At 44.4% G+C, this 142279-nt stretch overlaps 8 protein-coding genes, 1 long non-coding RNA gene and 2 pseudogenes across 13 annotated transcripts; 5 read left to right on the forward strand and 6 right to left on the reverse strand.

The window, feature by feature from the left end:
* Nucleotides 1-401: 401 nt before the first annotated feature.
* LOC101785672 lies at nt 402-5912 on the forward strand. 2 transcript variants are annotated; one of them, XM_004951273.3, is made up of 8 exons: nt 402-924; nt 2272-2323; nt 2403-2448; nt 2544-2625; nt 2735-2897; nt 3002-3104; nt 3287-3353; nt 4857-5912. In XM_004951273.3, the coding sequence occupies exons 1-8, from the start codon at nt 721-723 to the stop codon at nt 5424-5426; spliced, it is 1287 nt and encodes a 428-aa protein (XP_004951330.1). In that variant the 5' UTR covers nt 402-720; the 3' UTR covers nt 5427-5912. The 2 variants fall into 2 exon arrangements, with proteins under 2 accessions (XP_004951330.1, XP_004951329.1); XM_004951272.3 differs by having other exon boundaries at nt 404-924; nt 4854-5912.
* A 4831-nt stretch (nt 5913-10743) lies between these two features.
* LOC101786362 (ubiquitin carboxyl-terminal hydrolase 15) lies at nt 10744-20474 on the forward strand. 2 transcript variants are annotated; one of them, XM_022826175.1, is made up of 14 exons: nt 10746-11044; nt 12078-12479; nt 14406-14793; nt 14884-15274; nt 15361-15515; nt 15604-15692; nt 16578-16663; nt 16754-16916; nt 17213-17336; nt 17601-17758; nt 17856-17940; nt 18566-18778; nt 19331-19392; nt 19496-20474. In XM_022826175.1, the coding sequence occupies exons 2-14, from the start codon at nt 12157-12159 to the stop codon at nt 20187-20189; spliced, it is 2931 nt and encodes a 976-aa protein (XP_022681910.1). In that variant the 5' UTR covers nt 10746-11044; nt 12078-12156; the 3' UTR covers nt 20190-20474. The 2 variants fall into 2 exon arrangements, with proteins under 2 accessions (XP_014661199.1, XP_022681910.1); XM_014805713.2 differs by having other exon boundaries at nt 10744-11044; nt 16578-16916.
* A 12375-nt stretch (nt 20475-32849) lies between these two features.
* Nucleotides 32850-36658, forward strand: LOC101752466 (polyadenylate-binding protein-interacting protein 8). The gene is made up of 10 exons (XM_004951276.3): nt 32850-33448; nt 34035-34145; nt 34227-34271; nt 34369-34441; nt 34524-34636; nt 34741-34800; nt 35250-35297; nt 35386-35454; nt 36084-36145; nt 36284-36658. Exons 1-10 carry the CDS (start codon nt 33044-33046, stop codon nt 36339-36341), a joined length of 1044 nt encoding a protein of 347 aa, XP_004951333.1. The 5' UTR covers nt 32850-33043; the 3' UTR covers nt 36342-36658.
* A 1310-nt stretch (nt 36659-37968) lies between these two features.
* On the reverse strand, nt 37969-44131 carry PPC1 (phosphoenolpyruvate carboxylase 1; the record flags this gene model as incomplete). Its single annotated transcript, NM_001280813.1, is given in 12 exon segments — nt 37969-38262; nt 38392-38778; nt 39247-39761; nt 39764-39768; nt 39770-40245; nt 40330-40484; nt 40901-40988; nt 41070-41173; nt 41548-41770; nt 43287-43371; nt 43489-43880; nt 43982-44131. Coding segments are annotated over 12 exon segments (2874 nt in total), but the record flags the coding sequence as incomplete, so codon positions are not given.
* A 16621-nt stretch (nt 44132-60752) lies between these two features.
* On the reverse strand, nt 60753-61850 carry LOC111256699. The gene is made up of 2 exons (XR_002676906.1): nt 61037-61850; nt 60753-60939 (listed from the first exon to the last, which is right to left on the reverse strand). It is a non-coding gene; the product is annotated as an uncharacterized LOC111256699 (long non-coding RNA).
* A 2277-nt stretch (nt 61851-64127) lies between these two features.
* LOC101753285 (peroxisome biogenesis protein 7) lies at nt 64128-65410 on the reverse strand. The gene has a single exon (XM_004951278.4). The coding sequence runs from the start codon at nt 65277-65279 to the stop codon at nt 64314-64316; it is 966 nt and encodes a 321-aa protein (XP_004951335.1). The 5' UTR covers nt 65280-65410; the 3' UTR covers nt 64128-64313.
* Nucleotides 65411-65769: 359 nt separating this feature from the next.
* Nucleotides 65770-67290, forward strand: LOC101766003 (annotated as a pseudogene).
* A 14837-nt stretch (nt 67291-82127) lies between these two features.
* LOC101753698 lies at nt 82128-83840 on the reverse strand (annotated as a pseudogene).
* Nucleotides 83841-94058: 10218 nt separating this feature from the next.
* LOC101754106 (hydroquinone glucosyltransferase) lies at nt 94059-95976 on the forward strand. Its single transcript, XM_004951279.2, has one exon. The coding sequence runs from the start codon at nt 94207-94209 to the stop codon at nt 95707-95709; it is 1503 nt and encodes a 500-aa protein (XP_004951336.1). The 5' UTR covers nt 94059-94206; the 3' UTR covers nt 95710-95976.
* A 3678-nt stretch (nt 95977-99654) lies between these two features.
* On the reverse strand, nt 99655-113661 carry LOC101754501 (serine/threonine-protein kinase EDR1). 3 transcript variants are annotated; one of them, XM_004951280.4, is made up of 17 exons: nt 113403-113660; nt 110820-111113; nt 110521-110724; nt 109993-110184; nt 109565-109803; nt 108761-108856; nt 108367-108459; nt 107214-107294; nt 105914-106000; nt 103651-103747; nt 101928-102222; nt 101585-101708; nt 101481-101500; nt 101161-101317; nt 100758-101046; nt 100590-100662; nt 99655-99932 (listed from the first exon to the last, which is right to left on the reverse strand). In XM_004951280.4, exons 2-17 carry the CDS (start codon nt 111051-111053, stop codon nt 99850-99852), a joined length of 2364 nt encoding a protein of 787 aa, XP_004951337.1. In that variant the 5' UTR covers nt 111054-111113; nt 113403-113660; the 3' UTR covers nt 99655-99849. The 3 variants fall into 3 exon arrangements, with proteins under 3 accessions (XP_004951337.1, XP_004951338.1, XP_004951339.1); XM_004951281.3 differs by having other exon boundaries at nt 99660-99932; nt 108764-108856; XM_004951282.3 differs by lacking the exon at nt 105914-106000 and having other exon boundaries at nt 99660-99932; nt 113403-113661.
* Nucleotides 113662-116817: 3156 nt separating this feature from the next.
* LOC101755438 lies at nt 116818-119492 on the reverse strand. Its single transcript, XM_004951283.4, has 6 exons — nt 118793-119492; nt 118575-118651; nt 118388-118445; nt 118058-118268; nt 117554-117959; nt 116818-117471 (listed from the first exon to the last, which is right to left on the reverse strand). The coding sequence occupies exons 1-6, from the start codon at nt 119235-119237 to the stop codon at nt 117127-117129; spliced, it is 1542 nt and encodes a 513-aa protein (XP_004951340.1). The 5' UTR covers nt 119238-119492; the 3' UTR covers nt 116818-117126.
* Nucleotides 119493-142279: the final 22787 nt, after the last annotated feature.

The following is a 142279-nucleotide window of genomic DNA, read 5'->3' on the forward strand; positions in this document are numbered from 1 at the left end:
TATTTACAAAACCCATTACATAAGACGAATCTAAACGGCGAGACGAATCTATTAAGCCTAATTAATCCGTCATTAGCAAATGTTTACTGTAGCAACACATTGTCAAATCATGGACTAATTAGGCTTAATAGATTCGTCTCGCCGTTTAGATTCGTCTTATGTAATGGGTTTTGTAAATAGTCTACGTTTAATACTTCTAATTAGTATCTAAACATTCGATGTGACGGGTGCTAAAAATAAGTTAGTGGAAGAAAACGGGGCCTTATTATAGTAACCACAGCAGCAGGTTTACAGGCGGAGAGAGAGGAGAGAGGAGAGAGAAGAGAGGAGAGAGAAGAGAAGAGGCTAGGGGAAAGCCGCGCCGCAGTCTCTCTCGCAGCGGCAGCGCAGGGCAGAAGCTGCTGCCCCTGCTGCGTCCGTCGCGTGCAGCGTGCGTGCCCCGCCGCCCCCGGCCTGCCCCCGCTTCCTTTCCTCCCCCACCCGCCCCCCGAGGAAAAAAACTTTTTTAAAAATCACTCCCCACCTCGCCTCGTCCGCTGCGACAGCGCATACGCCCCCCCCCCTTCCCGTTGCGTACACCGTATGTATCTACGGTGACGCGGGGGGCGCAGTGCGGGTGGCGAGCGAGCGGGCGGGCGGGCGCCAGGGTTTCGTCTCCGGGCGGCAGCGGCGGCGGCGGCGGCGGCGGGGGCGGGGGCCGGGGCGGCGGATCTGGGAGGGATGGGGAACCGGATAGGCGGGAGGCGGAAGGCGGGGGTGGAGGAGCGGTTCACGCGCCCGCAGGGGCTCTACGAGCACAGGGACATCGACCAGAAGAAGCTGCGCAAGCTGATCCTTGAGGCCAAGCTCGCGCCCTGCTACCCGGGCGCCGACGACGCCCCGGCCGGCGGAGGGGACCTCGAGGAGTGCCCCATCTGCTTCCTGGTAAGCGCGCGTTGGGAGATCTCCCTCCCTCACTCCCTCACTTCACCTTCTCTCTCTCCCCCTCCCGCTCCCCCCTCCTGCGAATTCCGGCGGTCGCGTTTGCCGTGGCTCCAGTGTCCGCGCGCGGGTGACCTGGACGGAGGGGAAGCTCTGGCGGGCGGGTGGGTGTTTATTTGGCCGATTAGCGGTTGATTCTGTTGGATTTCCGAGTGCCGTTGCCGCGATTCTGTTGCCGCGGGGGCCGATGAAGCGGGCACGTGGTTCCAGATGGTGTTTCTGGAAGCTCCTAGGACCAGGGTTTTCAGTACGCTTAGGCACGTTTTCTTGGCTAATAGCACAATTTGTCCACTAGTCCTGCAAAGTGCAGTTACAGTGGCGTCGTATTCTTGTTGGTATCTGCGGCTCTGCTTCTGTACGTACATTGTGGCAAATCCGTTGGGGGATATTCTGGGTTGTGTTTCTGGAAGCTCTTAGGACCAGCAGAGGTTTAGTACAGTTGCATGGTTTCGTGACTTGACTGCTTTTGCCTGATACCATGGATTGCCAACAAGTATTGCAATGTGCAGTAATGGTGGAGATGTTCTGTATGCCTGTGCTGGTATCGGCTGCTCTGCTAGGACATCAGCATATGTACATTGGGCAAAATGTGCTGCTATGTAGTCGTAAGATTGTTATTATACCTTGTATGATGCTTTGATCATATTGGTTGGAGAATCTTCTCAATTTTTTTTGGATGCCTAACTGTTGTGCTATACGAGGTTTTGAGTGCCAATGTGCCATTGATGTCAATTCCTAGAGCAATTTGGCTTAAGTTCATTCTATTGTTCTATATTTTTATGTGATGGTAATGTTGTAACAGGCCTTCATGTTGCTTGAAATGGGTAGTATTTTAGATGCTCCTGGGATGGGTGTATTACAAGCTTTGCAAGAAACTGACCTGATTCCAAACCAAATAGTTAGCGCTGTACCAAGGCATTGGACACTTTCGACTTGAAAACTAAAACTCCTGTTGCATAATGTTAGCATGTGTCTATACTCAATTTGATTTTTTTTTTTGAGGATATCCTCAATGTTATTGTGGTTCCGCACTTCCGCTCTTGCAAACTGGAATCATTAATCTTATTACCATCGATTTGGTTATCTAAAGGGTTACGCCTGATTCCACTGGATGAAGTATTCACGAGTATTTTGGGTAGCTCTTTCCATTCTCATAAGAAACCTGGAAACGATTTTAGCATTTGGGCTATTTGGTTTTAACTACTAGATAGATAACTCAGTTTGTTTGTGCAACCACTCTTTGATGCCTCCTTGAATCCTGTCCTGAAAAGATTATTTCGTGTATTGCAGTACTACCCAAGCCTCAACCGTTCAAAATGTTGCTCGAAAGGGATATGTACAGGTAATACATCTTCCTACAATTGATCCAGCCAGCCATCACCTGATAATATCCTTTACACATCTTGTTGACATTTTTCTAGAGTGCTTTCTTCAAATGAAACCGACTCATACTGCTCGGCCTACACAGTGAGTATCCTTTATTCCATCCCTTGTCTTCCGTTTCTTTTTCTGGGTAATCTACATGCCTTCTCAATCTCATGAAAAATACTTAACTGTTGAAGATGCCCATTCTGCAAAACACCCAATTATGCTGTGGAGTATCGTGGTGTGAAAACGAAGGAGGAAAGGAGCATAGAGCAGTTTGTAAGTCTTATCTCTTAATGCCATCATCTTCCATTTATAAGTTGCCATTTTCTATTAGTATTAAGACTGCAGTACGCATTTTCTTTAGCTTATGTATAACATATTGCAGGAAGAGCAGAAAGTCATAGAAGCACAGTTGAGGATACGCCAGAAAGAAATTCAAGATGAAGAGGCTAAGCTGAAAAGAAAACAGAGCAGGTGTTCTTCTAGCCGGACAGTAACCCCAACGAAAGAAGTGGAGTATCGAGATATTTGCAGCACATCCTTTTCAGGTTAGCTATGGCCAATGGATGTGATTAACATACTCTGTAGTAATGCTATCTTTCTGCAACTTAAACTCATAACCTACCCTGCCATATTGTAATGTCTTTTGCAGTGCCATCGTATCAATGTGCTGAGCAAGGAACTGAATGCTGTTCATCTGAACCTTCATGCTCTAGCCAGGCTAGCATGCGGCCTTTCCATTCTAGGCATAACCGGTATGTTTATGTTATCTCTTTGATGTTTCATATGAAAACATCCAAGCTTTGTTTGTTGCAGCTTGGAATTTGCAAGTTTAGATATTACTGGGACTTAGTCTTTTATTTTGACAAGAAAGTATGCAACTGCTGAGATCAAATTGGTATCTAACAACCATGCCACCTGTTTCTTTTTCTGACAGTGATGATAACGTTGATATGAATCTGGAGGATATGATGGTTATGGAAGCGATTTGGCGTTCCATTCAGGTTAGTGGGTAGGAACTATTTTACACTAATATATGCAGTGCATGACTTGAATAATAATATGAATGCTAATTTGTTGGGTCAATTATTATGTAGCAGTAGCATTGTAGTTAAAGAAAGCATGGTGAGAGTGGGGTGCTTTTTAAATAGTTATATGACACTTTTAAAAATAAGTATGATTGTGTTTATGTTTCATGTATTGGTGAAGTTATGACCTGTCATGCAAACCTTGCATTTGTCTGTTGCAATGCTAACATGAACTATTTGTAATGGTTCATTGTGAATCCAGAGTTTGGTTGTTCATGTTTTCTTTTGCTATGGAATCTCAGCTCTCTATGTTCTGAATATCAAGTTGAACTGACTGTATTGTTACTATGATAGCATGAGCAAACTTCACAACTCCAGATTTTTAGCCAATCGTTTACGTTTCAAACATGGAATGGACAGTGTAGTTTTGTTACATGAATGGATAGGACTGTTTGTGAACAGTTCATATTGATCAAATTGTCTTGTCTGCAACCACTCTTGGCCAAAAAGAGGACTATAAAAAACTTAGCATGTCTACCTTTGTTCTGGTGCCAGTTGGGTCAAGAGCAGCTTGGTTGCGTAGCCAGAATGCTGGCTAAGACAAAGCATTCTGCAGTAGTTAGTTTTGAACCAGTACCATAATGGAACTGTGGAACTAAATCTGATGTGCATTATTTGACCCTGTGGCGTGAGAATTTGCTTCTGGCACTTAGAAGTGCCAGATTTAGTTTGTGCAGACATTTTGGATGATGAATTGACAGTTATCGTTTTCTTCATACTAATTGTTGTTTCCTGCTTACTGCTATTCTGTGTTTGCCCTTAATCTAAGGTAACTCAAGAATATTTTTGTAGTTAATGTTTTGCAAATAACTGCAGTCCATATAGTTATGGGTCTGTCCAGAGGGTTATGATGCTTTTGCATTCTGCTTTCTTCTTTCATTTCATTTGAATAGCCTTTTCTGGGCATATGAAAGTAGAGTGACTAAACTAAAATTATTGTGGACGTGCTTTGTTTGTTTAGTGAGTTTTGTGTACAGTTGTCTTGTTATAAAGCTGGCAATTCCCTTCGAAACTTGCATGAAGTTCCCTGCTGTGTGCCTATTATTCCTTATTGCTTTCAACTTGCAAGCGACAACCAGCAATTGGCGTTCAAGTAACATAGAACACATGGGGACTGTGGTCAAGAGTACATACATAGTATTAACTGGGAAGATTTCAAGAACTAGTTGCTTATCAGGGCATTATCTATGATAAATGACAACATTTACATTACTCCTAGTCTGTTTGTCATGTCAGTATTTTGGATTTCTTTGCATAAAGATATTTTAATTGACAAGATCCTTCTAAAATTCCTTTTGAGATTGGTTTTTTGTTAACCGTATTAAATCGAAACCATAGTCTTGTCTTTGAAATTTATGTATTTGCTATGTCAAAGCAAAGTTTATATCTGTTTCTTTTTTGTTATTATTACTTTAGCAGGAACAAGGACATCTAGTAAATCCTGTTTGTGGCAGCTACTTCCCTGTAATCGAGCCACAGACACGTGAAAGGCAGGCATTCCTTCCAGCCGCTCCTATGGAAATGCCTCATCCTGGTGGATATTCCTGTGCAGTTGCGGCTTTGGCTGAGCACCAGCCACCCAGCATGGATTTCTCTTATATGGCTGGCAGTAGCACATTCCCAGTCTATGACATGATCCGCCGACCATGCAACATCTCCGGTGGAAGCATGTGCGCTGTAGAGAACAGTTCACTAGACACCTGGAGTGGGATTGCACCAAGCTGCAGCAGAGAAGTGCTACGAGAGGAGGGCGAGTGCTCAACCGACCACTGGTCGGAGGGTGCAGAGGCGGGAACTAGCTATGCCGGATCGGACATCATGGCGGATGCAGGGTCCATGCAACCATTGCCTTTCGCCGAGAACTTCGCCATGGCTCCAAGCCACTTTCGTCCGGATAGCATCGAGGAGCAGATGATGTTCTCCATGGCCGTGTCACTAACGGATGCTCACCATGGTAGGGCGCACGCGCAAGGGATGGCATGGTTGTAAGTTGTAACTCTAATTTTGACGCTTGGCTCTGCCTGCCCCTTTCTGTTGCGCTGCCGTCCGGCCTCTGCCCCCCTCCAGCCTCTGCTTCTTTTTGCCACCTCTTTTGGCATCTTGTTCTTTTGTTTTTTCTTTCTTTCTTTTTGCATGTGTTCCTTGATGGCATGATATAGATCTTGCTATAGTCGTCCATTGTCATTGCTTATATGTATGTAAAATGGAATATGTGGAAATAGAAAAGAAAATGGATCAAAAGTTTTGCCGGTAGGATGCAGTGTGTTTCGCAATTGCGAGGCATTCTAGATGTTGCAGCCCTGCAGGTACACTGGGAAATGGAAGTGCGCTTCAGCTTCTAACTGTTCTCGTCCAACTGACATGTTCCTGAATCTTGTGTAAGTAGGCTACAGGAGAGGATGTAAAGATACTTTGTTTGTATCGAAAAATTCATCTAGACTCTGAACTGATGGAAGAGTAGTCTAACTTTCAGCCTTTCAGGCTTCGATCTGCTTATGATCCTTCATATGTTATGCTTCTGGTATCTAATCGATGCAAAACTCATCTGATTTGTAGAAACAGTTCCAGCTGAAGAATGGCTTGGCAAGCTGGCCAACAACGGCCAATGTTGTCCAGCCAACCGTACCATAGGCACAGTTTTTTTCAGCATTGAGCGTATTGGAAGGGGTGGACAGTGGACATGGATCCCAAACCGTGAGGATGACAAAAGGAGGCAGGTTGCCTCCTTGGAGAGGAAGCATCCTGTTTGGGTGGCTTGCTGCAGCAGCAGGTGTCAGGTGAGAACCTCGGATGCCGACGCCAGCGTGCAAAGCTGGCCGGACTGGGACGTGGGAGTTGGGTAAGAATTTTGTACGCTTTGGACAGATTTTCCACAGAACCCATGCGAAAATGTGTCCCTTCTCTTAACGTGAGCCAAAGGCTGCTCGGTACGGGGGGGGGGGTTTGGGGGGAGCTTGAAATGCGGCCCATGAACACCCGGGAGGGCAAAAGGGTTCGCAAACCGGACAAGAAGAACTAACTAGCCGGTGCACCGTGCACACGTGAGATACACGTTAACTAACTTTTAACTGAGCCTGGACTACTAGCAGAGCAGATTAGAAAACAAAAGTTATTTGGAAAAACGTGATACGTGCATCAGATGAAGGTCATTCAGCAAGAACTATATAAATTTCGTTAATCTTCTCTTTCTGTTACCTATAAGCCTTTATATTTGCCGAACTCGCGCAATTTTTTGCACTGTACAATTTCAAAACGTACACAATGCCGTTGAATTAGGCCCGCACTGAGCCATGTTCTTCGCAAAATCCCTTAATAAAGTAGCTAAATGGAGACGACGAAGGCGGACCGGACCCACATGTTCGCGACGCACCAATAATCCGTGCCCGTTCTCTCCATCTTCCCCTCCTCGTATCACCATCATCATCATCACATTACCTTACCAAGTTCGTCGCCCGAAAGCTTGGTAGTAGCACGGCATTTCTTATCTACCGGTGCCGCGTCCAAAATCATGACGTCTTGTCCTGCCCGTGCACCGAAGCGAAAAGCGTCGCCAAACCCCATCACCATCGTCGATATCGCGAGAACGGAAATTCTCCCGGGCAATAATCAAGCCAACCGCCCCTTTCGGTCTCGCATCTTTCCCGGATGGAGCAACGGCCACAGCAGTGAGGACAAGGAGAAGGCAGGCCCCCCGGCAGGAGTAGGCACGCCCTACCTGTCGTCGATCGTATTCTCATCCAGGAAGCAACAAGGATGAGATGGAACGAAAGCGCTGCCGGCCAGAGCGTGTTCGAATGCGTAGAGTGTACCGGGGACGTCAGGATCGTCGCCGGTGGCTAGTGATTACTACCAGTAACTCGTCATACCATCAAAGGCCATGTAGCGATGTAGAACTCGCTTGTGATCGATCGTTTTTGCGTGCAAGCAGAAGTCGTGCCAAATTGGGGTAGCATGTACTCTCTCCATCCCAAACTGTAGATCATTTTGGTATCGTTAGATTCACCGTTTTAAAACTATGTATTTAAATATAATGTATATCTAAATGAATAGTAAAATGTATGAATTTAGAAATGCTAAAACGACCTACAATTTGAGATAGATGGAGCATGTGAAAAGAAGCATACGCATTTTTTTCTTGTAAAGTAATCCTTACGTCTCATACAGAGCTACTCCCTCCACTCAAATATACGTGACGTGATCGAACTACAGTTAGTAGTATTTTGTTGTCTTAAAAACGTCATGTAAAGGTGACCAGAGGTAGTATATGTTTAAGTCAGCTCTGGATTGGCTGTTAACACATCCGAAACGTTCCAAAAAGACATAGAAAAAGGTAATCATGTGCAGTAGCTGTTTTGTTGTGACCACGTTGCCCTTGACGCAAAAGCTCAGCAAATCCCCGGCTGGTGGCTTCCGCGGAAGGCCATTGGGCGAGGCCACCATGTGGGGAGGAGAATTGAGAAGTGTCTTTTCGCGTAAACAGCACGGGTCAACGGCACAGGTCTGCCCCACTCTTATCATTTGCCGCTTAATTTGGTTGCCTAATCAGGAGCGCATAATGCAGGGAATCTTTTTCCAGGTTATGCCCCGCCATGTTGACCCCATCCACGTCATCCGTGGACCAGAAAGAGTTTAATACGGTTGATTCCGTCCCAACGAGTCCGCAGGACAATCCAGCGCCAGGAGATAATTGCTACGGGCACACACGCTGCGCCCCCTTTTGCCCATGCATGAGCATGCCTTGCCTTTCGATTTTTTTTAATAAAAAAAGAACACTCTAAACTGAAACACAATACAGAAGCATGCACGCACACTCACATACATACACGCACGCTCACCCCTTCGAGAGTATATCCACGACATGAGGCTCGTTATCAACACTTACAAGTACGCACGCACACTCGCTCATCCGAGCAATTTGTAAAGAATATCATAGATTCATTCCTGGAATAAATTAAAAAAAATATAAGCACCAGTGTCTAGTTGATGACTGGAATTCGTGTTATGAATTGTTCTCATCTCCTTGATCTTGCGTGGTCATTATAACATCTTAGACTTGCATTTTACTTAGCTTGCACTTCGAATTTAGACAGTCTTCTTGCATCTAATTTCAAAGTCACATTTTACTCTCTTTTCCCCTTTCATTAAGTTACTGGTACTAGACTACAAATTCATTGTGCAACGTAACAAAACAAGGTTCCTACGATCTGCACTGTGAACAACCTTGAATGCATGTGGAAGATGAGATGAGATGGGATGGAAATTCAACGGTCATGGCTGGACCATCCCTCTCTCACCTACACGAGCATTTAATAGCCCCTTGCAAGGTTGCTGCCTGGTGTGCCCCTGCAGTGTCACTGGCGATTTTTCCTTGAAAAAGCGGGCAGGGCTTTGTAGGCGAGCGCCTGCACGGTGAGCAGGGGGAAACATCATGGGGATGGGCGCAGTACAAAAATCGGCCCATGGCTGTACCGGTGGCCCCTAGTACTCCCTTGTTTGCATCTTTGGCCATGTTTAGTTACTCCCAACTCCCAACTTTGACACTATGCAAAAAGAAGATTCCCCATCACATCAAACTTGCGGTACATGCATGGAGTACTAAATGTAGATGAAATTAAAAACTAATTGCACAGTTTTGTTGTACTTTGCGAGACGAATCTTTTGAGCCTAATTAGTCAATATTTGGACAATAATTCACAAATACAAACGAAACGCTACAGTGTGCTACAGTGCTGTAACAGTAATTTGGCACCTTCCAAATTCCCCAACTAAACACGGCCTTTTTGTTCTTTTGAGGAAGCAAGACATGTGGTACGCTACGCCCCCCAGCCCCGGTACAGAATCATCACCACTAGGTCCAGGTACGGCACCATTAATTTTCCTTCAGGGAAGCCGCTCTTCGATCAATGCCAGCCTTGTTTAGTTGCCCAAATTATTATAGTAACATTGTAGCGTTTCGTTTGTATTTGTGAATTATTATCTAAATATTGACTAATTAGGCTCAAAAGATTCGTCTCGCAAAGTACAACAAAACTGTACAATTAGTTTTTGATTTCGTCTACATTCAGTACTCCATGCATGTAACGCAAATTTGATGTGATGAAGAATCTTCTTTTTGCACAGTGCCAAAGTTGGGATTTTGGAGGGAACTAAACAGATGGTCCAGGGTGTGTAGCAAATCCATTTTTCTTTGCCTCCTTTTTTTTGTTATTACTGCATATAGCTTTTAAGGAAATCATCGTGCACTTTTTGGCACCCATTGTTCAACTGATCTTTTAGTTTAGGAATAGGTGATCTGCTGCCACTCTTGACATTCGCATGGATTCCTACCGGTTTGTGGCTTGCTTTATGTAACATCCTTTTAAGGATTGGACAATAGGAACACGACACTCCACCTGATTTTGTACGCTATGCCAAAAAAGAGTGCTAGCTCTACGTATATTCAAAGCGAGTGCTAGCTTGGCCCAAATAATCTATGGAAAAGGGTGAGAATACCAAAATTTCCATTCTTTTTCCGTCAAATGTTTGAATTCGAAGCGAGGTCATTAACTTAATGTTCAAAGCCTGGTCCTCTTTTTCTCCCGTAGACAAGATGAAAAGTCACAAAGAATTAACAACCAGGAAATTACGCCATAAATAATGCTCTCTCTAGTCGCAAAGAACTGACGTTGACATTGACACGACCAGAAAAAGCAAAACTTTAACTAATATTAATTTTGTTAAAATATATCTATAAAATATAGTAAAAGCATACTTTTACAAAACTTCATTTTAAGACGAAATTGGCACCTGTCGTGTACGTTTTCAATAAGACACTAAATTTACATACTTTTGTAATCAAAATGTGATTGACCAGCTGGATACAATCTCAAACACATCATATTTGTGACCATAGGAAATATACACAAACAAAACCCACACTGTAGAGGAAGAAAAAAAAAAGAGACCGAGGAGACAATAAAAAAGTTCAACCACACGTTATCTTTGAAATATCAGACAAACAGATTTTAGCTGCCTTGCTAGTTGGACTAGCCATGCTTATCTTCGCCCTAATTCTTTCTATTTGAGGCAATCCAATCCAACCTAGCTCACCTCTTTTCGAGGGGAATGGAATGGTAGATGTGCTCAGACATGCCCTTTGACCCCTTGCACAACAGCTCCAGATGAACAGAATAAACTAAAATAAAATTGAAGACCCCATTATTTCCACCGTCGACCGCCGCATCGGACGGCCATGAAAAATCGCACGTCCCCTGGTGATCTGCCGTTTTTTTTCCCCCTTTGGAAGCCAAGCAGGTGCGCTGAGCGTAGCAAATTCACCACGCCCCCCATCGAGAGCAGAGCAGCAGCAGCCGGCAGCACAGAGCACAGTAGCCAAGCGACTGAGAGCATCCGAGCCCCCAGTGCTAGCATCACCACTCCCGATTCCCAACCCCCCACTCCTCGGCTTCCGCCTCCGGCCTCCCTCACCCGGCCGCCTCCACCGTCGGAGGGGCGCCGCTCCGTCTCCCGGCCTCGATCTCCCCCGGAACCGTCGGCTGTGGCCCTGCCCCTCCTGCTCCTGCTTTTACCCGGCAGGAGATCCGCCCAGAGTGGCATTCCTGCTCTCGGTAAACCCTAGACGCGGTTGCTCTCGGTCCCCCCTTGTTTTTGCTGCGAAAAATCGAATTTTTAGGCCGGGGACGAGGCCACTCCTTGCGCGCGGCCGATGCTGGGAATCGATGGAATCCGTCCGTTTTTTTTCTGCGGATGCTCGTGTCGGTGGGGTCGAGTGGGGAATTTTTAGTGGGCGCTGTTGGCATGTGGTTCCGTGCTGGGGATCTGGGAGCTTCTAGCGTTCTCATTTTGAGATTAGGGATGGGCAATCTGTCAGAAATTCCTCATTTTGAGCTTTTGCTCTTGTGAGTGTGCTGCTGTGCGCATGCTAGTATGCTAGGTTTTTGTTCCTCTGTTGATTCTTAAGGTGTAGGTTCACTGGTGTTTGTGATGATCTCATGCTCTGGTGCTGCCGCGGGAGAGATTACATCTGAACACTAGGGCAACTTTTTGGAATCTGGATGTAGTTTGCTGGATAAGAACCCGGACACATTTTAGGAGCTGTTTCGGTTAGTTTGTCCAACCACATTGCACATGCTCTGGATGCTGTTTCAGGTATGCAAGTGCTTGATTCATAGGAGGACATTGGGGTATTACAGTGGTGATGCAGACCACTCAGTGAGTTTGATTCGTTTTTCTGGGCATTGTATTTTTAGGTAATTAACCAATTAGTGTGTGCAGTACCTGCATGGAGTTTATAGTTTTGATTTTTTTTTCCTGGGGGTCTAGATTAGGATCTCAATGTAAGGAGTCAAGGGCCTATTTAGACCTAGCTTCAGCCTGTGGGCTTGCGAGCTGAAGCCATGGTCGAACAGGTGCGAGCTTCTTGAGATCATCATATATGGTTCAGCCAATTTTAGACTAGAAGCCTCCAAATGATCTGAATCCAGCAAGAGCAAGCCCCAGTCAGTTTCTTTATTCAAGAAGCTATTTTACTGAGCCTGACCTAACCTTTGTAGGCTCAAGATTTTTCTTGTATTTCGTCCATTTTTATAACAGCAGAAAATGTAGGCTTACTTTTCCCCCCTTGTATGCTCTTTGCTGTAGGTCAATAATTATTCTGGAATGTTTTTCCGAGCTGAAGTAGAGAACTTCTGGCGCTGGATATCAGTATTCTGTTAGGGACATGCTCCAACCAAGGGAAGCTGATGTGCCTGTGCTCTTTCTTGTCTTCATTGTGCTTCCTGTGGTAGCTTATTTTCTTCTTGGAAGATGGCATGAAGCTGCAAGTAAGAAGGCAAGGGTAAGTGTGCTTGCGCAGCGAGCCGCAGAAGAAGCCTTTAGAGTGGAAACAATGGCATGCCCGGACGTTATGCCTCCAGGGCCTTCTTTGAGAACTATGCCCTATTTCAGACCTGCACCTTCATTAAGACAAGAATTCCATGAATGCGCAACTTGCCATGCCCCTGCAAAGACTCGGTGCTCCAGATGCAAGTCTGTTAGATACTGGTGAGTTTCTTTCTTTTTGTACTTCCTTAAGAAAGCACTTCAGCTAGGTCTTTGAATCTTATTTATCATGTACTGTTTGTTGATTATAATCAATTTGTTCACTGAAAGACACGGTGCCTGATCAGGCTTCTTTGAATTCAAAGATCTGGTTCACTTCTCATCTTTTTCCATTTTATCTAACCTGTTCCACATAGCAATATAAACCATTCTACTAAAATGATGGGAGTACAATCCTGATGCGCGTAATAGCAAGTATTTGAATTATATGAGACGGAATAGAAAATTTGAACCACTTTCACTCTTATATTTGTCGACAGTTCTTTTGTCATGATCCGTCTTTGCTATTTACAGGAAACTCCTCAAACTCTGTAGCTCTCTTATTTGTCATTTTGTTTTGATTTTTTTTTTTGCTCCGAGATATGAGCATATGACATTTGTCATTTTGTTTTGATTTTTTCTTGCTCCGAGGTATGAGCATATGACATAACGGGATTGAAGAACATCACATATTATGATAGATGGCAAACTAATTTCATATAAACAAGCAACATTTTATAATGCTTGGGTGCATCAGTTAAAGCCATTTGAGGCCAACCCCAAATGGGTTATCTCAGGCTCCGTATCTAGCTGATATGAAACTGTCCTTCTGTTTTAAGGTGCAAGCTGTATTGAACTGAGCTCGGTCAGATTGTGAAGATGCACTGAATATCCCTTAACCGGTCGTAGCTTGGCTTGAAGCTAAACCCCTAATTGTAGGCTGCTTTTGGTGGTATTGGCATCAACGGCAGCAAGCATTTCACCATATCCGGGGTGTCCCCATCTAACTCTCCACGACAAACAGGAAATTCTGATTTATGTAATGAAGGAGACATTTTCCCCCATTCATTAAACATTCATGTTATAAGTTGTTAAACATGTCGATAACTTAAAGGTCTAAGCTTATGATTCTGACCCGCTTTTTGATCAAAATATGAGAACTCTTGATTTTCATTAGCGTGGCATAGGTTCTTAATTAAGGTCCAAGCAGTTTTAGATGCTAGCTTTGTTGATAAATAATGAAAAAAGAATCCATTAATTCTTTGTTCTCTACTATGCTACACCTTAATAATGACCTTTTTGGATTAAAATTTATTTTTTTATCCTTAGTTATATATCCATCCAAATTGTTTGTACCTTGCTGTGTAAAAGGGCCATGCTTATTATGCCATAATTTGTACAACCCAGTTGAGTTGCCATAGGGTGACCATGTACTTTGGATTTGAGCAACTAGTCAATAAACTGGTCTATAAATAACCACACATTGCAGCACACTATTTGCTATTTTGTTTGAGATGACATTGGTGACAGGACTTATAATCCTCTTCTTATTTTCACCTAGTTCATCTGATAGTACATAGGTTGCCTGATTTAATGGCCTACTTCCTTATTGAAGTATCATGCAGAACATCATGTTGTTTGAATAACCATGGCTGAGTTGAAGTTTAAGTGACCGACCCGTTTCTGTGGAGCTCAGGTTGATATTTAGCAGTAGGGCCTAGGAAATACTTTTGTCGTTTACTACTTTAGCCTTCCTCAGCATAGCATTAATCCTTCATGGCTGTAATTTGTATTAGACTACTAAGTAGGCTTGATCCTACTGATTGATTATATTGAATTCACCTGAATGGCTAATTGGTCAAGTTGTTACATGTGCTTACTACCTCATCATCAAAGTAGATCTAGCATAAGATTAGAAGTACCCGTGCAAATATAGGCTCCTTTGACATAATATGATGATGTTCTTTGTGATTGATTGATTTGATTTTTTATGCACCGTGCATTCTTTTTCTTACCATGTTAACCGTCTTCATTATGTCATAAACTGTATACATTATCTTGCCCCTATTGCCAAGGACACCTTGTAATGCTGTTTTGAATGTTCTGCAGCTCTGGTAAGTGTCAAATAATACACTGGAGGCAAGGACATAAGGAATCATGCCAAAAATGGATTGGTAGTGGGTCTAGCAGCTTTGGTGGATCTGGCACTGAGGCTTCTGAACAGATGCCCTTCTTGACTAACTTAAATTCACCTCTTCCGGGCGGTGGCATTCACTTGCGCGACATGAATTTTGATACTTTATCGGAGCCATCCTTTCCCACAACTGATGGCTTCAATCTTGATACTGATCCATTTCCGGCAGACAAAAGCAACATGAATAAATCAAATCAAGGTCTTCATATGAGTGAGAATGGTGCTGTTGGTATGTCTTATGAAAAGAACAATCACAATGCTGATGATGAAACCCGCTCTTCCGAGATTTTATCAGGAAACAAGGTATTTTAGAAAAACTCTTACAATTCACTTGCCATTCTTCTGCCTACACGTTTGTCTTAGATAATTCAATCATTTTCTTTATGGCTGCAGGTGTCAAACAACTATTTTGGTTGTGCAGATGTGATGAGTGGTAATGGTGATGGAACTTATCCTGTCAAAAGTAACGCACAGCAACCTAGCAGTAGTGCTCCTGAAATAAGGAAACGGACAAAAGCAAGCATCACAATTTATGAGCCTGACATGGGTGTCTATTTAACTTCTGATATGGTCAGTTCTTGTGAGGGGCCATATGCTTCTGCTAGTGAGCCACTGCAAAGGAGTTTATCATCTGGAAGAACTATTGGGAAAGCAAATGTGGTGAATAAGAGGCTTCCATGCCCATCGGGTAAGGTGGCTTCATTACAGAAGTCACAGGAGAGGGTGTCAACATCATATCAAAATGATGGCCACGAGAAGAACCCTTGCAACAAAAATGACCAAAGTTAGTAAAGAGAGTTCTCTGATAAAATGAGCTAGTTTTATCTCACAGTGCTCTCATTTATCTCATATAGTTACCGCATTGTCCAGGATCTGCGCAAGCAACTGAACCAGCAAGCAGCAACCTACAAGGATGCAATGGAATCTCAAAGTTTGGAGCATCCAAGGTTGAAGTTTTAAAGAAACCCTCAAAATTTCTCAAAACCAGCCTTGTAGGATTGATCAATGATAATAAGCGGAATAAGGTTCGGAATAATCTATAATCAATCTTTCCTGTTAGTTCTTTCCGGTTTGTTTACGGAATGAATGTTTTCTTTCTATATGTCATTTCAGGTATTGTTTCCATATGAAGATCTTGTCAAGTTTTTTCAGTATGAAGCACGGGGTATTTCTCCTAGGGGTCTTTTCAATTGTGGAAACAGGTAATGAACATTTTGTTTATGGGGATAGGTCACAGTTCCCTAATTATTTTTATTGTGTACTTTTGTCAAGATGAAAAACATTGTTTTGGTAAAGTGTAAATACGTCTAGAGGTATGAGTGCAGGTCAGTAAATATGAAAAATTCGAGGACCTTTTAAATGATTCTGGTGCCTTTTGGTACTTCCAAAATAATACCTTTTGGTGGTGGCTGCAAAATAGGACCTTCTGGCGTTGCAAAATAAGAAAATTGCAAATGAGTTTGTGGTGGCGGCAGAAGGAATAGGGGAACTTAAAAGTAGAGTGGCCGAAGGGTCCTTCTAGTAGCCTGGGAACAAGAGTTTACTTCGCAGTGGCTATATTAAATTTGTGGAATGATTATCACTCATTAGTCTACATATGGGATAATAAGGGCCTAGCATAGGTGCACCTGATATATATAACAGGAATTACATTCTTTTAATATTTATATCTGCATGAATATATGAATCCTAGTATATATTTAGTTACCAAAAGGTATGGCAGTCAATTAATCGGAGGATAACATTGACCGCATAATTGGCAAAGAAGAGCAGAGCCTAAGAATGTTAACATATGAAATGAAATATGGCACAGTTTCTTGATAAAATGGATTTGCAAATTTGAAAATAAAATGCTTCAAGCTGAACCAAAATCCTTATATGTTTGATATACGACTGATTAATATCTAGCAATCTTACTGCAACTAGAGGAACATCAGAAGTATTGATTTGAGTTACTGTCTTAATTTATTCAAGTAAATTTGTAATAAATGTTTTGTCCTTTCTTCCCCTTTTTGCAATTTGTCATTATTTTATATTTACTTGTTTAATCAGCCGCTTATCTTGATTATCCTTCCTTCATTTTGCAGCTGCTATGCTAATGCTGTTCTTCAGTGTCTGATGTGCACAAAGCCACTGATGATCTACCTGCTCCTGAGATTGCATTCAAAAGACTGTAATACTAAAATCTCAAATAGCTATTTCCCCCTCAACTGCTTTGTACTTGTTTTTTTCTTCTCTGATTTCAGTTACTATCTTCTTTTAGGTTGCTCAAAAAATTGGTGTCTTATGTGTGAACTTGAGCAATATGCTTCAACTTTACGTGAAACTGGTGGACCCTTATCTCCAAGTAGAATTCTTTCCAATCTTAGGAATATTGGATGTCGCTTGGGTGGTGGAACTCAGGAAGATGCTCATGAGTTTTTAAGGTATGGTAACTGTTACATGCTTGTTTTTTATCCTGCCGCCTTTTGATCTATTGCTAATGTTTTACTTACCGCAGTCAAAAAATTTCTACGCTTTCCTCTTACTGTAGTATGTTAGAAGAAAAAAATGTTTTAATAGAAGTTCAAAATTTGACAAAACTATGCTTTCCTCTTGAACAATATGTTAGTAGTTTAAACTAGTTTTGTATTTATGCTTCTTTAATGAAATGATGCGCAGCTCTCTTGCGTATTCAAGGAAAAAAAACGTTGACCATATGCTTTAATTTGAACACCACCAGGCATCTTGTGATGTCTATGCAAGCAGCGTGCTTGGATGGGCTGGGTGGTGAGAAGCATGTTGAACCAAGTTTGCAGGAAACAACACTGATACAACAGATGTTTGGTGGCCGTCTTAAATCCAAGGTAACTTGAAAAATCTCAGATTTCTGGTTGACTTTACATTTTTTTTACATTTAGATGGTAGTTTCTTTAGTCATGTACCGCACTCGTAACTATGCATTTTCGTAGTAAATACGTTTTCCTCCATTTGTAATGAAAGCAAACATTCTCACTTGAGCACTTCCTCTTCAATTCACACCAACCCTCTAGTTGTTTTTTTTTATCATACTCAGTCCATAGCATTATTTGATCTATGATATACTAATTAAGTTTTGTTTATGAAACAAGGTTAAGTGCCTCAGATGCTATCATGAGTCTGAAAGATATGAGAATATAATGGACCTTACTTTGGAGATTCATGGCTGGGTGGAGTCATTGCAAGATGCTTTGACGCAATTCACAGCTCCTGAAGATTTAGATGGAGAGAATATGTATAAATGTGGAAGGTAGTGTTGCAACAGGCAACTATGATCTTGTTACCCGTCATTTCAGTTGGACCACAACGAATTAAAGTCTATTGAAATTTTGAATTTTTTAATGCAGGTGTTCTGCTTATGTCAAAGCTAGGAAGCAATTGAGTGTGCATGAGGTGCCAAACATATTAACAGTTGTTCTTAAAAGATTTAAGGTGATTGATTGCTTATTGAATTTCATGCAATACTGTTTTTTCCTGAGAAGTATTTGTACTGGGTGTAATATTCAGCCGATTTTTTAGGCATGTATTTGCATTTTCTTTTGCAGTTCTTTTTAGATGCACATTTGTTGGTATTGGGTAATGTTCACTTGAAATGACTACTTTATAAAAGAACTTGATGACGTTATGATCTGCACCTTACTCCAAGTTGTGACTAAGCGCCTGTAAATAAATTTATTCCTACATTTATGTTTTAGAATGTTTATGGTTAAATTTTCAAAACTTTGATTGATACTACATACAAAACTGTTTGAATTCGTGCATAGAAATCATAGAATATTTGTCACAAAATCATACTTCTATATATGCCTTTTCAATTTTTTACAATTATGTACTAGTTAGGGGAAAAATGTTCAAAACTGCACGTGTATATTTTAGATTATCAATGTCTGACACTGGTGCTGAAGCACCTTTGGGGCAGTTTTCATATAATCTCCTTGGTTGGCTTGGATCAGTTATCAGTACACATGACTCATGCTCTATGCTTGAGCTGACAATTGCCAGCTGTTTGAATGTTTCTGGACGGAAGAACTAAATGAACTTTGTTTTATTACTTCAGACAGGAAAATATGGAAAGATCAACAAATGTGTCACGTTTCCTGATATGTTGGACATGGTTCCTTTCGTGACTGGTTCTGGTGATAACCCCCCTCTTTATTTCTTGTATGCCGTGGTTGTACATGTGGATACAGAAAACGCATCATTCTCTGGGCACTACATATCATATGTCAAAGATATGCAGGGTACATGGTTGAGAATTGATGACTCAGAGGTATGTTTTTACAATAAACTCTATCCTGTGAAGTAGGCTAGAATATGTTATATATAAATTGCGAGAAGTTACTATGGAAGTATGGACTTGTGAAATTGCGTTTATAGATTATGAGTGTATTATAAGGGCACTGAACATACCGTGAGCAGTGTTGATTATAAATGCTCTGTCTCCTTGATGCAATTTTGGTGTTAATTTCTTCGGTGCACATAAATACATAATCGTTCATTATGCATTTCACTCTGTTGGCGTTGGAGTGTTTTGTGCTGATAACTGATTTCACATGTACTAGTATGGCCTTTTCCTTTGTACTCCCTCCGTCCCAAATTATTATTCGTTTTGGCTTTTCTAGATACATAGATTTTGCTACGTATCTAGACATACATACATCTAGATCTATATCAAAAGTTTTGTATCTGGAAAAGCCAAAACGAATAGTAATTTGGGCTGGAGGGAGTAGGTTTTTATAGGCTCATTGAAATGACGAAAAGGAAAAAAAATGAGAGTTAGAGCTTATGATGTTATGTGGTAACTTTTTTGTTCCATATGTAGGTTCAGGTTGTATCAGTGAATCAAGTTATGTCAGAAGGTGCATATATGCTTTTCTACTTGAGGTAAATATAGCCAGCCTGTGATATGTGTTGAACCTAAATTACAATTTGCAGTATCTCTCTCTGCACTATGCAGCAGTCTCATTTTTTGTAAAACATTGCTCAGGTCTTTTCCCCGACCACCAAGAATATACATTGAGAAGGGGCTCTTGCCTGTTCCAACATCTGGAAAGCGTCACACATCAAAATCCTCCAAGGGCTCTAAACATGAGCGCAAGCAGACAGAGTTACTCTTTTCTGCAAATGATCAAACATATGGTATTTATGATTTTAGACCTGATGGAGAAGGCTACATGCAAGATCAGCATGCAGAGTTGAGATCCAGAGATTTCCATCATGCGGATGATACCTTTGCAGACTCAGTCAGCACAGACTTCTCGGAAGCTACATCAAGTGAATGGTCTCTGTTTACCAGCTCTGATGAGTCCTCGTTTACCACTGAAAGCACTAGAGATTCATTCAGTGTTGTGGACTATGGAGACAATGCTGGCCTTGATCCGATTTCCTCTATATTTGGGCCATGTTATGCTCCAGAACATCCTCCTGGGAATTTCGTCTCATGTATCAGGTTCTCGCCTTCCAATCCTCAAACAAGGTACTTTTCAGAGAGCACAGACTTTGTCTCGGACTCTTCCATGCCGACCCACCCTCACGGCAATGTACATAGAGGAAGGTACCCGGATAGGGCATGCGCCTCTTCAGCCGAACCTCTTGTTTCAGCACATCAGCGGAGCGGGTATGGTCGGTATCCCCTTAGTAGAGATGGTTTTGTTCAAACCTCTGGATTTTGCCAAATGTAATCGGCCAACATTTCATAGTTGTAGCTGATGCTCGGCAGCTGCAGTTAGCACTGCCGTTAATGCTGCCTCATGTTCTTTTATTTCAGATGAGGCATATTTAATTTTAGCTGCATATCCTAGGGGTAGTTCAATTCAGTGTAGCGCAGAAATTAGATTATGTCCATATGCTTAGCATGGCAAGTGGAATTTTAGAGCACAGTGACAGGCTTTGTGCCAGCCATTGTTCAACTGAAGCCGGTCTAGCACTGCTTAAAATTGTATGGGAGAAAGTTCTGTTCGCTTTTAGTTTTGACTTTCTATCCTTAAACAAAAAATGGGGATAGCTCAGCATTTAATTTTTTTTTCTTAAAAAAAAAGATTCAGATGCTTTCAAATTGCAACATTTCAAAGCCATGTATAGGACATTATATCCGAGATCGCTCTTTTCTGTTTTCATGGGGGCTTGGTTGATTGTGCTACCTGAAAGCGATATTCTTAGCCGGGCCGGGCCGGGGCCGCCACCGCAGCTGTTTAGGTGCCTCTGAATTCTGAACTAAATTAAGACTGCCTTTAATTCTTCTGAACCAAATAAAGACTACTTTAGTTCATCTGGACAAAATAAATTACCTTGAATTCTGACAGTTGTATGGCCTGTGACATGAGTCTGGTGCCCTGGATTCCGCGGTTCCCTGATGTTGCAGTTGTGCTGCTCAGCTCAGTTGATGCTATGCAATTCTGCAGATTGATTGATTAACCTGCAGTGCCCTGGACACAGGCATGAGCTGTGCATTGCCTGTGTGGCATTCATAGTCTTGTGGTGATTGAATGAGGGGGATTGCTCCAAGTTTTTTCCTTCTCTGATTGAATGTATGAATTTCGAATTGGTTCGATCCCCGTTCAAACATGACGCACACTCTCAAATCAGCAGTTGCCATCGGGAAAACACCGACAAGAGTACCTGATGCCAATAGCGATGTAAAAGTCTGGTGAGATAATCCCTTGCTAGATCGTTCTCACCCTAAGTAATCTCTTGCATATCCTGATTACTATGATAACCCCCTAAGCCCGGTCTTTGGTTCATGTACGTTCCTAGTCTCAGAACCTCAGTTCATGGCTGAATAACTTGAGTTGGCTAGCTAGTGTCTGAAGATAGTTGAACGGAGATGCATTCAGCTGTCCAAACTCCAAGGATCAGGCAGCATGTAGCTGAAGCAACTTCGCTTCAGGATGGAATTTTTGAATGAATTAGTGCTTGATCACCAGAATTGTTTACTATTCTATGAGACAGTGATGAAACGACTAAAACCATTTTGTTCTGCAAGGCACCAGTTCTTAGAGGGTTTGTGAAGACACTGGCTGCTCGTATGCTGCAACCAGGCCTTACATCTGGCCCAAGCTGGCCGAACCTGCCTGAACAGAAAGAAAGGCCTCGCTACATCAACAGCAATTTCATTTCAGCCCGTGGGCTTACAGTCAGTGCTGAGGGCCTGAGACGAACACCATGTGAATTAAAATTGCAAGGGCACGAGGAGATTGCAGCAGCTGAGCTGATTGCTGCACGACATAGCGAAGGACAAGAAGTCAAGAACTGCACGTGAGAAGATCGACTGATCGAGCGTGGCAGGCTCCATCTCCATCCATGTCGCCACCTACTTTTTTTAGCCTGCTCATGCACAGCACCTGCTCGTACTTTACATTTTTAATATCTGTCTTTGTTTTAGACTTTTAGTATAAATTACAGACGTGCACTCTCATGAGCCATGCCGTGGCCACCTCTCATGCGAGCACAGTTCTGTAACCGGGAACTTGTTTCTTGGAGGGGTTGTGACTGAATATTTAAGTAACTGAAGTGTTTTATAGTTATTTCTTTCATTGCTTCGGCAGCTTTTCTGCTTGATTCGTCTAAAAAAATGTTTGGTGCTTACCGTCTGATCTAGTCGCAACTGTTTTTTCCCTTCATTCATAGGCATATATGGAGGAAACCAACAAGCAGGCAGGTGACGAACTGCATAATAATGTAAATGATCTTCTTGGAAGATGGCATGAATTTTGGTCTTGTTAACCATAGATGTATTTCCCCAAGATCCAAAGTTCTCAGAAAGTTCAGGCATTTTCCGTTGGGCATGTACTTTAGACTTTCCCATTGAAAAAAGGACTGGCGACTGAAGAAAGCTTGACAAAAAACTAGATTCAATAATGGTACGAACACGACCGTTTAGCGAGTCAATTAATACGCTTGACCAAATGTTGCAGCCCTAGAAACATTTCGTGTTCATTCATACATGAGGAGGAGAAAAGAAGCAAACAATTCCAAGAAAATTAAAGAGGTGTTGGTACTTGGACGGTGCTGGCACCTTACTTAACAAGAAAAAAAATAAGAAGTAATATTGTGGTTGAGAATTGCCCGGTCAGGCATCACCTGGAACTTGGACTGGCAACAAAATCTCTTGCAGGAATATTTCCAGTGCCTGCGTAATGACCTCTTGGAAGCACGTCAAAAAAAAAAAGAACAAACAAAAAACTAGGAAGTGAACAGTGATGTAATGAAACTTCTTTCTGCGCATGCAACTCAAAAAGCTTTATGACGAAAATCCCCGTGACATCAGTGATGGCGTCACGCTGATTTTGATTCCTTATGTTTCAGTCTCAGCTTTATGCAGTATGGAGGTGCCAAGTGCACGGTGACGTGGCCACACAGGCCGTGGAGCCAACATTTTACATGTTCTTTCCATGCATATTCCGCTCACTGTCAAACATTCAACCTCGGAAAAAACCGGTACAATCTATCTGTGCTTTAATGTACATAAGAAAGCGACAGGAACTCTCTGCTAATCAATTTACTTATAGGCGTTAGTCGGGCGTAGCCAACACGGTTTCCCCATTATAGAAGAACATACGACGACATGATCAGAGGACGGCCATTTTGCAAATGCAAAATGCTGAATTTTGAGGTGATTCTTCACGTGCAAGTGAAAAATTGCTCAAACCTTTATTTGCGGTCGTCCTCCGTATGTCTAACTTGTCTTTAGTTCACCATAACCGCACTTATCAGATTCGAGGAGACTATTGATGTACACCATTTCCCCCTTTATAACATTTAAGCAATATAATTCTTGTCCCGTTTTTGTCTTTTTACATAAATGGGAGAATGCTGGAAAACACAAGACCAAATGGGAGAATCCTTTATTTGCTTTTGGAGCTCTGGTAGCCTGGTCGTGGTTGCTGTTGCAGTTGGTAGCGTAAGATACTTAGAATTAGAAAGCAGTTAGTTGTCACTTATATATCTTGTATTGGTTGTAGATTAGATTTTCTCGAATATGCAGGAGAGCTATTGGTTGTAGATTAGAGTTTCTTCTTTTTGTGTATTGCCATGGTGCTCAACAATCGGCATGGTTATATTACTATTTGTAACAATTAGGTAATGCTACAATAGCCATGCTTCCTAGCGCTGTTCCTAAGTGCCCAATTTCATGCTGCCAAGTGCCAACCACTACAAGGAGATGCCATACGGTTTGGTAAAGCTAGACGAACTTTGGAAGAATTCTATAGAGTAATCAACGTTAAAGTAGGCTTAACTTATTGGCTTAACTTCTATAGACATACCTACCAAAGATTAGGCTTAACTTATTGGCCATAAGTTAGGATGGCTGATTTAGCCTAAAGTATAAATGAACTTCATTGTTAATGATTTGGTGACTTTGCCAATTTTAGAAAGAAAAACCACTTTGGATAACTATTTGCCAAGATCGAGAAGGTTATTTGAAGAGAGGTGATGACCATTTTTTTTTAAAAAAGGAAAGATATAAATGCAGAAACTTGATAAATCAAAGAAGAAAGATGGCGCACCAAATCTGCAGTCGGTAGGGGGCCTTGGTATTGGTCTTTCACTCGCAGTCCAACTCATCTGTCCCAAAGGTAGGAGAGCTTGGACTTGGAAAAACCTTTTTTTTTTGCCGGGGACTTGAAAAATATCTTAGGTCACTGAGATCATGGACCAATAACCAGCCAAAAGTTTTTTTTTTGTGAGATGAGCTATATTTATTTTTAAAATGTTTTAATTAGGGATAAAGTGTAGGTGAAAATAGTATATTGTTCAGAAAAAATTATGGTCCAACCAATTTAGAATTAAAATTACCTATCATCGCTTTACAATAAATGTAATTAGAGGTCATCGAGAAATTTGCAAACATATGGTTACCAATGAAAATTTCTCCCTCATAGCACATGGATCACATCGCCCGCAAATTAACCATCGGTAGGCATCATCCAACGCGGACCAGTCTACTTATGCATTATTCGTCTCTTGCCTTTACATACTTGGTATTTTGTTCAAATTTCATCAGCTCAAGCAGCCTCAAGGGACCACCCTTCAGTGGCATATGGTGAACCAATACTTTTGACACATGCCTAGTCCCTCCATTTCGATGCCCATACAGCATCAACTTGCATTGGAGCCAATGTGGGGTTGCCGGTCAAGTACCACCACCCTACCCCTGGAGTGATTTTCCGGGCTCACAAAGATGCCTTTGCTGTGGTAGGTCTCTCTGGATGGACAATTCAGAGGAGCATCTGCATCATATAGTTGAAGTTTCTAGCTAGTGTGTATGGAAGCTAGCATTAAAGGTGGCATGGAAATGCAAGTGATTCCGGAATATATGCTCTGCAGTGAGATGGACGGCTGGAGCAAAATGCAGTTAGCTTTCTGCTCTTTTTCCGTCCCTCTTTTAGTAATCCGTTATGGTCATAAAGTCCTTGCTTTTTTGTAAATTATTTATTGCTATTACCAGATTTGTATATATATGGGTCGGTTCAGAGCATCTTTATCGGAGCTGTGAGGCTACAAGTGACAATTTTACCGGAATAGGTAAATGCCTCAAGTGAATCATATTCTGCCGTGCAATGTAAACAACAGGTTAACCTAGCTACAACACCTGGACCAGGACCTCCACTTGGATGATTCTCAAGGTCTTCATTAATTATTTAGACATTAGTGAATAATCTATCATCCATGCAACATTGGACAATTCAGCTCGCATGAATTTGCCTATTGCAATTGTGATGCCAACTTTAGCAGATTCCGGTCCTTACTCATCGTGCCACTATCTGTATCCTCTTTATCACAGAACAACAATTATTAGAACTCATTAGTGCATTTGCACATGACATTATTCTCTACTTTTCTTAAACTTCCCAAGAAAAAAAGGGATGAAAAAAGACATTTATGCGTAAAAGATGTTGAAGGCTCAAAACTCTTCTTGGACGTGTCGGCGTCACATTTTTCATGCGTTCAACACCGTCCTCCCAACTGTCATTTCTTTTATGGAAATTCTCCCTTTGTGGGTACGCAATCTAGGTCGATTTTTACTCGTGCAATTTGCATGGATCATCAGGAGCCAGAGCGGTTTTTAGTTTGTCGTGGCCAGTCTCTTTCCAGCAGCCAACAAGATAGACAAGGATATCTAGCTCCTGTGACATTGTGTGGCTGCCCCATTTTTGTTCTTAATCAGCAACTCGCGATTAGCCACGTCCCTCACTTATTGGCTTGTCCATTTGTCCCCAGTCGCTGCCCTGCGTCGTGTGACATGTTTGCTTGTCTTGGCATGCATTCTGCATAGCTCACTTGTGTGTTTATGTCAGCCATTGCCTAAAATCATACTTTGTTTTAAACTAATCAGCGCGTATTTTTCCACTAAGGGTATTGCCCGAATTTCATTACTGGAAGCAACGAAATTATAGAGTTTTAGAGTCAGAGTTTACATCCAAGTTCTGAGCCGAATGAAGATGTAGAACTTTAGCCAAAAGGCACAAAGGGCCTCCGGATGAAGGACGAAATGAACGCGTCTAGCCAAGAAAGGAAGACACCCATTACAAACTACTGACGACACACACGGACTCCAGCTTTTAACTTTAACAGCTCAAAAAAGATTTCCAGAGCTGCTCTTCACTGCAACAGCACTACTCCCGCTCCTGCTTCCTCCGTCGCTTCTCCCTGTGGATGGAAGTGAAGCGTCACCTCCTTCATTGCTTCTGCTCCTTTCTCCAGGTTCATCTTTGCTTCCTGCTTCTGGAGCCCTGCCCAATATGTTATGAAAGAAGATGCTAAGCAAACAATCTCAGAAGGAGATTTAACTTATTTTCTGTCAAAGCACACCGAATTTCTCGCTCTCCACAGAGCTCAACAGACTACTGATAAACCAACAATGTGAGCACATTTTACTCGGGGTAGATAACAATCACACCACACCTAAAACTGGTCCACAGTAGTTGGTCTTCAGGGAGACCCGATATTAATAGCCATCAGGCTCCAGACATATCTTGCTAGGGGGCAATCAAAAAAGAGATGTTCTACAGATTCATCCATATTGCAAAAACAGCATCTCTTGGCTCCCTGCCAATTACGTTTTAGGAGATTATCTTTGGTTAGAATGTCATTTTGTTGAGCTAGCCACATGAAAACTTTTATCTTCATGGGGATTTTAGCTTTCCAAATCTTTTTGTTTGGTATCTCAATGTCTTCACAGCACAGGTGCTTGTACATGGATTTAACAGAAAAGCTTCTATTCTTTTCCCAACTCCATTGGGGTTTATCCCTATCATCAGACAAGGCACAAGTAGTTAGAATATCTCTCATCTGTCTTAGTTGGGTTTGAGCTCTCTCGTCCAACCACCTTCTAAATGTTAATCTCCATTCTCTTGTAGCCATATTTGCCACACATTCTGTTTGCTCATAACAGATAGCAAACAGGTCCTGAAACTTATCTTTAAGAGGGATAGAGCCGCACCAAGGATCTCCCCAGTATCTGTGTTTAAACCATTACCAATTTTGATGAATCTACCTTTTAGGTATAACTCTTTGACTTTTAACAGATCATTCCACACAGGGGAATTAGTTGGTTTCATTTTTAAATGTGATATTCCTCCTACAATTTTACACTTTTTCCTCATGATTTCCTAACATATATATCAGACAATTTTATACTTTTTCCACGACAGGGGAATCAGCGCGTATTAGACGTCGTATATCTAGCAACGTAGAGAGTACCATACACACACACATATACACACAAACACACACACACCCCCTAACATATGGTTTCACATTATTACGTATTAATCTTTCTTTCGACACTACTTCATCCTGAAAGCTTCACAGAATAATAATATCATTTTCCCATCTAAACCTATCATCCAATATATTTTTTTTTCTAAATGGTCATTTGACAAAGTTACTCAAAGAAAAGAATTGCAAATTTACACTGCAAGGTATGTACACGCAGGCAACGGATACGAACCTACGGATCGTTTTCATGGAACCATCGAGTTGAATAAATAAAGCTGCAAGGTGTTTGGAGCTTGGAAGAATATAATCTATTCCCAGGTCATCCAAATGCTATCCTCTTTTCCGTTGTTTTATTTTATGCTACTCCAGCGCATCTAGACCACTGTGACTGTGCCCAAGATTCTCCACTTGCGCCTGTGGCTGGTGCTGGGTAAGCTGTATACCTTAGCGTGGTTGAGTCAGCTGGGATAAGCTGATAACAACAATGGTATTTGATGCCTCCTCCCCAAACATAACTTGATCACATAAGGATTAACGGGCATGCCAAAAAGATTGCTCTATGGGTGTATTTGGTTGGGAGTCAAGTTGGAACCGGACGGGTCCTCTCTCATTGTAGGGATGAACTGAACCCATTTGACGTTTGGTTGGACGATGGACGCGGACGTTCCAGTTTCGTTGTTTGGTTGGAGGGAGGGATGAGGGATGAGATGGATGGTGTTTTCGCGCAGTTAACTATGGGTCTCGATTGTCATCCACTCAGAAATTATGGGACCCATTGTCAGCTGCTCAAAATAGAGATGACAGGCTTCCTCTGTGCTGCCCTTTCAACGCTCGTCCCGGCCTGCTCTGCTACTCTAGCGCCCGTCTCGGCCACCTGTCGCCGGATCCAGCGCAGGAAAAGCCGGAGGGTCTGAGCATTGCCGCTGCCTTGCCCAAGCAAGGGAGCTCGAGCAGCGCCGCGTGGGCTGCTCCGCCGACGCCTTGACCTTGCGCCGCCAGCACTCCGGCCATGTGGGCTGCCCCACCGGCAGCCCCTTTGACCACGCGAGCTCCCTCGGCAGCCACCCTTCCGGCCACCGCATGTCGATTTGGCCCGTGTTGTTGCGTCGATTTGGCTCGCGTCGGCCGTGTCGACATTTAGTAGCGTCAACTAGTGAAGATTTGCCATGTGAATCCTCGGATGTGTTAGCTTGCAAGATATGGGATACTTATACTAGTTCAGGCAATTTGCCCTACGTCCAATTCGTGATGTGAGTTCTTTATTGCAGGGCTCGAGAGCTCAAGTTTGCTTGCAGTAGGGGTTTACAAATGGTGTGTGCGTATGTGAGTGTGTTCTACTGGGGGTCGAATCCCTTCTCTTGTCCCCCCATGTCCTTATATACACGGCTCATGAAGTGGGTTATACTGTAGATCGTCGTGGGAAACCCGTTCAGTCGGGGCGTTCTCCTCCAATTGGTAGTCATAGGGTCCGTCCTCCAGTCGGGGCCTCTTTCTGCTTGATTCCCTCCGAGATCTTCGTCAGGGCCCGCTCTTCCAATTACCTTGGTTGTTGAACCCGGCCCTTAACTTGATATCGTCATGATGATGAATCAGGCGTGCTTGACCGGGTACAATCCGCAACAGCGCCACAACACTGTTCCCGACTGGAGATCTTTGTCTTGGGGCGGCTGTCCTATTCTCTGGGGCACGGACAACGATGCGCCCAACTAATCGGTCAGCCCGCGTTTCCCTCGCTTCGACCCACGTGGGCTTGGCTGCGGCCATCACAGCGAGCAGGCCTAGCTATATGGTAGGCCTAACCCATCATTAAGCCTCGACCCTCGTGTGATGCCTTGGGCCCGTCCGATGGCCTGTTTTCCTCAATTCCTGGGCCTCGCCCTCGAATACAATCAGCTAGTTGGGTGGTGATGGCGGTGGCCTTCCGTTTGGCCCAATTAGCTTCGTTTTCTAATCCCTTCTTTGTTTGGGCTTAACGATGGTTTAGGTATCTCTAATCTAGATGCTCGTCAGTAGTCCCCTGAGTCCTTCCTCGACTAGAAGTCGGGGAGGACTGTACCCCGACGATAGTCTTCTGATCGCCTCTTCCATTGGTCTATTGCATTTCGTCTCCGGACCAGCATACGTTATTATTTTATTGATGCTGGGTCGCGATGGGACAATTTTCTACCCTACGTCGCATCAAAGCGACTTGTCTTCATCGCGCCCTATCGCCCCTCCCACCTGGAAGGTTTGAAGGGTCCACTTTCTTTACACATGTGCCTCGGGGTTCGTGTCCATGAGGGGGCCTCTTCCGAGTGTGATGGCGGCCAATTTATAAATAGGGGGAGCAACATCCTCCTTTCTCTCATCCATCCACGACATCCCGAAGAAGATGGCACCCTGCTTCCCTCCCTGCGGAGGGAGACCTCCTGATGAAGTCTCCATTTGCGTGTGAGTGAAGGGCGTGACGAAGGCATATGGAGGTAGCGGAGCGGCCGGTGTCAGGAATAATTTATAATTTTTTAACCGGAATGAGTAGAAAAAGCTTCAACCTATTTTTTTAATATATATATATATATATATATATATATTTTATTCCAAACATGTTTAATTCATAGGGAGTCGAATACAAACCTACCGGATGCTACTTATGTGATTTAACCACGGGTTACTTTCACAACTTAATTGTTTATTGGTTCGTTCTGGAAGTTCCCAGCAAATTTCTTTTTTTTTTTTGAAACAGAAAAGAATAACGACCTAAACACCATACTACTTAATGGAAATTGCACATTTACACGGCAGCTGTTCCAGCAATGGTGAACATGTTTCTTAGGTCGCTGACCACCACATATATTCTGTAATAGAATTAAGCGGATGCATAAAGGACGACTTGTCGATTTGCGCCAGGGGTATTGTTAAATGGCTGATGGCTAGCGTCGGGTTTCCAGTATGTTCCAATCCTGTTCACGTTTTCGTGTCCCGGCCCCCAGTCTGAAAAAGAAAGGCCCAGTCCTTTTCCTCCTCCAGGAAAAATGACAGAAAAGACCCTTGTGGTCTCCCCGCTGTTGCTTTTTTCCTCACGTGCTCCAATTTGGCAACCACAGATTGCTTGCAACCATAGACTTTGTGACATCGCATGGAGGGCTAGAAACGTGAAACAATGCATACTTTTTCAAAAAAGTGATGACATGTTTAGTCTCCTACAATATATAGTCAACTATTTCCAAATCGATGACGTACTGTAACTAGTTTAAACAAGCAAGCCACATATAATTAAAAAATGAATAAACCGAACGATTTCCCTTTAATTTATTCAGGTACACGGATACTCACACCAATTTTTTTATTCGCTACTGTATCCGTACAAGAGAATTAAATAATTTTCAATTAACTGCAAACTTTTATACTCATACAGCTACGATCCTAAATGTTTTTTTTATAAGTGATGCGTCCATTTACCCTTATATCAATTGCACACCCTTGAGTTTATGTTCGGCTCATGCACAATATGTAGGTGTTTGACACAAAATAGGATCGCAAGAACGTGTGAAATAAAATAAATCGCGAGCGTGTCAATGTACTAAGTACACAAATAAAGATAAGGTAGGGAAACAAGTATTTCATTAATTCTTTGATTAACAAAATTACAAGTTTTCTTCGAATAGTACGCGCTATAGCTAGCCTCATGTGAGGGCCGTCTGGCTCAAGCGATGCGGTCTCCTGGTTCCAGGGTTTTAGAAGGTTCCCAGGCTTTAGAAAGCTCCCAGTTAATTACTCCCGCGAATCAAATCCATGGCACACCTTCGATTAAGCTGCGCGTGGTCGTCGTCTTCATATTCGCTTCACTTCTTCCATGCAGATGAATGATGGTGTAGGTGTAGGCGTAAGCGTAGGCATGATCCACGGCCTCGTCGGTCCGTAGTGCCATTGATAGCGCGGCCATTGCTCAGGCTGCGACCGCCTTGTCGTCCGGCCTCGTCGGTCACGGACGACACGTAGAGCGTCGTTTTGGTTGATGGCATATGCATGGAGAAGGGGAGCGTGGCATCGGCGACGTCGTATCGCAGCTTCGCGGTACGTGGAGGACACGGACACACGTATCCTTTCTACCTGCAACCCAGAGAAAGGAGAGAAGACTCTCATCTGCTGCTCACGCTGGTGCACGTCCACGCGCAGGAGGAAGGCCAGGGGGCAGGAAGCTGTTGCCGGGTGGAGGAGATGGCCATGGCCGGCACAGGTGGTTATATACATTAATCCTTTTCTCCCTTCTCCGTTTCATGCATGGACAGGGAAACGTACGCATCGACGAGGTTGGTCCGTCCGTATGGCTTGCATCACTTATACATACAATGTATGTGATTAACCATGCAACGTCACCTTTTTTTATTGTCCGGTGGATCACTGTACGTATTTTGGCTTGAGCTAGTAATAAAGAGACGATGTCTCACACATATACACTGGCCATGAATACGTACTCCTGTTAGTCACGTGTGTGCCAGCTGCTAGCAACCACCTTATCTTAGCAATTTAAAACACCGGGGTCTGGACGTGTATAAATTGCATGGATACAACCTGCCTGCATGTGGGTACGTATCACTTTGCATGCTAGCCCCTTTGTTATCGTACATGCTAACCATTGTACATGCCGGTGACGTACAAAAACCCATTAAACAGTAGGGAACAAGATGCGTTGATTCGATCTTATATGCGAACTAAATAAGCATAACTGATACATGTAATATACCGTGTCCAAATATAGAAATTTTCGAAAAAGAACTTTTCAAATCTTTTAGGATTAAATAAAATCAATCCATTTTCTTAAATTGATGTGTTACAATTTACAACTAAAATTTCTACACATCATACGATTAAATTCATTGTAATCTCTCCTCTTAAGACTCCCCCGACCATCATAAAGATACCACGCAACAGTGAATCTAACACAACATCACGATCCCCCTCTTCCGAGAGAAAAAAAATCATGATCCTCCTCTACCGAGACGAAAACCACCATTCTCGCATCCGCCGCGAAACAAGAGACCAAACAGAACGCGCGGCGGCCTTTCCTCGTCCAAGCGATCTACGAGGGTCGGTCAGTCCACCACCCTCTTGAACCCCGGAATTCCAGCTGCCGATTCCATTCCAAAGGAAGATGCACGGGCATGCGCATGCAGCAGCCACCAGCCAGTCAAAGACACGCTGCCGCGGCAGCGCAGCCGCGATCAGATGAGAGATCGCCTAAATTTGGCCGCAGGGGATCCGGGCGGAGGCGTGGACTGCGGCTGCGCGGCGCATGCTGGCCCTTGCCCGCCGGTGGGCCCTGCAGGCAGGTGACGTGCCTCCCTCCCACGCCTCTGACCCGGCTCGCGCCTCCCGAATCTCCCTCTCCCAACTACCCTTCACACCGCTTCACTCTCTCTCTCTCTCTCATTTTTCTTTATATATACACACACAAACACATATATATAATATTAGTCATTATCCAATATAGAAAAGGATAAAAAATCTCAGTGTCCCCCATCCGTTTTTCTCGTGCTGGTTTTGAAGACTTCGTCCGCGACAAAAAAGAAAAGCCCAGAAAAAAAACAAGAGGGGAAAGAAAATGGTATTTTGCGTTGTATTTATAAGCAACACTGGCGAAAGCGATGCCTACTTCCATTTGGACCTCCGCCTTCCTCCTCTCTTCGCATCACCAACAAGAAGGCTAACACACACCAACCGAAGAACAAGGAGTAGGAGGGGAAGGAAAAAAAAGGAATTTTGGTTGCGCAGAGTGTGTAGTAGATAGAATAGTGCTTTGATCTCTCCTTGTTCGAGGTCGGTGCGCGAGGCAATAATGGTGGCCGTGGAGGCTGCGGCGGCGGCGGCGGCGGCGGTGGAGGGCCCGATCCGGGCCGAGGCCAAGGTGGCGGTGGCGCCGGCGCCGGAGGGGGAGGCTAAGGTGGAGGTGGAGGGCGATGCCCCTGCGGCGGGGGAGGCCGAGGAGGAGGAGGAGAGGGAGTACAAGAGCGACATGAGGAAGCTGGAGGAGCTCATGTCCAAGCTCAACCCCTGCGCGGAGGAGTTCGTGCCGTCGTCGCGCCGCGTCCCGGCGCCGGCACCGAAGCCGGTGGGGGTGCTCTCCGCCGACGCGCCGGTGTTCGTCTCCGCCGCCGAGTACTACGGCGCTGCCGGCGGCGGGAGCAGGGACTCCAGCAGCGACGGATCCAGTAACGGCAGCGGCAACCCTCTGAATCGCCGGGTCGGTGAGCTGTGAATTTTGTGTTCTTTATATGCGCGTCTTGATTTGACAGGTTTGGTCTTTGTTTGACTTTTTCACTACTGTGATCGCTGTATGATTTGGGTATTTGCGTACTGCGATCCTCTGAACTGATGGGTTTTAGGCGGTGGCAATCACGTTCTTCTTCGTGAGATTTCATTTTGTCCCGTTCTCCTTGTTTTATCTTGTGGGAAATGAAATCTTGAGCAGCGTTCTGTTTCTGAATCATTTGCAGCTGCAGAATCATCGTAAATTGTGATATGAATAACCTTTTCCCCTTGAGATGACAATTTGATCTTGTTAGTTTATTAAGAAATGGTTGATCGGTGGGTGCTAACTGGAGATTGTTGAATGATCCGTGCTAATGGTACTGCAATTGCCAAGAATCTGATACGTGAATCGATGTGAGGTTAATGGGCTACTGTGCTTGATGTCAACAATTCATTTTGTGGACCTCTATCAAGCTTTTAGAATTTTAGAATTAAAACGTTGTGCTAGCGGCAGTTGTGTGTCCATTTATTGGTTCTGGTGGTACGGTGCCAAATTGACATTGCCTTTCTGATATCAGAGGAGGAATAGCTTCAACCAAGGGAGGCGGAGGTTGGGGGGCCGACCCCGACGGGCTGATAGGGAGGATAGTGTGCGGCGAACCGTCTATGTCTCTGACATTGATCAGCATGTGAGTACACTGAAAGACAGTGGCCTTTGGAATTGCCGTTTCTGTGTCAATGTTGTTTCATTTCTTCTTGTTGCTCTGCAGGTGACTGAGCAGAAGCTTGCTGAAGTGTTTTCTAACTGTGGGCAAGTAAGTTCTATGATTATTTTGTGGAAAACATGGTGTTAGATTTTTTTTTGCCCCTCCATAATGTGATAGCTAATGACAATATCTGGGTGACCTGTAGGTGGTAGATTGCCGTATCTGTGGTGACCCTCATTCTGTCCTGCGTTTTGCGTTCATCGAGTTTGCTGATGATGGTAGTGTTCTCGACACATTATCTTTTCATTTGCAGTATCGGTATGGTAAAACAGTGACAGTGAAGCTTTCCTTTATCTGCAGCTGGTGCAAGAGCCGCACTAACACTTGGGGGAACCATGCTGGGTTATTATCCTGTTAGAGTTTTACCTTCTAAAACAGCGATTCTACCTGTGAACCCTAAGTTTCTTCCTCGAGTAAGTGCATGATGATGACACATGTCTTGTTTAGATCACACCATATTCCCCAAATTGTTTTTGCCGTGCCAAAAAATTCTGCTAATATTAGTTGTATTTTGCAGACTGAAGATGAGAAAGAAATGGTCTCAAGGACTGTATATTGTACTAACATAGATAAGAAGGTATGGAAGCCCATATTCCTGTCGGTGCATGTGGCTGCAAACTTGTGATTCTTAATTACAAATAAGATGCTTTTGTAGTGCTTCTATGATTTCCTAAAACTCAATTGCACAGCTTCTAGCTGTTTTGATCAGCGCACATAATATTGTATTGATATAGTATTATCAGAACACAATCACTTCCCCAAGATATGTATGATACCCCTTTTTCTTTCTTTGTTGGACAAAAAGAAAAAGAATATTCTGGGAGTTTCTTCTCATGTTTGTTGCCACTGCACTACCCAAATCTAGTGCTATTCTTCCAGCATGAATGGTGAATGCTGAACTTTGTGGTTTTTATTTGTGTGGTGGTTGGTGAATGCTGAAATGTGATACATAAGTGATTATTGGTGAAGGAAAAAATGGTTTGAAAGGTTATGTATTAATGTTGTTTGCACTTCTTGTTTGTTTAGGTTACTGAGGAGGATGTAAAGGTTTTCTTTCAGGGTACATGTGGGAAGGTATGACATAAAACTGCTGGTAGTGGTTGCCTTTTGTAGCCTATTTATATTCTTTATGAAATGATTGACATCTTAACATTTTATTTAGGTTTCTCGGCTGAGGCTCCTTGGTGATTATGTACACTCCACATGCATTGCTTTTGTTGAGTTTGCTCAGGTAAACAAGTTTTTTTCACTTTTATATTTTGATGTAGTGAAGATGTTAGTTAAAGTGCTACTGCTACTTAATGACTTTCAGGGTCTAGGAGTGAGAGCTGAGTGAATCCGTTTTGTTTGTAATGTGTGAATATTTTTCACAAATATTACCAATTTAAAAGACAACCTCATAAAAGAGATATCTTAATGAAATATTTAATTATACTGAAGCTGAACAGTTGCTATAGGTGTTATTCAAAACTCTGGTATCTTGTCCTACTCCAGATTTGATGATCTTTTAGCTATCTTTCATTATACTCCTCATATGTTGACTAGAAAAAAAAATCCATTTAGTATGTTGGGAACTTTAAATAATTCCACATATTATAATGCACACCAATAATATGTAACCAGCTGAATCGGGATGATACTGGAACATACTTTTAGTGAAAGAAACATATTTGTTTTTAGGTTACTATCCTCGAAGCATTTGGGTAATGACATGATTAAAGGTTTCATGTCCATTCTTTTATGCTCTATTTTTCTTAAATTGGTATTGCCAAGCAGTCTTACAGAGATATATAAGCCTTTCGTAGCCATGATTGTTCAACTTATGCAGTGCTTTTACTTTGTTTGGCATGTTCAATGCAGGCAGAAAGTGCAATTATGGCCCTGAACTTCAGTGGTATGGTCCTTGGCTCCCTTCCTATTAGGTAAACACTCGGTCAAGAACATATCTATATTCCTTAATTCCCATAAAAGCATAATGAATGATCAACTCCCCTATAATTGTTAGTTTAGGGCATCATGAATCATCACGTTTTTAATCTTCTTGTCCTCTAAATGCGCAGGGTGAGCCCTTCCAAGACACCAGTCCGTCCGCGGTCTCCTCGCGTGATGTCCAACTGAGCCCATGTCCCGCTCCAAGCCGCCGTCACCCTTGAGGCTGCCACCAGTGGCAGATCATCCCCAGGCTGAGCTTCCTCTAGTCGTGATCGTGCTAGAGCCGTCGCATTGCGAATCAGTAACCGTGGCGCTGTCCTAGTACCTAGTCATCATAGGAAAGTCAACTTGCTGCTAATGTTCTTCTCTCGGAGGCCCATGCATCTCTTGTTGTTGGAGGCACCATTTGCGTTTGTTTTGCTCGCTGTCATGTTAATTATGGATGAATTCTTATATAACAGCCTTTTCAGGCACAAGAAGAATAATGTCTAGCATCTTCTCAATTTTTGTGGCCGATTGTTTATTCTCGCTGGTTTTAGCGGCGGTAGGTTGTTATGTATGCCGTCATGCGCTGCTGATATTGAACATGCATGGAACATGTGTGTTCCGTGGCTGAGATCTTGTTGAGATCCATGCGGAGCTGCAGACGCAAATGTTGCAGCATACAAATTGTGCCAAATGGCAAGGAATCCGACAATCCGTTAGCATCGCTTGCTGGCCACGGCAATGAGTGGTCGCAAGGCAGTGATGGGCAAGGCTGACGGTTTGGGGCAGCACCAAATATTCCGAATTACTATTTGCTAGTGCTTCTAGTGCTGGATCATTAGCTACCGTGCTGTAGCCTAGCTACTTTAATGGGGGAATATTAGGTTGAAACTACCTCTTTGGTGGAATCGTGAAAACCCCTCTGCAAACCATACTTACAAGTCTCCAAACAATTTGAAATGACGCACATCTACAATCCATTCATAAATGTACTTTGTTGCAAAAGTTGAGATCCAAACTCGTTTTGTAAAAATTCAGATGAAAATGACAAAATTCAAGTGCATGTGCACTAGAATATACATGTTCCTTGTTTCAGAACTTTTGTCTTCTAGTGCATGTACTCGAAATTTGTCATTTTTGTAGAATTTTTCTACATTGAGTTTGCATCTCAAAATTTGCAACAAAGTGAATCCGTAGATACACAATGGATATGCATCGTTCCAATTTTTTTGGAAACTTGTAAGTATGGCTTTGAAAAGGGTTTTCATGTGTCCACCAAGGAGGTGATTTGCACGGAATATTTTCCCACTTTAATGAGAGGCATGAAAGATTTATCACCCCTGTTTAATTTGTTCCAAACCCTTAGAAGTCATTGTATTTAAGAACTGGTGAGAGCCGAAGGAGGACGAAGAAGGCAGCAGGTGAAGACTGAAAACGAAGAAGCAGGAGGACGAAGAAGGCAGCAGCTACCGGATTTCACCAGTTTGCGTGGTAGCTGCCGCATTTCCATCTGATTCGGTTATCTAAGCAAATGGAACTGATAAAATGCCTTTAGCTCTATAATGATTAATGACACACTCATAGAATTAGATACAAGCTTATTATTCGATTAACAAAATTCATTGTTCCATAATTTATTTCGCATGAGGCTTTAACAGCCAATAAGCTCCCCTTGACATTTACATCAAGCAAAACCAAAAGGCTCCGAAATAAAAACTCCTGCAGAAGAGAACACACTAGCGCCGGCGAACTATCTGCCTACACAGGCTTAACACGTATCATCCACCACCTCATCTGAGATGGGTTATTTGTACACCGAGGGTCTGGCCTAGCCGGTGTTCTGCATCCCGGCGGCGATACCCTTCATGGTCAGGATCAGCGTGTCCTCCAGGCCCGGCGCGTACTCGCTCTCGGGGTTCAGCTGCACCAGCTGCGCCGGCTGGCTCTCGTCGGTGAACTCCTTGGACAGAGCCGGCTGGGGGCTCACCTGGAAGCCAGGGTCACGAATCCGCTTCAGGGTGTAGGCCTGGCAGACGTTCAGGGTGGTGATGTACGACTCACGCAGCCGCAGACGCTGCTTCAGGTAAGGATCACCTTCGAGGACGTCCTTGTGACCGGCGACCTGCGGAAAATTGGCAATTGTTGGAATCATATGCAATAGGACTTATCTGCCTATGGCTATATTAGTACAAAAACACCTGAAATGCAAGCAAAACGAAATCTTTTAGCGTGAGCTATTAGAGCACTTTACCTGAAGGAGCAGCTCTTTTGTCTCCTCATAGTTCTTCCTTAGCTGCTCTCCAAAGGACTGCAGATCTTCAGCCACCAGCAATTTATCATACACAGCTGCGATTCCTGGGTCTCCCTTGGCGAAAACCATCTCAAGCAAGTCAAGGGTAACCCTGAAGAATGGCCACTCATTGTACATTTCTTTAAGAGTATGGATGTTCCTGATGTCCTTCTGCATGAGATGCTTGAATGCTGCGCCAAATCCAAGCCAAACAGGGAGATGGAACCTTGTTTGCGTCCAAGCAAAGATCCATGGAATTGCACGGAGCGATTCTATTCCCCCACTAGGCTTCCTCTTTGATGGACGGCTGCCAATATTCATCCTACCATATTCAGTCTCAGGTGTAGCCTGGAAAAATAATTAAGATCGAGCTTAGTGTTACAACTTATACTCATCATATCACAAGTTCACATACTTGTCCACCAACTTTTAGAACCAGCGTAACAGAAGGCACACCAGATCACCATGCAGTGAGACATACACGTTCAATAAGAGAAATATTCCTTTCAGATAGCAGTTCTCAATAGGATAAACGAATACAACTCAGCTAACTTAATTAGAAGGATAGCGTTTGTTTGAACTTTTTCAAATTAGTGCCTGTACAGAATTTCAGTTAAATAAGATCTGCATTAAACATCAGAGATTTTACATTTTTGAAGAAAAGAAATCATAAATTGACCAACACAAAACCTAATTTCATGTGCATATTTTGGCTTGGGGTTTCTTTAGCAGCTTTGAAACAAAGTATAAACATCTTGTGCAAGTGTAAAGTGTATACTTGTTCAAATACAGGATAGAGGATACAGGTGAACCTACCGATCTGAAGTATTCAACAAAGCGTGGTTCTTGGAAGACAATTGATCGATATTCTTTGGTTGCCACAATAGCCATTTCATCCATCAGAGCACGCCATTCCGGCTTTGGGGAAATTGGAGGATGCATGCCATGCTCAAGGGTAGCTGCAGTGTAGCGTTGCAAAGTTCTAAAGCACAGGTGCTCCTCTCCAAAGGAGTGCTCAATGACCTCACCTTGCACTGTTACACGAAGTGATCCATGTATCGTGTCTGGTGGCTGAGATAATATGGCCAAATGAGTGGGACCACCTCCTCTGCCAACTGTTCCACCCCTTCCATGAAACATGGTCAACTTCACTCCATACTGCTTTGCCACCTTGATGAGCTCCTCTTGTGCTTTATACATTTGCCATGCTGCAGAGAGACGTCCAGCGTCTTTACCAGAGTCTGAGTATCCAATCATCACCTCCTGCTTGCCATTAATCCTATTCATGTACCAGTCAATTGAAAAGAGTCGTGCTACAGCTGCTGGAGCTGCTTCAAGATCTGCAAGTTTCTCAAAGAGTGGAACAACTCTCAGTGGATGTTTTACATGGCACTCACGCTGTAAAAGCTCGACAGCAAGCACATCGGATGGGGCAGTTGCCATCGAGATGATATACGCGCCAAAGCAATCTGCTGGGAGCTCTGCTAGGACATGAAATGCGCCTAAAACATCGGCGGTCTCTTCAGTCAGAGGAAGATCAGAACCAAACAATGGACGCTTGCCCCTCAGTTCAGACAACAGCCAATCCTGGCGTTTCTCCTCAGACCATTCAGCATAGGATCCAATTCCAAGATGTGTAGTTATTGAATCAAGGACATCAGTGTGCCGATCAGATTCCTGCCTGATGTCAAGTTTCACAAGAGCAAGCCCGAAAGTGGATACTTGACGCAAGAAATCAAGGAGACTTCCGTCGGCTATAGGTTTGTCACCACAGGCACATAATGATCTATAACAGAGCTCAAGAGGTTCTAGAAACTGCAATGTAGAAAATGGTAACTAGATTATTATAAGTACGACATAAACAATCACAAATATGCATATCACAGAAAAAGATAGAACCTGTTCAACATTAGTAAAAGTTGCCTCCTCAGGAATCTCAGAAATTCCAGTTGTCAATAAATGACGAGAACGTTCACGCGTATAGTACAGTTTATCCCTGACATCACCAAGGATGACACGATAAGGTTCGTTTGGAGGAACTTGCTTCCAGAATTCTGCATGAACAACGTTCAATTAGTAATATATACATTTTAGAAAATGTAGTAAGAGAACATTCTCCACAGGGGAAAAGGTTACGATCATTCACACTACATCAGAGTGTATGGTCTTGCATCCAAGTTGCTGGCTAGAGCTCTGTTTGGTATTGCGGTAGTGGTTACTAAAAAACACTTGTTTATTTCTAATTTTGGGTACTGTTATCCTATGATGCACCACTGACAAAACAAGAATGAGAAGCAAAAAGGGCATACTTTATAGGTCACAGTAATGACATCCTTTAAAGGGCATAACTTCATATGTCAAAAGCAAAGCAAGCTAGATAGTCTGGTATTCTTTTAAAATAATAAGCTAATTAATTGATATGCAGATTAACCCAAATTTCCTTGTTACCATAAATTACAGTTCTGTTTACCTATATAGTGCTTTGCAGCTCTTTTTGATGACCGATGTAATTCATCTGCACGGATCCGAAGTTCATCACTGCAGCGCCACATAGAGAGCTAGAATAGAATATTATGCTGTTAGCACCAGGGTGTTGAAGCTCCTTACATGTAAGGGGAGGATGTTTTATATTGCAATACCTCAAACATTAGATCTTCTATCTGAGAGAAGTACAAGTTAGCAGCCATCATTCTTGCCAATAAGCATACATCCCGTGTAACCTCTGGTGTAACTCTTGGATTTCCTAAAAAACAATACATTATTGAAATTTAAGCTTTTTGTTTCTACACAATTGGCAAAAATAAGGAACAAAAAGGAAAATTAGTTTCGTTAAAAGATGGAGAATAAGTAGTCAATTTCTAGAAGAAATGAAGAACTGATGTCACAATGTCACAATGACATGAAGGCCCTATCAGCAATTTTCTGTTTCACATGCCAGTATGCAACTGATGTCACAACGATAGGAAGGCCCTATCAACAATTTTCTGTTACACAAGCGATTAGGGTCTGGAAATTTTTATAATTATTCAAACTTTTTTCTATAAAAACTCTTCAAAAAGTGTTATTCTTTAAGCCAAAAACTAATTTATAAATTGGCATATGAAAACGAGAAGTTACCATCACGGTCACCACCCATCCAGGAAGAGAACTGAATGAGAGGAGCATTGTAAGGGAGACGCTCATTGATCCCAATATTTTTCAGAGCAGTGTCAATACGGCGCAAGAATTTTGGTACGCCCTTCCATATAGTTTCATGGAAGTAACTCATTCCAGCACGCATTTCATCTTGAGGAGTGGGAGGGGTTCTGCGGATTTCATCAGTTCTAAAAGCAGCTTGAATCTGTGAAGTAAACAACAAATCAGAAAAAGCAAGTTGAGAATGTAGGGAAAAGAACATATTATTTCCACATGGCGAGTGTACATGCTACATGTACAATTTGGACTTTCATAGCAACTGACTGAAAATGATGCATGACCATAACTCAATTTTTTATGTAGATCATATAACCCAAGTGCTCTTATTTTGCATTTATCATACTAATAGATATCAGGTGGTGTTAACAGTAAAAGGTGGTGCCATTATACTAGGAAATGGGCAGTTCTAGAGCATAGACCTGACTAATGACTAATACACATGTGACTAAGTTATTAACTCGAAGAACACAATAGCTAATAGCTCCCCCCATATATGACTAGTGACTAATACACAGATGCAATTGATTAACATATGATCTTTATGAACAGAATAACAAACAGCATCTCAGGATACAGTAAACTGAAAATCTTTTGGGCTGATGAGCTCTGACAATGATATATGAAGTCTACTTCTCTTTTCAAAGCATTTTATTCAGCTTTTCCATATAGAAAGTTTGCAGATCGGATAATCAAACCAAACTGCAATACCGTATAAAAAAGATATGAAGTAATATAGAATCAACTGCAGCATTGTAACTACCTCTGTTGTACATATTTGACCTGTCCTCTCACCTTGTCATGTGCAGACATAGAAGAGTTCAACAAAATAGCTTTTATTTAGGAAAATATATTTTGATACAACCAAGGTGGAATTTTGTCGGAAACATTCGATGGGATCTCAGAATAGAGCAATGGTAACCTCACAATTAAGTTAGAGAAAGAAATAATGCACTCTCCAACAAAATTGATTTCACAGGTTTGACGGGTATTTCTAATACAATAACCTGCCAACCTGGAGATAAAAGTCTGTACGACAAACAATCATCACCATAATTCCACACGCAAAAATCTTTGTAGTAGCACAGCACACCCAGAGAACCTTCCAGGTTTTACAAATACCAAGCCCTCTGTCGGTGGTACTATCAACTCATCTTGATTGGGCATATCTTCTTGGTTTTTGTCAAGGGAATAAACTAAACCTCTGTCGTACATATTTGACTGCTTTCTTGCGTATAAAGCATCTTGTTCAAGGTATTACGTGTCCAATAAACTACTACTAAAATATGTTCTAGCCAAACGATTTGGCAGGATCTTGGAATCTGACAGGCAACACTCACATAAAGAGGCAAACAAAAAACCCCAACATAAGCTAATTTGGCTTTCAGGAGTGGGGCCAAATTCTAACAACAGTAATGTGGCCCTATGCTCTGCCGTGAGAATAATAGCAGGATCCCATCGTTAAACCCAGAGCCTCCATCCCGCCACATCATCAGGGGGGAAAATCCAAGAGATGATTATCAGTTAAATAATGACTATGTAGTTTACAATTAAAAAGCTAGGCCATCAAAAGGTTGTGGTCACGCTCGATCTACACTGAAACCTCACGACTGACATTATATTATAATATTCTCATCTCAAGTGGAGAAATCGAGATATTTTACCTCCCTCTGAAGAGCCTCATCAAGCTCCTGCTTGTCATCAGCAGTGATGTCCTTGGCATACAGTTGCCTCAGGCAATTCCGGATCCTGAACAACAGAAATAAATTAACACCATAGAGAATTGCATTTTCCTTCGATGCGCATGATGCAAAGGCAAACAAGGTGCCCCAATCGAAGCAACGGCAACTCAACGATCGACCGCACCTGCCATGCTTCTGGAGCAGGGACCTCCTGACGGACTGCGTGGGGTGCGCCGTGAAGACGAGATCGACGGTCTGGTTCTTGAGCGCGTCGAAGACCTCCTCGCGCGACTTGCCGAGCTGCGAGACGAGGCGCTTGAGCGTCTCCTCGATGTCGGACTCGGTGGGCGCCGAGGCCTCGTCGGCAAAGTCCCCACGCTTGAGCTTGATCCGGCGGCGGTGCGCGATCTGCACCTCCTCGGCGAGGTTGGCGAGGTTGAGCATGTGCGAGAAGGAGCTGGCGACGACGATGGAGTCCCCGGGGGGCAGGCTGGTGAGCTTGCTCCCGAGCTCGCCGAGCCGCGCCTCGTCGCGGTCGTTCTCGTACTCCGCCGAGAGCTCGTAGCACTCCTGCACCTGCGCACGCGAAGAGGCACCAACGGAGTCAGCACGGCGCCGTCGGGACGCGCGGATCTGGGGTGGCGGCGGGCGAGAGGAGGGGATCGATCAGGGCGTACGAATTCGCGGAGGTGCGGGCCGTGCAGGTCCTGGAGGATGTCGAGGAAGCGATCGACGAGGAGGGCGTCGTACTCGACGAGCTTGTCGTCCTCGGAGACCTTGCCTGGCGCCAGCAGCCGCAGCTGCGCGTCGATCGATTGGTGCCGCTCCATCGGCGCCTTCCCCGTCATCGCGGTCGCAGCGGAATCCGACCGAATCGAATTCCCGCCGGACGGCGCAGAGAGTCCTCCCCTCCCGCGCGCCCGCGGCGGGTGCGCGAGTGGAGTGTGGCGGCGGTGGCGGCTAGCGGGAGCGCGGCGGCGGGGGAAGAGGAGGTGGGGGAGATGGACGCGGCGGGGCAGGAGGAGATGGGTGGGGAGGTCGAAGTGCTCGTGTGCCTATTTGTAAGAGAGGAAGGTGGTGATCTGGTGGTGGGGCCCATTTGGAGAATTTTATGTTTTTTTATGAGTCTCATACTCTCAGGGGAAGTAGTTTTGCAGGTTGATACCTGTGGAACTTAGAATTATCCGCAACGTTTGTTTTCTCACGAATTTGCAGATTCATCCTCGGAATACGAATGTGAGAGATGAAATCCTTCATTCTAAATGCCACATATTGCAAATTTTCCTATAAGAATCTTTAAATATATGAATCCCTCTATATTTTTTTGCACAGGTGCGAGAGCATACCAAACAGAGGTACTATTTTTTCATATGACATTGTATTAGAGAAATTGGAACAAACGAGGCAAGTTGGGAAATCAGAGTTCCTCTTTGAGATGCTGAATGTATATGCTGCATGATGTTGCATGCAGGGTACACCTACAAATAGTCAGCATTGTGATGTAATGTACTTTCTTTGATCATAAAAATTTGTTCAACAGGTGATTGATGGGTCTCCAATACCATACTTTAACTTGCAAAGTTGCAATATAGTAAAATATATCATTCATCAACAACAATCCTGATGAATTTTGTATTTATGATTAGATTAAGTTTTGCATTTCTCTACGATCTCTTGACTTGTTGGTTTTGTAAATGACATCATGATAAAGGATAAAGTCATGCAAAAGGCGCACGGTACTGAAAAAATAATCAAAATGGCTATGGTGATGTTCTGTCATCTTTTTCTTCTTGTCCTCTGGTTTTGTTGACTTTCAAAAACAAGAAAAGTCATACAGAAGTCTGACCATGCTGATATAGGATAGAATGACCACATGATACGCTCAATCACTTTCTCTTCCCATTTCTTTATTAATTTAATATGCATAACAACGTGAGGAGAGGATGGGTCGTTCTGAGTTGTGTCATAATTATGTACTAAACTTTTGTTTTAAAAGAATGTACAAATGGAAATCTCTCATGTCAATTTGTTACATCACTCCATGGGAATAAGAATTTTGATTAGAGGATGGTTTGGCGTATATAATTTTTAACATCTATAACAAAATTGCAGTATGAGGTGTTGAGATAAAAAAAAGTTAGTAATAAGTAACCACGCTATTACTGCTAGTATTTCTGAAGGAGTAATGATGGCCGCCATAGCAAACTAGACAAGGTGGTGGAGCACGCACACGGTGGACTACTCTTTGCTCTCGTTGCATTTGTGCCCTTGCATTATTCCTACGTTATTAGTCATCCTGTTGGACTAGACTTTCACCTAAAAAGATTGATGAAATAGCTATAGTTTGAAATGGAGTCTTGTGTAGGACGAATTTGAATTTTCTTCCTCCTTGAATTTCTTTCTGCACGGCCTCTTATTGCCGCCTCCCGTGGACCATACAGTACAGTCAGAACTCCTTTGGGAATCCAAAATCTTGCAGGGATTCCCGTGTTTTCCTCAGATAGGCCCCCCACGCGGGTTTCGGACTCAGGCCAAATCTTCCTGTCGTTTGGCAGCCCACGACCACGGGTCCGTCACCCCCTATCCTCAGCTTTTTCTTGGGCCAGCGCTCCCCACCTCTCGGGTTCGGACACCGCAACCCCGTCTGCTCCACCACGCCACGACTCGCGCGCGAGGGAAGCGATGCGATGGAGCCAGCAGGCAGCACCGCCTCCTCGTCCGCTCCACCACGCCGCCTTTCCGACCAAGCGTTGTCGCTTCTCTGCGTCCTCGTCCTCATCCCCGTCCAGGCGCTGCTACCCCTTGTCACCTCCCCGTCGCCTTCCCGTCCTCTCTGTCGCCTCCCCGTCGTCAGCTCGATCTCCACCACTGCTCTGTGACTGCCCCGCCTTGCCTCGTCCCAAGATCCGGTGAACCCTTCCTCTCTCCTCATCCTCCCCAGATTGAGCTCTGAGCTCGGTGAACCCTTCCTCTCTCCTCATCCTCCCCAGATTGAGCTCTGAGCTCCCGCTATTTGGATCTGTGTTAGATTTGTGACTGCTACTTGCTTTTTTACAGATAGATGTGTTAGATGTTTTTAAGTAATGATTGATGAATTGGTGCATATGAATTGGTGCGATTGAGTTATCCTGAACAGATCGATTTGATCTGTTATGCTTCAAATTAGTTATCTAATTTCTTCATAATACATTTGATTTATGATGTCTGAACTCTCCTAAAACCTTGTCCCAAGCTCGTACCTCTTCTGGTGGGCGTAGTTTATGTATGGTGTAACACCACAAAATCAACCTTGCAATCAGAGCCACCCATCATGTTGTCAAACCAGAGGCTGCGCCACACTGTGCTTGGGTGGTGCACTGGCAACATGGTACCATAAAGATTTAATTACCCTTTTGACTTCACATTATTCGTTTCCTTTAAATCAATCAAAGTATGTACTCGTAGTGAACAGCTATTAGTTGTATCTCCAACCGAGATGTAAATGGGCCTGTTCGCTTCAGCTTATAAGCGGCTGAAAAGTTGAAACGGCTGATTTGTCATGAGAGGAAAACACTGTTTGGTGGCTGATAAGCCGGCTGAATAAGCCGAAGCGAACAGGCCCAATGTTATGACAAATATGTATCATGCTTACATCTGTACATATCTCAAAGCATATCTCATGCATGTATAGAAAGGCAGCAAAATGCAAAAGCAAAGCGTGCTCTGTTTGGGTAGATGATAAACTAAATTTGTGACCTTAATAGAGCGTACTCTGCTTGTTTCTTTTCCTTTCTTTTTGTGTTTTTAGATGAAGCCTACATGTTTCTTATTTTCTCTTACCTTTTGATGATGCAGTGCAGTGAACACATCCTCCTCTTACATTTTCTTTGTTAGTCAGCTAATTGTTTTGCCATTACATTTTGGGTTCACATTCTTATATTGTTACTGGTCAAACAGGTGAACCATCCTAACTCTTACTGCTAGCATTATATTATGTATTGGAGCTTACTGTTGCTGCCCCCGTCACAATATGAAATGCTTACTTTTTTAAACCTAGCAATTATACTTCTGAAGTTATAGCTAGCTAGCTAGATGATTCTTTTGGAAAAGGAATTCATGCTTTTTCAATGTTTAAAAGCACAGTATAATTCTCTCATAACCTGTGAGCTTTTCCTTTTTTCTAGACTATATACATTTAAGTGACATAGTTTACTTGCCTTACCATATACATACATATATATAATGGAATCTTGGGAAGATGAAGTTAGGAGATTCATGCTAGAGGAGGAAGAAGAGGATGACGAGCTATTCCTAGTTATGGTCCCCGCGCTTCAGCAGTGTCTATATGAGGAGAAAAGGTCGGAGCACACCTCAACTCTGCCTGGTGCTGAAAAGGTCAGACAAATCTTGAAAGGCCATGAAAATTGGTGTAAAGCTGAGATATTTAGAGTTATAGAAAATTATCTTAGAGTGGAGAACTTGTTACGTGACACCCATAGTGTTAGAGTTGAGGAGCAGCTAGGAATGTTTATGTTCATGCTCTCTCATAATGCAAGCACCGATAGGCTAAAAAAGAAATTCCAACACCGTGGTGAGATAATTCATAAGAAAATAACAGAGTTCTTCGATATAATTCCAACACTGACTCATAGATTCTGAAGCTCCCAAATGTGAATCATACACATGTGAAGATTGCATTAGACCCTCGCTTTATGTCTTTCTTCCAGAACTGCATTGGGGCCATTGATGGCACTCATATCCCTATCACCATTGCACAAGAAAGAGCCGCTCCTTACAGAAATAGGAAAGGAACATTGTCACAGAACGTGATGTGTGCATGTGACTTTGATTTAAATTTCACTTTCATCTCATGTGGTTGGGAAGGATCAGCATCTGATGCAGGGGTCCTACGGTCTTCACGTGCGAAGGGTTTTCATGTGCCTGTGGGGAAGTTCTACCTTGTAGGTGGTGGATACGCAAATACATCCTCATTCATTGCTCCATACTGAGGAGTTAGGTATCACCTTAGTGAGTTAAGGAGACATGGAAATCAGTATGCAAATTACAAAGAATTATTCAACCATCGACATGCGCAGCTACGCAATCATATTAATTGGGATCCTAGTATGTTTAGTATTTGAGTTGCCCCACAATCTGGATGCTTGTTAACTGGGATACTACATGCTTAGGAATATAGTTCTGTTACATGATAGCTTAGGGCACAGATTAACTTCATTCATGAGGCTGCAGTGCCCACTGACTTGGTAAATTGGACCGGGCCTTCGGCTTCTTTTACTGTTGCCTCTGGATGGTGTATAAGCATAATCTCCTGTGACATTATTGGGTATAGCATGTTTCCATGTTGAAAAGAGTCTGCAGATTTGGTTTTCATGTTTTGCTCTCTTAGGTAGTAAATTAACAAATTGAGTTGGGGAGCTGGCTGCATTTTGTTACTGCCTCTAGATGATGCATTGTAACACCCGTAAAAATCTACCAAAGTAAATCGCTCGTTAAAAATGCATTCCAAAATTTTTTCCGACCGCTGAGCTCCGTCAAATCTTTTTCCTTCCGTCGGACCCGTCGTTCTGGCCCCGACTCGTCAACCCTCTTTTTCCGTCCCCGTGATTTTCGCCGCGTGCCCATCAAGTCCATCACGCGTGCCGTCAAATCCCGCAATCCCCGCCATCTTTTCCCCTCCCTTTTCTCCCTTCTCTTTCCTTCTTTCTTTTCCCTCCTCTTTCTTTCCCTTTTCCTTTTCCTTCTCTTCCTTCCTCCTCCTTCTCTCTCCCCTTTCTCTTCCTTGCCGCCCCCTTTTTTCTCTGGCGCCTGGCGCCCCCCTGCCTGGCACGCGCGACGAGGCGCTCTGGGCGCGCACGCGCGCTGGGCCGCGCTGCGTCGGGCCGCGCGCCCGCGCCCGCGCCGCGCTGCCCGCCGCATCCGCCCGCGCGCCGCGCCCGCCGCGCTGCCCGCCGCATCCGCCCGCGCGCCGCGCCCGCCGCACCGCGCAACGCCACCCGTGCCGCGCCCGCTCGCGCCTTGGCGTCTAGTGCTTGGCTGGGTGCATCGCGTCGTGTCGCCGGTCGCCGCTCCTGTGCCCTCGTCGTCCATGCCGCCACGCCGTCCACGAGCTTCACCACCCCGGCACGCCACCGGCCAAAGGTCCGGCCGCCATCATTGCCTCGGCCTTCGTCCGCCCGTGCGCCGCCTATAAAAGAGGGGAGCCGAGCCCTGCACCTCTACACCATCACCACGAGCACCTTGCCTACCTCCACCACCGCCACCAGAACGCCGCCGGCGCCCCTTCCTTCCCACCCGCGACCGGCCAAGGTGAGGGCCAAAATGGGCCCCCCACACCCTCCTCTTCCTTCCCTGCCGCTCGGCCTCGCCGCCGGCGAGCCCGGCCGGCCGGCCCACCGCCAGCCATCCCTTCCTCCACCTCCTGTTGTCTCCAGGAAGAAGAAAGGGATAAATCCCTCTCCTCGCGATCTAACCCACCAGTTTCCCTTATTCGTGAACAAGTCCTCCCACCATTCCAAAAATAATTACAGATAGGCCCCTGCTCTCGCGGTTCAGTCCTAAACCTCATTTTAAAGCCCCTAATACTCCTTTAACCCGTCATTTCATGCGCCAAACTTCCTCCAATCGATCCCAAATTTGACCACGACCTCCTCTCATATGTTTCCGCCGAGGCATATCCAAAGTTCATGAAAATACCCTTCCTATCTATTTTCCGTTCACATTTCCTGTTCGGAGCTCAACGGGTAAAATCTTTTTCCTTTTATTTATTGTGTGCTCGTTTGTGTGTGCCGTAGATCGCGGAGTACCTGAGGAGGAGCGCGAGGAGGAGTTCGACCACGAGCCCGAGCCCGAGGACCAATACCGCGAGCAGGAGCTCCCGGAAGGCTTTGAGAACGGCAAGTCCAATCCCACCCTTTGATGCATATTTAATACCCAGTTTTTCAGACACAACCTATTGGCCTGTTTTATAAAATGCATATTGTTTTATCGCAAGACATGGTTGGATAGCCACCCCTTGATTGTTATGATTATTCCTTGTTGTCCCATATTTATCTCTAAATATGAGTTGCTCTGTTTAGATGATAAATACTGCTAGAATGCTTAGGAACTCATTATCCAAATTCAATCATGATTACATCTGTTTATTCAGAAAATAAATGTGTGAGTATGTTCAACTGAGGAGTTGGGTTTTCGGGTGTAAAGAGAGGTGGTGGATGAGATGGATGGGCATTTCTTGTGTGGAATGCCGGATTGTTGGGCTCGTACCTTAGTGGTTGAGCAGAGTTGGGAGATATCCATCTTGTCATGGCTAAGGACCGAGTTGGTGTGTCATCCTGCCTAATTCCATCATCGTGCAACCACTCGACCGTTGTATGGGCAACGGCTTAGCATAAACCCCACTAGCCAAACTGCTAGGCTTCAGGTGTGCTGGTGAGCAACGGGAGCCCTTGGAAAAGGACTAAGCTCTTGGTGACTTAGGTCCCGGTTTCGGCCCCGTGGATGGGTTGCTAACCCCTTGGGTGCTTCCGTGTTGACTAGTCAGTGTTGGCTAAGGTGGGTAATGGCTTTGTTAGGATCCGTACTGTCACTAAGGTGATCGTGATACGGTACCCTACTTGTGGGAAAAGTGTACAACCTCTGCAGAGTTAAAACCTATCCGGGTAGCCGTGTCCACGGCATTGGACGAGTTACGGCTCGGTCACACAACTAGCATTTGGGGGATGACGGGTATTTACGGTGTGTGTGTGTGTGTGGGATTTTGGAAGTGTCCGGCAGATGTGCCGTGCGCTACGACGGACGGGGAGTCTGGTAGCGATAAAACTTGGATCCTTTGTGTAGGATCAACCCCACTTGATATATCATTTATTAAGGAAAGGTTTTATGAAAATTCTATAAAATGAAACCCTGCATGTGTCAAAAATCTAGCTTTATTGCAAATAGACCTTGACCATATCCTTGTTGAATCATATGCATATTCTTGTTGTATCCCCCTCCGTGGATGGGGTTGGACTTGCTGAGTACTTTTGTACTCACCCTTGTGTTGTTGCTTCAGAGGAGGATCCAAACTTCGTCGCCGAGGACTTCGAGTAGGAGGTTGCGTCTGCACCCAACGCTGCCTGCGGTGTTGGCCCTTTTGCAGGATGCTTCCGCTGACGCATAGTTCCGATTGCAGCCCGGAGTCCGACTGGACTGCAACTTGGATTTGTATTGTTATCGCTTTAGTCTTGCTTTGGGTGTGGCTTGCCCGCCCGCTCCTTCGGGAGTTGTACGGTTTCTGAACTATCTGTTGAATAAATGTGTTATCAGCCTCCTGGGACTGATAATTGGATCACATTTAGTCTCTACTTATGTGGGGACGCTTCATGCATGCTCATTGCCTCTGTTCTTGTGATATCAACTGTTCTTGTGATATCAACTGATGGGAGTTGTTACTTTTAGGATTTTTTGATCAGTTGCTGCCTGTTCTTATTTCTTTCTATGTTGAAGGTTTTGTGCTGTGGGTCTTCATGTTTTAGTCTTCTTAGACAATTTCCAGTGTGTGGGTGAAGTTTAGCCTCTAAACCTGGGCCCAGGACCTGCTGGGTTGATACACCTAACATAATTTTCTCCAATTGCAAAGGCTATTTCATTTAGTACATGGTAGAAGGTCTTATCAGCTTCATTTTCTTGTAGCTTCTACATTTTCCTATTAGGTGAAGGGTACCTGGTGTACATTTGTTCCGTTGTACAATAAAACCCTCTAGCATTTCTGAATACTGTGCTTGCTTTGCTTAAGTTTATATAGCATTGTGCATATTCGGCTCCTTTAATTAATTATTCACTTGTTCACCCATTCAATTTTTTTAATAGAAAGTGTAGTCACAGGAGATTTAAATTTTACATCAATTGAGCCTCCACCACAAAGAACTGAGTTGCGAGCTGAACCTTACTCCCCAAAGAAGTGAGCTACGAACTGAACCCACTCCCCAAAGAAGTATCTCAAAGCAAAACAATCATAGCATGGCTTTTATTGATAGAAACCCACTCAGTTTTGGTCTTGGTGGTGTAGAAAGCACAGAAGTTCAATCTGCTCCAGCTAGTCGTAATTCAGAGGACCAAGATGTTACCGGTGGAAAGAAACGCAAACAAAGTCAGATGGCAGCAAAACTTGAGGATTACATTGACTATAGAAAGGATCAAATTGAAAAAACTCTAGAAAAGTTAGAAGAGAAGAAGAGATGTGAAGAAGCTACTCAATCGAGAAATGTATTGACATGGTGGATGCCATGGAAGGGCTATCGGATGAAAAAAAACTGATGCAAATGAAGTTTTCCAAAACGAAACGTACAGAAAAATATTGGTGGGCACCAAAAATCCAAGTGTCCGGCTGATTTTGTTGAAGAAAAAGATTGCTCAGTTTTGTACCCTTGCTCAAGTGTTGGTTGAATCCTCCATTTGCATATATAAAACATAAAATTTTGTCCCCTGCTAGTGTCACTGATTTTATTTTTTTTTGTGCTGCAGCTTTCTAACTACGGTATTTATTTGCCAAAATTTGTGAGTGTTGAAGATAACCAAGAGGCACAAAGAGAATGGTTGGGGGAAGATCCTTGGCTTCGTTTATAAAATTTTTTTTTGCATTGCATCAACGTGTAAGTTAAAGAGCGAAGTTTAGTAACAGATAACTTGTGATAGATTTTGCTTGTTGATCGATGTCATAAGCAAAATACATGTCGTTACTAGAAGAGAAATTAAGCTGTTAACTTAGGATCACTACTTGACCTCCTGTGCTGCTTCCGTGTGTATGGTTCACATGGCGATATTTCTTGGGCTAATCTTCCATGTGTATGTGCTGCTTCCGTGTGTATGTGCTGGTTCTTCGATATTCCCTCCTGCGTTGCTTGCCCTACCTAAGAACTTCCAAATAGTGATGGGGAGAGGGGCTAGAAAAACCCCCTGGTGGAAGGGATTTAAAAATAAAAAAATTTCCGTAGAGACATTTCTTTCCTGAGCTAATCAACGCTATGCTTCCAAAGGAGCTCTCAGGGTGACGCCAATCCTCACGCTCATCCATTAATCTAGGAGACATATATAAGAAATCCCTTTCCTGCCAAATGCGCTTGAAAGGCAAAATTCTCTGTCCCAACCAACTCGTATATTTTTATCACTCAGCTGCTCAAAGTTGCCATTGCCACCGTCCCAGGAATTTTGTAGTCCACAAGTGGTTGTTGCCATGTCCAAAGCAAGGTACCTCAATCATTCAAGGTAAACAACACACAGAACTGGTGCCACTCTTCGTTCATCACGGGGGAGTCTGGAACGGAACTTGGCGTGCAAAGCCACGGCGAATTCATGAATCTTTAAGAATTTGGGCCAAAAGAAAAAAAAATCTCTCGAGTCCAGAAAGCCTGGGATGGGGGCTTAAACGGCTCGTGAAAATTTATGGATCTGATGAGGGCTCGATTGCAAAATATGGCGCTTAATCCATCGGGAGCCTGGAGTTTGCAGAGTTCCAGTGGGCGGCCGTCGTGGGCGGGATCCGGCGGGAATCTCGATCGCATCTACCAGTCTACCACCCACTTGATGCAAAATTAATTGCAGGCCCACATGAGGAAACTATGCAATGGGTGCAGTAGTTTTCCAGGGATAGAGTCTTGTGAGGTGGTAGCAACGGAAACTGTACGGTGGTTTTGGAGTTGGAACTGCCACAAAGAAACCTCCTATTAAAATAAACAAATGGCAGCAAAATCATGGTTTTCCAATTTGGCCAAGTTTTGACTTGGAAACAACAAAAAAAACAAAAACTTACGTTGTGGTACCTTTGGAGTTTGGTCAGAGTTTGCATGTTTTTAAACCAAACGAGCTCTTGCGCGCGGATCAAGCGCCTAATCCGTGCCTGGGTGAATCCGTGGAGCAGTTGGCTCGAACGTGCCTCCTTGCGTTAGCATGACGCGCTCTCTTCCGGCGCGCACCAATAATTCGGCATCACGGGGGCACATTATCGCGACACTCTTGTCCGCTACTACTACTACGACGAGTATTCCATTAACCTAATCACGCAGGAGATGGCAACGTTGACCAACTTCCATCGGTGTCACCAATCGCGAAACACTAAACTAATAATATAATAATAAATCGGGGTGAGGAAGAAGAAAGATCCCTCTTCGCTTTCGTACGTGCTACAGCGACGCTTCGCTGCTGCTGCTTCTAATCTTCTTCCGCCGTCCCACGCCACGGCCTTGACCTCGCGATCTCGGCGGTCCCGTTCGTTCGGAGCCTCGGGTTTCTCCTCCCCACGTTCAAAGCACACTGGGCCGGCTGCGTTGAAGTGCCCCCGTTTTTGCATCGGTTTCAGCGAAAAATTGGCAGACGAACAGAGAAATTCCATCACTCTCCCGGCTGCTCGGATCGGACGTGCGTGCGAGGGAGAAAGAGACGGGGGGGCTTCGTGTCTTTTTTCTCCGGTCCGCGGATAAAAAGAAGAAGTTGCAGAGGAAAGAAAAATGGGGAGGTGAGGTGGAGTTCCGGTCGTCAGCTTGCGAGGAGGCGTGCGCCGACGCGTCACGGCCTTTCCTTTCCCTGTCATCTCGGCACAGGAAAGTTGCCCCACCAAGTGGTGAGGTGGACGAAGGACGGTGATGGATATTCGCTTTCCTAGATCTCCATGGCTCTTTTACTTAAAAAAAAAGCTCTCATTGTTGGCTCTCCCCCCGTCGAAAGCTTTCCAGGTGCAGTGTACTTGGGCAAAAATAATCCCCTTGCCATCACCATCAGAAAAAGGAATAGTGTTCCTCTCATCATTAGCTTAGCTCCCTGCCATTTTCATGAATTGTGTTGCCCTAGTGGTTACTACTAGTATTAGTATAAACTCGACTAGCCTAATTTAAGTATGAAAGCAACTGTCCCCCCTCAAAAATTATACACCATTATTGGTAGGTTAGAGCTCTGTCCAGGCCAGTTGGCCATACCCACAAATACTCAGGGGAAAGTGCCGTCCGTAAACGAATGGACGGCCGGTACATACGGTCCTCGGGAAAAAAAAAACAATGGCATTTTGTTCAGCACTTCTTGCAATTAGACTTGGTACTAATGTGAACATTAGTATCGGACCTCACGGATAGTTCTCGAGATGCTCCCGTGACCTCTTTTAGTACCGGGGCGAACTCCACCCCGTACTAAAGGCTACCTATTACTAAAGAGCTCCCATCGATCCATCCCCCGCTACGCTGCCAGGCGCTCCTCTTATCCATTCGTCCCACCCTCCTCTCTCTCTCTGATCCTCTCTCTCAGGTTCCTCTCCTCCTCTGCCTCCCCTCCTCTCCCCCCTCCGCTCGCCCCTCACCGGCAGTGAGGAGTAGCGGCGGGGTGAGGTGAGGCGGCGGTGGCGATGGCGGGCGGTGGGGAACTAACAATACTGGTTACGAAATCGGTACTGAAGGTCATGGTCATTTGTCTATAAACGAAAGACGAAAGAAATGAAAGAAAAGAACTAGTGTCGGGTTCTCTACGTACACATTATTGTAAACAAAAAGCTAGCCTGCCTCACGAATGAAAGCGCAACGTAACGTACCGAACAAAGGTGTGGGCATCGCATGGGGATCGGATTCAGCGATTCTCGCTTGCTCCTGGGTCCTGGCACACCTGATTGGGCCATGCCACGCGGAGATCACGATGCGCTTTCGACGCGAAAGCATGAGAAAAAGAACCGAACAAAGTTGGCCAACAACGCGGCGAAGTGGCTGGCGCATAAGAATGAAGGTCGGTCCGCGCAGGCCGTGGCGGCAACATCTTCTCTGCTTTTACGTGCACGTACTGGCAGCTGCCAATCTGCAGAAATACGAGGGACCGTGTGTTTTGGTACCTGAACACGGTGTTGTTAACAGAAGATCGAAAAAGAAATACCCGCACCGAAAAGAAAACACTTGTTTATCCTTTTTCCTAAAAAAATGGAGATAGTGATAAGTAGTAAGATGGAGAGCATGGCTATGGGTTGTTTTATTTGCCATGATTCGGTACTCTCCCGGTTCCAAAATATTATTCATTTTGACTTTTTTTATACATAATTTTTACTATGTATCTACACATAAAATATATTAGCAAATGTGACCGTGCGTTGTGATGGGAGAAAAAAAAAATCCTCGCACGTCCGTTAGCCAGCATACATGGCAAAAACTCGGCTGATTCCGCCATCATGAAAGTTGTGCCGCTAATCACTAAGATCCCGTTTGCTTCCGCTGACTTATTTTTAGCACCCGTCACATCAAATGTTTAGATACTAATTAGGAGTATTAAACGTAGACTATTTACAAAACCCATTACATAAGTCGAGGCTAAACGGCGAGACGAATCTATTAAGCCTAATTAGTCCATGATTTGACAATGTGTTGCTACAGTAAACATTTGCTAATGATGGATTAATTAGGCTTAATTAGACTTAAGATATTCGTCTCGCCGTTTAGCCTCCACTTATGTAATGAGTTTTGTAAATAATCTACGTTTAATACTCCTAATTAGTATCTAAACATTCGATGTGACACGTGCTAAAAATAAGTCACCGGAAGCAAACGCCCCCTAAGATTCATTGGTGCTACCGGACTCATAAGACGAGCATCATCATTCCCAATCACCAGCTTTGCCTGTTCCCCCTCCCCTCATGGTCTGTCGGCTGTCGCCTGCAGCCTGCTCATCAAGTCTGCCTAGAGTTTACTGCGCTCTTGGAGTCCTGCGAGCTCAGGCATATACTACCCCACCACATTAATCTACCGTTGCCCGACTCCACATCTTATTCTTCAAGTGCCTCCCTCGTGATGTGCTTCACGGTGTCATCTTTGAGCAGACGCACCCCGTCAAATTCATCGTCTAGACCGACTCTGCAACTCTAGATCCCTAGACGCAGGCCAACCCGAACCAATGGGTCGACATTGTCCAGCTCGACAGCATGTACCCTGCCGCCGCACCTTCCTCTGTCTCAAGGCTCTCGATTGTTCTTGTTGTCTTGCTCGTCACGACGACCGCATCCTAGTGTAGCAGTACATGATGGTTGTGCGTGCAGGCTAAACACGTTGTTGTCATCGAGGCCAAAAGAAATTTATTATGTTATAGCTGAAGATATGACAACATCATGCTAATGTCACGCCATATGAACATCAATTTTTTCGTTAGATTAAATTGCAGGTGACGTGTATTTGCTGATGTTGCCTATTGTGTCTCCAAGCGTGATCCATTTATCCGCAGCCTGGCTCAGGGGGGCTAGCTAGCTGGCCCAGCCGGTGGAATCCGGCCCAGCTAGCCGCTGCGCCTAGCCCAGACACGCACGGGTGGGAGTCAACACAGAGATCGTGGGTTGACTAAATAAAAAATGAGGAAGTTTTTTACAAAATAACCACAACGGTCGGAAGAAACTATCACGCTTTAATATTATATATATATATATATATATATATACTAGCAGAAATACTCATGCGTTGCTACGAGTCCTTACTTTCTCTCACGTTATTATTCGCTTATTCCTAATATGTTGGTTTCGCTTCACAATATGTTGGTGCGTTGTCCTAGTATAGTAGAAAATATTTGTGGGTAGTTTGATGCCATCTGTTTATTACGTGGGACCCACACATGGAAATAAAAAAATTATCGCTTAACCTCCGCTCTATCCATTCATTCGATTTCCCCTGTACTCATTGTTATCCAGCCAGTCGCTGCCTCTTCGTCCATCAGCACCACCCGCATCTTGCCCCATCCTCGCCGTCACCGAGGCGCTACGCATCTTGCCGTCCTCGACGTCACCCAGGCAAGCGTTCGTCCTCCCCGTGCCTAGCCTCATCCCCGCTTCAAGCGCTAGGCCACAACGCCTCTGGCCGCCATGAGAAGGAGTGCGTTCTCCTCTTCTTCTTGTTTCCATCCAATTACTAGATGTGGAGGTCTTAGTTCTGGATCCAAAGGGGATGGACGTCATTGAAAGGGGGTGTGATGTCCCAACCTCTGCCCCTATTTGCGTTGCCTGCCGACTGCCGCTGCGCCCCCCTCCCCTGGCACCATGCCCTCGCTAGCACATGGCTCTACTTGTTGACTACAAGAAGGCACTCGGCTCCTTATTTCCTTTCCCCTTCCTCCTTTCTCCTTCACCCCTTAGGTCCAAGTGGTGGGTAGAACATGCAGCCCGAGTGAGCAGCTGCCCACCAGAGCGAGCAGCAGTAGATCAACACTCTAGCTAGTCGTTTCATATGGATATAGGGCGTGGTCAAATCCCAAAAGCCAATGTAAAATCGTATGAAAGCGATGGATGGCTGGTGATTGATGACAGGTCAGAGGATAGCTGACCACCATTATTTGCTAAGCAATGAAAGTGAAAATAAGAGGGAAATGTGACGATCATGGTATGGACGACTAGAAGCTACCGTCATCCATCATCATGATCTCATTCAGCCCGTCCCAGATGTCCTGCTCCTTCAGCATCGGCCTCGCGCTGTGCTGCTTGGCCGCCGCCGCCGCCACGTGCATCGGCAAGGACGCGTTCGACCCGCAGGTCTCGTGCAGGCTCTTGAGCAACAGCTGCGGCAGATGGTGGCGGCAGCGGTACGTCGAGGTCAGCACCCAGGAAGGTGCGGGCGCGGGCCCCGGAGCTCGATGGCGGTGATGTCGTAGGCACACGCGGCGTCCTCGGCGGTGTCGAAGGTGCCGAGCCACTTGCGCATGGCACGGTGCGGGTCGCGGATCTCCACCGCCTACTTGCTCACCCTCTCCCTCCGCCGCCGCCGCACGCCATGGTACTTGCTCACCCTCCCCCTCCGCCGCCGCCGCCATAGCTTGCCCACACCCCCGGCGACGGCGGCACGGCTTGCGGACGCGAGCTACTCTCCTCTGTCGTCATTGTCGCTGCTCGACCTGTTTGCGCCGCACGTGGTGCAGGCACACGCCATGGGAGCTTCAACGACCAATTGCAGTAAAGTTTGGGGACCTTTTTGCTGAATCGTCAAGACATATTCTAAGGATTGCGGCTTGATTACGAAAAAGTTGAGGGACTATTTTGGAAAACAACCACGACAGTTGGAAGAAACAACCGCATTTAATATTAGGTATAGATATATAGCAAAACAGCCAGTGTTGTTGCTACAAATAAAAGCAATGTATATAATTTATAGTAATGATGATTAATTTTTTAAATATGTGACATATATGCATTTTATGTATCTTTCTATGCATTTTTTAACAAAGAAATATTTTCTATAATAATTTGATCACATTAACAATAAATATAATCTTCTATAATATACTCTGTTGTGGACGTCTCTCCGTGCGCCTAGGCCACCGTTGGCTCCGGCGGTGTCAAGGTACGGCTTCCTAAAACCTTGGTCGCGTCTTTCTCCACGGGCAAGAGGGCGAGCTCCTGCAGCGTACCGCCTTCCGTGGTGCTCTTGTCCTTGGTGAACGGGGAACACGCCGCCGTTCATGTGGCTACCAGGCTACCAGCTCCTCTCCCACGACGATGCCAAGGACACGAAGAGTAGCGATGGTGCTCGAGTATGGCTAGAGTTATGGCGCGGGAGCTGCAGGAACAACGATTGCCCGCGCGCGGCGTTGGGTCTGCACCTTTTGCTACCTCAGCCTCCATGGATGCTCCGGGACGACACGGCGGATGAGGAGGACTAGGGGGGAAAGAGAGAGGGAGGCAGGCACAAGCGGCAGCATGGAAAAGGGTGGTGATACGGACGAGAAAGAAAGGACGACACACCGCGATGAACACCTTGATACAAGACTATGGACACCTTAATTCAAGACTATGGGTTGACTACGAAAGATAGAAGAAACAATGGTACTTTGTATTGTAATAATATGTATCAGTAGCAGCAGCATAGAACATTAATCAATTAAGAGCCTGTTTGGATCCGGTGTCCTGAACTTTTGAACAGGTCGCATCGGATATTTAGATACTAATTAAAAATATTAAATATAATCTAATTACAAAACTAATTGTACAGATGGAGTCTAATTCGCGAGACGAATCTATTAGCACCATATTGTCAAATCATGGACTAATTAGGCTTAATAGATTCGTCTCGCGAATTAGTATAGGAGTTCTGCAATTAGTTTTATAATTAACTCATGTTAGTCCTCCTACCCTCCTAAAATTTAGTACCTTGTATCCAAACACCCCTTGGATACGAGGTGCTAAACTTTAGCAGGGTCACATCGGATATTCGGATGCTAATTAGGAGGACTAAACATGAGCTAATTACAAAACTAATTGCACGTATGGAGTCTAATTCGCGAGACGAATCTATTAAGACTAATTAATCTATCATTAGCAAATGGTTACTGTAGCACCACATTGTCAAATCATGAACTAATTAGGATTAATAGATTCGTCTCGCGAATTAGACTCCATCTGTGCAATTAGTTTTGTAATTAGACTATGTTTAATACTCCTAATTAGTATCAAACACCCCCAATTCAGACCGAGAAAAATAGAAGTTCAAACAAAATACTCTGTCTAGCTCAATTGACATTTACAAGTTATAGAAACAAGAATCCAATCAGGCAATCATCTGGATATCAAATTCACAATACAAGCTTTGGAACGAACCCATGGTGCAGAATCTCAAGGGACCAACACAAATCGACAATGTAGAGTATGGTTCTGACCAATCGAAAGATCGATCTGTGACAGAGAGGAAAAGGGGACGGGAGTCCCATGAAAGATCGATCTGTGACAGAGAGGAAAAGGGGACGGGAACTGAACAGTTCAGCAATCTCACCAGCAGCCAATGAAAAGCCGCACGATGATGAGGAGATCGTAGCAGGGAGCTTACGGATCCACGCGAAATCTACCCGGGGACCGGCGTGAGGGAGCTCCGCTGTGGACATGTGGGGCCTCCAGCCTGACGAGCTTCGGACGGAGGGGGCTGTGGGCGGCACAGACATCGGAGGCGAGCTTGGGGCTTGGGGCTGAGATGGGCTTGAGCGGGGGAGTAGCTGACGCAGCGGCAGCCACGCTCGAGCGGGGGAGGACTTCGTCTGAAGGACGACGAATCGGCGGCGGAAAGGCTCGAATTGGCCGGCAGCACTTGGGCTCAAGCAACGAACGGTGGGCGGTGTTCGAGCTCCCTTATACAGCCAGTGTCCGCCGTGAATCGGCCGCGGGGCACCATCAGCTTCGGTTTCTGCCTCATCTGCTCCCCAGTCCAACTCATCATCATTAGTCATGCCCTTTGAGGCCTCACCATGGGCTTCGCAGCTTCACCTTGGAGATCTCGTAGGACAGCGAGACCCTGGTGGGCTTGGGCTGCAGCGCCTAGGCATCGGAAGCCATCCCGCCTGACCTCTGCTCTGCGGTGAGGTGGTCGGCGGCCGGTGGTGCAGGCGATCGGAGGATGGCGAGGGGGCCGGCGGCGGACTGGAAGAGGATGTTACGGAAGCGGACTGGAAGAGGAGGTCACGGGAGGATGGGACACGGACGGGTGGATGGCACTGTTACTTTTTAGCAAAAATGGTCTAATTCCAAGGACTGAGGTTTGATTACGAAAAAGTTGAGGAATTTTTGTACAAAACAACCACGATAGGAAGAAACAATTGGTCCTGTTCGCTTCAGCTTATTCAGTTGGCTTATCAGCCACCAAATAGTGTTTTTCTCTCACAACAAATCAGCCGTTTCAGCTTTTCAGCCGGCTTATAAGCTGAAGCGAATAGGTCTATATTGGGTATAGATATAGACATAGATATAGGTGTATTTTAAAAGTTATATATTTATAAAAGTCTAAATGAATGGTAATTTAGGAGGAGGGAGTAATAGGCTATGCGTTTGATAATGTCTCTCATCAAGACTCTTACGATGTTTTTATATCTGTTTACCTCCAGCTCCATCGGGGCTTGACGTTCTCCGTCGGGCCGTCTATGCACTGAACATGATGTAATAAATAAAGACGAGAATTTTTTTTCATCATTGAAAAAATATAAAAAGACTTTATATGCTTCGAAGGAAAAACTTGTAAACAATTCGGGGATCAAGTAGATGAAACCAGGTGGAAGGAGGACATCTTCTGACAGGCCCATGTAAAAAGTCAGAAGAAAGCAGCCCATATATGTACCGGGCTCATCCTAAAAAAAAATAGAAAAAAAATGATTCATAGGGATTATCAAAGAATTTCGAGCCAGCCAACAAGCGGGAGCACAGCAGTGATTGTGATCCAGCAGGCCTTACCGACTACTGATAGTATGTCATGCTTGCTGTTCAGATAATACAGGAAACCTGGCAGTAATTTCTAAGCGAACAATCCAGTATTCCAGTTCACCCAACAAATACGCATTCCACTTGGAGCCTTACTTCTTCTGAGTCTAGATTGATTCGATTATTAGTTAAGCCTCTCTTTGTTTGCTGGGTCTCCATGTTGAATCCAATCTGTTACATACTTACATACCATCACAACGAATTTTCTCCTCAAGGCTGTGGTCGCAGTCTTTCCCTTGCTATATATCATTCCTCGTATCCTTCAAACCATGCCGTCTGATATTCTGATCCTCTTCTATACATTATTTACCCTGTTCCCTGTTATGGACTGCTCCCTCCATCCCAAATTACTATTACTATTTGTTTTGACTTTTCTACATATATAAGTTTAACTATGTATCTACTATCTAGATATAGTATATATCTAGGTGCATATGAAAATGTATTTGTATGAATTAAGAAAATCCAAAACGAATAGTAATTTGGGACGGAGGGGGTAGAATATTGCATTTTGGCAACCTCAGCTATGATATGTCCCACAGAGTCAAATAACTAAACAAGCTCAAACTTGTAAGCCCATGAGGCCATGAATATTCACTGAGAATTAGCACAGATCACTAGTTGAACTGCAGTCTGCTCTGGAATGAACCTGACCGGCCATGGAAAGTTATATAACCCCTTGCCAAACTAACTACATTTGCATCTGCAAAAGATCAGCTAGGAGTCTAGAGCATGGCAGCAAGTCAATTCCTTATTTCTTGGGAGAATAGATCGCTAAGCAGCAAAAAAGCCATTGATCTACACTTTAGCAAATACAGAATGAATGCCATTGAATAAAACAGTTCAGGATATCAGCTGGGCACAAAACCATTCGACACAGCAAACAAGTTAGATGAGTTAAACCTTCTATGGACCCTGGAGCCTGGACACACCAGGCCTCAATTCATGGGATCGTTGCCAATGGGGAACAGTCCTGTATAACAGTTCACAGTATCCAATTTGCCGAAACTGACAATGAGCTCAAGACAAAAATGTTCTGCATGACCAACAGTAAAGAGAGAACCTTTTAACTTGCTTGCTGTTTCATAACAAAATCTTAACAGCTGACAACCTTCAAACGAGGGTATGGTAATGGACACATTCTGGCAGCTTTTCGAGATTGCCTAGAAACCCCTTTAGAGCATGGCAAAGATTGCAGCTAAACTTAGTGCGGTTGAACTGGAAATCAAGGAATGACTGCCAGCAACTGTTGGATCTATCCAAGCATAGCACCCTTTATGACTGACTTTCCGAGGTTTCCAAGCAAATCGAAAAGAGTAACAGAAAATATCCCTGGAGAACAATTATCAATACTAGGTGGCATATTTGGAAGGAATACAGCAGTGTATTTCCCAATTGACCACCTCACCCCCACTCCAGGCTACTCTGGTTTCCTTAGTTCCACCAGTTTATACCCTGTGGTTATTTGTTATGTTGTTTCGCCATAGAACAAGTTGTGGTGACCCATGTTTACGGCAGATATTGATCATTGTGTAAACTGTAGTTACTTCCTACTAGTAAGCAAAGGTGTGCTCTTTCCGAAGTTAATTTGCACACCTAATTTGAGGAGGAAAAATGGTAAATGGAGTAAGAAACTAGTTGAACTTGACAACATTTATTGACATTATTCCAGCCTCCTCAGCTCATTTGAGGAGATGATTCACAATTCACATGTAGTTTGTATTACTATGACCACCACCCAATGCAAAGCTGATAAAGAGAAAACAAATGTTACAAATCACCTGGTCTATCGAATTGGATTTGCTCTGCTACATGGCTCTGGGATCGGTCCCGAACGGCCAGATGTAGACCATCTCGTCCCAGCCGGTGCTGGCAAGCAGCCCGTCGACAAGCACGCTCATGTCGATTCCGGCGACGAACTCGGTGTGGTGGTTGTACCTGGCGAGCAGCGCGTCCTCGGCGCGGTAGTCCCACATGCAGACGGTCATGTCGTAGGAGCAGGACATGAGCATGCCCTGGCGGTGCGGCGAGAAGCGGACGCGCTTGACAGCGTAGCCGTGTCCGGCGAGCTGCGTGATGGGCGCCCGCGGCGCGCGCACGTCCCAGACGCGGATGGATTTGTCGACGGAGGCGGTGGCGAGGATGGACGGGTCGTACTTGTCCCAGTCGAGCGAGAGCACCTCGTGGTCGTGCGCGGGCAGGATGAGCGTGGGCGCCGGATCGCGAACGTCCCAGACCCGCGCGGTGCGGTCGCCGGAGGCGGAGGCGAAGACGTCCGGGTGGCGCGCGGACCAGGCGGCGGCGTAGACGCAGTACTCGTGGCCGCGGAAGGTGCGGACGGAGGCCTGGCGGTCGGGGGACCAGAGCTTGAGCGTGTCGTCCCAGGACGCGGAGATGAAGGCGTCCCGGCGGACGGGGTTCCAGTCGAGGCCGTGGACCTCGCGCGCGTGCTCCCGGAGGAGGCGCACGGGGTTCTGCGCCGGCGGGAGCGCGGCGTCGAAGAGGCGCACGGAGCCGTCCCCGGACGCGGCGGCGCAGAGGGACTCGTGGGACTCGGACCAGGCGCAGTCGAAGAGCGCGTCGGAGGTCGGGAAGGAGAAGACGGGGGCCGGGGCGGCGCCGGGACCCGGGCCGGCGGCGGCGAGGTCGAGGACGATGAGGTGGCCGTTGCCGACGAGGCCAAAGTGCTGCGACGCCGCGACGAGGAGGCGGTTCTCGTGGAACGGGCTGAAGCGGACGGAGAAGCCCGGCGCCGGGGCCTTGAACGCCGGCATGGCGGCGGTGGGTGGGTGGATCGGCCGGCGGATCGGGAAAGGGGGACTCGGGTAAGACTTGGATTTTATTTTTTTTCCTTTTTTCTTTTTTGTTAAATCGTTGTGCCTGTGCGGTGTTCTCCTCTGGCACACAAATCCGGACGGGGAGTGGTGTCTAGAACTGCAAATGGATGCTGGCGTCCTGGGCTTGTATTTGAGTGGTATCGTACAAATGGGCTTTCTGTATTAGCTTTGTTGTCCTGGCCGAGAAAAAAGAACCAAATACAGGCCCAGTCGATGCTGCACGCTGCAGGGCCCTTCCTCGTGTGATACTTGCCCAAGTCCCGTATGCCACGTGCCGCTAGGCTGCCAGCCTTCACCGTCACCGGCCGACCTCGCGCTAGCCGCTAGGCAGGTGTACATCCCGCCGCCACCCATCCACCCCTGTCGTCGTTGAACCAAATACAGCACGAGGTCGCGCTGCTCCCATCGAAAGATCAAGCAAGGGAGAATGGCGCACGAGAACGACTCCCCGCAACGATCGATGATGGAGTCGTCGACAACCAGCGCAGGCGCGCGGGCGCGCGTCGTGCTGGTCGCCAGCCCCGGCGCGGGCCACCTAATCCCGATGGCCGAGCTGGCAAGGCGCGTCGTCGCGCACCCCGGCCTCCCCGCCACGCTCGTCGCCTTCGCCGGCCCGGACGGCGACGCGCTCTCCGCGGTGCTCTCCTCCCTACGCGACGCCGGCGTCGACACCTCCGTGCTCCCCGCCGTGCCGCTTGACGACCTTCCCGCCGACGCCCGCGTCGAGACCGTGGTCTCCGACCTGATCAGCCGATCCGTCCTGCGCCTCCGCGCCCTGCTCCGCGACGTTGCCACCACCGCCCCACTCGCCGCGCTATTGCCGGACTTGTTCGCCGCATCGGTGCTGGCCCTCGCTGCCGAGCTCGGCGTACCGGGATACCTCTTCTTCCCCGGCAGTCTCAGCGCGCTCTACGTCCTGCGACGCGCCGTGGAGCTCAACGACGGCGGCGCCACCGCTGGCGAGTATCGCGATCTCCCGGATCCTCTCCAGCTTCCTGGCGGCGTGTCGCTGCGCCGGGCAGACATGCCGGACGGGTTCCGGAACAGCAAGAAGCCGGCGTACGGGCTCCTCGTCGAGGACTACCGCCGCCAGTATCGCTCCGTCGGCGGCTTCTTGGTGAACACTTTCTACGAGATGGATCCCGCGGCCGTGGAGGAGTTCAAGCAGGCGGCGGAGCAGGGCACGTTCCCGCCGGCGTACCCGGTGGGCCCGTTGGTGCGATCGAGCTCCGACGAAGAAGCCGCATCGCCATGCATGGAGTGGCTGGATCGGCAGCCGACGGGGTCCGTGGTGCACGTCTCCTTCGGGAGCGCCGGCGCTCTTTCTGTGGAGCAGACGGCCGAGCTCGCCGCTGGGCTCGAGGACAGCGGCCACAGGTTCCTCTGGGTCGTGTGCATGCCAAGCCTGGACGGAGAAAACTCCGACTCGGGGAAAAGCCGCCGCCGTCGCGGCGAGGACGATGATCCCTTGGCGTGGCTTCCCGAGGGGTTCTTGGAGAGGACGAGCGGCCGTGGCCTCGCCGTGGCGGCATGTCCGCCGCAGTCGCGCGTGCTGTCCCACCCGGCGACGGCCGTGTTCGTGTCCCACTGCGGCTGGAACTCGGCGCTGGAGAGCGTCGCGTCCGGCGTGCCGATGGTCTCGTGGCCGCTGGATGCGGAGCAGAGGATGAACGCCGCGGTCCTGTCGGAGAGCGCGGGCGTGGCGCTGCGCCCCGCGCGCCGGCCGCGCGGACGACGGGCTGGTCGGGCGCGAGGAGATCGCGGCGGCGGTGCGGGAGCTGATGGAGCGGGAGAAGGGCGCGCCGTGCTGTGGCGTACGGGGGACCTGCGGCAGGCGGCGGACAAGGCGTGGGCGCCCGAGGGCTCGTCGCGCCGGGCGCTGGAGGAGGTCGCCGGCAGGTGGAAGTGGAAGGCGGTGGCGCTTGGCATGGCGAAGGAGCGGCAGTAGCAGAAGTGTACGGTGTACATGCCCATGATGTCACGTGATGAGATGGCCCTTTGTGACCGTCATCCTACTTGTGTCTTCTTCTTGTTTTTTTTTTTTGGTAAAACCGGCATTCTACTTGTTGGTGCGTGGTTGAAGTTTGTGAATGGTAAAGGCTTGTTTTGGTGAGGCGGTCTGCTCTGTTCGTTGCTAGAGGAGCAGCAGGCGAGGACGGCGCCTGCTGCTGCTTCAGATCGTTGCAGTGTTCATCTGCCTTCCGGTCTATAGAAAAAAAAAACCGCGGGCAACGTGTGTATCCTACTATCCTAGGGATCAATCAAATTCTAGAATTGAAGAACACTGCACTGGATATGATATGCAGCCGTGTGCCTGGTGGTGGCAAACGACAGCATCCGGAGGCTTTCGCCTAGTGAGAATCTATCGGGGCCTTTTTCTTCGATTCTGTACAGTTTTTAAACTCCTCTATATCAATACATGCCGGGTAGTAATGCCGGCCGCTTCAAAAAAAAAAAATCTATCGGAGCCTCGGCAGACATCTCCCGCCGCCGGCGGAGAGCCGGAGATCAGCGTACCTCAACGGCGGTATCGGAGGTGGCTGACCATTCTTAGCAGTGGAAGTTCGTCAAGAGTTTATTTACAAGTTCCCTCGCAGGATTGTTTTGCCCGAGCTAGTAGGGAGGCTAGGAGCAGCAGATAAAATGGGCGTGAGAAAAATGAAATATCATTGACCTTGATGGGCCACCTGATCAGCCTACTTTGTACGGCCCGAATTACGGGACGCTATCTGGCCTGCTTCGTAGCTTCGGCCCAAGAGAGATGCGATCCGTTAAAATTGTGCTTCCTTGGAATTCTTTTTCATTTTTATATTTAATAATATCTGTTTTTTTTCAAAAACAATCATCTAGAAGAAAACTTTGCAAATCTATACCTATATAGCCAGGTTTCAGGTTGACGTGGCAATCATGCTAAAAACATATCACCGTTTCAAATGGTTATAGCCAAATAAAACGGCTATATATTTCTGGCATCGTTGCCACATCAGCTTGCCGCCGTTTCAAATGGATTAGGTTCGAAATCCTGGAAGAATTTTAACGGAGAATATAATGGAATACTCTTAAAGCTAAGGAAACAAATAAAGAAAGAGATAAAAAGGATTCAAAACCCTAGGTACTAGAATTTCTAAGTTGGTGAAACCCTGAAGGCTATTGGAAGAAGAAGCCCAATGGACCACTCCACCCACCTCTTGATGGGAAGTAATCAATCTAGAGTCTAATCGTCAAGACACGCAAACTTCTCAATACAAGGAGTAACCCAGCCACAATCATCAAGGACAAAACCACCCAAGTTCACCTTGATTGTCAAAGAGATATCATAGCCAAAAGAATCATGAGCACCGCTAAATGTTGGAAAGAGCACTTATCACTCAGATGCTCAGAAAAATCATCATACCAAGTTTATGATGAGAAGTGGTCACCCAAGTTTACAACCCTAGATAATATACCTCCGATTACAAATCCAAAGGAGAAGTATTAGGCAATAGAAACCTATTGGAAGACCAAGGTAGACAACCCAAAGGATAGAAAATATAGCGATGACTGAACAAAAGTCATCATGTATGATCGAAGAATCACCATACCAAATTTAGAAAGTCGGAAGCATATATAGCAAGGGTTTATAAGGAATAAATGGTCAATTATTCAACATGGACATAACCCTTACTATATCCAAAGAAAACAGAAGCTCATGAAGTTACCTCACCATGAGTGGGGTAGGTACCATAAGAAAATGGTAACACAGGATCGGTATGTTACCCATGGATGCCAACCCATGATATAACACAGGGATGGTTGTTGACGCTCATTATTTACACACTTTTAATGTTATTTAACTAGTATTTTCATTCATAGTAAAGGGGGTTGAAATAACCCGCCACTTGGCACTTCAAATAACCCCATTATTGCATATGTGTTGTATTTTGGAGCATATTGTATTTTAGCAAGAAATACAACATAATAAAGGGGGTTTGCATAAAGAGCTTAATGGAAATTTGGACATGGGTCGTCGAGGGAAGCCATCATGATGAAGGAAAGGACCAGGAGGGCTAGAAAGGCCCAGGACGATCGGCTTGGGACCCTCTGAGCCAATTGGCCTAGCCCATTCTAGGGCCTGGTTGATCTCCCGTTTCTTTAGTGTGAAGTCTATGACATTGTCTAGGGTTTTTTTACTGATATCGACCCAGAGTCACCACCTACGAAGGACTATAAATATCCCCTCATGAACATCAAGGAGGAGAGAATTGGAGAAGAGAGGCAACACCACGAGAACACCATCCACCGTCGCCACAAGAAGAAAAAATGAAGAGAAGATTGGATTTTTAGGAGGCCACACGAAGAGGAGCACCAGGGGAGGCAAAAACCTCCAAGCCGATTAGCTTGGAGGTGCCCAGGCCGATCAGCCTGGGGCTTTCCTACCCCTGTTCGTTGACGTCTTTGGTCCAGTTGATCTACAGGGCGTTCTTTACCCACTTTTATTTCAACATGTGTAAGATCATGGGGTAATACCTCTGTTTATTCTTGGGGTTGTATGGAGATGTTGATTTGTAATCGCCGAACCTTTGTTTAAGATATGTTTTGCTATCATTCATATCTTGATGATGCTCTTTGATGCAAAGGCTGGCTAGCGCTACTTTGGGTTGCTTTATTGCTTACCAATCATCATGCCGTGTTCTTGTCCCGATAGTTGAGTACCCCTGCATAGTGACAGTATTGCAGGAGGGAAAGTGTTGGGCATGGTTCATATACACTCACGATAACACTTAGCTCTAGTTATTTCATGCATGGCAGTTGCATCTACAAGTGATCCTAGATCCCTAGGAGAAGCGTTTAATCTATCTTGTCTGCACCCTCTACTCTCTATCTGCTTGATATCAACTGCTTAGTTCTTTTGTTAGCACAATCATGTCTTATACAAAGAGCTTTCGATTACACTGATTAGTGCTTAGTTAAGCGTGCAAATCCCTTATTTCATGGATTGGTAAACCTTGGGGGAATCTCTAAGAAAAAAGCTACAACTGATTCGTACGCTTGCGGTTCACAAATTGGCATGCTAACTGTCATCAACAATGGTACTTGTAAATATTAACTCAACAATGGTACATTTGGTACATCTCACGGGAAGATATGTAACCATCCAGGTAAGAGGAAAACCTGGAAGAGTATAGTAATTCCTGGATGACAAGATATAGAAAAGATATAGAAGTATCTAAGAGAAATCATATATTAGATTAAATGGAATCCTAATTTGAGTCTCCTTAAGTGGGGTAGTAACCTAGATGGAAAAGGATATCAAGATTTAGGAACTTGAGGGTCAAAACAAAACAAGAAAAAAATATCCACCATGCAACACAAGGTGGTTAAAATGTTGGGTGAATTAGGGAACAATGGAAAATGAGTAAGAAAAATAAGACTTCCCATCCCATGGATATAAAAGACAAATTCCCTGAAAGTTTCAAGAGTATCCAAGTTGACACCCCTACGCTCAGAAGATTGATAAGGAAAAGGAAACATTGGATACAAGAAAATGGCACGAGAATGGTATAAGAAACTCCCGAAGAACACCATGGTACAAGTAATATGGTACAATGACCGTGAAGAAATCAAGACCCCCTTAAAACCTTTCTTCCTAACCTCTCAATCTTGAGGACGAGATTCCCTTAAGTGGGGTAGACCGTAATCCCTGCTAATTAAAATATTTAAAAATACAAACTTTTATTTAATTTTTTATTTAAATTAAAAATATTTTTCTTTTCCCAAATATTCAAAACCTTTTTATAGATAAATCTTGCATAAAATAATAACATATGTGTTGCATTTGGTTGCTCTAGGAATATTTCCTTGATGATTCTCTTCATGTAATAATATTTGACATTTTGTTCAAATATTAATTCCATAAAAAACCCTATGCCAAAATTCCTTTAGAAAATCATTCAAATTTAAAGTCTAAACATCAAAACCCTAGGAAAAATATTTAAATTTTATTCAAATATTAACTTCATCAAGGACTCTACCTAAAATTCCCCTTGAATATTACTACGATTCAATACTTAAACCCTTGACTCTATTTATACCAAATCCTTTCTTTATCAACTCCTTTAAACCTTCATCTCCAAAATTAATTTTCAAACTCTATAAGAAATGATCCTAGCATCTTTTCCAAAAAAAGCCCCAATTCTATGTCCAATCAGAGCCCCCACTTCAAACTCCATTAAAATTTGAAATCTACTTCAAGTTTGAACTCCAAAACCCTTTTAAATAAAATAAAACCCTTTTTAAACTCTAACCGGCCGCCAACCCATTTCCAACACGTTTTCGTATCCAGCCCGACGTATCCCGCCATTTACCGTGCACGCCGGCCCAATCCACCTATGGGAGTTTCGCCTCGGCCCAGTTGGCTAACCTGCGCCCCTCGCTAGCCCGATTCCCCATCGTGGCCATCTACAGTGCCGCCGCCGCCGTCACTCTCCACCGTGCCACTGCACCGATGCACTCCCTCTTGCTCGCAAGCAAGGTCATTCACCCCCTTCATCCCCTATCCTCTTCCGCTAGTGCATCGCCCAACCTTCCTTTCGTCGTCCTCATTCCCTAGCTGTCGTGCATGAAGCCCGCCATTCTCAACCACGTCGGCCCCACCCTTATCCCTCCGCGCGATGTGGCCACCACGCGAGCTCCCCACTTCACCTATAAATAGCTCTCTCCGAGCCCTCCCTGTAGCACACCACCACCACTACTACGGCCGCGCTTCTGCCACTTCGCGGCCGCGCTACCTCCCCTCCTCCATCCCTCTCCGAACCCCTCGAGTGACCTCGCCTCACTCTCCTCTCTCTCTTGGCGCAAGCCACACAGCTGGCAGTGACCAAGAATGCCTTCCTGGTGTGTCTCCGACGAGCCCCACGGCCGTTCCCGCTCTCTCTCTTAATCTCACGCGCGGGCCTGGGCGCTAACGCCGTCGCCCCACAACGTCAGCTCCCTTGCCATACCGCCTGTGGACGCGGTGTAGTGGACCGCATGCGCAGGCTGTGTAGTCTACCAGCCCCATGGGCGCGGCGCACAACACAGTGCGCTGGGCAGCCCTCGCGCGTCAGCCTGTGCGAAATTGCTAGCTGCACCCGATTAGTGTACACAAACCTTTACTTAGAGCCCTTTCACTATTCCAAAAATTCACCAAAATTCACCAAAATACTTGGAAATATTCTAAACCTGTCCATGCCTTCCTTATCCATTGTTCATCATGTTCAAGCCTTTTTCCAAAATACCTAGCTCTTACATAATAGAAAAACCCTATTATGTGTACACCAAAAATTGCTTTTCCATCCAATTCAATTCTAAAAATCCTAGGAAAATTTCTTTAAATATCTTAGGGCCATCTAAACCTATTCCAACCCTTACTTTTGCATTTGCACCTCATATGATCCTTTGGCTAGCTTGTCGTCGATGTTACCTTTCCTACAATAGGCATCCCCCGCCCTGGAAAGGTCTACATGACGGCTACAGACTAGTTAAGCTATCCTTTTAACCAGGTTACATCCAAGTCACTATCAATCATCTCTTGCCATAGGCGCAAGCTCGGGAGATGAGCTTGAGAAGACAAAGATGTAATCTAAGCCCTCCTCAACACCTAATCTTGCCCAGCTCTGCTTGTCGCTGTGCGACTTACTCATAGCATCAGGTCAGGTCAAAGAGAGTCCGTCGTGCAAGCTCTCTGGTTTTCATTCCACTTGATCTTGCTTGACCCCACCTGTTGCCACGTGACTATCTGCTAGCACCAAGGTTAGGTCGAAGTGGTATCCGTCGCGCAAGCTCTTAAGCCCTAAAACCTAGTGCCGTAGCGGCACCCAGCCCGTCGCTCTGTGCAAACCCGTTTCCAAGGAAACTTGCCCAGCTTCACTCATCGTAGGGCTGAGCCCCGAGTTGAAGCCGAGACTGTTGTGCAAGTTTCCTAGCCTTGAATCTAATGCTCGCCGGTCAGCACCCAAATCCTCTATAGGATCTATCCAAAACCCTAGTCTACCCCAAAATCCAATCGTTATGCTGCGCAACCAAAACCTTAGATATAGATAAAACCCTAGCCGTTATGCTGCTCGTCCAATACTCTAGAAATTCCATTCTTAATTTCTTAGAATTCTCTTAGATATCCAACTATCCTATCCACTGGTTTTTTAGAAATATTTCTATATAATTAATGAATTGTTCATCAACGATCTAGGAATTATCCTTTAGAAACCATATAATTCCCAAAATGCCCATCATCCATTTCCCTTCAATTTCCTTAGTTATTGATTGCTAGAATTGATTGTATGTTTGTATGCTTATTCGAACCAAGGATACGACCAAGATCCATCTAGAAGCCAAGGATCCAGAAGGAACAAAGCCGAAGGTCCGGCCGTCTAGAAGACCTAGGTCACATTAGCCTTACTAGGCTCCGACAAGAAGCTAAAGATCCAGAAGGTGAGAAACCAAGGTCCTAGTCAACCTAGGAAGCGTATAAGGATCATCAATGAAGGCAAGTCCTTGCACCAACCTCCTTGATCATATTTTTGTCTTGTTTTTCTAAATATAAAAATAAACCAAGAATATAACTTGACCTGCATGTTTTTCGAAAACCCTAAGGGCAACCCACCTCTATTTCTTCTTCTTACCTTGACTTGAAGCCATTTCTAACCATAAATCCTAACAATGACCCCGGTCATGACTAGATCGATGATCGAGAGTCATTGAGAAATAGAATTCTTAGGAACATTACAAATATAATGGTTTTTTATGGAAAACCTAAAAAGGTGTGAGTTTTCGTGTTAAGGCTAAAATGAACAAACTATTGACACAAAATCTGGTCTTCAGGTTCTTCCATCAGCTACACGTGAGAACTTGGGAGATCTACTTAACTCCAGTGTAGGCTCCAATCGGCTCGCGAAGGTGCGTGGCGTGCGAGTCAATTTGACTTGCAATTCACAAGGGGAAGCTTGGTAAACGTTAAATTCTTGAGCCCATCAGTTGTGAAGCCTACGGACTCACGGATGGCATTAATTTGAATAAACACCATTGTAAAACATGCATCGGATATAATCATAAGGTGCATGTAATAAAGAGGACAATTAATGGCAAGTGCCATCAGCTACACGAGTCGACAGGCTATGATAAAATCAACATTAAAACAATAGCCATTAACAGATGACTTGTTCATCATGCCTTCATCAATTAAACTACAGATTATATTAGTATCATGAGCTGATAGATCGAACCTAATCGAGACAGTATGGCAAGGCAATAACTTAATCTAGTAGTTTAAGAGACTAGAACATGATAACAAGGCCTCGCACACGTAGCTATCGGCTCGATGACGTCAGCCTACTACTAAGAGGGATGGATTGGACGGACTGAGATATCATCGGCTGATCAACAACAGTAGTCTAACGCTAAGGATCCGAGGGCTAGCAATATGTGGGGCAAGGATAAAGACCTATAGGATCTAATAAATATAAAGCAATTAAAGCATGCAAGATCAAACTAGCTGATATGATTAGATAATTGGTGAGCGCTCAAAACAACTAAGGGATTGATGCAATTCGACTTAATTAAAACAAGCAAACTCGATAACTAGCCTTACGATAAGAGGATCAAAATATCGAACCTAATCGAGAAAGTTTTGATACAGATAACGTAATGACTGACAATGACAGTACTTACAAGCTCGTCGGAGATCGAAACCGATGCAGTCCTGCTCACTAGAAGGAACTCATCGAGAAAATTACTCTATTCCTACTCCTACTCCTAGGGTTTGGTGGCGTGAAGCCGAAAAACATTGTATTGATGAATTGATGATTCCTAGGGTTTGGTGGCGTGAAGCCGAAAAACATTGTATTTATGAATTGATGATTATTTGGTATAACGCCCTAGGATTATATTTATACCCTTGAGCAAGGTAAAGTCTTAGTCGGTTACAACATGAACCGTTACAATTATTCTAAAAACTAACTAAAACAAATCTGCACACTTTCCCTTATTCTGTGGAGGCACCGTGCTTGTCTTGGACTCTTCCTCTGATCCCATGAACTCTCAGAATCCTATCTTCATTAGCTGACTCTGGTCTATAGAGTTAGTAACCATTAAGAATAGGACATGACTCTGGTCTATAGAGCTAGTAACCATTAAGAATAGGACATGGAAGTAAATGGGTAGCTTCGGTGGAGATTCTGTCCCAAATCTTACTTTGGTCTTATAAGGACTGGGCAAGTCTTTCTAGTGAAACGTGCAACCATACATGCATAGAGGTACAACCTTCAGGGGTGTCTGTTTATGTGAGGTCTTGATTCACACCCCGCTAGCTGAACCTAGGACTCCATCTCAAGGGGCCACGGGGGGCAACGGGTATACTGTAGCAGGACCTTCGCATAGTCCCAGGTCTGGTTAGCGCGGGTTGACTGTGAGAGGGTCGGAGACCCTATTTGATATATTTGCATTGTGCGCACTTTCCCAGTATGATATCCACGTGGCGGACGGTAGTATCCCTTGCTTAGACCCCAATATATCGGTGGATGGACCTAGGGAATGCTGTCTAGAGATAGATGCGGGCAAGTATGGATCTCATAGGTCAGTACCACCTAAGTCTAAGGTATGGGCTGATCGAACGTATGGGTAAAGTGTACAAACTCTACAGAGTCATTAATCTGTCTGGATAGCCGAGGCTCACGGTCACAAGCAACATAGTTAGAACTCCCATCGATTAGCAATCATGTGTTTTCATAACTTGGGTGTTGGTGAGGAAGGGCTGAGGCCCTAAGAGAATTATTTTAGAACGAGGCGTAAGCTAGTTTAGGAGGACCCTGACAGTCTCTGATGCTCTTTAAAACATGGGAACATAGAGGTGGAATTTCCCCTCCAAGGCCAACAACTTCATAAAAGTACTTTCTTTCATTTTCTTATCCAAAACTCACCTCAACTTGCATAAAATGAGTTTCTTGATAAAACCAAACCTCATTTCCTTTTCCTTGATATCCCTGCATTTTATATAATTCCAACGCTAGGATTTGCTACTCAAATTTGCTTTCATTGTACAGGTTATAAGTCTCGGTTCTAAATTTATTCTGCCTATTGGAGTGGACGACTGTGCTACACCCCGCTAAGTAGAGGTGAAAAACTAGTTTTCCATAATTTTATGCATGTTTTATTGTTTTGATGCTAATCTGTGATGATGACTCTATCAGCAACTAATCTAGGGACTGATACAAGTAATGAGCGAGATTTTCGGAGGGAGGCACACATAACATGTTTGAAAAGTTTAGATCATTAAGTTATTTGGACACTAAAATAAATATAGCAGTCCTGATAGCTAACTACTTAAATGTAAAACAAGAGTAGCACATATAACAATTTTTTTCAAATTGCAGTCAAATTACAAATATAACTTATACCATTTTTATTTTCTAAGTCTATAAAAAAATTACCATTTCAGTTGGGGGAATGAAAAAAAGAAAAAAAAAAATCTTATAGCCATTTCATTTTGGCTATAGTCATTTGAAACGGCGGTAAGCTGACTAGGCATTATGCCAGAAACATGTAGCCGTTTCATTTGGCTATAAGCTGATGTGACAACTAAGCTAGAAACATATAGGTGTTTGGAGCCAAATGAAACGGCTATATTTTTTAGCGTATCGCCATTTCAAACGATTGTAACCATTTGAAATGGCTATATAGGTATAGATTTGCAAATTTTTCTTCTAGGTGATTATTTTTGGGAAAACAGAAATTATTAAATATAAAAATGAAAAAATTTCTTTCTTGCATTGCTTCATATAGGATATTATAAACACACTTCTTTACATTTCTCTACCGATCCAATAAATTTGAACTTAGAAGTAAAATTGTGCGTTGGAGAAACAAGAAGGGGAAATCCCATTAGTTGCTAGATTGGACCAATGAAATAATTTATGAAGTAAACTATTATTTCTGTTGCATCTCATTTTATTATATTAATTCCATACCATAGTTCAAATGGATTTGACAACGAACTTATTGTTTCATAAAAAAACAATATTAAAATAAAGCAAAATCTTCCACCCACCCATCCCATCATCTGATCAAATCTCCTCTCATCTTTCACATTATTCCTATTCTGACAAAGGGATCAATGAAATACCCACTCAAAGCAACGGATGGATGGCGTTTCGATCAAGAGCATTAGCTGATTAGCCAGCCCGCAGGCAACTTGCAGCGTAACTTTAAGATTTCCTGAGTGAATTTCTTTAATGCCATTGAAATTTCGATCCCTCGGTGCCATCGAAATTTTACTCTTCCCTTCGCTGTCACTATTTTAAATTTGCATTTCCCATTCTGTCTACAATCTGTTAAGTTTCACTCACTGATAGCTTGGCCCACAACACTCCCTTCTGTTATCCTCTGCCAGCCATGTCGTTCGGGTGGCTCGGCTGTCGGCAGCTCAAACTGGGCGAGCGCGCGGAGGGCGCAGGGGAACCGTACGTCCGTGCACACGCGCCTGGAGACGTGCGCCGCCTGAGCCCGCCAGTCTTGCGCGTGTTCTTCTTCCACCTCTACCTCGTGTTCTCCGCCTAGTCCAGCCAAACCAACGTGTGCACGGTGCACCACCGCACGCCTGGTCACTGTGGAGCTCAACCACATCTAGCTGGCCATCTGCGTGTGCCGGTGTGCGCTTGTGTAATGTGCCGGGGAGTCCAGTGTAGCTGCTGCTGGCCTTCGGCCTTCACAGGATTTTTTTCTCCGATCATGCTGTCTCCAGCTCCTCCATTTCTGCAACATTTCCGCTAGCTCCATGATTTTTTTCTCCTTCCAATTTGTTGATGCAGTGCTCTCTTAACCCTTTTAATTCTTCTAAATAAATGGAATGCATGTGCTCCATTGACGAATATGGCTGGATTTCTGTCAGAAATTTGGATTACCATTTTCATAAAAAAAATTTGGATTACCATTGCATCATAATATCTCTATGTATTACCTGATGAGCTTAAATTGAAGTTGTGTGGACTATAACAACATGGGGAATGCAAAGGCAGTTGTGTGGACTATAACAACATGGGGGATGCAAAGGCAACATCGGCGGATAGCAAGCCAATATCTTTCTCGTCGAGCATTGTTCAAATTTGATTTATTTTTGCCTAACTTTAAATCGAGACTAGCAGAGAATTGGACTGAAATTTGAACAGAGCGTCGCCCCGCTCGTGCAGCTCGGGAGGCGACCGCCCACCCCCGCCGCCGCCGCCGCCACCCCCTCCCTCCTCTTCCCTCCCCTCGCTGGCTGGAAGCCCACGCCGGCCTCCAGGACGGCGGCGGCGGGGTCTCACTGCCTGGGTCCGACCATGGGTGAGGAAACGAGTGGTTATGGTGGATCCGCCAGCTATGGAGACGACGACGTTTCGGGAAGGCGGATCCGGCGCCGTGGAGCCAAATCCGGCGACGACGGATTCACGTGGAGACAGGACAGCGGCGGTCTCAGGCGAGCAGACGAGGCAGATGCGGCCACCGAGGAAAGCGCCGAACTGCGAACAGCTGTCGAGGCCGAGGTTGTTCCTAGCGAAGAAGTCGTGCTCAATGGTCGTGAACCTAGCCACCACGAAGTTGACGCCGACGCCGTCCGCCGCTGCCGAGGCGTTGGAGAGGGAGAGGCACGGTGGGAGGAAGGAGGGGAAGTTGAGCGCCTTGGTAAGGAAGTCGATGGCGAGGCGGCCGTCGGAGCAGCGGTTGGTGGAGGACGAGCCCCGACCCATCCTGGCTAGCAATGGTGGCGGCGGTCTGGGTAGAGGACGACGACGGTCTGGGTGTGACAACGGGCGCGGCGGCGGCCCTGACGTAAGGCAAAGAAGGCGCGCGGCAGGAGGGGCCGCCAGGAGGAGGAGATGCGGAGGAGGTGCGGTGGCCGCCGCCGGCCCGTGGAGAAGAGCGGCGTGGAGAGGGCGCTAGCGTGGAGGATGTCGGCGTGGAGATGGCGCAGGGTGCGGCGCGAAGGTGGCGCCAGCGCGGAGGACAATGGTGCGGAGGAGGCGCTAGGCGCAGGCCGCGCGTGGGACGGTGCATGGCGCAACGCGAGGAGGATGACTACCGGTGAGCGAGCGGAGGTGGAGGTACGACGGCGTGGTGCGAGGAGGCGCAGTGGCGACGCTGCCTTGGATGTGGTACCGTAACTTTGGCTAGGAGTGCCGAGCCGTGAGCGTGCAGGGGTTGGGATGCTCCAGGTGAAAGCCCCCACCGGCGTTCTTGCTGATAGAGATGACGGCGGTGCCCTAGGGCGTCGTTCTCCCTATTGGGGGCGTCATTTTTGAGCTACAATCCAGCTATACGGGGTCCTCTGGGTGAAAACTCTGTCCAGATTCCGGACGAGCGACGATGACGCCATTGGCATCGTGCCCTCCTTAGAGGCGTCATCTCTAGAGACCCATCTCGGTTTGTAACTTCCTGGTCCATTAGCCATGGACGACCGTAGCCGGTGGCAAGAATTCCGCTACATGGCAAGCTGGACGGGTGTTGCTGAGGTCACATGGAGGCGATCACAGTTATGGTGGCGGCCAGGGGTTGTTGCGTGGTTATCAGTGCTTGGCAACGGTTGGTGCGACGTGGGACTGCGTCGGAAGACGGCGCTTGTGGCAACGGTATTGTGGGACAACTCGGCTTACAGCGGACCGCGGCAAGTTGCTCAGCCTGGCTAGACTACCCGGTGTGGTACATCGTCGGAAGACGGCGCAAGTGACTTCTCTGGCTTCCTGACATGGCGGCGGACACTATTGCGCGGGTGAAGCAACGAGGTGAAGTCGACCTGTGGTGCCGGCTTGGCTTAATCGATGGAGCTTCTGTGGAGCGGGGCAATATTGCTCACCACTGTGACAGCGACAAAAGAAACAGATCCGTGACGTGGAGTGCTATGGTGGGCGTGACGAGGCCCCATGTGTGGTGTTTCTTCGAGGCGACGAGAGTGAGGTGGAGTCCAACGGCGGATGTGATGAGACCCCCGTGCGTTGTGTTATCACGGTGGCAACTGCGAGGCATCCTACGAGAGGTCCAGATTCAGTAGTATCACTCTGTCAGGTGGAGTGTGGTGTTGTAGTGGCACTACAGCGTAGGGTTCCATATGGTGGTGGCCATCTCGGTGCGGTGTAGTCTATTTCTGTTGGTTCCGTATCGATGCTGGACCACGCCTGGAGGTTTCGGCGAATTATGAGCGTGGATGTTGGTGGATGCCGCCGTGACGTGTGGAGTGGTGAGGCCGCATTGATGTCCCAATCCAACTGATAGGGTGTGATAGTTTTTAAGTGGTGTGGCTACCCGCGTTGATATCCCAATCCAACCGGTCAAACCAACCGGATCAGTTTGGTTTTTTTCTTTTCTTTTCCTTTTCTTGTTTCTTCCTTCCGGTCTGAAACTCTTTTTTTATATAATCGGTAGCTCTCATAATCGGTAGCTCTCCTGTTCGTTTAAAAAAATCTGAGACTAGCGAGTTCAGAGTAAGCCGGAGTGAAATCAAGTTTCATTCAAAATAATTCATTTTGACTATGAAATAAAAAAAGAGTGTAATCAAAGCAATTTTTGGAACGACCCGCTTAAGAGTTTTTTTTTCCCGACATTAATATAACTTTCGAAATTTTCTTTTGTCTAAATTTTTTTTATCCATTTCTTGTTTCTAAATAAATATATATACTCGTTCTTTATCTCATAACAGGGCGATACAATGTTGAAGTTGTGCACGCTCTAGCTTCGCCCCTGCCAGTTATAGGTTCTATTAAAACTTTTTCACGAGTTCATGTTTGAATTTGGTTAAAAAATGATCAAACAATTCGATGGTTTGACAAAATCTTTGTGCCTCATTGCAGCTGCTCTACTTGCCTACCCGCCGCCGCCACACAGTTGCCTGCCTGCTTCACGCTCCGCCGCCGCTGCTCAAGACACGTCGCTAGCCATGCCTTGCCATGCAGCTGCTTGCGCGAAGACCCAAACTCGCAAAACTTCGATCAAAAGCGCCGGGCGCGGTTGTGCTCATTCACTCGGCCGCAGCGCTGCCAGCGCACGAACACGAGCCGAAACCTCAGTCCCGCTGCTCTCCTCGGCGCCCGGGGCGCGGTCGGCCGTGCCGGGCGCCGACCCCACCATCCTCTCCGGCGCCTCCGGGCACCCGCTCCCGCGCTCCGCCGCGGCAGCCCGCCTCGCCACGCTCGCGCTCCGCCAGTGCTCGGGCACGCCCCTCTCCGCCGCGCTCTCCGCGCTGCCCTCTGCGCCCGACACCGCGCTGCTCCACCTCGTGGCCCCCTCTCTCCCAGCTATAGTTCGTCCCCTCCGGCGACCTCTCCTCCGTTGCTATTAGGACGGGAAATCTAACAGAATGGCAAATGAGGGAAGGAAAAATTAAAATAGTGGCAATAAAGGGAAGAGAAGAATTTTAGTGGCAGTGAGGAATTCTTAGAAATTTCAATGGCATTGAGGAATTCCCTCTAACTTTAATGGTGTGCGATGCCATGTAAGATTATTTGCATGATTTCTCAAGAGCATCAGGCATCAGCTGATCAGCCGGCCTTCTTAGGTACTTGTACGCTCTTTCTAAAGATTATATATTTTCATGATTTTTTTATGTAGGTTATGAAAGTATGCGTTTGCTTTGTTTACTAGAACGTCCAGTTCTTCATCCCTGCATCATGGTTCAGTGATTCAATTTCACCATATTCATCCCACATTAGGGCATGGTAAAATGGTTCTAAGCGGAGCCGTATGAGCTGATCAACGCATCGAGGCCGCCAGGTCTCCCATCAATATTTTCTTTAAGAGAGGCTAAGGTTTTGACCTTAATGGAGATGGAAAAACAAACTAAATTTTGTAACAACAACTCATTATTTTCACCGTCAGGTTGTACAAACCGAGGTACACTGAGTCGATGACGCATGCACATCGACGATCACCACCTGTCTCTTCGCTCGCATGTCTTCTATTGCTTCTGCCTGCCCAGCGCTGCCGCCTTCCACTTGCCGGCGACTTCCTCCAGCATCTGCCAGGACGACCCCCCGGGCGCTCCCGCCCGCGCCGCCGCCTCCTGCAAATCCTCGGCCCGGCGGCGCACGGCACGCCCCTTCTCCTCCCCATCCATCAGTTCCCGCACGGCCGCCGTGATCTCCTTCCGTGTGATCAGACCGTCCGCCCGCGTCGCGCGCGGCCGCAGCGCCACGCCCACGTTCTGCGACAGGACGACGGCGTTCACCCTCTGCTCCGCGTACAGCGGCCACGCGACCATCGGCACGCCGGCCGCCACGCTCTCCAGTGTCGAGTTCCAGCCGCAGTGGGACACGAACGCCGCCGTCGCGGGGTGGGAGAGCACGCGCACCTGTGGCGCCCATGCCGCCACGGCAAGTCCATGGCCGCTCGTCCTCTCCAAGAACCCCTCGGGAAGCCACGCCAAGGGATCGTCCTCGGCGCGACGGTGGCTTTTTCCCCAGTCGGAGTTTTCTCCGTCCAGGCTTGGCATGCGCACGACCCAGAGGAACCTGTGGCCGCTGTCCTCCAGCCCGGCGGCGAGCTCGGCCGTATGCTCCACAGACAACGAGCCCGCGCTCCCGAAAGGAGACGTACACCACGGATCCTGCCGGCTGCCGATCCAGCCAGTCCAAGCAAGCCAACGCGCCGTCTTCGTCGGAGCTTGGCCGGACGCATGGCCCCACAGGGTAAGCAGGCGGGAACGTGCCTTGGTCCGCCGCCTGCTTCGTCAACTTCTCCACGTAGCTGGGCTCGATCTCGTCGAAGGTGTTCACCAAGAAGCCGGCGGCGGCGCGGTACCGGCGGCCCTCCTCGATGATGTGCGCGTAGACCGGCTCCTTGCTGTTCCGGAACCCATCCGCGTAGTCCTCGCGGCTCAGCGACACGCCCCCGGGAAGCTGGAGAGTGTTGGGGAGGTCACGGTACTCGCCGGAAGCAGCGCCGTCGTTGACCTCCACGGCGCTGCGCATGAGGGATATCGAGGTGAGGTTGATGGGGAAGAATAGGTAGGCCGGGACGCCGAGCTCGGCCGCGAGAGGCAGCACCATGGAGCCGAAGAAGTCCGGCACCAGCGCGGCGAGCGGGGCGGCGGAGCTGATGTCGCGGAGCAGGGCTCGAAGGTGCGGGATGGAGCGGCCGATCAACTCCAGCAGCAAGGTCTCGATGTGGGCGTCGGCGGGGAGGTCGTCGAGCGGGACGGCGGGGAGCGCGGCGGTGTCAACGCCATCGTCGCGGAGGGACGAAAGGACGGCGGAGTGGGCGTCCGGGGCGGAAAGATCTGTGAAGGTGACGACCGTGGCCGCGACGCCGTGGTGCGCGACGAGGCGCCGCGCCAGCTCGGCCATAGGGATGAGGTGGCCGGCGCCGGGGCTGGCGACCAGCACGACGTGCGGCCGCGGCGGCGCCGTCCGCTCCGCGGTGCCTGGGCCGGCCAACGAGTCCATTGGTCGCGTGCTTCGGGCAGCCGGTATGAGACGTAATGGGAAGCCCGCGCGATTGGTTCTGAGAAGGCAGCCAGGTAGGGAGAGTGTGGACTTTTGAACCAGCGGATTTCGGGTACGAAAATGCTAGGACTCGGCCGTTCGGAGCCACCAGAAATATCAGACGTAGACGTGGACGCGTGATACGTTTTCATCCACAAACCTTGCGAGAAATATCGGACGTAGACGTGGACGCGTGGCATGTTTTCATCCACAAACCTTGCGCTCTCTGCCATATCTATTTTTTCTCTAATACTGCTGCTTGCTTCCACACCTGCTAATGTCTCCATCTTTCTTCATTCCCGGATGCATATGCTACTCTCTTCTCGCTTGCTACCGCCGCTTGTAGCTGCAACTCCTCCTGCCCGCATCTCCTAGAACTGGGGGCGTGCTTCTAGACGAGAGCTGGGGGTTGTGCTTCTAGATGTCTACAGGGGTGGAGATGGAGGTGGAGGTCCCTCTCCCCCAGCTCCTCCTCCCTTTCCCCCAGTTGAGGTGGGTGGCAGACGCAGACCGAGCAGCGCGGCGCAACACAATGAGTGAGAGGGCGGTGCGCGGAGAGCTCATCCGTTGTGACATGACGAGAAGATGGTGCACGGCGAGCTCGCGAGCTCGTTTCCCTCCTCTAGATGTGCAACACATAGGGAGTGCTCTGGTCGGAAGTGGAGTCAGATCTGTTGGTGTTGATTGGAGTAATAGGATGGCAACGACGGCATGACCTGGTGCATGGAATATGCTGTTGCGATATGTTATTTGTAGGTGTTACACTATATCATTTTGTATGTTGCAATAGGTGATTCTGGATGTTTCAAACTTTTTCCTTTGATGTTGCAATATGAGGATTTTTTTATTGCGCTCTTTCTTGATGTTGCATAAGATGCTCTCCAATGTTTCAATGGTCACTATATCATTTTGTATGTTGCAATAGGTGATTCTGGATGTTTCAAACTTTTTCCTTTGATGTTGCAATATGAGGATTTTTTTGTTGCGCTCTTTCTTGATGTTGCATAAGATGCTCTCTAATGTTTCAATGGTCAATTTTGCAAAGTTGTGATCCTTTTGAAGAGATTCAGATGTTATTCGAGATTTTCTATTTGAGATGTTGCAACTTGTGATTTTTATTATTGCAACGTGTCTATTTTGAATGTTGTAAGAAGCCATCCGAGATGTTTCATGCATGTAAAGGTGTTGCAAATTTATCTTTTGATGAATGTTGCGTGAAATATGACAAAATGCTACGCAGGGGATTTTTTATCCTATAAAGAGATGGATGTCATGCATGAGTTCCAAAACTATTTTTAGTGCATGTGTTTCATGTTGCAAGTGTTGATTTTTGATGTTTCCATAGTTATTTTTTAATGTTGCGACGGAGCGTCCGATAAAAAAAATTATCGGACGTCCGATCGCTAGCACGCCCGTTTCGGATATGGTTAAGAATAGTGGCATGTTGATGATATAAGGAAAAAATGTTGAATATTTGGACCTTGCGCTTTGCGTGGGAGGACTTTCTTGTCGACACTAGGTTGGCTTAAACAAACAAAACAAAAAACACTCCCAAATTTTTGATCTATTCTTTCTTCATACTAGAGTGGTTCAATTAACTCTTTCCTTTTATACTTTGTAGTTTACCTATGTGTACATATACGTACGTTTGCACAGTTACTCCCTATGAAATATGAATGCTTGAACCCCAAACAAGCATATCTAAGAAATGGATCAAGGCGGAATTCCTTGAAGTTTAACGTAGTCACTAGGGCTGTCAACAAGCCGAGCTCGAGCGAGCCTGCTGCCTCAAGCTTGAGATTGACAGAGTTTCAAGCCGAGCCTGAAATCCAGCCGTGCTTACAATTAGGCTCAAGCTCGGCTCGGCCAAAGCTCGAGTGAGCTCGATATGGTGAAGCACTGGAGCTTCGCTTGCTCCAGCACAAGCAAAGCGTGCATGAAGATTAAAAAATGTGGTCTTTCCCTACCGAGAAAGGGCAGTTGTGCTTTGATAAGTGCTACTCCTGCTAGCATGTGAAGGTCCCGTTTGGTTACATTGACTTATTTTTAGCACCCGTCACATCGAATGTTTAGATACTAATTAGGAGTATTAAACGTAGACTATTTACAAAATCCATTACATACCTCCGTGATATATGCTCACTACATTCCCGTTTGGTTACATTGACTTATTTTTAGCACCCGTCACATCGAATGTTTAGATACTAATTAGGAGTATTAAATGTAGACTATTTACAAAACTCATTACATACCTCCGTGATATATGCTCACTACATTCTCAGTACATCAATATAACGACACACAATTCATTTAGTCCATAATAAATGAAGCATGTGAAGTACAAGGTCTCTAGTATGAAATGAGATAGTATCAATTGACTACTAACTACTAAATACAACTAACTAACTATATCATACAACTAGCTAACTATGTCACCTAATATGTACAACTACTTAACTAAATATCATAATAACTAGTTTACTATGTAACTAACTATACATCTAACTACGTAAACAAAATTGGACATCCATCTAGTTAAATAGTGTCACGAGTATTCTCTGTTCCTTCTATCATTGCAATTCATAAAAATAAAAATAAGTTACCAAAATAAATTAGTTTTCATATCTAACAATTCTACCTAACTATTCTAATTTATGTATCTAACTATTTCATCTACCAATTCTACCTACCTATCTAAATTTTACCTGACAATCTAATTCTAATTTATCTATCTAACTATTTTAATCTACCAATTCTATCTACCTATCTAAATTCTACCTAACAATCTAAATTCTAGTTAAGTTCTACCTGAGTCCTCCACACCGGCGGAGGTCGGGCGCCGGGCGGAGAGCCACCGGGCGGCGGCGGGCGCCGGAGCCGGCTAGGGGCGGGGGCGACCGCGGGCGGCCTCCGACCGGGGGCGGGCGCCTGCCTGGCAGGCCGGCCGCGGGGGCCTAGGCGGGGCGGCCGCCTTCCTGGCGGGGCGGGCGTGGGGGCCTGGCCGGAGGAACACAACGGCGGGGGCAGGCTCGGGCGCCGGGCGGTCGGGGGTGGGCTCGGGCGCCGGGCAGCCTCCTCGCGGGCGGCGGCGGGCGCCGGAGCCGGCCGGGGGTGGGGGCGGGCGGGGCGGCGGCGACAAGAGCGGACGCGAGTTTGAACTCGTGGAACGGAGGAAGGAAGAAAGGGCCACGCAAAGGAAGGGATGCGCCGTAGTTAAAAGGCTTGGTGCCAGGGAGGCTGGCGCCAAGGCTCGACGCCAAAATCATGACGCCAAGGCTTGGCGCCAGCAACAGGTGGCACCAAGGCTTGGCGCCATAGATCTTGGTGCCATAGATCTTGGCGCCAAGCCTTGGCGCCACGTCAGAGGCCCGACGCCACGTCGGAGGCCCGGTGCGGGGACCTTGGCGCCATGGAGGCTGGCACCAAGACGTTGTAGATTGGCGCCAAGCTAAGGGTCCATTTTTAGAATTGGTTTTGCCAGGAGACTATTTGTGAAATTTTTTCGTGAAAAGAGCTAAAATAAAAAAAGTCGGCCGCCGGGCCAGGGACCTGCAGGGGGCGGTGGTGCAGGCGTGCGCGCCCAGGGTTCGTCCTGGCAGATGCTGGAGGAAATCGCCGGCAAGTGGAAGGCGCCGGCGCCGGCGCTTGGCAGGCAGAAGCAGTACAAGACTTGCAAGCGCAATGGCATGTGATGGTCGTCGATGTGCATGCTTATCGAATCAGTGTACCTCGATTTTGTACAACCTGAGGATGAAAATAATGATGTGTGTTACAAATTTTAGGAGGTGTTTGGCTCCCACGTGCTAAAGTTTAGTACCTGTCATATCAGATGTTTGATACTAATTAGAAGTATTAAACATAGGCTACAAAACTAATTGCACAGATCGAGTCTAATTCGTGAGATGGAATCTATTAAGCCTAATTAGTCCATGATTTGATAATGTGGTGCTACAGTAACCATTTGCTAATGATGGATTAATTAGCCTTAATAGATTCATCTCGTGAATTAGCCTAGGGGTTCTGCAATTAATTTTATAATTAGCTCATATTTAATCCTCCTAATTAGCATCCGAATATCCAATGTGACATGTACTAACACCTAGTACTCAAACAATGTTTTTCCATCTCCTTTACCATCGTTTGATCTTTGCCCTCTTGGGCCTAAAACAAGATTGATGGGAAATATGGCGACCTCCATAGTCGTTGAGCAGCTCACACGGCTCCGCTTAGAGCCATTTTACCATGCTCAAAACCAGACTAGATCCAAAGTTGCCCTAATACATATGATGAAATTGAACAGCTGAACCATGACGCAGGGATGAAGAACTGGCGTTCTAGTAATAAACAAAAAGCAAACGCATATACTTACATAACCTACCAAAAAAATCATGCAAATGATCTTTAGAAAAACCATACAACACTACTGGACGATTGACCCCTAGTACTGTTCAGTCAGTAACCCCCTTTAGTACCGAGCGCCTAATCAGTACCGCTTATTCGGTACTAAATATCACGCTATTTAGTACCGGCTAAAATGCCCGGTACTAAATGGGCTATTTAGTACCGATTGGTATCGACCGGTACTAAACTATTTTTATTTTTCTTTCATTTTAATTCGTGGGTTAGTTAGAATTCGTATTAGCGTACAGTATGCGTTTGCATATAGTAGTAATATTACGCTATATATATTGATCTAGCATATAGTAAAAGTTACATATATTATATTTAGACAATTTATATACACTTCACAAATATTATAAGTATTCCGAATATGCACTACGCGTCGTCATTCGAGTCCCTGATTGGATGAAGTTGCCCCACACTTGTTCCATCGTAATAGAATTCTTCCTTTGGATTTACGACCTCCTCCAAAAGGAATCCACATAGTTGTTCTTGAATTGCCCTGAGTCGTTCTAGGGCGATGAGATCTTTTCTCATTTCAGAAATCTATCACGTGCAAATTAACATCATCATTTTAATCCAATATATGTGAAGAGTGAAAAATATTAAATTGTTATGAATTGTGTTTACGTACTTGGTATTCACGGTCCGTTATTTTCTTAAGACCTACAAAACCGTGTATGAACTCACAACAATAGTATTCACATAAGTTGTTTCCATCCTCATACCTCAAACACTAAATATGGAAAAAAAAAGTTATGAAATATTGAAGCAGTCGTGGTTTTTAAAGAACTGACATGCCCTAGATGTCCAAATTGAATTCATACCGGAAAGTTATCCATGATATTAAGTTGTTCTTTGAACGGTCCTAGGTGTTTTTTAAAGCGAGCCCATACCTTGTTAAGCGCGTCTATGAGGCTATGGTATTATGATTTTGGTTTTCTCTTCGGATCCAACACTGTGACGTGGCTTCGATCAATCTCGATTATAAGCAGTATCCAGTAGTACCTGTTCATATATGTATACACATGCAATGTTAGATATACTTACTATTAACTTGAACGGATGAAAAAAGGGATGAATGACTCAGCGAAAGTTGTACGGCAAAGTATGTATTGCATGTGATGCTGTTTATCCAGGAAGTTGAAAATAGTCTTCATGGTTCGAAAGTTCCACTACAATGGCTCTATTTGCAATGGGGTACAACAACTTTTTGTGATCCTCCAACATCTTCTCAAACTTCTTTGTCTCCTTTGCATTTTCGGAATCTTTCTTTGCATTTAGCTAGGTCAGCTAGTTCATCTTGTGCAAAATCTTCTTCAGCCGCGTCCATTTCAAAATTTGCAAAGGCACCACCTTCAGCCCAGTCGGCTGGAATGTTGTTATCATCATCATGTTCTTCACCGTCTTCCATTACAACTCCTCTTTCGCCGTGCTTGGTCCAAAGAATATAGTTTTCCATGAAACCCCAACGAAATATATGACCATGTAGAGTTTTTTTTAGAGTGATCCTTGTTATTTTTTTCACATTCTGCATGGACAGCACATGAAACCCTTCGGCGACTTGTTGGCCTCTGCCGCTTCGAGAAAAGTCTTTATACCATTAATGAAAGGAATGGAACACCGGTCACCGTACATCCATTGCCGGTCCATTTGCAAAAAGTTTTTAATTTACTTCTCCATTTGTAAAGCAAAAAATGTAAAAAAAATCTTTCTAAAAAATATTGCTGACCTTTTATGGACCACTTTCGATGAGCAAATTAAATCCCTACAAATTTATGGGGAATTTCGGCAGCAACTCCCTTCATCCTGAATCATCGTCAGCTTGAGCTCAACTATGTTATTTATGTAAAGCAACAAAATTAGTTGATTATTTTTATTTTAACATGGTACTAAAGGTAATTAACACAACACATATTTATCAACATCTAATATGATTTTCTCAATATCGAACAGACTTTCATAAGTAAAAAATCTACATTCTCCATGCATGTATAAATGAAAAAAACTCTTCATTCATCCTCACTCTAAAAAAGCATAAATTTCTCTAGCTACAAAGCATAAAACATAGAATGCTAATCATGAGAGGAGGGAGGATAAAGTTACTAACCTTTAGAACAATTGGAAGAGTGAAATCCCCACAAATCGTGGAAGAAAATAGGCAGCACCTCCCCTAGGTCTCTCATGGAGTGAAGAAGCCTGAGCTCTTGGTCAAATGGTTGAGCTCGAGCTCGGGAGGAAGAAGGAGCTTATTTTATAGGGTGTACGTTAGTACCGGCTGATTGCTTAGCCGGTACTAAATTGTGACATTTAGTACCGGTTGAAGCTACCAGCCACTACACACGTGCATGAACACCATTTAGTACCGATTGAAACTACCAACCGGTACTAAATGGTTTCCGAGGAATATAGCTGTTGGCCATCCAGTCTCCATGCCGCCATTTAGTACCGGCTGAGACTCCAAACCAGTACTATAGGGGCTCCGGTGACACTATGCGTGATGACCGGTACTAACGCCGCGCATAACGCGTTGGACGAATGCTCAATTTTCAGTAGTGCAACTACCAGATATGTCGTAAACAAAAAGGTACCCAGGGCCTATGGTCACGGCATCACACACCATTATGCTGCAAGTTGCGGCCGGCTGATCAGCTGATGCTCTTGAAACTCCATCCATCCGTTGCTTTGAGTGGGCCTTACATTAATCCCTTTATATGTTCTTGATACCTTGTTGCTTAATTAGTTAGCTTTGACTCAATATAGGCCTTACAAATCTTTTATATATTTTTAGTAAAAATAATAATATTGAAGTGTTTAAGTAATGGAATCGAAAGTGACCCAATCATAATAAAAAGCACATGGTGGAACATGCCCATCCAGATTTTGTGCCTCCGCTGATTTACTGTGCGGTGATTTTGTTATCTCAAAATATGCCAGCACAATCTCTCATAGGTGGGAACACAGCTTATGTTGCCATGGGTTAGGGTGTTACTTTCATACTTTGTTACTAAACACGGCAACACCTAAACCAGTATATAAGAAACTCCATCCAAAACATGGATGGATAGAGCATGAAAAAAGTACAGAGATAATGTAAGATAAAAAAGGGAAATCAACATACGAATATGAGCGAACTGTGTATAACAACATGTACACTAGCAATTATACTTTCAGCTTGCACAAGTTTTTGGTCAAGCTCAAATCTTGTATGTATATAGATTATCGTAGCCTCTAGTACCATCTATATTTTCTTTGAATATTTCATGCAAAGTTGCCTGCGGGCTGGCTGATCAGCTGATGCTCTTGAAACTTCATCCATCCGTTGCTTGTTTTGAGTGGGTATATCATTAATCCCTTTGTCAGGATAAGAATAATTTATGTGCAAGATGTGAGGAGATATGTTGTCCTTGATACCCTGTTGCTTATGTAGTACTTTGGCTCAATATATCCTAAAGTGACCCAATCATAACAAAGAGCATATAATAAAGTATATATGGTGGAACCTGCCCATCCAGATTCTGAGTAAGGCGTATGTGCTAACTTTGGCAATATAAAAATATATCGGTCGGATATGGGAACCCATTTGTTATAGCGGTTAGCCAGTTAGGGTGTTATAGTGTTACCAAATATAGTACCTAAACCGGTAAAAGGAACTCCAACAAAAATATGGATGGATAACCATGAAATCATCTAGGTGCATGCAAATTTTGAGCTTGAAAAAAAACTTAGGTAAACATAATAGAAAAAGAAAATCAGTACATGATAGGAGCAAGTTGCATATAAGAGATAAACAGTTGTACCCGCAATTACACTAGTGCTGATTTCACTTTCTTGTTTCACCTTGCATAAGTTTTTATTCAAACTCAAATTTTACATCCATAGATAATACATGCACGCTTGTCTTATCTATATATATTTTAGTTTGAATTTTTCATGCATCAATTTAGGTGCTATCGCGACACAGGTGGACAGGCTGATCCCGTGGGTGGAAATCGCAGCGGCGGTGTGGGAGCTAATGGATGGAAGGAGAAGGGGGCGGCGGCTGCCCGGTGGGATTGCTTAGCATTTCTTTGCGCGGTTATCATTTAACGGCTGAACCTGTATGCTTCTGAGTTGTTGACAGTTCTAGCCCAGATACGTAATTCAGTGGTTCAGAATTCAGTCCATCACTCCGCTTTACTATACAACTTTGAACCGCACGTATAAAATTTTACTGAAAATTTCCGCCATAACCCAGCCTCCTACTCAACTATGCACAACGCAAGTGTGGCAGGTTTGACTGAAAATGGCTCCTTTTCATTGTTGTCGACTCTTGTACTCCTCTCCTTCCAAAGATCTCATCAACCATGGGCAATGACTCGGTTAAACAATTGTCCACGTTTTCCTTTCGCATAGCTTTATCCACCTAGTCACAATTTGCATGATTTTGTCTGAACCTCGGGTCACTACTCTCTTAGTCAAATCGTCTCGCGCCAGCCGAATGCGACGGAAATTACTTTCTTAATCTGGATTCTTATGTCGTGCAGTAGTTACTTTGCAATGTTTTTACTTAACGGTGTAAAAATTAAAATCGAGGCTTATCCCTTCAGTTTGTCTCTTTGACAACGCTTTCGCCGCCCCATCCTCTAGACCAAGCTCTATCGTCTAGACCGCTATCGTCTCCGTATCTATAGCTGAAATCTTCAGCCGCCACCCTAAACCAAGCTCTCTTCAGGATGGTTCGGCCTAGCGCTCTCTTTAGAGAGTAGAAGTACAATGCAACTTCCATACTCTGCAGTCTGCACTAATAAGATGATGATGCACGCAGAGAACTTTTCATGCTAATGGAATTCAAAATCTTCCGTACAAACTTGATCTGTTATTGGTAACAACTGAATTAAACTGCACGAACTATTTGCTTTGCCTTGATGCCCGTGCACCTGTTCTTAAAAGATCGAATATGACATGATTTGACCTTTTTTTTGTTTTTTATGCTCGCATAGTACTTTTTTTTCTATACGTTTCCGTACTTGAGGTGCTGTAAACATTAAGAGCGAACCTGATTCCATCAGTCTGTCCCAGCGTTGGATCCAGCTTATCTTATGCTTCCACTAGTAAATAGTTAGAGAACCTTTCGACATGTTTGTCTAGGCATAATTTGGATCTGCATTTGATTTTTGGTGGAAGAATATACAATGTTTTGTTCAAACATAAACTAAAACCTAATATTTCAACTTCCAAGTACAACCCTGTATTTCTTGACATTCAGAATTTTCAGGAATTCAGATATGTAGTTCCAAGCAGAAAAAAAGTTCACAGATTTTCCCGGGTCAAAGGAGAGCAACTAAAAGCACTCATTGAAAACAAGTTTTATCGATGAGTCCAAAAAGGATTTGTAAGGTATGCCAAATATCTTTGTTTTCAGTTTAAGAATGAAAAATATTTTTATTTTCGTATTTAAACATATATGATTTATTTCAAGAAGAAATTTCGAAATAGTTGTTTCTTCAGATTCCCCCTTAGGTGATCCGTGATCATCATGGGAAACATTATGCCTAACTTGATCCGAGATTGAAAAAATTGCACCAAACCGAGCTGGACCAGTATTGTTCTTGCCAGTGTGGACTTGGACTACTTGCAAAGCCTAACATCAAAAAGAGGTAAGAAATGAGAAACACCCCTCCCCCCACAAAAAAAAACACCATTATTTTCCCATGAGGTTGTTGTCTTGTTGAACTATTCTCTCCCATTGTATACTCAATCTTCTTGCAACCACCACCTTGTCTTTCGGTTAGCCTACCTCACATTGAAATTTGATTCCATTTTACTGTTAAATATTTCCAACCATCTTTAAACATTATATTTCTAAATTTCAAAGACCCATGAAGTCAAATCACCAATTATACAGCTAGAAGGCTCCATTGTACCGTGGCTATTCGCCATTTGACAAGACACAAAACTACCACGAAGTGAGGCGCCACCAAAGGCACCAACCCTACGTGCGCTAGGCGGGGTGACACTTCACCATGGCCGCGGCGACCACCGGTGCAAGTGACACGTCACCGTCGACGACGGAGCTGCCACTGCCGGCGTGCACAGAGGAGCTGCCGCCGTCGCCGCAGAATCAGGTCGTGCTGTTCGCGAGTCCCGGCGCGGGCCACCTCATCCCGCTGGTGGAGCTCGCGCGGCGGCTCGTCGTGGACCACGGCCTCGCGGTCACCGTGGTCACGCTCACCGGCATGTCCAACCCGGCAACCGACGCCGCCGTGCTGTCCTCGCTGCCGGCCTCCGCCGCGACCGCGGTGCTCCCTGCCGTTTCCCTCGACGACCTCCCGCCGGACATCGGCTTCGGCACTCTCATGTTCGAGCTCGTCCGCCGCTCGCTCCACCACCTCCGCGCGCTCATGGAGGGCCTCAGCGGCAGCCCGGTGACCGCGCTCGTATGCGACTTCTTCGGAACCGCGGCTCTGCCGGTCGCCGCCGAGCTTGGCGTGCAGGGGTACGTCTTCTTCCCCAACAGCTTCGCGCTGATCTCCATCATGCGCCACATCGTGGAGCTCCACGGCGACGCCGCCGCCGGCGAGTACCGCGACCTCCCGGACCCGCTCCCGCTCCCCGGCGGCCCGGCTCTGCGCCACGCCGACCTCCCCGACGGGTTCCGGGACCGGACGGACCCGGTCTATGCCTACCTCGTCGAGGAGGCGCGGAGATACGGCCGCGCCGATGGCTTCCTTGTGAACAGCTTCGAGGAGCTGGAGATCGCCATGGCGGAGACGTTCAAGCGGGACGCCGAGGACGGCGCGTTCCCGCCGGTGTACCCTGTGGGGCCGTTCGTCCGGTCGAGCACCGGCGAAAAGGCCGATGAGTCGGCGTTCTTGGAGTGGTTGGATCACCAGCCGAAGGACTCGGTGGTGTACGTCTCCTTCGGCACTGGGGGCGCGCTGTCCGTGGAGCAGACGGCCGAGCTCGCCGCCGGGCTGGAGGCGAGTGGCCACAGATTTCTTTGGGTCGTGCGCATGCCCAGCCTCGACGGCAACCCCTGCGCGTTGGGGACGGTCCCCGGCGACAAGGACGACCCGCTGGCGTGGCTCCCCGAGGGGTTCTTGGAGAGGACGAGCGGCCGGGGCCTCGCCGTCGCGGCGTGGGCGCCGCAGGTGCGCGTGCTCTCCCACCCGGCGACGGCGGCGTTCGTGTCGCACTGCGGGTGGAACTCGACGCTGGAGAGCGTGGCGGCCGGCGTGCCGATGGTCGCGTGGCCGCTGTACGCGGAGCAGAAGACGAACGCCACCATCCTGACGGAGGTGATCGGCGTGGCGCTGCGGCCGGCGGCGGCGCGCGAGGAGATCGCCGCGGCGGTGAGGGAGCTTGTGGTGGGGGAGAAGGGAAGCGCCGTGCGCCGCCGGGCAAGAGAGCTACGTGAGGCTGCGGCGCGGGCGTGGTCGCCGGAAGGGTCGTCGCGGCGGGCGCTGGGGGAAGTCGCCGGCAAGTGGAAGGTGGCGCTTGTCAGTGGGAATGGAAGGATTGCATGATTCGTGTTCTTTCTCCATGATCAAGGTCATGTGTCTGGATGGATTAAGCCTATTACTTCCGTGAATTTAGATGAGATAAAACTAAGTTTTCTGTCAATTCAAGGAGATTGGCTTGAACCTCTTGCTATATAAACACTCTTTTCTAGCTCTGCTTCTAAAAATTTCTAGCAATTTTTATTTTCGGTAATAGCATTCAATGCCTCAATGGGTGTTCAGCAATTATGGTTTACTGGAATATATGAGAATTTCTTGCTTGCATCATTTTAATTTTTTGAAAAGAAATCTCACAGCTCATTTGATGTTTTAATTTGGCTCTATTGAAGGAGTACGGAAAAAAGAGGTAAAGCTATCACTCACTCGAGTGATTTGTGGCAATCTCTCCCTCGATTTTTTCCCCTCCCAATCTGCATGACTACACGTGATTTCCTGTTTTTTCTTCAGCTCCGATCAAACTTCGGCGAGATTAGAGGTTCCAGGTTAGGGAGTTGAGGTTTCCGGGGTGAGCTCACCAGTGGCCCTAGAGGGAAGGCGACAGGCTGGCCTGGCGGTGAGGCGCGGCGGCGATGGCACTGCTGGCTGGGCGGTGGAGGAGGCTGGTTGGGCAGGGTCGTGGCAGGGGTGACGATGGCGGCGATGGGAGGGGCAGGAAATCAGCTGCCACGGGCAGGCTAGAGTCTCGCGGAGCTCCACGCTGGTAGTCGACGTGGAGCTCCAACAAGACCCTAGCCCGCCCGCGGCAGGTGGAGGCACATGGGGCGGGGGCAGGGCAAGGGCAGGGAAGCTCGGGGAGAAGGAAAGGGCGTCAACACTAGGAGGTAGAAGATGGAGAGGTGTAGGATGTCCTTCTAACGGCTAAAAAATTTGAGTGAGGAAGGCTCCTATTTCACTTAGGTGATGCATAGACCTCTGAATAAAACCTTATGGCCACTTTTCCCTGCTATAAAGTTTTCGTCGCATCTATTTGTTAACTTAACTTATTGGATAATATAACCTGGGCCAACTATAATAAAAAGTCATTTCACTATAAACTATCCCAGAGTAGAAAAATTCGTTGCAGCTAGCGAACTTCTATGTGATCCGGATTCAGGAAGATGGCGATGTATCCGGTGGAGATTTTGTTGCGGTGGAGAGGAAACGGGAAAACTCGAGGCTTCCAGGCAGCGCGACGAAGGCACATATCCCAGGACCTTGAGAGGTGGCAGCTCGGACAGCGGGCACGTGTCGAGGGCGGGCGGCGGCGGGGGAGGGTCTTCGTAAAATGCCAAGCAGGCGTCTTTCTGCAAAATTAGCATGATTTTCAAATTTTCTCTCCTTGTGTAGAAATATTTTGGAACACAGGTACAGGAGTGCTGCGTAAGAAAAACGAACGCGTTTACTGTATACGTATACGGAGGGCCTTCCCTGGACCCGAAATCGATTAGCGGAAAACCTAAGGAGCTTTTCGCAAAACTGCGCGTGCAGTTGGCAGCCTTCGGACCACAGATCGACCGCAAATAAAGGGGGATGTGACCCGTACGGTTAGCCCTGCAGCACCCCCGGAATAAGGCCCCGTTTTCTTGCACTGACTTATTTTTTAGCACCTGTCACATTGAATGTGTATTAATGTAGACTATTTACAAAATCCATTACATAAGTGGAGGCTACACACGAATGATGTGAGAAGACTAATTCGTCCATGATTTGACAATGTGTTGTTACAGTAAACATTTGCTAATGATGGATTAATTAGGCTTAATTAGGCTTAATAGATTCATCTCGCCGTTTAGCCTCCACTTATGTAATGAGTTTTGTAAATAGTCTACGTTTAATACTTCTAATTAGTATATAAACATTCGATGTGACATGTGCTAAAAATAAATCACCGGAAGAAAACGCCCCCTAAGTGGTGTTGATTACTGAAGCCAAGAAGAGGAGTGATGGCTCCGTTCTAAACAGCAATCTTCCTGTCCACGTGGATTACTGAAGTCCGGATTCAGGAAGATTACTAAGGCAGTCCTCTTCTCACATCATTCGTGTGCCTGTTCAAGCAGATATCACGAACCACGAATTACAAGAAAAATATACACGAGAAGGGAAGATATTCTACGGACACATAAAAATGATTTTAATATAATATATGAGGCGTGATCATTCCATAAGAATCTGAGGTGTTTCTTCTTTCATGGTCCTCCCTACCTTACGAAGATGCCTCGTGAGTCCCCTCACTCTCACAATGTCCCCCACCCCCATCATGCTAACATGACATTGCTAGGCTTTTTTTTTTCATGTTCCCACTTGCCAGTACTGGCACCACCTAAAACTAGTGCCACCACCCCGGTCATTGAGGGCTAAGATGTTATGAATTATTATTTGTCATACATGTAACTAGAAGTCATCTTGTCACACCTTTCTCAATAATATGTTCTTTCTATTGTTAGGATATCTTGTCATACATGTAACTAGAAGTCATCTTGTCACACCTGTCTCAATAATATGTTCTTTCTATTGTTGGGATATCTTTCAATTTCTAGAATATTTTTTCCTACTTCTGGAATATATTCACTTACCGATTCAATACAAATTGTTCCATTAGTAGGAAAAACATGTTTTACAAAAGAGAAAAAATGTTTCAATAGTAAAAAAAAATTCTTGGTGTGCGACACGGTAACTTCTAGTTGCATATGCGACATAAAATACCCCTCTCCGACCATAACCCTAAACCCTACCTTCCCCTTCCCCTCACTGGTAGAGAAACGAGCGGTAGTCCCAGTTGGAAAACCTCATATATCTCGGTTTGCTCAATCGGACGGGTCTTCCTCCACCCGGGACTAAAGGTTCCGGGACTAAAGGGTTTTTACGCCAAAAAATTATTAGTAATTCCCGGGACGCAAGACATGCGCAACTCACAAGTTACGAGTCACGCGATTTTTCACGCGAATTATGCGCGTGCGTGGGATTCAAAACCACAACCTCAAACCTCGCACGTAGCTTCCTTACCATCTCACCTACACAGTACATATTACTAAGTAGGGGATGCAATCTTTTTGTAGTAACTCGTGGGGGCTCCTTAACCGGGACTAAAGGAGGCTTTAGTCCGAGTTTGTAACTGGGACTAAAGGTGTCTCCACGGACTACAAAATTTAGACCCAGGATTAAAGCTTCTTTAGTCCCAGGTCAAAAATAACCGAGATTTTTGTTGACGATGAAATATCGTTTTTCCACAAGTGCCTCCTCCCTGAACCCTAAATAATGGCAGTCAAAGATGCAGACGAATTTGTATCTAATAGAATGAATGCACGTTCATCCTTCTACACGGAGTGCGAAAAGAAGTTCCACTAGGTGGATGGCAATGTTCATTCCTTACACGACTAAAGACCAAAAAAAAAACACTGGGAGACCAACATCTCATTTGATACCTTATATAAGCAATAGACTATATTTCGGTCTTCAGTCACTGCGTTCAATCCAAATTACGGTTTGTGAAGGACAATAAAAGAAAGGTAATATATACTCCCTCCCTCCGTTCCAAATTGTAATTCATTTTAGCTTTATTAGATGCAAAATTTTTACTATGCACTTAGATATCATATAGTAAATATTTAAATATAGTAAATATCGAGATGCATAATATTATCTATGAATCTAAAAAGTCAAAACAACTTACAATTTTACTTAAATTGCGGCGGAGGGAGTAGTACAGCATTATTTGTTTCGAAGAGCATTCTGTAGCTTATCTACTGAAGTCATCGATTGTGCTACTTATTGCTACTATCGATAGGAGGGGCCCACCAGGCTGATGGGAGAGAGAAAGAGGCTCAAAGGTCTAGTTCAGATCCGGAAAGAATGGGTAGCCTCGGCCAGAAAAAAAAAATCACATTTAGATTCTCTGGAAATAGCATTTAGTCAGTTACTGAAAGGGTTGAGGTTAGATAAAACTGAAGAAGCACAAAACTCGAAAAAGTAATCTTTGTGAAAAAGGATATTGAATTTCAGGGCATTATATGTAGCATTTAAAGTGGTTATGAAAAGTTTGTTTATTGTACATGTTGCAAATTTACATCCTCAATGATGTCAAAATGGTGTGAAACGGGAAATGAAAATTCATGTATAGGCCGGATCAATTTGGTGCCTAAAACCGCTATACAGACTAGACGCAAAATCTCAGCATAGAGTATACTCGCAATCAAGAAGGCGGGTCAGGATCTCTTGGCAGCTTGGACGCCTCTCCGGTTCTGCCCAGCAATCTGTTAAACAAGGATAAAGCATGAGTAGGTCAACATTAGGTGCCGGAATAGAATTCTGGAAAATCAGTATACTTGCAATGGTCACATAAATTTGTTTAGTTGTTTACTTTTTAGAACATGTTGGTGACACACAATTCAAAAGTGAGATTTGATAAATGTATGTCTGAACTCTAGGTTGCTGATAATGCTCCCTCTGTTCGTAAATGTATGATATTTCGGACATCAACATGGTCCCCAACACAAACATTTGACCACCAATTTTTGTATGAAAATGATTCAGAAAATTACTATATTATATGAAACTACTCTTCAAACAAATTTAAAGGCTGTCCATCTGAACAATTCAAAGAGTTTTTCTTAAATCCACAGTCAAAGTTAAAAGGTGTTACTGCACGCACACGCATTCTAGCACGTGATACATTTCTTGAAAATAGATTTCACAAAATAGATTCACCTTCACCCGTCTCTAGAGAGTGGGAATTTCTCGTATGTAATGCTTGAAAATTGCAACATGTATCATGCATGACCACTATTATGTATTATTTCACAAACTACTTGGAATTTGGAATGTTGGAATCTAGGCAAACCACAATGGAGATTCCAAATTGATGCAGGATTGTACCAACCAACCTTTCATAGAAGGAACACAAACCATACCTGCTATCAAGCTTCCAAGAGGTCCATCTGGTATTTCCAGTCTCGCCCCATCATTCGCAACAGAGTAAACGATCTAACATGTAGATCAGGAGACAACATGATTGTGAGTTGGTTGAATTTAGTCACAATTTTAAAAAAATACAAGCCTTGGAAAATTATGGTGGCTACCTGAACAGGTGGTATTCCTTCCCAAGGTCTACTAAGAGTGCAAAGCTCCCACATGATAACCCCAAAGCTGAAGATGTCACATTTTTCTGTGAATGGTTCATTGCGAATGAGCTCAGGAGCCATCCACTCTGGAGTCCCCGCAGATGAGTTGTCATCCATTGACGAATCGGACATTATTCGAGAGAGCCCAAAGTCACATATCTTGACTGTCCAGTATTTGTTAACAAGGCAATTTGCACTCTTGAGATCACGGTGAACAATCTTCAGTCGGTGCATGCACATGAGGCCCCTTGTACAACACGGAAATAAAGAACATAAAGGGAGGATATAGCAAGGGTTAAACCATCTGAAAAACTACATGCATTGAACAGTCCAGATAACTAGAGGCATTGAACATGCTCACCTACAGATATCACGGAGCATCTTTAACCTCCTCTTCCAATGGAGCTTAATTTTATGCATTTTTGAATGAATCAAACTGTACAAAGAGCCCAATTCCATGTACTCAGTGACTAGGGATAAGTGAGGAGGCTTCATGCATGCACCAAGGAAGAGTATGACTGCAGTCCAAAGCAACATAAACATATTTAGCATACTCTACAGAATGTAATATAAGTTCTTTTCTTTATGAAATAGGAACCAGCAATCCTGAAAAGGTTGTAATCAAAATTAACAAATTGAATTTCAAACTAAACTAATGTAAGTTCAATGTTGAGGCAGTACCATTGGGATGTCGAACTCGGCTGAAACAAAACGAGAAAATAATAAGAGGACAATCTTTTAGACAACTCATAACAAAAAGTCATGGACTAAGATATAGGTAAAACCTAAGTATTGAGATCTCGTTGCAGAAATCTTTCATATTCTCTGGTGTCAAATCTTGCTCTAGGAATACTTTTATAGCTACGTCTGTTCCATTCCAGAGGCCACGGAAGACTTCTCCGAAGAACCCTGAATAAAAATGCAGATGAGTTACTACCCTAGAATCAGGTGCCGCATAAAGCAAACACAGAATCTATTACTTCAGATTCATTATGATTTTCTCGATACTTCAACAAATGGTAATAAAGGAAGCATAGCTTCTGATGATGCACCTGCCTTTAAGAGACTTCAGATGATGCAGTGCTTCCAAAATATAGCAAACATTAGAAAACAGGAAAGATTACTTGCCTACTCCCACACGAATGCCAACAGTAATCTCTGAAAACTCAATGCACCATTCCTCATATGGCAATAAAGGCTTGTTCAGAAATGGTGAAGATTGCAACACCTTATTCCAAGTTGACATCAGATCAGCTTCTGTAAAGTCAGATGGGCCCCTGAGGTCAGAGGCAAGGATACTTGACCTATGGGGTGATGAAGGTAGTGACACTGCTTTCTGACTATTAATTTGTCTTCTCAAACCCTCCAGTGCGCTTGGTCGTCTTATAGACACTTCATCATCATTGGAGTCACCAGCAGTCTCCTATATAAAGTATGGGCCATAACAACAATTAAACCCAAAACTAAGTAATTCAGACCTTCCGATTGATTTTGGGTTTACTGAATAAAAGAGCGCAGACCATTTTCTAGTATAAGTAATAGATCAAGAAAACTTTATTGAAAATCAAAAGAAGACATGTCAATAAACTAGAAGGGCAGCAAGGAAAAATAACAAGCACATATGAAGGTGTTCAGAAGGAACAAGTGTGACCTTAAAGCATCACAGAAGTGTATACATGGTTATATGCAAACCAAAAGAAAGCAAGCACAAACTAAATGCAGATGCACTTGTGAAATGCAATTCTAAGAGGGATGCTGAATCCTGGTCCAGTTTGTGATCACTTCAATGCTGGTCTATCTGGCCATGGATTTGCCCCCTTGGGCCATTAAGGGAGTCGACAAGCTAAGAAGAGGATTCCTCTGGAGAGGAAGGAGGGCTGGGGGGGGATCTCAAATTTGCAAAATCTTGGTTGGGCTCTCCGGATGAGATGGTTATGGCTTTAGAAGACAGATCCCACTCGCCCATGGGCCACATTTCAGGTTCAGGTTCCTCCCTGTGTTCATGCTTTCTTCTCTATAGCTATTGTGACTGAGGTTGGTGATGGAAAGAGCAGCTTATTCTGGTGTGACCGCTGGATTCATGGCCAACAGATTATCAACCTCACTCCACAAGTTCATGCCTTGGTCTCCAAAAAGAACAGCTCATAAACGAACAGTGCAAGACGCCCTATCAGATCACTCATGGGTCTCGGACATTCAAGGCGCCTTGACAGTGGGTGTGCTCTCAGAATATCTGGCTCTCTGGGATTTAATCAGTGAGATGGTGTTGCAGCCTGATGTAACTGATACCCATGTAAATTTGCATGGTCTGAAATTCTGAATAGTAGGGTTCACAATGTGAGACAGCACTCGACTATTTGGCATTGGTGCATTGCTGTCTATGTACTGATGCTAGCACAAGTGTGGAACTGCACAGGTACATGAAAATTTAAAATATTTCATGTTATCTGAACTATCCTGCGCAAGCAGACAAAAGCTGCTCTGGACATTGGCAAGGTATGAGGCAAAACTATGGCCACCAGTAGAATCTAGTGAAATATATTGTAACAAGCACCATTTTGGATAACTGCATGGTCTCCAGGATGTAACATTGGGCACCAATGTCCATTGTATCATATATATAAAAGATGCAATTACAATATAATGAACTTGAAATAAGGATGCAGCACAACCAGTTCTTTACATTTATAACACCAGTATTCTGAACATCTGCAAGATTAATTTGACAAGTTTCTACAATTTGTATACTGGAATTTGGTAGAATAACAATGGTATAGAGGTATTTAGAAAAATGAAATGGAGAGACATAGAAATGCCCTGGGATAGCAATATACTTGAGATAGTAACATACATGTTTATGTGAATCATTTGAAGGTCCAAGACTACCATCATTCTGCCCCCTTGAAAGGCGATTTTGTCTCATGCTTTCACTCATTGCTCGAACAGCTCTGCAAACAAGCAAAACATACTTCTATGTCAGCCAGGACAGATAATGTCCCCTAAAGAATGAAAAAAATACTTGCAAACTAGCTTGTGGCCCATTAGCCAAAGCAATAAGATGCATGTGACAGTTCTGTGATTAAAGAAAAAGCTAAATGGTACAGAAGTGAAAAGACCACAAGGAAGATTGAACTTTTCATCATGGTCACTAGAAAGGAAATACAATAGGTGGTCTGATGCAGAAATGCGAGTTATAGGACTGAACTTTGGATTAAAAATAAAAGGAAACCTCAACATAGCACACGCACTAGAAAGATAAACTGTTGTATAGACATAAGTTACTGAAATATAAATTTATGATAGACGTGAAACATAATGTTAATAAACAGCTACTCTTTGTTGTTTTTTATTGGCAAAATAGCCATTTTGGTCCCTTAACTTTACCCTGAGTTCGTCCCTCAACTTCTAAAAAGGTCAATCTAATCCCTCAACTTTCGTTTTTGGGTCAAACTCATCCTTTTTCTGATTTTGCCCTCCATACTGATATGAGACTAATGCGAAAGTCAGTTTAGCCCTTAGCTTCTCCCCCCTTAATTTCTGTCATCCAATGGACACATGTCGTATAAAGTGAAGCTATCGTGGCTGGAAGGCTACTTAGTTAGATTGGGAAAGTTTCGTCTGACAACGGCTGCGAGTTGAAATGTAGAGGGCATCAGCCATGAACTGAAACGCATCACCGGAGTAGCGGAGTACCAGCTGGCACCACCAGTTCAACTGCATATTCTCTAGTATTAACTTAGCTTGGCAAGAGAGATGAATGCCCGATGCCAATTAGTATTTGTGTAGCTTATTATGACTGCTATGATGTCGTATACATTTTTTTAAAGTTGTCAAACTTATTCCATTTTCCGTATGACTAGTCTTTGCTTGATGATTTATTTTGACCTCCTACCTTATCCGCACCCAGCTCCTTCTGTGCAGTGGCGGAGCTAGGAGTGAAATCGGGGGGGGGGGGGGGGGGGGGGGGGGGCAATTCCAGGCTAATGGCCTAATCTACAGTTATATGCAAGGGCACGTTGTAGTTCCAAAGCTGGTCATATGGACTGTGTGTAGACAATAGGCACACCGGCATATGCATATATATTTTTTATTAATTTGTGATCTACTAGTCATTAGATAAGTGACATAACCACAATACAATGAGACAGTGAGCAGCTTAAGAAGGGATCGAGTTGCATGCCTGCATGTGCTCCTGCTAACTATTACCACAGTGCACGCATTGTGCGTTGTCCTTGAAGAAGACGGTAAATATGCAATTTTAAGAATAGTTCAGATGATCCATGTGTATCTAATGCTAGTTGGAGGTGGGTTAGACGTATTCTAAACTAAATACACCTGGTGTATGAACCCTCAGATTCCACAACAACAAAAGGGTCCCAAAAATGCAATGAATAAGTAGAATATAGTAGCGAGGTACCTATTAATACAGCTAATGAATGGGAGAATGTGTGGTTTGTGGGAGAGAGAATGCATTTATGCATGTGGCCATGCACAACAATGGATGTGCTCTCTAGTTTAGGCATGCATGCAGCCATGGAGGCGTGTGCTTTCTTTGAAAATTGCTCTACAGCAAGAGGGAGGGGGGGGGGGGGGGTATGGCCCACTATGGCCCCAACGTAGCTCCGCCGGTGCTTCTGTGTCCTGTGCGTGGTTGTGCTGCCATGGTCTTAGTGCTTCTTCTGTGTGTTGTTAGATGGACTGCCATCTTCACAGTGCTGGAAGAAATTGAGGGGAAAATAGCTCAAGGGTAAAATTGACTTTTCATATTAGTGTCATATCAGCATGGAGTGCCACATCAGTCCAAGGACATGTTTGACCTAAAAACTAAAGTTGGGGGACTAAATTGGCCGATTTTAAAGTTAAGGGGCGAACTTTACCCTTGGAGCAAATTTACATGACCAAAACAGCTATTTTGCCTTCTTTTTATTCGTTTCGTTATTTGTTTAAAACAGGGCAACATTGTCCTATTGCGTCTTAGAAGGCAACCAAGGTTTTAATGAACTTGTGTTGTAGAGTAATAAAACTAAAAGCACTACATTTTCACAGGACTTAGCAGCTGACCACATTTTGAGACAAATCTGGTAGTTCAGAGAGTTGAAATCATCTTTGCCAACCTCACAATATCATCACTGATTTCAGGGGTAATACTTATACTTCTTCTCCGTGCTCTACGTGTATTTGATGTTGATGCGCCATCTGACCTATGATCAAGCAAGACATGTTTAATTAGGACAAAATAAAGCAGTACTACCTGATTAAAATATTGACTACACTAGTGTTAAAGCATTTATAGCCAAGGGTAACCTGGCTACCAAAGTTAAGCATAAGTTCTATTTTTTACTGCTATAAAAGATTTGGTTGCTGAGTCCTTTGTTTATTTCTTCCTCCCCATCCCTCACAAAACAGCATGCAACTACGGGGCATTCTGGCAAGTGGTCCCCTTCCACAAAGTTGAAAAAAAAAGTTTAAAGGACAAGAGAAAATATGTCTCGAACAAAGAAACTAACTTCTAAAAAATTGTAATCTTATCCCAACAACTTTTACATAGTGAGAGGGCTGAGCCTATAATGCAACCTAGGCATGTCAGCGTAGGCGCGATACATGCAAGCAGCAGATCTCGGCCAAGAGCAGTAGCCGCAATGACGCACTGTGTTAGCAAGCACAACATTGAAGGCATGATAAAGGCCATGGCGAACTGAGGAGCACATGCCAACCCAGACACAGTGGTTTACTTGATGGAAAGATTCTTTTCTATCTTTAGTGGCACATGATATTCAGCTTTACATCATAGAAAGGTGAGATAAATTTGCTTAGGCTCTATTTGTCAAACATGAGATAGCAGGTATGGTTTTGTGGTTACAAAAATTTGATGCTCATGTTGGAGCCAACAATTTCACAGATTTGCAGAAGTTCAAGTTATACTCCACTAGATGCCTTCTCCATGGATCAAGAGTATATTTTGAGAAGAGAAGAGTAGCCACGACAAATAAGATGAGTATTGGTGTTATGAAGAAAGACCAACCAAAATGTTTGTTTTTTGTAAAAAAGAAAAGAAAATGTTAGCAATGAACATGTGGATCCTGCAGCCTTGTGATTGAGGTGCGCCAACAAGGATCAGACTCGGTAGCCACACAGGTCAAAACCGGGTCAATTTGGGAATTTGGAGTTAGTTGCATTTGTTTTGACATTTCAAGGATGCAAATTATACAGTATTGGAGCTTAGTGTGTTGATAAACATTTTTTCATGTTTCTACTCATGATTTTTTCACACCATATGGCATCTGTGAGGCATCACAGATGCAGCATTAGATGCTTTGTTTAGGAACGAAAGCAATGAGATCAGAATTCAGAATTTGCCTCTTCTGGTTAGTTCAGATTGAAAAGAAAATACACAACAGAGACTTACTGAGGTACCTTGACACAGCTACACTGTTACCGTATTGTCTGTCACCCAGCATTGAGCGCCCACGAACTCTGGACAATGGATGCTCTGGACTACAGGAACAAAGAAAGGAATTTGAGGAAAAAGCAATCTTATCTGTGAAGGACTCAATGTTCTAGATTGGAATGTGTATACAAACACGGGGGGAAATATCACATATAATGTAGTACTCCCTCCCGTCCCAAATTACTATTCGTTTTGGCTTTTCTAAATGCATAACTTTTGCTAGTATCTAGACATAGTATATATCTAGGTGCACAACAAAAGGCTATGTACCTAGAAAAGCCAAAACAAATAGTAATTTGAGACGGAGGGAGTAGAAAAGAGATAAATAAGTAGCAGGATAAAGCCTCCATATAAAACTCAAAACAAGGAAATTTGCACTTACAGCACCTTTACTTCTCTCTACTCATTTTAGTCACTTGCTGTACTTCTAAATCAACCTTAATTTGGCCCACCTTAATGTTTGATACAGCTAGTTTATGTCATACCAACATGCCACTGGCAATAGATATGCTTCTTGGAATTTCAAACTCCAAGAGATATTCAGTTACAAATTTATATTTATTATCCCATCCAGTTTTTTTATACTTATCCCATCCAGTAAAAGTAGAGCCGTCCTTGAATGCATGGAATCTAACTAATTAAAATTTGAACTACTAGACCTACATCTTTACAAATACCATTGGATCAGTTATAAGAAAATCATCAGCGGATTTGCCTCCAAAAATACTTTCATTTAAGTTTATCATATTTACAACAACGTTATAATCATTTTTTATGAGTGACGATACATTTATACTGACATAATTTTCAAGCGGCCCATGTAATGCATGCAAAAAATCAAAGTTTGACTGCACACATTGGTGGTGCCAGAAACAGATCACGCATGTAGCTGCATCAGTACTTATTCCCTAGGTCCTTTGTATGTTTTAAATTTGTATGGAATTTTGGTACGCTTATGGATGGAACCCCAGCTGCCCTTGGCCTAGATCCACCAGTGTGTGGACATTCAGGGATAGGCAGTACGAGTTATGGCAACCTAGCAGAAAATAACTGAAGGCAAACTTGTTCTTTGTCCATCCAATGACAATTGCTACTAAGAAACGACATCAAAATGAGAACCTTGAACTTGCAGTTCTTTGATGTTCATCCACAATTTTCTTCCGGCTGCGACCGCAGAAGGCATTGGCAACATTTGGATCACTATGTGATGAACTGGAAAAGCACAACGAAAAAAAAAATTCTGGTGAGTAATTTTGCAGCTAAGTGGACAATGAGAAAATCAGTACACACACTAGGGTGCAAATTGGTGCCCCTAAGGGTCACTACAGACCCTCTTTACTTCAATTAATAGAATTACTTTTCCTTTTCCAAAATGTGGCGCATTTTGGAAAACTTGTTCTATTAATGGAACTAAAGAGGGTCGGTGGTGAACATAGGGGCACCAATTCGCACCTCTAGTAAACATGAAGGCAAAAGAAACTAAAATCACTGAACAAGCTTGATTATGGCTTACCACCTCATTTTACCCTCCATAGAATTTGTTGATTTGAGCATGATGTTTCTTAGAGAGGGGACTTTGAAGGATCTGTTGCTGTCATCTTGCTCTTGCCTGAAAAAGAGACAGGGGTTGCTTATAGTGCTCACCACAGATCAATAAACCATGGCAAGGAATTTCAAAGTAATGTCAATTTAATTCCACCTGGAAATGTTCGATTTACAGTTGTTAAATGTTCCCAAATATCAAGTTGGCAACCAAAATACCATTTTAAGTTTCGAACAGCACTTAAAGCACAAAATACCTCAAAAGCAGAAGTACAAAAGTAAAATAATGGTGCTTCGAATAAGACAAGTTAAGACAACACAGAAGTTCTCAACATTTCATTTAAACATTTTGAAAAAGGAAGCTGGAGTAAATTAATATAAAACAAGCAGGTCTCAAAAAGTTAAAAAAAAAACATCAGCTACAATATTAAAAGTTCAACAACAACATTAAACATTTTGAAGAAGTCAATGTTCTACCTGCTGTTCCTATACACCTAAAAGTTAAGCACTGTGCCAATGGTAGTAAACCTATCAGTTCCGAATAGGCGAATACCCGCACTGTGAATGTGTAGCATTCCAGCAGCTTGGGTTCTGCAAATTAGCAGATGCTGAGTTGGGAAGTACTGACCCCCTGGCACTGATTTAAAATTCTATACACATGGTTCAAAACTAAATAGCATATAGATGTAGTTCATATTGATACATTAATACTAGAACAAAGGGACCAAACAACACTACTAACAAATATCACTAAAATGGAAATGCACAGGTATACCGTTGAGCACATAGGGGACTATTCGGTTCAAGAGGAGAATCACAGGAATCATAGTCAACTGAATCACTCTCTCCAGCTGCAGATATATGGGATGTGATGACAGCCTTGGATGAAAATGGAACTAATTGTCCTGGAAAACGCATCAGGTCAACTAGAAACTCCGCAGATTTCAGCATGACCACAACAGACATATGTTTGGACGAATCGTCATATCCATGGGGTTCTTCATTTGGAATGCCCTGAGTAAAATAACATATTGGTTTAGGGTTAAAGAGTTCCATTAGAAGAGATATATATTGTTTCATATTCAGGCATTTGGAATGCCCTGACAAGTCAAATAACATATTGATTTAGGGTTAAGGAGTTCCATTAGAAGAGATTATTACTATTTCAAAATTCAGACATATTGATGGAAGGTAAAAACATACCACCAGCAGTTTAGAGTCTATACCAACAGAGTCAGCAAGGACTTTAAATAATATAGCTCTGGGCCTGCAAGATCCATGTCTGATATGTCCCAGCAATTGAACGCCCCTGTTTTCTAAGAAATGAGAAAGATCTTCCGAGGAAGTTCTTGCAGGACTGAGATGCGGGTTTGGTCGCTTGTAGAAGTCAGAAACCTGTAATTATCATTAAACTGTGAAGTTGATTAAAGAGAAGTAAATACTTAATATGGCATTTATATAGGCTGGAAGAATAAATAGTTAATCAATGGTTGGAAAGAATCATTCTTACTTCAAACACAAGTACAAGCCACTAAACACATAAACCAAAGTAATAGAATGGAACAGTTCCAACAAGATTCTTAGAAGAAAAAAAAGTTCCAGCAAGGAAAAATTTGTGCAAATCATTTCAAGACAATCAACTACAAGGAGGTTGAATCTTGCGGAACTCTGGAGGAAGAAAAACTGCCATAATCAACCTACATTTTGTAAAGGATCTCGAAGAGAACTTACCAAACCTGCAACCTTTTTTATTATGGCAGCAGGATTTGAATTCAGTCCTTTTACCAGCGCTGTGCATAGCTGCTTTAAAGCAGATATCTTTTTATCTCTTTCTATGTCCACAAGGATAATCTCAGCCTTAAATCCTTCTATTCCAAGAGAATAAAGGTCATCCGGAGAAGGTATGGTGTCAAAACACTCCTTGAGTCTCTTTTCCTGCAAAGTTCAGAGTGAACGGATGAACTAAAATGTCAAAAATAAGTTACTCATAATCTTTTTACAAGCTAATGTCATAAAAAGGCTTCGCATACCGGAATAATGGAATAAAAACCATTGGGTATTGGACCTGATAGAGATCCAGTAGACCATAATGTCTGAGCAGCCTGTAATGAATGGCCAGCCTCCCTACAATAAAGGGAAGAATCCAAATTCTTTTCCTGTTTAGTCAGGGAAAGGGACTGGACCTTGTGATCCAAATGGGAGGGCCAATTCGAATCTGAAGATTGTGTCTGGGATCTCCCTTCATCCCCTGGCAGATCATCCATCTCCAAAATATGTTGAAATATAGAATCATTTTGCTTCAATTATCATCCTTCAAGGCCACCCTATGTTTAAATGGCAAACAAATAAAACATAATATCTTGACAATTCAAATTTGAGATTGCGAGAATTGTTTTTCAAGACAGTGGTGAGGCCTCGAATTTACTACCAAAAAAAATTGCTTACGAAGTTCCAGAACAACATTCAAAAGAAAAGGTCTATGCTAGCAGGGGAGTATCGGATCACATTAACATATTCATACAGACTGGATGTTACTGTTTACCATGTACAAACAATAATATAAATGCACCGAGTACATCTCTATCAACTTGAGACCAGGGTTTGAGTCACGATTGTAGCATTCTGATTTATGTTCAAAACTTGAAAAATACGTGTCGTGGATTGCTGAATACATATTCAATTGCCAAATCAAAGTGTGGTACCTTTTCATGTTACACATTCCTGTACTGAACAAACAGAACTAGGCAGAATATGATCAACATGCGGATAATCCAATTGCTCCAGCATGCTCTGAACATGTTGCATGTATGTTGCTAGCAAATAGATCATAGATAGCATTGTTATCGTGAAATCTTGATTTCCTTGTTATGATTTTAGTTTACCAATGCTACTCTGCCACAAATAAGAATTATCGTGGGAACCAATTTACCACCAACTATTGAAGCATCAACATCCTTATTTGCTCTAAGTTTGACTCCTAAATAGAGCATCTATGCTTTGCCACATCACCAGCACAACTACAGTTTCATCAGATCAAACCTCAAAGGAATTTAAATCAGGTTCGTCAATGGATGTTTTGTTAGACATGATTCGGCTGAAATGGTGGAAGTTTGGTAGTCCATATGCATGCACTTTTATGGCGCCATTCAAAAGAAATTATTCATAGCCGCTGCAAAGCAGAGGCAATATGGTAGCATTAATCTATTCTTGTTGATACAACTGAAGGACTTTGCACCAAAGAATCAATATTTGCATTATCATGTAAACAACCCCAAAGTCCCATACTTATTTTCAAACTTCAAAGTTACCAATATTCCCTTAGACCAATTTCCATGAGTGTTTTTCACATGGAACAACTGATACATTCTTTTTGTCTATCCCAATTAATGTAAAAGCTATGTCAATAGAAATTGTTTTTCATGGTACTGAAAGCTTATCGCATGTTTAGTCAGTACAATTGAAACACAGATACATTTGGTACTCCTCTAAATTTTCTTTTCACATAGGAGCAGAACTAGAAACATACTCTGCAAAGGTTCAGACTTCACAGATGTGTTGATTATACAGATATATTTAGAGAGAACAATCACTTCACCAAAATTTGTCCATTAAAACATCAGGAATTCACAAGTCATAGACTCATGGCATCCAAGTAACAGAGAATAAAGTATGCACGCTAGATACAACATTTCAGGACTTTGTGTTCTCATTCAAATCAAACCTCGAATAGGATAATGCAAAATTGTTGCCATACTTCAGAATTTGACATGTTGACCAATTAACTGTAGCCTCGTATCTGCAGCACACCTAAATTCTAAAGTTCCCAATGTCGCTTCCACCAGAGATTATAAAGCCAACCATTATCAAAATCCACACACCAATCACTATCAAGCTCCACAACTAACTTAGGTTCCGCAAGAGAGAGAAAGGGGAGGGGTGATGTTACAGCCAAGGTAACCAGGTGTGAATGTTTGATCACATCAACCTAACCCCATGTTTGACTAACCTGTACACCCATCCAGGTTTTGGAGAACTAGTACGGACGCTGGGACACAAAACTAAGTCCATGGTCAACTCTGAGCCAGTTATCACTGTAACTACAATTTAAACTGCACCATGCTAAACACAGTGTAGGGAGGCAAGCACAGGTCTCCGGGCAATCTGTAATAGAGCAGTTAACCAGGCAAGCTTCCCTACGGCTACTCTATCTAGAGTCTAAACTCAGCAACAGCCAACGAGGTCATACTGCCAATGCCGCGACCTAAAACCCCTAATCCTTTCAAACCAACGAGGGTTGGTGCCCTCTCACAAGTCAGCAGCCTCGGTTGACCTCCCCCGCAACCATCCAGCGCAGCCACCCTCACTCCATTGGAGCTCCCCGCATCGAATGACGAATGCACGCAAAGTCAAACCCTCGCGGCGTTGACCAAAAAGGTGAACACAGCATTGCCCGCTAGGACGCTACCACCATTTCCCCCGCTCCCCACGTCACCTCGGAATCGAAACCGATTGACCCACCGAATCCCGCACCCGCCACGGAGCACGCCCGCCCATCGATCGAGCCCGCAGCAACGGCCGCATTCGGAGGGAACAGAGCGGATGGAGGAACAGACCTATGGCGCGGGCGGCGGAGGCTCGCCGCGGGATCCCCAGGCGCACGGCCGCGCGAAGCGAAACCCAAGTCCGGCGCCGCGGTTCGTGGGCGCGTCGCGGGCGAGGCGGGTGGGCGTGGTGGCGGTGGGAGCGAGGCGAAGGCGTGCGATTGAGCCGAAGGAGGGTGGAGAAGGGGATCTCGTGATGTGATTAATTAGCGCAGGTGGGGGAGTGGGCGGCGCTGCTTGCTTTTAATCGTGGTTAGGGATTGGTTCACGAGGCGCGCGAGATGCGAGAGCGACTTGCCTCCGGCGGGGATTGGAACGGGCGAATGGCGAAGGAGCCGGACACCGGAGGAGGGGAGGCTGCCGGTGGGGGCCAGTCGGCTAGATGGGCCTGCGGCGTACGAGTTTCGAGCCCGGCGGTTATGATAGGCCAGAGAGTTGACTTGAGAACAACACTGGGCCGACTTCTCACATGGGACGGACAAAAAAAAAAAGAAGTTTGGGGGGAAACTTCCTATTGGGCCCCATCACAAGAGCCCAGTAGGAGAAATTCTGGAGTCGGAAATCCTATCCATCTTCCGGAAGATTTTTTTTCCAATCTTTAGGGTTCGTGTAGCCCTTCAAAACCGTTGGATATGTCTACTTTCCCCTCCTCAACTGATAGCATAGGACGCGCATGCACCAGGCTGGAAAAGGGGTAGCAGCTTTTGTGGGAGGCTAGTATACACGTGTTACTTAGAGGTTGGCCCTGTCGGTGGAAGATTCTTTTTCGATTTCAAACTTCAAACATGTTTTTCTCTTAAACTGTGAATTATTTTTCGAAACCGTTTAAACCACTGTGTGTTTCTGAGAATTAATCTAACATAATGAGATCCAATATGAATATATTTTATTAATTTTTAAAATTTAACATTTTGGATGAACTAACCCAACATTTTAAGTATGCTATTTCAACATTTTCACATTGTTAATGTTGAATTAGTTTATTTAAAATGTTGATCTTGATTGGAAAAAAATGTTGATAAGTCAATATTTTGGATGAACTAACTTAACATTTTAACTTAACATTTTGAGTATGCGATTTCAACATTTTCACATTTTTTTATGTTGAACTGGTTTTATTTAAAATGTTGAACTTGATTCGAGAAAATGTTGATAAGTCAACATTTTGGATGAACTAACTCAACATTTGAGTATATGATTTCAACATTTTCACATTTTTTTATGTTAAACTAGTTTATTTAAAATGTTGAACTTGATTCAAAAAAATGTTGATAAGTCAACATTTTAGATGAACTAAGTCAACATTTTAAGTATGCTATTTCAACATTTTCACATTTTTTATGTCGAACTAGTTTATTTAAAATGTTGAATGAACTAACTCAACATTTTGAATGCTACTTCAACATTTTGAGTGCCATTCAACATTTTTCTCATAAAATGTTTAACTAGTTTATTTAAAATGTTGAACTAGGTTTGAAAAGGTGTTAATAAGTCAACACTTTGGATGAATTAACTCGATATTTTAAGTATACTACTTCAATAATTTTCAGTACGTTGTTTCAACTAGTTTATTAAAACGTTGAACTTGGTTTAAAAAATGTTGATCTTAGTATTTAAAATGTTGACTATATAATTTAATATTTTAAATGTATTGGATCATAAAATGTTTGAATATAATAATGACTTCAAATGCTACAATAAGCTATAAGATTTACTATTGGCTTTCGCTGCAATTTCAATTCATAAATGTAATGCATCCTTTCTCCAGTTTTTTATTTATGACAGGTTGATTTGCTACCATTGCGCCAGTCTCTTACAAGTACAACAAATTTCATGAAAAGTTCATCGACACGCTACTTTATTTCAAATGTTATTCTCTACCTTTTGTTTCTAGGTTTGTCACAAGTTTCCTATCAATGATTATCTATGTTTTATACTTTCAATGTTATGATAGAAAAACTGCATCTTTCTAACATTTTGTTACCATTACAGGACTAGTAAATGTTTTCAACATTTCTACTACATGTTCACCTTTTTATGATGAATGTTTCCAACATTTGTTAATTACCACTAGATATGAAGGTCCAAAAATTTTACACAAAAAAGGTTCAACTGTTCTGAACTCAACCTCATATTGTTCAACAATTTTTCTCCATTAGGTCAAACAGTTTTAGAAATTTAACCTCCTACTATTCAACAATTATCTTGTCAAAGTTATTATTATATTCAACAATTCTAACAGTTCCATTTCCACATCACAACATTTCTAAAACTTACTATAATTCTATATTTATTATTAACAGATGCTCCAGTTCTTCATGAGATAGTTGATGTTTCTTAATTGAGGGTTCAGTAGTTCTGGAGTTACTTAGTTAATTATTACTGATTTGTTAGTTATTTGTGTAATAATATTTTTATCCTCACTTCTGTTTTTAGTTGGACATATCATGCTGATCGTATGTCAAAATTACATATTAGTATATTAAACTTCAAACTTTAAGTTTCAAGTTCCCACCCATTAATATCTCACTTCAAACCACGTGCCCAGCAAATAAGTCAAATGCGTACAGTAGTCAGTTGCACCCACGGAAAAAAAAGTCAAAGCAACGTCGAAGGCACGCAGCTAAGAGAAAGTGCTGGGCATGGTTCACATCCACTCACAATAACACTTAGATCCAGTTTTTTCATGCATGGTGATTACATCTACAAGTGATCCTAGATCCCTAGCACAAGTGTTTTATCTATCTTATTTACATTCATATTCTCTATTTGCTTTAATCTAAGTCACTATAGTTCTTTTGTTAGATCAATCTTATCATATACAAAGAACTTTCAGTTATATAGATTAGTACTTAGTTAAGCGTGTAAATCCACTTGTTCCACGGATTGATAAACCTTGGGGGATTACTGTAAGGGAAGAGCTACAACTGATCCGTATGCTTGCGGTTCATGAATTGACATGCTAACTGCCGTCAACAAGCACGCATGAGCAGTCCACAAACTAATTCAATTTAGAAGCTGACAATAGAAATAGACTAGCTCGATAATGTAACAACCCCACCTCATCATTAGCAATGGTGGTACGAATGATAAGAAAAACACAATTTCAAACAATTTGCAGAAAATCATTGGCTATTGTGATTACCATGCTTATATTAATAAACCAAAAAAATAGTTGTGTTGTGATCATACATATATTCCCAAAAGAATCACAACACAGAAATAATGAATGCACATACAAACGAGGCACAAACAAGATGCCAATTCACAAGAACACAGTGATGACGACGACGGTGCTAACTCCAACTTATAGCCATTCAAAATTTAAAAAAGGTACAAAAAATATATAAAGGTGATTCTATATCTATGAACCCATCTTGTTAGAAGAAATATTGTCCACACGGTCATGCATATTCAAACATCCAAATGCATAATAACAACTTGTACTACCGATTAAAACTGCTGTAGTCCTTGCTGGGGTTTTGTTTCCCAAAGATGCTGCCACTGCCACAAAAGAACAAAGCTAGCGATCGATCATGTGGCCATGCATACTTGCATAGTCACAAAGGGCCAAATATAGAGAGGCAGTAGTCTTCCTAGAAACAACAACCAAGCATGACATGCACATATGATATACCTATGTACTGGAGACAATAAGGTTAAATTAACGATATGTTTATTGCATGGTCCAGTGTGCGTTTTTTGGAAGGCCTTGGGACAAAGTACTTGAAAGATCTCACTCCAATGCCCTGATCGACATGGTCAGATCCAAAGTACTCTGCCCAAGAACGGCTTCCCCGCTGCTTCTGCTGTCGTTGCTTCGCCTTGTCTTTTCTTGCTGCCGCTTCTGCATGGAAGCTGCAGCGGGTGGCGACAGTGAGAGTGAGATGGAGAGCTCTCTGGTGTCCATGATCTCCTGCTCACCGCTTAGTGCAGTGGTCTTTCTCTTCTTGGCCTCCATCACCGTGGTGGGGGACAAGCTGAGCTGAAGGTCCGAAGTCTCGTCTTGGGTCTCCGCCGGCAACGACCGCTTGCGGCACGCCTCGTCGTTGTAGGCTGGCATGGCAGAGTCCCTCTGCCGCTGAAATGATCGTACACACAATTTGGCGTCAGAGATGACTGATACAGTGTGAAGGCCGGGTTTATGTACGGTGGGTCTGTACCTCGAGCTGCTGGGGATCTAGGGCTTCGTCGATCACGACAGGATCCGACGATCTCGTTGTGATCTTGGCGTTGTTGCCGGGGTAGCCGACGACGTCTCTGCCGCTTCCCCCTGCTGGTCGCCATCTGAACGGAAGACGGGGATCGCCGGACACGGCCGTGGCGCACAGGTGAGGCCGAGAGCTGCTTCCGATGGAATTGGCGAAGTCTGCCTCCCTTCCTGTCTCTGCCCTCCGCTCACCGGTGGCGGCAGCAGCGCCGGCGTCAGTGAAAGGCCACCACCGCCTCTCGCTCCTCAGCAACGCGGAACCTGCAAGTGGGTGCGTCTGATGCGGTGCAGTCGACGGCGGTGTGACGTCCTTCCTGGAGATCATGGCTTCTCTATGGCTCGACGCCCATTCATGATTCCTGGCCGGAGAAGAGGAACATCCGGAATTAGGGTTTCCTTAGCAGATACTCTAAGCTAGGACGACTGGACGAGCTCTGTATAAGGAAACTTTATTTACCTGGAGTTTCTGAAATCGAATGTTTGCGGAGTAGGCCGATGCTGGAGAAGTCCATAGAGCCGGCTGAGCTCCGGGGCGCTGCAGTTCCTCGACGCGAAGAAGCTGCCGTGCTCCAGCTTGGAAGAGGAGAGCACGGCCGCTCTTTGGAAGAATGACATTTCTTGGAAGCGCCGATCGCCTCTCATGAAATGGAAATCCACTGGGGAATACACTGCACCGCATCAACAGCACTTGGATGCATGAGAAAAGAAGCTCTTAATTAGCTAGAGGAGGGATAGAAATCTACATGCAGATCATGAGAATTTTGTGAACGATGTGAAAACGGAAAACCTGAGGAAATAGCTCCCCTCGGGCGACCATCTTGGTCTAGCTTCTTGCTTCTGTACATCTGAAAAGAAATTAATGGTTCATCAGAAAGAGTAGTGTTCACATCACGAAATTGGCAACATGCTACTAGAGTGTAATCACGCAGCAGCAGATGTAGATCTACCGATTCTACACGGAAAGAATGGTTCACCTGCAGGTGGCTTTTTACATGAGCAATGCTGAGTCCCCTAACATTCATCATCTGAAGTACCAGCTTAGGGGTTGCTCCTGTGTGAATAAGCAAAATTAGTTTAAGTGACAACACAACAGTTAATGAAATTGGAGGAATTGGTAAAGAAAATCGTCCATCCTCTAATTAATTGCAACAAATCATGGCCTTCCATATGAGCCATATGATCAAGTACTTACTCTCTTGCCCACCAAGCCTCTCGACGGCATGGACGAAGGCCATGTGAAGATCAGGCGTCCACCGGAGACGGGGCAGCTTCGACCGGTTGTACTGCCGCACCGTTGGAACCCTCTGCTCACCGCTCCCCTCTGACTTGCTGCCTCCCTTGGTGTCTCCCTTCTTGCTCTCTGAATTGTTGTTGGTGCTGCTATTGTTGCTTGAGCTCCCACTCCCACCAACATCGATGGTGCTACCGCCTTCGTCGCCTTCTTCACCTTCATCTTCCTCATCATCGCCTACTTCCCCTTCCTCGCTCTCTACATCGAGACCCTCATTGAGATCTAGCAGCTTGTTATCGATCGATCTCTCCTCATCATCCTCAAGGATCTCTACTAGTACTCCCTTATCCTTGATCTCTTTCATCACTTGCTCTTCTCTAGCTACCATCTTGTACTGTTCTACCATGGATCTCTCTCTATCCCGCCATAGCTGGATCCGATCGCGAGAATAGTATGTGTGCAGGTAGGAGCAGGAAAGGAGGGAAGGAAGAAGTAGCGAGAAGGGCAGCAATGATATGAAGGTAGAGGTAAGGGCAAAGCATAAGCAAGCTAGTGATGTTGGAATAAAATAAGGGGGAGTTGGACAGGCCTTGTCCTTCTACATTGACTGGTTTTGAACGGTGTAGCAGGAAATGATGTGTGCATTAGTGCGTGGACTCCTTCCTTGTGTTTGGTTAGGATGTACCAAAGCAAGGGTCACACGTATATATACACACAGAGAGGGACAAAAGCAGTCAGAGAAACCACGGAGGCTAAAGTACATTAATCACAGAACGAGAAACTTAGTAGCTAAAGGAAAGAGCTTTGCTTTTAACAAAGTTCATGAGCTAAATGGTGCAGGCACACTTTACATTGCAGCAGTGAGATCTTTTAGGTTTTGTTTTAGCTAGGCTGCATCTGCACGCACGAGCGAGCGAGGCAAGCAAGCTGAGCTAGTAGTAGCTGGCTCGATCGATCATGTGACCCAATCTGCCAATCTGGCTCGATTCCAAAAGCATTTCTCGCTCTGTTTTTCTTTTGTTTTCTCGGTTTGGGACACTGACCCCCTTGTCGTGTGGATCTGAGCTGCCAATCCGTGACAGAAAAACAAAGCGTTAGTGGTTGACCTCTGCCTGCTCCCGTCCCTCTGAAAGGCTTGTCCGAACAGCTGCTAGCTAAAAGGGACAAAAAATGCGTGGGTTGCTCTTGCTCGCTTCATGACATGCATGGCTCTGTATTTATTTCATTCGAAATGCACATCTACCCATCTACGCGTCTACGTGCCTACAGGCTACAGCAAATCAGCAATGCATAGCCTGCCTTCGTTCCCTGGTTTTCTGCAGCATGTCCGTCGGTCCGACGACCTATGTATACAAAGTCATGCATAAACGATAGCTTATTTAGGCCCCCTTTGGAGCACATGCAAACTAAAGGAGTTTATTTTGTGCATAGCAATCTGTTTTACGACACTTTGGAACAAAGGAATAAATTGTACGAAATTCCTGTAAAATTCTTGAGTGCTTAGGAGTTTGGAGCTCATTTGAATCCTAGCATTTCAAGGAAATATAGAATAATACATTTTTGGACCTCATGGAAATTTTCCTTTAGTTTCTTCTCGTCTATATATCGTCCTCACTTAAAATTCCCGTATTTTTCCTTTACTACATACAAAAGCTTCATTTGAATTTCAATAGGATTCGTAATGCTAGGGCATCTCAATCATGCATTCTGAAGAGGCCACTATGCATGGATACCTAATGAATTTATGAGATAAATTTCAATAACATGAATTCAAACATCAAATATATTGCACCAAAAAGTACAAAATTAATTATTTCAGGCAATGGAAAGGCAGACATAGGATGGCAGCAAGAGGGTTATGAGTGGTGGATATTTTTTTGTTGTTTGGTTTGTGCCCTAATCTCTACAGACTTAGAATCGGTGAACTTCTCGGGCTGAGAACGAACCACGTCACTCGCAAAACCTCGGCTATCGGATCGCGCATGGACGGCTCGGATTATCCAATAGGCAAGGTAATTTTGTAAAAAACCCCTCGGATTTTGTTAGAATTAACTCGGAGTCCAACCCACCTCTCTGGCATTGTTTCAAAAACCCCTTGGACTTTATAGAAATCAATCCGTAGTCCAGCCACCTCTTAGGCAATTTTATAAAAACCCCCTCGAGCTTTATAGAAATACCATTTATCTGAAAAACCCTCAAACTATACCAAAATCAGCCTGCAATCCATTACATCGATTATTGGTTGCCTCTACAATTCAAACACTAAAACACATTCAAATCAAAAGGTGTTGAATACGAAAGTTATTCAAAATTTAAAAATGTACAACATTTTCATACACCAATTTTTCAAATCCGAAGCGCTTTTATGTAGATCTAAGGTCAAATATTGGAAAAAAAATTCAGATTACATAGCTCCTCAAAACCTGACCATTGCTCTACCTTCCCTTTTTAATTAAAGTCTTCAGTCAATTAATATAATTTATCCTTAGTTAATTCTAAAAAAATGTAAAATAGTTGCAAATATCCAATGAATGATAAGTAGTTTAGAAGCTCGGGTGCGTTTCAAATTTGAATTTTATACAAACACGCACCTGTTCTCCTCCTGCCGATCATTATAAAAGCTGTCAAAAACTTTCCAACCTGTACTTTTGTTTTCATCCAATAGCATGAATTGCATATATATGCAATGCTCGAATTTCATCACCGCTTCGAATACCTCCTCCTCATTCAATTCAACATATGTTGAGAAACGTTCATATCTCTGCTGTTAATGAATCAAAATATAAACTTCAGGATCCAAAACGTCAACAAGGATTTCTTCTACAATTGTTTTATCGATGTTGCAAAGATTACATAGACTAGCAAAACTATTGTCAAGTCTTAGCTACCTCTTGTATTCTCTACAGTTAGAACCTAAATTTCATTTACAAAATTGCCAACCTGCAACTACAGTCTCCACGGCTCCATCATCGCTTTCTCGATCCACTTAATCCCCATCTCCACGTCAATTGTGTAATCATCTCCACCTCCATACATGGGCTACGCTAATACTACTCATAGGTCATCCACCGGATCAGCCCAAGCTAGCGCACCAACACCGCCAACACCGCGCCCCAGTTTCTAGCAACTTGCCAGAAACTATTTCCTCTGACGGGACAATGCTCCAATACCAATATATTAAATTTGACACTAAAAACACAATGCAAATATACCCCATAGCGAACCAACAATTAAACACTGGCTCCTCTCAAACATTGGCATCGCAAAGCCGCGCCGTGGTTTCTATTAAGGACTAGTTTTGGGGTATATCCAAACTAGCAGGGTGGCTCGCGTAAATTGCACGGTAGCTAGTGTTTTGTTGGTCTTTAGTTTTTATTTTAAAATGGATGCAAATAGTTTTATTTGGTGGTATAAATGTCATTATTATCTTGATAACCTAGACCAATGCATCATCTACACTTTTTTCTCAAAAGTCATATTTTGTGGCCAAAGAATAGATACATATTTTTATATATTTTCTCAATATATTAACACATTTCAATATGAATATATTTTAAAAAAAATGATGATTGCGCTTGAGAGTTTTAGTTACTGTGCATAATAAATTAACATTTGATTTTTAAAAGAAAATCTAGGTAAGGGGTTCAATGTATACCAGTCAGAAGCAATAATATTCTCTTTTTTCCTCCACCGATCTCGGGTTGCTATAGTCCTATGCATGCTTCCATATTGTCTTATGGTTGCTGCACACTTTTCTCAGCACGAACCGAGCGTGGGGTCAAGAAGTCAAGCTTGCCGAGGCCTAACCTTCTCATTTATGCCTCTCCCCTTTGTCTTGCTTCTGCTCGCAAGGATTTTTGTTCGCCATACCGTGTTCATTGAAGACACACCCTTGACTGTGCAGGTCATTTCCTCTTGCCAAACAGTACCTACAACTTGCTGTGGACGGACATATTTGTAAAACATCAATTTCCAAATTGCATCAATTTTCAAATTGCTTTGTTCTGAATCATGTCGGCACTCCTTGTTACTGCATCATCTATCCTTTCTTCACTCCTAAAATTTTCTGTTCTCGGTGGTCCACTGATCACAATGCCACACATCAAGATATCACCATCTCTCTACTTCTCATTGTCGCTAGTGTTGATCAACATGACTCTGTGGCCGCATTAGGGTGATACTCAACATGATGATTGGACTGGGATTGAATTTTGTGGCTATGACATGACAGCACCACCATGATGTCATTGTTGTGTCCCAAATTTCTGACCGATGCTCATGGCTTTCTAGGTCGTAATCGTGTCTTAGCTCTGCAACTCTTCTTTTCCATATTCCGCACAGTTGGGAAAGCACCTTCAGAACCGGATCCAACTTCAACTCCCTAAGTTCAACATTTTGGATCAACTATTTTGAACCCGAGTCCTGACGGTGATGCAGATTTGATCCATCATTATGGGACTCTCCCACTAGATTTACTATCTCGTCAAGAAGAAATCCACTAAGTTGTTCTTGAATTTCCTGATTTTTTCCATCTCGAGGAGTTCTTCCTTCATGTGCCTAATCTATGTCATTAGCAAAGGTTATTATATTAGATCAACGGATCTACACAATTAGAACTAATTTATTGTTAAGAAATTTGTATACGTACTCTGAATTCATGGTCAGTTATATGCTTGGGACGTACAAAGTCATTAATGAACTCACATACGTAGTATCCGCATAAATTATTCCCTAGATTCTGTCTCAAACACTATATATATGGTAAAAGAAGTTATGAAGTATTTGTTGTGTTTAAGGAAGTGATACGAGATGTGCAAATTCAATACGTACCTGAAATTCAGAGTGGATATGAAGTTGCTCCTTGAATTCACCTGAGTGATGTTGACGGAAGCGAGCCCATGCTCTGTTAAGCATGTCTATGAGGTCGGTGTATTCATTTCTTGGTCTCCTAAGAGAATCCAGAATATAGACCATGCTTCGATCAACCACGATAACAAGGAGTATCCAGTGAAAAGCTATTTAGTCTTATTTTTAACTGCTAGTTCAAAAAATAAAAGAGATGGGAAACACGCTCACTTGAAGTTGTACGACAGAAGTATGTACTTCTTGTAATGTTGCTTATTCAAGAATTATATATATTCTTCAAGGTCTGATTTGGTTTATCTCTTACATTTGCCTTATTTATAACATCCAGGTTCATGAAGTCGATGTCATACAATCCTATCCTCCGACAAGCTTGAATCTCTATCCTGCATGATACAAAATAGAATAGGAGATAAGACATCGCACAATGACTAGACCGGGGATTTTGAAGTTAGAGCAAATTAAACACTTATAGAACCCAGGAACTGATGAGTGATTTGTTAAGTGAATTTGATTGTAAAGGAAATAAAGTTCCTCAAGTGGCACATTTATAATGGCATCACCACGGAAATAATGCTGATCTCCAATCCGAACTTCTAGCATAAGTAATTTGGTGGCTGAAGCCTCTATGTACCATTGGTGCAATTTGTATAGCTTCATTGGAAGACGGTCCACCAACTGCGACCACACAAGCTCTTTCCCTAACTCAAATTTCTATTTACCAGCCCCAGGGTGCTTTGGGATGTGATCCTCCCCTCGAAGTTGAGCTGCAGTGAGATTTGTATCTTTGGCAAATAGAAACAGGTTCTTATCAAACTCCGAAAGCACCTGAAGCAAGGCAATCGATTGGTTAGATTGGGTTCCGATTTGTGGAATACATGATCCACTTTTCTTCTTCTTCTGAAAAGCCTTTGTTATAGTGCGGTCGTAGTCATATAGCGGTGGTTTCTCTGACTTTTTCTTTTTCTCCAACTCCATGCGTCTAATTAAAGCCCAAAATTTAACCTTATCAAGTGGTGGATCTTTCTTCATGGGAGGCTTTGGTGCGAAGTGAGCGTTAACCTGAGCATCCACTACTATGTCGAGTTCCGCATCAGTCATATTATAAGGTTTCTTGGGCTCTAGTTGTTTCTCCTTCGACTTCTTCTACTTCTTCTTTGTAGGTGTAGCAGGCGGAATTGAAGGCATGTTTCGCCGTGTAGCCTTGCTCATAACAAGGGGAGGTGGACTCATGCTAGGATCCCTGTTAGCTGGTGGAGGGTGTGGACTCATGCTAGGATTCCTGTCAGCTAGTGGAGAGGGTGCCTTGGCAGATGGCATAGGTGATCTTGCCCTTGAGCCTTGAGGAGATGATCCCAAGGTCGGGGGATTCGATTATGGAATCCTTATGTAGCGCTTGGGCCATATAATCCAACCGTGGATGGCTTGTCCTAGATTTCTTTCCCCGTCACCTCCAGGTACCTCCAGTTCGAGATCATCCCAACCGTCAACCACTCGGTCCACCCCAACTTTGGCATAACCGCGAGTTGGAATCTCCACACCATGAATTATTTGGCCTTGTGTTGGTTGTTCAGCCACACCATAAGCCACCATGATGAGCTTGTTTTTTCACCAGAGTAACAAGCTCACAAGGGTCCCTCCTAGTGATGTCATCCACGGGGTGGCGTTGATTGTCCTCAACCATGTTAGAAGATCCTCCAGCTAGGGCTTCCGTGGAAGCGACGCTGCTTCAACGTTGAGAAGGGCTTATGTCGACATTAGTCCCTGATTATGTAGCTGCTTGTTCACTAGCTTGTTTGATAAGAGCTAGAGGCACACGACGGTCGATTGCTTCCTCCATTCTTGCCTCTGAGCTACGTGTTCTTGCAACTCTCGGAGCTGTCATGCATGTTCGGCCTTACTTCTTTTGCGACTTCTGTAGGAATCAATGTGCTCACGAAAGGCAAACTTCCATGGAATTACTCCTTTGCCTCGGCAACGTCCAGGGTGTTCTGGATTACCTAGTGCCATAGTCAGCTCGTCCTTCTCTCGATCAGGCACGAAAGATCCTTCGGCCGTAGCCTTTATTAACTCAACAAGCCTCGTAGCCGCTTCTCTTAATTCTTGGCCGAACATAAATGATCCATCTTCGGGATTGAGCATGCTGCCATGAGTATAATACCAATGCTTTGCTCGCTCTGGCCATTCGAGAGTCACCGATACTATTCCCTTAGCAATTATGTCATCTTCCATCCTCTGCCATTTGATGATCCCATTCTTGTAACCTACTGGGCCAAGACGATGAAAGTATTTGTTCTAACGAGCATTGTCGGTGTTGATTTTAGTTGCCTTAATGCTCTTTTGCGACTGCTTGAACTGCACGAATGAATCCTAGTGATCTCTTAACTTCGGGTGTTTCGTGAAATTTGGTGTAAGGCCCTTCTTTATGTAGTCTTTGTTCAGGTTCATCTTGTTAGTCTGACGCGCATGTATTCATAGGACGAGTGTATTCATGAGTATATGTGAGCATTTGTGTCGCTCGCAAATAAGTATTTTTATAATTTCAAATTGTTAGAAGAAGGATAAAAATATATAATTGGTACTCCCTTTTGGAATCACATAAAGATAAGTACATGATAGCTTAAGTCCATATCCTATACGTGTTGCTAGGGTAAAGATAAATAAATAAACTTTAATAAATTAGCTAGGAAAATAGAAGTACAGCGAGCCAATGCAAAGTCCATATCCTTCTAGTTACGTTAATGCTATTGGATTGGATATGCTTATATATATTAAAAAAGGTAATAACACGTTGCTAATTGGCACCTCGTAAATGAAGTCCGTATATTTCCTATACGTAATAGTATTAGGTGCTAACTTATTTTTTATTTCCAATTATATACTTATTAGTTGTATTCAATATGGACTCTTCTGAGTAGTATAGACTGTTAGATCTTCATAAAACCTAACGGTATGTATTATTCTCTTTTTTAGATTAACGTGATAATTTCTAGGTCCTCTCGGCGAATGTGGTGCCTTCTTTTAACACTATTGTATTAAGATAATAGATTTACTCATTATTAGGTGAGGTTAGTTATGCACAAATAAACTATAAGCAAAAAAGGTGTCACCACGCAATTTTGAGCCCGATAAGAAATATATGGTAGATGTATAGGTTTTCTTAGAAACATATATATGTGTCATAAGAAATCATCACATCTAAACCAACCTTTTTTTTTGAAAAAAATGGTCGTTGATTTTTATGGTTTGGCAGGTTTGGGGCTGGGAAAGGGCACCTAGCTAGAAAGTCATATAGGCATCCAAGCCGGCCTCTTGAGAGCTTCCGAAAAGGGATGATGGTCACACGAATGGACGGAATGTGGTTGCATTGTCACGGCATTCTTGGGGTGAGGTGCATCAGCTGCCCTGCTGCATGCGTAGGTGGAAAAAGCCAAGGGAGGCACGCACAGGAGGAAAAGGAATTAATCCACACCCGTTTGTGTGGCAATAACGAGCTCATCAATAGTATGGCTGCACGAGGACCATCATGTGAGATAAACCGTGTAAAGTTGGTGCACTCTGCTTTTCTTGGTCACAGAGGACAGGAGATGCAGCTTTTGGATGCTGGACGTGCTATCAAGTTTTGATCAGCATAATATACAGACCTTTTCTTTTATAAATCTATTACCAACAATACTTTTCCCTTCAAAAATTACAAACAATGATAACTCAGAATAAATTGATGAAAAACATTTATATCAAAGAAGGGAGATAAGTTGTTTACTACGTAGTTATAACTAATTTAATTGATGTTACAATAGGCTTCAGCTGAGCTGATCAATCTGATCATGATTGTTTTAATTTTTTTCTTTCATGGCAGCATAGTTCAGAGCAGTCGATTTATGGAACATCACATGGTATCCTGTTGATCAGTGTGATCAAGTCTTGTTGTAGACTTGTAGTATAATAGTACACTGGAGAATAACTATACAACTCCTTTATATTTGCATGAATAAAATTACCTTGTATGTAATGCACAAACTTTAATCTTGAAAAAGAAATGATAGCAGTGCTATTATTGTCACATTAAATCATTACAGTTTGTTTTCTTTGAGAGATCCAGCAATATAGTCATTACAGTTTTTATATGTGCATATAGTTAACAGTTGTTTTGTGTTCATTTTTTAAAGAAAACATTCACAGTTAACAGAACTACATCCATTTCAACAGAACTATATATCACAAAGCTGTACATGTTTAAGCTACATTTATCACAGAATATTCTTATCATAAACTACATTTTTAAACCTATGTCACATAGTGCCAATCATATTATAAAACTATATATTTTCTTTCGGAGTAGCTTTAGGGGCACCTAAAGCATATGCGCTATAGATCTCTAAATTCGTAAAAAGAAAATGTCTGACAGTAAATCTGTTATCCTAGAAAAGGTTGATATAACTAACACTAGTGTGGGTGTTGCAGACTTTGTATCTATACTTGAGTAGTACTCCCTCCATCCCAAATTAGAGAGATTGAAAAAAATGAGAGCCGTCCATCCCGAGAAATCGAACGGTGGAAACAAGAAAGTATCGTGAAGTACCTAGAGAGAAGTACCAATTTGGTGGAATCAAACACCAAAAATAGCGAGACATTACTATGATGCCCTTTTAATTATGTGTAAATCTATTTAATTCTTTTATGGTATGCAAATAAGCAAGGAAAGTACCTACGAGTGGTCTGGTACTTTAAAACCATTGTAACAAAGTATTTCATTTTGACTTTTTTAGATTCATAGATATCATTATGTATCTAAACATAGGATATATCTAAGTGCATAAGAAAATCTATGAATTTAAGAAAGCCAAAACGAACGAAATTTGGGATGGAGGGAGTATTCACTAGTTTCAGCCGACACCCACACTATAGATACTAGTCCATCAACCCGTGCTCCCGCACGGGCTAATTAAAATCTAGTGTATTTGAAAATTATTTTGAAATTAAACTTCTAGCTAACAATCAAAATTGGTTACCTACTACTCTCTAATTTTTTTAATATTTCAACATAATACTCATATAGATGTGCACTTATCTTTATCCAATTGTGATTGATTTTTAATTAGTAATTACTCTATATACTTTTTCATCCACATTTACACTCTTTTCATTTTGTATCGTACCTCCATACATTGTGTTTAGCATAAAAATCAATAATTTTTTCATCACTTCCTCACATACATGTATGAATGGTCTACATGGTGACACTCATCATGCGTATATATATTAACCATGACATAAATATGTAATTTAGAATCATATATTAGTTTACTTTTTGACATTTCTGTATGATGCACATGAAAATAATTAGATTAAGATTTATGTGTTAACTTTAGGTTATTTTTAATAACGACATACATGGGTAACTTAGATACAAATTTAGAATATCATTTTAAGTTATGCTTTATAATGATATGCATGAGTAAATTGAACGATGATTATGAGGTTATTTTAGATTATTTTTTATATTGGCAGAGCTCAGTAATTTTGACATAGGTTTAGGGTTTATTTTTGAATATTTTCATAATGATAGTGGCAGATAACCTTATGGAAATATAATAAACCAGTGACTATGATTATTAAAGTTTATATGATTGATGTTTGATGTTTTTTATTATTGTGAGAATTTCTAGGATTTATATTTTTTCTAGTGCTACAAAACTAATGCGGAGTCTCCAATGGAAAAAAATGAGGCCGCATTTGCTACAAAACTATTACCTTGAGCTACCTCACATTTGTTAAATATTCGAACACAATACTTATATAGATACATACTTATTATCTTCATCTGATTGTGATAGATTTTAGGTAGTAATTACTCTATAACGTTTTCATCCATATTTGCAATCTTTAATTTTTCACTTTGCATCGCTGGTATGCGCTTGAATTTGTTTAATGGACCATAAGCTTGAGCTACAATTTTAACATAGAAATCTATATTCTCAATAGAATACAAATAGTGTACGAAATAGACGATTTAGAATCATTTATTGGTCAATATTTTTAATCAAAGTGATTTGGATTCAAATGTAGGGTTACCTCATGTTATTTTTTATAATAGCATATGTGGGTAATATATATGCAAATTTAAGGGGTTATTTTAAGTTATTTTTGGAGTATTAGTGGTGAAAATTTTAGTTGCAAATTTAGGGGTTATTTTAAATATTGTTTATAATGGTATAAGTGGGTAATTTTTATGAATACTAGGGGGTTACTTTAATTTATTTTATATAATGGCAGGGGGTAATTTAGATATAGATTTAGAGGGTTACTTTAGGCTATTTTCATAATGGTATAGGTAGGTAATTTTTTAGAAAATATAATAGATCCAACGGCTATGATGATTTGAATCTACTGATTGATGGGTAGATGTTTTGATTTTTTTAAGAATTTTTAGAATTTCTCTTTTTTTATAGAGTGTCCACCTAGGATCCTAGGTGGTTTCACCTGTAGGCTTCAAACGGAGCCTCCAATTAGTAATAGGAAAAGGTATCTGTACATGATATTCCATGGATCACTTTAACTAATTGTGATGAAATAAATTAGGACGTGTCGTTGTCCCCGGATCGTGCAAAACAATCACCGTGGGGACGGTTCCGCAGGTGTTAGGTGAAATCATGCCAGTAGTTTAATTTAGTAGCACTCGGCAAATGCCGTGCAGTTGCGGCCGGTGTGCAACTTGGGGGAATGATTCCGTAAGAACTATCCCAGTGACACCCGATCGACTCATTCCAAATCCAATTCTTAATTTTATAGTATTTGCCTGTCAATCTCACGCCAATCGCATTGCTTGATCGGTTGGCACATCGGAGCTGTTCAGCCCCAGCAAAATGACGTACACTCCATTAAACACTGCTTTCAATTTATCTAATACAACTTCGATATATAAGTTCAAAGAAAGCACAAAGATAAATCTGATACAGTTAAATATGATATAATTGAGCACGTATACAAAGCACACAGTTAAAAGCCACTCTTAAATATTCACTGCTAATACTCCAAAAATTGCCCAGAGAAACAGATGATTCCAGAGTCAGCATATCGTCCCTCTCCAGTTTCACATCGACCGTAAGCCTAGCAATAAGCAAAAGATTCTGCACCAGTGAGCTAGACGCCTAGACTACAGTTCGATCACAAACTGACAATCCCCGTCTCTCCCGGGCGGGCCGTATGGATCTCTTCCCCACGGTCCAAAAAAACACTTTCCCCGGAATCTCCGTTGTGTGACCATGCTGAGCCGAGACAAAGAGGAATTTTGGACGGTATGTCGGGGCATGTGACGAAACATGCAACATTTCTTTTCTTTGCTTTTTTCTTTAATTTCTGCACAACCGTGACATGCACAAGATTATTATAAGATAATGCATGCAATAAAAAAAGGAGAGTGAGAATCGGTCGTGTAGTGGTGGTGAGTGCTGACGACGATTCTTTGATGAGCTAATCTGGATCGGGTGATGAATCAGAGCATAAGTTAAATGTAGTATATGGATGCATGGGGCCCTAGTTGCATTGGGAGGGGAGAAGGTCAACTGTGTTCAGGGGAATCATAGCATCCCCATGATGTCAGGATTAGGTAGCTACTGTCAGACATCCATGGCCTCTTGATCTTGTTTAATAATCTTTACTACTAGCTATTGTGTAGCAGCTTTGGATTTGTGCCCTGCTACTGCCTGCAACAAAACTCCGATCCGAGCTTGTGGAAGTAACAGCGAGCGCCAATCGCCGGTGGTTGTGAATCTGTTTGCTTCCGCCTCTGACGATGGGGAACGGGCGGCAGCGAGCCAGACCGCAGCAGCGTCACACGAGGGAAGATGTCGAGTACCAGGGCGGCAACTCGAGGCTGCCGAGCAGTGAGAATCTGAGAGGCCGGTAAGAGAGCAGGAGCAGCGGAAGGGATGACGTGTGGGCTGCTGAAGAAGTGAAACAAATTAGAACCAGAACGATTAGCCCACAAGCTGAAATCAACTCAACAGCAGTGTATATCTGTGAGCAGCCTGGCCATCTAGACAACCTTGCATGGCGACTTGGCGCCACCAAGAAGAGATCGCGCCGTTGATCTGTCTGACTGACTGAATGCCTGTCTCCGCGTGAATCCGAATGCGCAGCTGGCCCGTATGTTGCATCATGCAGGCCCAGCAGCGTCCGCTTCCTGAAAAAATTTCACCACGCTAGCTTAGGCCCAGCGAAAGAGATGATGAGTGACAATAAATATATTGGAACTTTGTTTAACACGTGCTTTACAGACTTCGTATGTCTCAAGGATGGAATCCAAATCTAAGGATGGAATCCAAATCATGCCAAGATCCAAAGCATGTTATTCAAGTGATCCAAATCACGGTAAAATGAACGATCTAAAATTATTTTATAGTAACCAAGTCACAGTATCCAAGGCTTCAAGTATGGAATCCAAATAATGGTATTCTAGTGATCCAAGCTATGATAAAATGAAGTACCTAGAATTATTTGTAAAAATTTTTGTACGTCGAAAGTTTGATCTATATTTAAATAGTATGATCTAATTTATGAATAATGCAAATAGTGGAAGTCATAGACTAAGATAGGGGTGAAAAAGGTGATGGAAATTCCCGACCGACTAAGTTTCATTTCAAAAAAATACCTTCGTTTCCTACCATTTCCGATTCTACCAAACATAAAATTTGGTATTTCTAATCGCTTTCACCTCTGCATTGCATTTATCACATAATAGTTGGTTTAGAAAATATGGTAAATTCATAATCGATCAAGTATCATTTCTGATGATGTGATTTTATTTCCGATTATTTTCACCCCTAAGCTAAGGTTTAAATGTAAATTTTAAGTATGCCTAATTCATCGTCCCTCCCATTTTAGGTTATATACAAGCATCAATTCCTTACAGTAATCAATCACTCAAGCTGTCAGCAGTGGCGGATGAAGAAAAAAATTATGGTGTGGCGAGGTCAATAGTATAAAAAGTAAGATTCAAACTGAAATTACCAATAGAAAAATTAGACAAAATTGTAATCCTTAGTTCTGTACCTCTCTACCAAGGAGGTGCGGAAGCTGATTACTTCCTGGACTGGACTATCTTCACTACATAATTTGGAATAGTCACTTCCTGGACCATCTTCACTATGGAATTTGGAATAGCCAATTTCCCTACCATGAAAATGCAGGATGCGAGGGGATAAAAAAGAGATGATCTTTCAACAGGCTAACGATATACTTTTGATGGAATGTTTGGAAGGGAAGAAACTGCCGTAGTTTCTAACATAAATTCTTACCACCACTATAATTGATGCTACTCATCAAAGAAGATATGACTCAGAGTAGGCTTGCTTTTTTAATGGTCGAAACAACGTTACAAATGATAAGTGGTAGTTGCGTCTAGTCTTTTTGTCATGAGTTTCCGTGGCACTGTGGAGAGGCCGGTCTTCGTTTTATTTGGTGGTTTTGACTGCTAGTTGTCTTTTTTCTTCTCTCGTGTTAATGGTTTGTCTGAAACAGCGCTGTGGGTTGTGTTCTCTAGGCCTCTACACGGCTTTTTGATCGTTGAATATCTTTTACTAGTACATCCAAGTGTAGCACATAGATACTAGATAAGCACTTCATAAGCCCATATTCCTTCTGAGGGCATCAGGCTGCAACATGATGACTACTACTTGTATACTGTGAAAAGCCCCTTAGCTGAACGGTAAATGGTTGGGACGCACATTATCAACCCCACTATAGAAGCAACAAAAGTAGCAGCATCCATAGCAGAGACGGGGTGGTCAGGCAGACGCACACTAATTATCATCCGGCTCCGAACGCAGGAACCTCTTGCTGCAAAACCTGCAGGGGAAGCAGGGGATGAATTTGTGATTTATTTTCATTGGGAAAAACCAGAGTAATGCATGATAAACTGTCGCTTCAATCTGCTCGTAATAATGCACTTCTGTTCCATCTTCCTAGGTGCATTGATACTTCCACCTTCAGAAAGCATGGGGTTTCGCCACTGACCCTGCATGTTAACATGAAATTTAGAAAAATATGTTAACATGAAACCCTACCATTACCCTATTTTCTATACGAATAATCCTAGTTCCACAAAAAATATAGAAAATATGTTAACATGAAACCCTACCATTACCCTATTTTCTATATGGATAATCCTAGTTCCACAAAAAATTTAGAAAATATTTTAACATGAAACCCTACCATTACCCTATTTTCTATTCAAATAATCCTAGTTCCACAAAAAATATAGAAAATATGTTAACATGAAACCCTACCATTACCCTATTTTCTATATGAATAATCCTAGTTCCACAAAAAATTTAGAAAATATTTTAACATGAAACCCTACTATTACCCTATTTTTTATAGGGATAATCCTAGATTAACCCGGCCTAAACCGGAAGCCCCATACCGTGCGAATCAGACGACCCATGCCCGCAGCCAGGTTGGCCACGATCGCCAGGGGCACAGCGGAGGACAAGCCGGAGCACCCGACACGGAGCACCTTCGCCAATGTCGCCGCCATCACCTCTTGTGTTCTTGCACTCTCGATCTGGATGTGCCCCTCGATTTCTCTCCCTCTCCCTCTCTCCTTCGGCCGCCGAATTTTTTTATTTTTATATTTTTTATTTTACGAATTTGCAGAAATAAGTAGGGGATCAAAAAAATTGCAGAAATGGACCCCTGCTGTCGGATCAAACGGCTACCGCCGTCTCAACCAGTGGTAAGTGTCGGTGTTTTAGACCGGCAACCCGCCTAGGGGGTACCCTAGGTGGTCTTCTATGCGGTAAGTGCCGTCGAGAATCAAGGAGTCAATGGTGACGCAAGGAACACGATTTAGACAGGTTCGGACCGCTAGATCGCGTAATACTCTACGTCCTGTGAGTTGATTGTATTGAACTTAGATGTGTTGAGAGAGTTGTCTTTGAGGGGGTCCCTGCCCGCCCTTATATACTCGGGAGGGCAGGGTTACAAGTTTAAATCCTAGTCGGGTACGATTACAGAGTTCTACTCGGTGTAGATCGAGTAGTTTCCATATGCACACCTAACTAGTCCGAGTGGGATACGCTTCTTACTGCGTAGCCCCCTAGTCTTGATTATGTCCGAGTACGCCCCTTAGTGGGCCGCACAGGGCCTACTCGTGGGCCTGGGATGTATGCCTGACAGTAATAGAACCTACCGCCAAGTGAAATGATAGTAGCTTTGCACGTGCGCCATATCAGTTGCCAAATCTGCTTACCGTCGTCTGATTCGGTGGACGGCACACGGGTTGCTAGGGCGCGTGGGATAAGGTTGTTTCTGCCGGATGGCACAGTAGTATCCAATTTCTGCTGGATCAGGGGGTGGTAACAGGCGCCACCGATTCAAACAGCGGGAGCAGGATTGGTACCGCTGGCTGATTCGGTGGTAGCTGGCCCGCGCCTTTAAAAGCCGCGGAGCGGCCGAGGCGAGGCGTGCGTGCGTGCGCTACTGTTTCTAGAGGCAAGGAACCAAGAGAAAGGGAGGGAGCCAAGATAAAGGGAGGGAGCTGAGAGAAACCGGGAGAGAAGAAGAAGAAAGGGAGGAAGGAGAAGAGAAAGAAAGGGAGGGAGGAAAGGAGAGGAGAGGAGGGGAGTAGGGTGGAGATTGGAGCTCAGATCTTTGCTTCGCTTGAGGTATTATTAGAAATCTCCTAGTTTATCTTAACTCATAGTTGGTAGATGTAGTAGCTGATATGCTATATAAATAGTGTAGTTTTTAGTATTAAATGAAATCTAGGTGTTCATATGAGACATAGAAAAATATAGATTTGTAGTGTTTAGTATTAGATGAAATCTAGGTGTTCATATGAACATAGAAAAATATAGGTTTGTTGGTATAGTGGATTAATTAGTTTGTTGATTTATTTAGATAAATTTAAGATGAATATTATTAGCAATGCATGAGTTATATTTTATATAGTTATTCAGAATATACATGTTTTTGGGGGTAGTTGAAATTATTACATTTAGTTATAATTTGTGTCCATGTCGTGCATATCTTTATAAAGTTTTTCGGAATATAGGTGTGATTAGGGTTAGTTAAATTTAGTAATATTTAGTAATGCTCTCTGTTGATGTCGTGTATATTTAGTAATACTCTCTGTGGATTAGAGTTAGTTAAATTTAGTAATATTTAGTTTTTTGGAATTTGTTGATATATTTAGATTACTCTAAAATTATTATTATTATTTGCAATGCACAAGTTAGATCTTTTTATAGTTGTTGAAATGTAGGTGTTGTTGGAGTTAGTTAAATTAAGAATCTGTTCATATCGTGTATATTGACAGGCATATCGGAAAGTTTATTTTTCTAAGTGTTCTATGGTCTGGGGAGGTTGGACATGGTCCAGAAGGGGTAGATTTGTCTGAATTTCAGTCGTTCTGCAAACAATTATCAAGAGCAAGAGAGGACATAGGCTTAAATATGACACTAGTTATTTAAGGCTTTAAATCTTGATAGAGATCAAGTTGAGCGCATGTTTAGGATAGCATCCGTACCGCACATGGTACTGCAATCTATAATTAATTGTTCACTCTAGAGTCATTGGTATTCGTATGTTGTGCACGAATTTTGTTTCTATCTGTTGTAATTTCGATGGAAACAATTATGTATCTAATGGTCGGGAGTTAATTCATTTTCAATTATTTCCTCGAAGCGCTCTACCTCTCTCAAATTAGGAAGTTTTATATTGCAACCGATGGTGACAGATTCGAATATTTAGTGCTTCCAATGTAACTTGATATTTTATTTAACTCGGAGAAAAAATTACATGAAAACAAAATAAAAAACCGGTTGAAATGGGCTATAGCTGCCTCCACACAACGCAACCAGCCATTTTAATTGGCGGTAGCATACCGACCGCCGTTTGATCTGGCGGCAGGGATCCATTTCTGCAAATTTTTAGATCTCCTGCAAATTCGTAAAATAAAAAATATAAAAATAAAAAAAATTCTTTGGCCGCCCGCAAGGCCAGGCCGTTTCCATCTCGGCCTCTATATTGGCCCCGTCCCTCCTCGGCCGTTTCTATCTCGGCCTGCCCCGTCCCTCCTCAAGCCCACGAGGCATATTCAGTTCTTTTCATCTTTTATCGGACCACCAAGCGGATTTTTTTTCCTCAAAAAAAAACCAAGAGGATTCTTTTAAAAAAATAGGTGTATTAAATCGCTTACTTTTTCTTAAATCAAACCATGGTCCCGTCTCTCATACCTCTTCTGTCGTAATTTTGCAAAAAAAAAAACATATGTTTACACAAATTAATCCGTAGTCCACTAAAAACGTTTCAATCGTATACGGATTTGGAGCACGCCCGGGACCACCCAGCTCTCAACATCTCCGTGGCTCGCCTCACCTTCAAACTAAGGCCCCTGCTAAAATTTAGCACATGTTACATCGAATTTGGATACTAATTAGAAATATTAAATATAATCTAATTATAAAACTAATTGCACGGATGGAGTCTAATTCGTGAGATGAATCTATTAAGCCTAATTAGTCCATGATTTAACAATGTGGTGCTACAGTAACCATTTGCTAATGATGGATTAATTAGCCTTAATAGATTCGTCTCGCGAATAGACTCCATATGTGCAATTATTTTTATAATTAGCTTATGTTTAGTCGTCCTAATTAGCATCCGAACGTCTGATGTGACCCTACTAAAGTTTAGCACATCGTATCCAAACACTCCCTAAACGCCGCCAAGTTCAGGATGACGCGACCATGCCATCGCTGTGGCGTCCCCGAAGCCGCCTAAACCCCCCCCCCCCCAAACAACCACCAGCGCCAGGCGCCCCGCGCCGCCGCTAGCCCCTCACCCGCGCCGCAAGCCAGACCCCGTACTACTGGAAAATTGAGCATTCGTCCAGAGTGTTGGAGTATAAGTGAATTGCCCATCTCTCCTCATCAGATTAAGCTTTTGGATTGAACTGGTTGGTGCATGTAACTCGATATGGTATCAGGGCTAGAGGTCTCGAGTTTGAATCCTGGCAGGCGCGATTAAATAAAATAATTGCAGCCCACTCCAATCTCCACATATGCAGCCTGAGGGAGCCTGTACATGAGGGGGAGTATTGGAGTATAAGTGAATTGCCCACATCTCCTCATCAGCTTAACCTTTGGGGTTGAATTGGTTGGTGCATGCAACTCAATACCGAGACTTAGTACCATTGCATTTTGGCATGGTACTAATGCTCACATTAGTACCGAGTCTAACGGATAGTCCCGAGGAGCTCCCCGTGACCCCCTTTAGTACCGGGTGGGAACTCTCCACCGGGTACTAAAGGCCCTAAGGCAAGCTCCACCCGGTACTAAGGGTGATCTTTAGTACCGGATGGAGCTCCCACCCGGTACTAAAAGCTCCCGTCCGCCACCTTGTACCCCCCACTACCCCTACCCGGCAGTCTTATCTCCCGTCCCACTTCTTCCACGCGCATGCCACTCAGCGCATGCGCCGGAACCACATCAGATGCATCGAGGTGGATGACACCACGGTCAGCTCCCACCAGGGGGAAAATCGCAGCGGTCACTGAACACTTCAAGGGGATCATGGGAGTGGAGGAGGAGAGCTGCTGGGACTTTGACCTCGCCGGCATATACCGTGGACGGCCAACCGTCACTGCCGACCTGACGGCGGACATCACCGCCGGGGAGGCCCTCCAGGCGGTTCGCGCAATGAACCCAATCAGCGCGCTTGGCCAGACAGCTTCGGCCCGAGCTTCTACCTAGCGGCCTGGCCGACAGCACAGCAGGAAGTCATGACATTCGTCTCCTCGTTCTGTCGCGGCACGGTTGACTTAGAGCGAATCAACCGCTCATACATGGTGCTCCTGCCTAAGAAACCGGGAGCTGTGAAGGTCACTGACTACCGGCCGATCTGCCTCCAAAACTGCAGTGTCAAGATTGTCGTCAAGGCACTCACAACAAGACTGCAAGCGGAAATTCCAAAACTCATCGCCCTACATCAGACCGGATTTATCAAGGGGCGGACGATTGCGGAGAACTTTGTATACGCGGCTGAATTAGTGCAAACATGCCACAAGAGGAAGGTGCCCACTCTGATGCTTAAATTGGATTTCGCTAAGGCTTTTGATACTGTCAACTGGTCCAGCCTGATGATGATTATGGAGGTGCGTGGCTCCAATGACCCGTGGTGTAGGTGGATCAGCCATATCCTGAGCACCTCGCTCACCGCGGTGCTGGTGAATGGGTGTCCCGGACCTTGGATCAGTTGCCGCAAAGGATTGCGCCATGGGGATCCGATGTCGCCATAACTATTTCTGCTCGTTGCAGATGTGCTTCAAACACTGATCACGACAAATGGGGGTGTCCGCCATCCAATTCAAGGAAACACGCCGTGCCCCATCCTGCAGTACCGACGACACACTAATTCTGTTCAAGGGAGAACTCCAGGACGTCCAACAGCTGAAAGCACTGCTGGATATGTTCTCGAACGCCACGGGCTTGAAAATCAATTTTGACAAAAGCACGGTGCCCATTGAAGTAATAGGGATTGTGTGGAATAATAAATTGATTAGGGCATACAACATGTAAAAATATATAGGCAGCCCTTGGTGAGATTTATAGAAACACAACCGACCAAGGGATAAGACTGTCCATCCTAATCCATCTAGCACACGGCAGGGAGCCGACCTGAGCCTGGCGCATAGCCAGGGCCCACGTGCACGGCACATACAACACATATGGTCGTCGGTGTGGTCGGGGCGCTCACCCGACCGATCGGGGAGGTCCCTGGTGCGGTCGGGGCGTTCGCCCAACTGATCGGAGCGCACGCCGGTGCGGTCAGGGCGCTCGCCCGACCGATCGGGGAGGTCGTAGGTGCGTCGGGTGAGTGTCCTGCAGGCAATAGATACGGTGCCGAGCCAACAGGGGGCGGCACCACATCAATGGTTCCAACAAAAAATCAAAGTCCTCGTTAGGGGCGGTTGCTGCTGAGAAAAGGGAAATGTAGTCTCGTCAAACACGACATGGTGAGACATGGCGAGAGATGATGACCCGGTTGGATGAGAGATCAAGGCAGCGGTATCCCTTGTGATGAGTAGAATAGCCAAGGAAAACGCACAGGGTGGAGCGAGGAGCGAGTTTGTGTGGCGCAGTAGCGGAAAAAATATGATAGCAAGTGCAACCAAAACCCGGAGATGGTCATAAGACGGCGAGACGCGAAATAGACCCATGTGCGAAGTGGAGGAGCTAAGGGTTTTTGTGGGTAGAATGTTCAATAAATGTGTAGAGACTCAACCCAATAGGAGGGAGGCATACTAGCCTGAAAGAGAAGGGAGCGGACAACATTGTTGACGCTCCGAATCATGCGCTCGGCCCAGCCGTTCTGGGGTGATGTATAGGGGAAGGACATGCGAAGACAAACCCCGTGCGTGAGGAAGAAGGTGCATGTGCTGGAGTTATCGAACTCGTGACCGTTGTCGCACTGAACGGCCTTCACAGTGGTGCCAAATTGAGTACGCACAGAGGAGAAGAAGTTAGCCAGAGTCGCAAAGGTGTCAAATTTAAGACGTAAAGGGAACATCCACAAATAATGAGAACAGTCATCAAGAATGAGCAAATAATATTTATAACCAGACACACTAGGAATAGGAGACATCCACAAATCACAGTGAATAAGATCAAAATTACTAGACGCTCTAGAAGTAGATGACTGAAAAGGAGGCGAGTGTGCCACCCTAGCTGACACGCATGACAGATGGTATGAATATCTTTGTTACAAAAAGGAATGACCGAAGCGACTTTGGATAAAACTTCATGGCCGGGATGTCCGAGATGACGATGCCACATAGAGGAAGTGGAGGCGGCAGCGAGAGCATGGACAGTAGGAAACTGCAGGGGATAGAGTGGCCTGGAGCTATTGCATCGGATGATCAGCTTCCAAGATGCCAGATCCTTCACAGAGCAGCCAGGGGGATCAAATTCAATAGAACAATTATTATCAGAAGTAAACTGGTGAACAGAAATATGGTTCTTAATAAGTTTAGGTGAAACTAGAACATTGTTAAGGGACAGGGAACCTAGAATGTGAGTTGCGCCAGTAGCCGTGACAGGAAGCAAGAACCGTCACCGACAACAATTGATGAAGGAAAGGGATACCGCGGATGAGAAAAATGTGAAAGAGTACCAGCATCTGAAGTCATGTGCGAGGTGGCACCTGAATCAAGATACTACTCAGTCGGCTACGGCTGGTTGAGGATCATGCTGTTGAACGTCGAGGCGAGGGACTGCTGATCCCAGGAGGAGGGCAGGCCCATCATGGGATTGTAGAACCCCGAGGGCACCTGTGGCGCCTGCTGCAAGGCAAGAAGGGCCTGCTACGCCTGCTGCTGAAACACTAGTGTGGACGCGGCAGGATGGGGAGGAATGGCGGCCTACTGCCGAGGGCCCGGGTACATCTGAATTATACCGAACCAAGGGTTCCAGAAGGAGGGCTAGGGACCTCCGGACTCCTGGGTGGGACCTCCGGACTCCTGGGCGTCGGTGGCAGGGGCCTTGCTGCCGTTGCCACTGCCCTGCTGTTGCTGACCGCCATGCCAGCCCCTGTCCCACTTTTGCTTGGAGGAGGGCCCCTCCTTGTCACCCCCTTTGCCGTCCCCAGGGCCGGAATGCCCAGCAGACTGGTGGGGAGGTGTGGAGGGGTGAGAAGAGGAGCCAATGTTGACGCCGGTGAGCAGCACCATGGACGGAGTCGAGGAAGGAGGCGCCATCGTGAGCTCCTCAAAAAGCAGATCGTCGCAGGCCTCCAAGAAGGAGCGAAGAGGATGAGAGCGCCGGATGTCGCTGCCGATGACGGCGAACTTCTCGTTGAGCTCGCGGATGATGTTGCGAACAAGGGTGCAGTCGGAGACTTGCTCGCCAAGATCACCGAGGGCGTCCGCCATGCTCTTGAAGCGGCGGCAGTAGTTCGTAATGGACAAGTCACCCTGGACGAAGGTCCAGAACTTGGCATCAAGGTAGAGGGCCCGCATCTCCCGGTTGCCGAGAAACTGTGTCTCAATGGCGAGCCAGGTGGCACGGGCGATGGCGTTGAACTCGCCGCGATCCATGATGACGTCGACGAGGTCGGTGGCAATGGTGCCGTAGAGCCAAGATCGGACGGCGCAGTCCATCCGACCCTAATTAGGAGAGGCTAGGGCGAGAACGTCATGGAGAATGTGATCCTGCAACAAATACTTGCCGACAGTGAGAAGAAACTGCTCACGCCACCGTGAGTAGTTGTCGGCGGCAGTGTTGAGGACGACAGGGATGAGACTCCGAATGTTCTGCACGACGACGGCCTGGGCGTGCAGGTTGAGGATGGCGGCGGCCTCATGGAGCATCATGGCTTGGTGAGCGTCGGGCGCCTGGTCGGAGAGGTCGATGCTAGCGTCCTCCTCGTCGAAGTCAGGCGGGGTGCCCTTGCGCTCTTGTGCGGCGTGCGCCAGGGTCTCATGAAGGCGGGCGTCGGCGGCGTCTCGCTCCTGCGCGGCGGTGGCGGCCTCAGCCTCAGTAGTGACGACGCGGGCGAGGGCAGCGGCGCGGGCTTCTTTGC

Source organism: Setaria italica, chromosome I (assembly GCF_000263155.2).
Source record: "Setaria italica strain Yugu1 chromosome I, Setaria_italica_v2.0, whole genome shotgun sequence".
NCBI lineage: Eukaryota > Viridiplantae > Streptophyta > Magnoliopsida > Poales > Poaceae > Setaria > Setaria italica.

What these genes read in the sequence shown, in the direction of transcription:
- LOC101753285 (XM_004951278.4), bottom strand. Translation starts at nt 65,279, where the DNA reads ATGCCGGCGTTCAAGGCCCCGGCGCCGGGCTTCTCCGTCCGCTTCAGC.
- LOC101755438 (XM_004951283.4), bottom strand. Translation starts at nt 119,237, where the DNA reads ATGGTAGAACAGTACAAGATGGTAGCTAGAGAAGAGCAAGTGATGAAA. An exon ending in GAGGCTTGGTGGGCAAGAGA is followed by an intron (nt 118,652 to 118,792) that starts GTAAGTACTTGA and finishes TTATTCACACAG; the next exon opens with GAGCAACCCCTAAGCTGGTA. An exon ending in GAGGGGAGCTATTTCCTCAG is followed by an intron (nt 118,269 to 118,387) that starts GTTTTCCGTTTT and finishes GATGCGGTGCAG; the next exon opens with TGTATTCCCCAGTGGATTTC.
- LOC101754106 (XM_004951279.2), top strand. Translation starts at nt 94,207, where the DNA reads ATGGCCGCGGCGACCACCGGTGCAAGTGACACGTCACCGTCGACGACG.
- LOC101752466 (XM_004951276.3), top strand. Translation starts at nt 33,044, where the DNA reads ATGGTGGCCGTGGAGGCTGCGGCGGCGGCGGCGGCGGCGGTGGAGGGC. An exon ending in GCAACCCTCTGAATCGCCGG is followed by an intron (nt 33,449 to 34,034) that starts GTCGGTGAGCTG and finishes TTCTGATATCAG; the next exon opens with AGGAGGAATAGCTTCAACCA. An exon ending in GTACTAACATAGATAAGAAG is followed by an intron (nt 34,801 to 35,249) that starts GTATGGAAGCCC and finishes TTGTTTGTTTAG; the next exon opens with GTTACTGAGGAGGATGTAAA.
- LOC101786362 (XM_014805713.2), top strand. Translation starts at nt 12,157, where the DNA reads ATGCTCCAACCAAGGGAAGCTGATGTGCCTGTGCTCTTTCTTGTCTTC. An exon ending in CTTTTCAATTGTGGAAACAG is followed by an intron (nt 15,693 to 16,577) that starts GTAATGAACATT and finishes TTCATTTTGCAG; the next exon opens with CTGCTATGCTAATGCTGTTC. An exon ending in TATATGCTTTTCTACTTGAG is followed by an intron (nt 19,393 to 19,495) that starts GTAAATATAGCC and finishes AACATTGCTCAG; the next exon opens with GTCTTTTCCCCGACCACCAA.
- LOC101785672 (XM_004951272.3), top strand. Translation starts at nt 721, where the DNA reads ATGGGGAACCGGATAGGCGGGAGGCGGAAGGCGGGGGTGGAGGAGCGG. An exon ending in AGTGCCCCATCTGCTTCCTG is followed by an intron (nt 925 to 2,271) that starts GTAAGCGCGCGT and finishes CGTGTATTGCAG; the next exon opens with TACTACCCAAGCCTCAACCG. An exon ending in CGATTTGGCGTTCCATTCAG is followed by an intron (nt 3,354 to 4,853) that starts GTTAGTGGGTAG and finishes TTATTACTTTAG; the next exon opens with CAGGAACAAGGACATCTAGT.
- LOC101754501 (XM_004951280.4), bottom strand. Translation starts at nt 111,053, where the DNA reads ATGGATGATCTGCCAGGGGATGAAGGGAGATCCCAGACACAATCTTCA. An exon ending in ATGCTCCGTGATATCTGTAG is followed by an intron (nt 101,047 to 101,160) that starts GTGAGCATGTTC and finishes GTGTTGTACAAG; the next exon opens with GGGCCTCATGTGCATGCACC. An exon ending in AAGGAATACCACCTGTTCAG is followed by an intron (nt 100,663 to 100,757) that starts GTAGCCACCATA and finishes TCTACATGTTAG; the next exon opens with ATCGTTTACTCTGTTGCGAA.